General features: G+C 43.0%; 5 protein-coding genes across 7 annotated transcripts in view; 3 read left to right on the forward strand and 2 right to left on the reverse strand.

Moving 5' to 3' along the window:
* Positions 1 to 19,466: 19,466 nt before the first annotated feature.
* On the reverse strand, positions 19,467 to 25,861 carry LOC139408294 (histidine triad nucleotide binding protein 1). Of its 3 annotated transcripts, none has more exons than XR_011634272.1 (4): positions 25,213 to 25,372; positions 20,930 to 21,034; positions 19,707 to 20,004; positions 19,467 to 19,563 (listed from the first exon to the last, which is right to left on the reverse strand). XR_011634272.1 is itself a non-coding variant. In XM_071152005.1 (3 exons), the coding sequence occupies exons 1-3, from the start codon at positions 25,321 to 25,323 to the stop codon at positions 19,840 to 19,842; spliced, it is 381 nt and encodes a 126-aa protein (XP_071008106.1). In that variant the 5' UTR covers positions 25,324 to 25,861; the 3' UTR covers positions 19,467 to 19,839. The 3 variants fall into 3 exon arrangements, 1 of the variants encoding a protein (XP_071008106.1); XR_011634271.1 differs by having other exon boundaries at positions 19,467 to 19,635; XM_071152005.1 differs by having other exon boundaries at positions 19,467 to 20,004; positions 25,213 to 25,861.
* A 3,739-nt stretch (positions 25,862 to 29,600) lies between these two features.
* On the forward strand, positions 29,601 to 33,447 carry LOC139408293 (LYR motif containing 7). The gene is given in 6 exon segments (XM_071152004.1): positions 29,601 to 29,628; positions 29,631 to 29,674; positions 29,996 to 30,068; positions 30,720 to 30,790; positions 31,131 to 31,212; positions 31,428 to 33,447. Coding segments are annotated over 6 exon segments (426 nt in total). The 3' UTR covers positions 31,556 to 33,447.
* Positions 33,448 to 35,155: 1,708 nt separating this feature from the next.
* Positions 35,156 to 110,853, forward strand: LOC139408299 (CDC42 small effector 2). Its single transcript, XM_071152011.1, has 5 exons — positions 35,156 to 35,389; positions 82,197 to 82,426; positions 104,519 to 104,620; positions 107,454 to 107,575; positions 107,853 to 110,853. The coding sequence occupies exons 2-4, from the start codon at positions 82,373 to 82,375 to the stop codon at positions 107,553 to 107,555; spliced, it is 258 nt and encodes an 85-aa protein (XP_071008112.1). The 5' UTR covers positions 35,156 to 35,389; positions 82,197 to 82,372; the 3' UTR covers positions 107,556 to 107,575; positions 107,853 to 110,853.
* Positions 110,854 to 119,564: 8,711 nt separating this feature from the next.
* Positions 119,565 to 126,813, reverse strand: LOC139408295 (NLR family CARD domain-containing protein 3-like). Its single transcript, XM_071152006.1, has 7 exons — positions 126,522 to 126,813; positions 124,283 to 126,032; positions 122,002 to 122,175; positions 121,387 to 121,554; positions 120,587 to 120,760; positions 120,366 to 120,403; positions 119,565 to 120,121 (listed from the first exon to the last, which is right to left on the reverse strand). Exons 1-7 carry the CDS (start codon positions 126,811 to 126,813, stop codon positions 119,565 to 119,567), a joined length of 3,153 nt encoding a protein of 1,050 aa, XP_071008107.1.
* Positions 126,814 to 142,619: 15,806 nt separating this feature from the next.
* LOC139408297 (serine palmitoyltransferase, long chain base subunit 1) overlaps positions 142,620 to 144,179 on the forward strand; it is a 23,296-nt gene continuing 21,736 nt past the window's right edge. Inside the window, exon 1 of the mRNA XM_071152010.1 lies at positions 142,620 to 143,363. Within this exon, the coding sequence (XP_071008111.1) occupies positions 143,310 to 143,363 (54 nt within the window). The 5' untranslated portion in view covers positions 142,620 to 143,309. The remainder of the gene's footprint in view (positions 143,364 to 144,179) is intronic.

A 144,179-nucleotide genomic window follows, 5' to 3' on the forward strand; every position in this document is an offset into this window, starting at 1 on the left:
ACAGCAGCAAGATTTGTGACCTGTTGCCACAAGAAAAGGTCAACCAGTGAAAAGGGTAACCAACAACACTTTTGTAAATACAACCCATATTTATTTATTTGACATTTTGTAGTTGAACTATTTGCACATGGTTACAAAATTGTATATAGACATAATATGTTTCCCATGCTAATAAAGACCCTTGAATTTAATTTAATTAACTTGTCCCAAAGCCACTCCTGCATTGTTAGGGTCGTTGTCCTGTCGTTGTCCTTCGCCCCAGTCCTCGATCCTGACTAGTCTCCCAGTCCCTGCCACTGAAAAACATCCCCACAGCATGATGCTGTCACCACCATTCTTCACTGTAGGGATGGTGCCAGATTTCCTCCAGATGTGACGCTTGGCATTCAGGCCAAAGAGTTGGTTTCATCAGACCAGTGAATCGTGTTTCTCATGGTCTGAGTCTTTAGGTGCCTTTTGGAAAACTCTAAGTGGGCTGTCATGTGCCTTTTACTGAGGAGTGGCTTCCCTCTGGCCACTCAACATAAAGGCCTGATTGGTGGAGTGCTGAAGAGAGTGCTGCTCAATTGCGAGTCTCATAGCAAAGGGTCTGAATACTGAATAAATGAGATATTTCTGTTTTTATTTTTAATACATTTGCAAACAAATTCAAAAACCTGTTTTCACTTTGTAATTATGGGGTATTATGTGTATGTTGAGGAGGAAAACATGTAATTTAATCAATTTTAGATTAAGGCTGTAACGTAACAAATTGTGGAAAAAGTCAAGGGGTCTGAATACTTTCCGAATGCACTATATGTCTCAATTCTGTCTCAAGGCTTAAAAATCCTTCTTTAACCTGTCTTCTCCCGTTCATCTACACTGATTGAAGTGGATTTAACAAATTACATCAATAAGGGATCATCGCTTTCACCTGGATTCCCTTGGTCCATCTATGTACATTTCAGCAATACACTATTTAAAAAAAAATGTTTGAAAAAAACATTTGAAGGATACAGTGTCCGTAAATAGAGGCTTCTGGTTTAAATTACAGATCTTTGAATTGTTTATTTCTCTACTGGTTCTGGAAAAAACTAGATTGAATATTAAGTAGTAGGAAAGAGGAGAAGAAGAGAGAGAGAGAGGCCAAAGGAAGAGAGGGTACATCAACAGAATGAAGTGAAAGGAATAGGAAAGAGGGGGAAGAGGAGAACAACAGAGGGGAGGAAGAGGAGAGAGAGGAACCGGTGAATACAAAGAACAATAAAGATAAGGTGGTAAAGAAAGAGAGTAGAGGACAGAGAATGAGATAGAGAGATAAGAGAATGAGATAGAGAGACAAGGGAATGAGATTGAGAGATAAGAGAATGAGATAGAGAGTTAAGGGAATGAGATTGAGAGATAAGGGAATTAGATAGAGAGATAATGGAATGAGATAGAGAGATAAGGGAATGAGATTCAGAGATAAGGGAATGAGATAGAGAGATAAGGGAATGAGATAGAGAGACAAGGGAATGAGATTGAGAGATAAGAGAATGAGATAGAGAGATAAGGAAATGAGATTGAGAGATAAGGGAATGAGATAGAGAGATAAGGGAATGCATGAAGAGGGTGAGATTGAGAGATAAGGGAATGAGATAGAGAGATAAGGGTATGAGATAGAGAGATAAGGGAATGCTTCAAGAGGGTGAGATAGAGAGATAAGGGAATGCTTCAAGAGGGTGGGACGAGAGATAAGAGAATGCATGAAGAGGGTGAGAGGGGGATAAGGGAAGGCATGAAGAGGGTGAAATAGAGAGATAAGGGAAGGCATGAAGAGGGTGAGATAGAGAGATAAGGGAAGGCATCAAGAGAATGAGATAGAGAGATAAGGGAATGCTTCAAGAGGGTGAGACGAGAGATAAGAGAATGCATGAAGAGGGTGAGATAGAGAGATAAGGGAAGGCATCAAGAGAATGAGATAGAGAGATAATAATAATCATAGGTCCTATGACTGAGTGTAGTCTGGCCCAGGGGTGCGAAGGTGAACGGCAAGGCATTGGAGTGACAAACCACCCTTGCTGTCTCTGCCTGGCCGGCTCCCCTCTCTCCACTGGGATTCTTTGCCTCTAACCCTATTATGGGGGCTGAGTCACTGACTTACTACTGCTCTCCTGTCCCTAGGCACTTCTTGCCAGACTTTCTTTGCTATAATCGACTTGAGTGGGTTGAGTCACTGACGTGATCTTGCACCCCTTTGGGCTTGTGCAGTTGGGGAGATCTTTTTGGGGTAGTCTCAGGGTAGTAAGTTGGTGGTATGTTGATGTCCCTCTGGCGGTGTGAAGGCTGTGCTTTGGCAAAGTGGGTGGGGTTATAGCCTCCCTGGTTGGACCTGTCCGTGGGTATCGTCAGTCGGGGCCACAGTGTGTGTGTGTGTGTGTGTGTGTGTCCCGTCTCAGCCTCCAGTATCTATGCTGCAATTGTATACTGGTGTAATCCTCCTGTCTTATCTGATGTATTGTGTATGCTCCCTCTAATTCTGTCTTCTCTGTCTCTCCTTTCCAGGACGGCCTAGCCTCACGACTCCTGTCTGTCCCCGTTCCCAGTCCACGTGGTCATGCTGCTGCTGCTCAACTTTTTGCTGTTCTGCCTGTGGCTATGGAACCTTGACCAGTTCCCCAGACGTGCTACCTTGTCCCGGACCTGCTGTTTTGACCCCCTCTCTCTCTCTCTCTGCATGCTGGGAGTGTTTGGTGCATGCTGGGAATTGTATGAGTGAATGCGAGTGTTGTGGGGAAGATGCTGAGTTAGATATCCTGGTTTTTCTTTTACGTTTCCTTTTCTTGGTGGTATCTTTTTTTTCTTCCTCTGCATGATTAAGGTCATCATTATTTTGATTTAGTTGTTGTGGTAGAATTAAGTATATTGTTTTTCGTGTCGAAATTACCCTGGCTTTGGCGGGGACGCTGTCCCTGTCACTTCGGCACGGCTTTAGGTGGGTTACTGAAGCTACTGTCACTGTGGGTCGTATTGTTGAGCATGGCGTACTTCCTAAAGAAGAGTGTCTTGTTGATCGTATGGTTGAGCATGGCGTACTTCTTAAAGGTATGTTTATTCAAGTTACGCCGATTTTTCTCGGTCAACAAGGGTAACGATTTCAAATGTACCGCCGTTTATTCCCAATGAGCTATTGGAGCGCGAGTTGGGAAGTTTGCCAGTTCAATTAAGGTTGTTCCGTTGGGTTGCAAACACCCGGCATTGAAACAGGTTATGTCGTTTCGGCGACAGGTGTTTATGTTTTTGGACTCACCGGAGCAGACTTTGGAGTTATCGTTTAAAGTCAAGTATGACAATAGACTGTATATGGCTTATGCTAGTACGGGTAGTCAACAGAGTTTTGAGTGTGGGGATGTTGGTCATAAGCAACATGCTTGCCCGAAAAGGGACAAGGCAAAGGGAGGGGCGCAGGTAGTCCTTGTAACGCCTGGGCCCACTGATGTAGGGAGAGGTGGGCCGACAGCGGTAGAGCAGCCACAAGCACCTGTTGCTGAGGAACAAGTTATCCGTGTTGAGGGCACTGAGTTGCAACTTCTACCTGAGGGAAATGTTATGCAGCAGAAAAATATTGTTGTAGAAGGTAAGGATGGATCTGAAGAGCCAGTTCGTCAGACTGGTGAGGAGTTGCACAGTAAGAGTGCTGGGGTACAGGAGGGGGTTCCTGTGGAGCTAGGCTCTAAGGTAGTGGAGGAGATGCCTACTACGAGTAATGGGGTACAGGAGGGGGTTCATGTGGAGCTAGGCTCCCAGGTAGTGGAGGAGATGCCTGGTACGAGTGATGGGGTGCAAGTGGGCTGTTGAGAGGGATGTGGTAGAGGGGAGTCAGGGGTCTGTGGCCTCAGCTGAGGAGGATCAGGAGAAGGACATGGATGTTTAATTTTTATTTTTTATGTTTATGCTCCTAATGAGGGTACAGAGCGTATTGCTGTATTTGATCAAATAAAGGAAACCTTTAGACAGTGTGAAAAATAGGGGTGTATGGTTTTAGGGGGTGACTGGGACAGTGGATTTGACTGTTGACCGCACTGCTGAAGAACCTCACCTGCGTCTGGTTTATTAACTGAGCTTTCTGATGTGTGGAGAGTAAGGAATGAAAAAGTGAGGCAGTACACATGGCTAAAAGTTAATGAAGGTCGTGTCAGTGCAGCAAGGTTAGACAGGTTGTATGTATCTGATCACTACTGTAGTAGGGTTGGAAGGTTAGACAGGTTGTATGTATCTGATCACTACTGTAGTAGGGTTGGAAGGTTAGACAGGTTGTATGTATCTGATCACTACTGTAGTAGGGTTGGAAGGTTAGACAGGTTGTATGAATCTGATCACTACTGTAGTAGGGTTGGAAGGTTAGACAGGTTGTATGTATCTGATCATTACTGTAGTAGGGTTGGAAGGTTAGACAGATTGTATGTATCTGCTCACTACTGTAGTAGGGTTGGAAGGTTAGACAGGTTGTATGTATCTGATCACTACTGTAGTAGGGTTGGAAGGTTAGACAGGTTGTATGTATCTGATCACTACTGTAGTAGGGTTGGAAGGTTAGACAGGTTGTATGTATCTGATCACTACTGTAGTAGGGTTGGAAGGTTAGACAGGTTGTATGTATCTGATCACTACTGTAGTAGGGTTGGAAGGTGTGATATTACTCCTGTGGGTTTCTCTGCTCACCATATTGTTACTGTTGATTATCACTTGTCATCACCTTACTGGTATTTTAATGTTAAGTTGTTACATGATGTCATGTTTTGTGAAATGTTTTTGTTGTTTTGGGAGAAATGGAGGGTTACAAAAGGGAATTTTGAGTCCTTGAGACAATGGTGGGAGGTTGCGAAGGCCCAAATATGATTGTTTTGTCAACAGTATACTGCCCTGTCTCGTATTGAAGTTAAAGAGACTCTCAGGGCCCTTGAACAGGACTTCAAATTGATTGAATTGAAGTTGCTCACTCAGAATGATCTTGGACTAGTCATGAACTTACAGGACAAGAGACATGAACTGAGGTAGTTTTTACTTGAAAGAGTGAAGGGTGCCTTGATTAGGTCTCGTTTTGCTACCCTCAAGGATATGGATGCTCCTGTAGCTTTTTTTAAAACCTAGGACAGTCGACATTGCAACGTAAACAGATGGTCTGCCTTCCTCTCCCTGATGGGAAGGTGACCACGGATGACAGCGAAATGCGTCAACATGCCGTGGATTTTTACTCTGCCCTCGATAAGGATTGTGAGGATTGTGACTCTGTGTACTGAACAGTTGTTACACGGTCTTCCTCAATTGGGACCTGAGCAGAGAGTCGCATTGGACTCTGACATTACACTGCAAGAGCTGTCCACAGCAGTTATGCAGCTCTCAACAGGCCGAGCCCCTGGCATCGATGGTTTACCATCTGAGTTTTACAAGCACTTTTGGGGGTCTATTGGGGAGGATTTTTAAGAAGTGGTGTGTGAATCTTTTCATGAGGGTTCTCTTCCTGTATCCTGTCAACGTGCGGTGCTTTCATTGTTGCCAAAAAAGGGGGATTTGGCTCTCATAAAAAATTGGCGACCTGTTGCATTGCTGTGCACAAAATATAAAATTGAATCTAAATGTCTCTCAAACAGGTTGAAATAGTATCTGGGGCTGTTGGTCCACAAGGACCAGTCTGACTGTGGACCTGAGCGCTCTATTGTTGATGAGATGTTTTAGACATTTGTAAACTGTCTGATGTGAATGTGGGTTTACTTTCTTTGGATCAGGAGAAGCCTTTGATTTGATTGGACCATCAGTACTTGTTCAAGACAATAAAGCCTTTGGGTTTGTTTTTTTGTTTTTTGTCTTGGATGAGTTTACTGTATGCTGGGGCCTCGTGTATGGTGAAAGTGGGGGGTGGTTTGAGTTGCACCATCCCTGTACAAAGGGGCATCAGGCAGGGATGCCCAATTTCAGGACAGTTATATAGTCTGGCGATTGAACCAATGCTTTGTTTTTTAAGAGTGACGCTTACTGGTTTCTCTGCGCCAGGTGTAATGAAGGGTCCCACGATAGCACTGTCTGCGAATGCAGATGACGTGACAGTTTTTATTACAGGGGGTGAGGATGTTAAGGTTCTCTCAAACGCTTTAAAGGTGTATGAGGGGGCCTCCTCAGCTAGAGTCAATTGGGAAAAGAGTGAATCGCTGTGGGCAGGTCAGCTTCAGACTGGGTCCGCTCCACAGTTACCAGGGGGGCTTCAAACGGGGTCCGCTCCACGGTTACCAGGGGGGCTTCAGATGGGGTCCGCTCCACAGTTACCAGGGGGGCTTCAGTGGGGCAGAGATGGGATGAAGACTTTGCGGGTTATTCTAGGCTCTGATGTATTTCAGAAAAATTACTGGGACGGTGTAGTGGAGAAAGTGTGTGCCAGACTGTCAAGGTGGAAATGGGTGCTACCCCAGCTGTCTTATAGGGGAAGGGTACTGGTAGCTATTAATCTTGCTGCCTCTACCCTGTGGCACAGACTAAGGATTTTACAGTCACCGAGGGGTCTGATACAAGAGCTTCAGAGGACCCTTGTCAATTTCTTCTGGTTTGGACAACACTGGATTAAATCTGCAGCCCTGTACCTGCCACTGCACGAGGGTGGGCAAGGCCTGGTGGACATTTCCTCTAGGATCATGGCTTTCCGGCTTCAAGCAGCCCAGAGACTGTTGTACAATGATGGTTCTAGCAGCCCAGAGACTGTTGTACAGTGACGGTTCTAGCTGGGTCGACACAGCCTATACACTGATGAGGAGAGCGGGCTGTTTGGGCTTAGACAAGCACCTTTTCCTCTTAAAGCTGGTGATTTGTCTGGCCTGACTCCATTTTATGAGTCTGCTATGCAGGCTTGGAGAGTTTTTGTCATGTCCCGTAAGGCCGGCACGCCACCAGGGATGTGGCTTTTTGAAGAGACTATTTTTTACAACACTGTCATCCAGTCTCGTACTCTGGGTTCAGCCATCCTACGTTCATGCCTGTTAGGTGTGGGGTGTACCAAGCTGGGTCATCTGATGCGGAGCAGGAGCAGATCGTTGGAGGAGCTGGGAGAAAGAGCAGGGAGCCGATCATCTCGTCTACTGAGGAAGGTTGTCGCTGAGGTCTGTGATTCCTTGCCAGTACTTCACCTGCAGTATGTGACGGACACTTCCAAATCTGATCGGTGGAAGGAGGGTCTGGATTATATGTTCCCTGCACTGATTGTTAGTGCTGCGATGGGGGCATTCGAGGAGGACGTGGGGATGCTGCTTTCCTTCCATACCCCGGAGCTGGAGGAGTTCAAGGAGGTGGGAAAGAAGGCCATGTACAAAATCTGTGTAAAAGTGTCCCATGCCTCTTCCCTGGAAAGGGGTCAAATTGATGAGTTGGGCAGGTGTGTTTGGTCCAGGTGCCTACCCAAAAGTCTGTTGGTAGTCTTTATACAAAATGCCTGTTGAAAAGAGGACAGCTGTTCTCCAATGGAGGATCATACATGGAGCCATAGTCACCAACATGCATCTGGTACACCTGGATCCTCCTGTTGGGGAGGGATGTCCATTCTGTGCTGAGTCTGAAACTCTGGCACATCTGTTTTTACAGTGTCCCAGGTTGGTCGGGATGATTGACCTGATCACTTCTTGGTTCTCAGCTTTGGAAGAGGAATTCTCTTCCCAACTATTTATATTTGGTCTAAAGTACAGGTTTAGTCGAAGGGGTCTAGTTATTTTACTTAATTTTGTTAGAGGCAGCTAAATTAGCAATATGGAAGACCTGAAAGAACAGTATTTGGGGACCGGGGTCTGTGGATGTGGTGGGAATGCTGGAGGGAATGTTGGCAGCGAGACTGAGGGTTGAGTTTGCCTATTACAAACTGGTTAACAATATTGATCTGTTTATGAGTATATGGGGTATTCAGAGGCTGTTGTGTTTAGTTACTGTGGAGGATTTAGTGTTGTGTTTTTAATTGATGTGTAACTATGGGTTAGTATGCGTGTTTATTGTGTTGTGGGTTCCCAGACCCAATAAAGATTATTTAAAAGTCAATCTCTCTCTCTCTCTTTCTCTTTCTCTGGGTTTCTGTATATCTGCTGATATAACGGCTTCATAAAGACATTTGATTGATTGTTCTTGGTCAAGAAAGAAAGACAAGAAAGATAAGTCTCTGAGGATTTCAAGTGTAGAATCAGAAAACTCTTGTTAAGATGAAGAGAAAAGAATGAGGCTCCTGCCCCTGAAACAATTCTGCGCTATACCAGTAATTAGAATGTAATCAAATCACAATCGGAAAGTGAGAGGGAGAAAAAACTATTCTGTAGATCGGGGAAATAATTGGTAGTTTTAAAAGAGAGACAAGAGAATAATGAAAAAGAAACATAACTTCACAAACAGTAGGAGGTGAGCCAATCAGTTGCAAAGATTTAAATGTTTCCCTTTGAGATAGCAATCTAACAATCACCATCTTTTCTAACATGTAATGTTTTTTTGATTGACGTCAATGACCAAAAGTGGAATGTATATGACAACTGAAAACCATAAACATGATTGTGATTGCAGAAGATATCTTCTCAAGTAATGCAACCCCTATTCTGAAACGCTGTAGGCTACAGAACACATCAATCACACTTTTGGAGCCGTTTGTGAGAGGGAAAAAGAAAAGATCCAGGGTTGAGGTCAATTCCATTTCAGTTTATTTTCTAAATTGGACATTGGACCATTCTCTCTCCTCCAAAAACATTGGGTAATCTAAATCCTTTTTCCAGTTGAGCACTTTACATCGCCAGAATCCATTAACTCCCTCAAATCAACTCTGGACCTCGAAGCCAGCTCCACTGCGTTTTTTCACTGTTCCCCTCTAATCAGGGACTGATTTAGACCTGAGACTCCAAGTGGGTGCAATATATTATCAGGTAGAATGGAAGAGTATTTGATCTAACAAGGCTAATCCATTAGCATTGGAGATAAACTTGGAGAGAACCTCAGTAGTGTGAGGTAAATTGGGTCTATTGAGTCGGCTATGAGATGTGTGTGTGTTTTAAACATCAGAAAGAAGCCATTAATCACCTGAAAATGGAGCTGCGCACATTCATCTTCACTCACACTCCATAAGCCAATGAGTAAAAGAGTTGGTAACCTAGGTGCCCACAGACATTATCATACGAAGACCAAATAAGAGCAGAGAGTGATTGCCGCCAAAATCGACTTGATTTAATATATTAAAGCTGATCAAAAAATGTATAATAATATTATTATTATTTAAAAAATAAAAGATTGACTTGGTCAGCTATACCTTATGGCCCTGTTCATTCAGTGAAATGTGATCTCCACAAGGACAATCAATATGTCAACTGAAGGAAACTGTAATGCACTGTCGGCCTGTGCAATCAATATTTATTAATAATTCATATATGTTTTACATTCATAGATTATATTTGATCAAAACTAAAAAAGGTTATTAATCAGTACCTCAGAATTTCTTTCAGCTCTATACCGTTAAGTCTAATATCATTAAGTGATTCCTTTTTAGGCTTAAATAGACTGGAGTACTAATGTCTACTCACTGGGCACAGCACAATATTTGAATGTGGATAATTAGGTAATATTGTCGTAGTACCACCTGTCACCAGAGGGCGCCAGAGACCGTCCTAGAGACATTAATGACACTCAGGTGTGTCCTACTACTCATTATGATTTCCCTGTTAAAAGACGTGTGTTTCCTGGTGTCCTTGGCAGAAGCTTGAATTGTTTATCGTGTACGGTTGTTTCCAGAGTGAGTTTTACGAGACTTTGTGTTTGTTGTTTTTCAAGTGTACTGTTCCTGTGGCTACTGTTTCTCAGTAAAATATTATGTTTATCCTTAACCAATGATTCCTCGTCTGGTCTCTTCTCTGCACCTGGGTCCAACCTCAGCACGTCACAAATATTTGGTTGAGAACAATGTTCCCTCAAAAAAATGTAATCACTGAGCAAATTTGAGCTTTGTGAAAATTCAGTGCAACTTTCAGTGCGCTGTGAATTACTGTGAACACGGAGGCTGTACCTGCTTTAAGATAGTTTTAACAGTAGTCAAGTAGGCTACTGTGGTTATTTGATCATAATTTAGGCCTACCATCAAAAATAATGGAGAAAATGCATCCCATAACATTTTAACATGGCAGTAGCTTGACACTAACCTGTGTATCCACTTGAAAGTCAGACAAGGAGGTGATTAAATGTTGTTGTGGTGTTTGATGCAAGAAACCACTTTACAAAATAAAATGCATAATTATTCCCATACCATTATTACAGAGGAGCAGACAAATTATGCTACACTCTGCCTATTGGCTATTTATTTTATTCAAGCCTGTATCAAAATACAACACCGCCCATTTAAGACAGATAAAAAGCTCTTTACCTGACTCGCTTTTCAAAGATGTCTAGAAATGTACACATTTTGTGCTCTTGTAGGAAGCAAACACTCCCCCATTGCAGACCACAAATGATCTATAACTGGGCTGTTTACTCACTAACTAGCATAGGATATGAACAAATGTACAAATGAGAACACGTCATAGCTCTCGCTTTGATCTCAAAACAAGCGCATCAACTCACGACCACTCATACTGTAAACACAGTCCAGTTCAAAGTGAATAGCACAGATCCATACATGGCAATGGTCTATTTGCATATAGGCCTACTGCGGCTCTGATTGGTTATGGTGCACCGGTCTGTGTAGAGTACGGGCCTGAGTCGAGCCTGTCAACACAATAGAATCCTACTCCAATGCATTCTGCCTACAAAAAAGGTATTTGCATAGGTAGTTTTGCATACTAAGTTTTGCATGGTGCATTTTGGTTCAGTATGTCGCATTGAAAGTTGCTAATATTGCATTGATTCGATTACAGTTCCCACTTTAAAGGGAAACGTTGATAGTGTTAACTAATGGGGAAAACTCTATAAAGTTGAGTGAAGTTCAATCTCGTGCTTCTCTGTGTACTGATATTTCTTCTACACAGCAGTCCTGCGGGAGATACGAACCCGCACCCAGTTTAGAGGAAACATTAGTTGAGAAGTTGATCAGTGAGATTGTAACCTGTAGTTGAATTTCCAATGTGTTATCACTATGCTTTCAACCATCTAAAAGCAAAACCAAATTCCAATGGAAAAACAATATCTGTTTGAGTTAGTTATAAATATCTAGCACTTTACTTAAAAATCATGCAATGTTATTTTCTGGATTTTTGTTTTAGATTCTGTCTCTCACAGTTGAAGTGTACCTATGATAAAAATTACAGACCTCTACATGCTTTGTAAGTAGAAAAACCTGCAAAATCGGCAGTGTATCAAATACTTGTTCTCCCCACTGTATACAGTATGTGAATCCAATATATAATTTAACTTGTCAACAAGTTAATAGGCTATTTATTGTATTTCAAAAGTGATATTGAATTGTGTTTGGTTTTCAACAGAACAAAATATCAACATTTGAAGGAGATTTATCTTCTGTTTGGATAGTTCCATCTGTACCACTGACTTAGTCTGACTTACACAGAACCCAAACCGGCTGCGTGCGTGCGCCATCGTGCATAAATATATTTTGTCCCCCTACACCAAACGTGATCACGACACGCAGGTTAAAATATCAAAACAGACTCTGAACCAATTACATTCATTTGGGGACAGGTCGAAAAGCATTAAATACAGTGCCTTGCGAAAGTATTCGGCCCCCTTGAACTTTGCGACCTTTTGCAACATTTCAGGCTTCAAACATAAAGATATAAAACTGTATTTTTTTGTGAAGAATCAACAACAAGTGGGACACAATCATGAAGTGGAACGACATTTATTGGATATTTCAAACTTTTTTAACAAATCAAAAACTGAAAAATTGGGCGTGCAAAATTATTCAGCCCCTTTACTTTCAGTGCAGCAAACTCTCTCCAGAAGTTCAGTGAGGATCTCTGAATGATCCAATGTTGACCTAAATGACTAATGGTGATAAATACAATCCACCTGTGTGTAATCAAGTCTCCGTATAAATGCACCTGCACTGTGATAGTCTCAGAGGTCCATTAAAAGCGCAGAGAGCATCATGAAGAACAAGGAACACACCAGGCAGGTCCGAGATACTGTTGTGAAGAAGTTTAAAGCCGGATTTGGATACAAAAAGATTTCCCAAGCTTTAAACATCCCAAGGAGCACTGTGCAAGCGATAATATTGAAATGGAAGGAGTATCAGACCACTGCAAATCTACCAAGACCTGGCCGTCCCTCTATACTTTCAGCTCATACAAGGAGAAGACTGATCAGAGATGCAGCCAAGAGGCCCATGATCACTCTGGATGAACTGCAGAGATCTACAGCTGAGGTGGGAGACTCTGTCCATAGGACAACAATCAGTCGTATATTGCACAAATCTGGCCTTTATGGAAGAGTGGCAAGAAGAAAGACATTTCTTAAAGATATCCATAAAAAGTGTTGTTTAAAGTTTGCCACAAGCCACCTGGGAGACACACCAAACATGTGGAAGAAGGTGCTCTGGTCAGATGAAACCAAAATTGAACTTTTTGGCAACAATGCAAAACGTTATGTTTGGCGTAAAAGCAACACAGCTGAACACACCATCCCCACTGTCAAACATGGTGGTGGCAGCATCATGGTTTGGGCCTGCTTTTCTTCAGCAGGGACAGGGAAGATGGTTAAAATTGATGGGAAGATGGATGGAGCCAAATACAGGACCATTCTGGAAGAAAACCTGATGGAGTCTGCAAAAGACCTGAGACTGGGACGGAGATTTGTCTTCCAACAAGACAATGATCCAAAACATAAAGCAAAATCTACAATGGAATGGTTCAAAAATAAACATATCCAGGTGTTAGAATGGCCAAGTCAAAGTCCAGACCTGAATCCAATCGAGAATCTGTGGAAAGAACTGAAAACTGCTGTTCACAAATGCTCTCCATCCAACCTCACTGAGCTCGAGCTGTTTTGCAAGGAGGAATGGGAAAAAATGTCAGTCTCTCGATGTGCAAAACAGATAGAGACATACCCCAAGCGACTTACAGCTGTAATCGCAGCAAAAGGTGGCGCTACAAAGTATTAACTTAAGGGGGCTGAATAATTTTGCACGCCCAATTTTTCAGTTTTTGATTTGTTAAAAAAGTTTGAAATATCCAATAAATGTCGTTCCACTTCATGATTGTGTCCCACTTGTTGTTGATTCTTCACAAAAAAATACAGTTTTATATCTTTATGTTTGAAGCCTGAAATGTGGCAAAAGGTCGCAAAGTTCAAGGGGGCCGAATACTTTCGCAAGGCACTGTATTTATGGCAATTTAGCTAATTAGCTTGCACTTGGTAGCTAATTTGTCCTATTTAACATTGAGTTGTTATTTTACCTGAAATGCACAAGGTCCTCTACTCCGACAATTAATCCACACATAAAACAGTCAACCGAATCGTTTCTAGTCATCTCTCCTCCTTCCAGGCTTTTTCATCCTTTAATTTATATGGTGATTGGCATTTAAACTGTCATAGTATTACCACGACGACCGGCAAAACAGTTCAATCACCCACTTGGGTATAACCAATGAGGAGATGGCACTGGGTATCCGCTTCTATAAACCAATGAGGAGATGGGAGAGGCAGGACTTGCAGCTGATCTGCGTCAGAAATAGAACTGATTTCTATTTTAGCCCTTGGCAACGCAGACGCTCGTTGGCGCAATAATTGAATAACATGGATATCTAAATTTATTTTGCAACACTCGAGCACGAGACGCGGGCGGTGTGGTCAGCCTATTAGTCTGTTGGATTCACGTCTCCATCTCAACCAAAACGCCAAGTTAAAGAATAGAACTAAATGAAATCAAAATGTAACATTTTTTTGACTTTTTTCAAATCCAATGTATTTTCCACGTCAATAAATTAAGTTGGAACAACGTTGATTCAGCCAGTTTGTGTCCAGTGGGGTAGTCTAGTATAAATTCCATAATATATGTCCTCAATAATCAATAGGTCTGAGGTTAGCATGCTGGTATTTATTATAAACTTGCCCGCTGAATAAACATTTTAATGTGTGATGTCAGAGGGTTAAGGCAGGTTCCACAGTTATTATAACATGATCTTAGGGATTATGAAGCCTTTATGAAGCCTGTATGTGATTTATGTGCTTGTTTTGATTATATAAATGCTTCAAAATTCACTAAATTGTGACGTTAGCTGATGGAGATTATATCATAGAACAAAATATATAAAACCACCTAAGCCTGTGTTTACCACAGACCTTATTTTCAGAGTATATCCAAAACCCCTCCAAGAAACCCATTCATTTGCCCATAGGCTTTTGGCAACGAATCATGGTGGAGTTCGCCTCTGTTCGTTCCTAAAGAAAAAGACGCCATTACTATTTCTATCTATAGGCCAATAATATAACAATGCCCACATGTTTAGCTTGGTCCATAATCTAAGTAGTGAGCTGTCCCCAAAACAAATCATTCTGGAAGCCTCTGATGGGGCAAACAAAAATGTTGTCGAGGGCCAAGCTTGGCCCATGGGCCACAATTTGGGCAGCCCCATACCCACTTTAATCCATCAGTAGTGTGACTCAAATTACGTCTATGCAATACCAACAGCAAATGTGATTAGGGTATAGGGACAAGCAAGCTGCGGCAGGAAGTAAAAGAAGGCATGAGTTACGAGCATCGCATCCCAATCTGGAAACCGCTGCAAATTTATCAACCCATAAATGTCTGTGTCCTCCAGACCCAGAGAATGACAGTCGCTCTATCAGATCCTCCTGTTGGTTATTCACGTTCCAAGAGACATTATTAAATGCATTATTTTGACAGCCTATTCATACATAAAGACGTATGATCTTAATTTGAGCCAGTTTGCTACAGCAGGAAAATAATCCTGCAGCAACAGGAAATGTTAATTATTATGTGGATTATAATTAAAGCACATTTTTGTAGGGGTTGATACATTTTTCATTAGGGCAAATCAAGTCTGAAATATCAAAGTGGAAATTACAAACGTTAGTAGCTTTTTTAAACCTCAAATATACTACAAGTTTGCATTTCCTGTTGTGCAGGAAATTTCTCAGCAACAAACGAGTGATGAAGTTAAGATCCTACAACTGTACCGTACCATCTTAATTACACCTTTTCTAATGTACCTTTTAATTCGGAGCTGGTAAATATTATGGGTCTGAGATGTTAGTGCTTTTCCCCCCTCATATTTCCCCTGTAAAATGGCTATAGGTTTATGATGGATAATAAATAATCTGTTCATTGAAGTCAATCTGTTTAACGAACGTCAACTTTCTTTCTGAGATGGTGTTCTGAAAAGGCAATTCCACCAATTTTCAACCTCATATTCGTTATCATCAGCACCATACCAGTGTCTACATATCACGGCTGTGTCCCAAATCTGTCTTACCTACTACTTACTAAAACTACATACTACGTACTAATCGTACTACATAGGGAAGAGTGGGGTAACTTGAGCCAAAGGGTTTAGTTGAGCCACCAATTGTTTCTACATAGGAAACCATACATAACATTTATAATGTGACCAAATATTTAGGAAGAGATCATCATTTCAATGGAGTCTGTGAAGGAAGAAACCACATTGGAAAAAGTTTTAAGCAAGTTTGGTAAGAAAAACGGATATTCACAAAGTCAAATGATTTATTGTGTTTCATGATGCATGTATCTAGATGATTTTCTACATCAGTTGGGGTCTCTATAAGCTACAATATGAGGTCCTGAACCTAGCATGAAAGTGCATCCTTGTCCTGGTTCGGGTAATTTGAGCCAATGGCCATGGGATTAGTTGAGCCAATGGCTATGGGATTAGTTGAGCCAATGGCCATGGGATTAGTTGAGCCAATGGCCATGGGATTAGTTGAGCCAATGGCCATGGGATTAGTTGAGCCAATGGCCATGGGATTAGTTGAGCCAATGGCCATGGGATTAGTTGAGCCAATGGCTATGGGATTAGTTGAGCCAATGGCCATGGGATTAGTTGAGCCAATGGCCATGGGATTAGTTGAGCCAATGGCCATGGGATTAGTTGAGCCAATGGCCATGGGATTAGTTGAGCCAATGGCTATGGGATTAGTTGAGCCAATGGCCATGGGATTAGTTGAACCAATGGCCATGGGATTAGTTGAGCCAATGGCCATGGGATTAGTTGAGCCAATGGCCATGGGATTAGTTGAGCCAATGGCAATGGGATTAGTTGAGCCAATGGCCATGGGATTAGTTGAGCCAATGGCCACCTTTCCCCATAATATGTATAGCATTTTTGCAATGAGTCATGCATATGAACTCAAAATGTTTATTGTTACAGAGCAGACATCATCATGCCCGATGTATACAAATGCAAAACAAGCATGGGTCTACCCAGCTATCAACAAACGTTCACACAACTTTAGAGAACGTCATTAGGTCATTAAATAACGTCTTCATAGGATTGTTCCTGTGATGTGCAAGGAATGTTTCCAAGAGATCATCCCCTTAATGTCAAACATACAGTTGAAGTCGGAAGTTTACATACACCTTAGCCAAATATATTTAACCTCAGTTGTTCACAATTCCTGATATTTAATCCTAGTAAAAAATCCCTGTTTTAGGTCAGTTAGGATCATCACTTCATTTTAGGAATGTGAAATGTCAGAATAATAGAGAGAGAATTATTTATTTCTGCTTTTATTTCTTTCATCACATTCCCAGTGGGTCAGAAGTGTACATACTCAATTAGTATTTGGTAGCATTGCCTTTAAATTATTTAACTAGGGTCAAATGTTTTGGGTAGCCTTCCACAAGATTCCCACAATGAGTTGGGTGAATTTTGGCCCATTCCTCCTGACAGAGCTGGTGTAACCGAGTCAGGTTTGTAGACCAAAATTTCAGTTTCAGTTCTGCCCACAAATTTTCTATAGGACTGAGGTCAGGGCTTTGTGGTGGCCACTCCAATACTTTGTTGTCCTTAATCCATTTTGCCACAACTTTGGAAGTATGCTTGGGGTCATTGTCCATTTGGAAGACCCATTTGCGACCAAGCTTTAACTTCCTGACTGATGTCTTGAGATGTTGCTTCAATATATCCACATAACTTCCCTTCCTCATGATGCCATCTAGTTTGTGAAGTGCACCAGTCCCTCCTACAGCAAAGCACCCCCACAACATGATGCTGCCATCCCTGTGCTTCACGGTTGGGATGGTGTTCTTCGGCATGCAAGCCTCCCCCTTTATCCTCCAAATATAACAATGGTCATTATGGCCAAACAGTTCTATTTTTGTTTCATCAGACCAGAGGACATTTCTCCAAAAAGTACAATCTTTGTCCCCGTTTGGCTTTTTGTATGGCAGTTTTGGAGCAGTGGCATCTTCATTGCTGAGCGGACTTACATGGTAATGTCGATATAGGACTCGTTTTACTGTGGCATCGAGTTTTAATGACTCTAACCTAAGTGTATGTAAACTTCCGACTTCAACTGTAGACACTGGTTTGGCGCTGGAGATCATGAATATGATGGTGGTGAAAAGTGGTGTAATTCGCTTTTAAAGGTAACCCTGCATGGAACCTCTGCTTGATTGTAGGCCTATATACAGAATGCATTTAGGGTAGTAAACTCTGAAGGGTGTTAAGCTTAGAAAAAAAACCCTACTCTGCTTTATCAACAGCACAACTAAATTCTACTTTGTCTTTTCTGATTCATTATTTAAAAATCAGCCATGCCCTAAAATTTGTGCAAGACATGGTCCTTAGGATGGCTTGGCAGAAGACTGTTGCTTGGCATGTGTAGACAAAGGACAAGTGTTGCATGAATCTTTAATTGGGTGAGATTAATGTTTTATCACGACACAAGATGATATCCCATCTCGAGGCCAGAGGTAAGATGCAACCATCCATTGGAGTACCCCTTTGCAGATAAACACTTGAGTTTATGTCTCTTCAGAATAGGGGCTGATAATTTGTACTGCATGGAAGTGGCCTCGTGAAATGTTAATGCCATTCTCAGTCGGAGATTACGCTGCTTCAATTATTTACGCTGCATACCAATATTAATGCTCAGCCAGGGGCTATGGCCTTTTCTTTTCCTCCCTGGTCAGAGTTGGGGGGGCGGGGGGGGTTCATAGGTAGTTGAAATGTGATGGACAGATTAGAATCTAGATGGAAGTAAAGTTGGTACTGTAGGTAGGAGGTAACAAAGTTGCTATGAAGGAAGTTTGATAAGCTTTTAAAATGTGGGTATTTCCACCCCATTTTATCATCTTAACCAGGATTTCCCAACCCTGGTTCTCGAGCACCCCCCAACGGTACACATTTTTGTGGTTGTTGTAGCCTTGGACAAACACAGCTCATTGAGGCCTTGATGATTAGTTGACAAGTTGAATCAGGTGTGCTTGTTCAGGTTTACAGTACAAACGTGTACTGTTGGGGGTACTGGAGGACCAGGGTTGGGAAACACTGATCTCAACCACATTAGTATGAAATGACTGAATCAAACTGTCACACAAAGACCTGTTCATGTACAGTTCCCCAGATGAAGAGTACATAATACGCATTATCGGCAAAGCAAATCAGTTTTCAAAAATCAGAAAGGCAAACTTATTTTAAATTAGCATATTAATAGCCTGACAAGATGAGAGCCTTCTGAGGCACTTGATTTGAAACATCCACATCAGATTTCTGCTTCACACCATCCTTTGTTCTCCTGCCGTGCAACTGAGGTGCATGCCAATTCCTTCCACTCGCACCGCCCCCTTGTGGCCTTTACGCACACTACAATTGCCTATTTTTAGCTCCCAACAACAGCTCACTCTCACAGGATCTGTGGTCCATTTAGCAGAGTAGAATTCAAAATGTTTAATTCCAGAGAACTTTTAATTAGTTCTTACTCTCAAATTGTTTTTAGTGATTTGAAAGTCTAAAACCTGGCATACGTGAACAACCTTACAGAAAAGCTCTTCGACTGGCATCCTTTTTTAACTTGGGGCTTGTATTTGCATGTAAATTACATTGACATTTTTAGCAGCAGTGTGTTAAAACCGACAAGGTGCACGGTGAAGCCGACTAGTGATTCATACAATCGGGGCTAAGCAGCTCAAATTTGCACAAGAGAGGGATTACTCATGCATATTGTTCAATTTTTTTGTGTGCGCACGTGCTGATAAGAGTCCAAACTTTCACAAAGGGAACAATGGAAACAGAAAAAGCATACGATTAAAAAAAAGCTAAATAAACTCATCGATTGGTAACTTCAAGTGCAGCGATAATTATTCCCCTCACGGCAACTGTAGGCAGGAGCGCTCACACAGCACAAACACAAACGGCAAAGTAGGCCACGCCACACCAGTTAAATTCATGCAGGTTACAGTAGAGTGCATTTAAATTCCCATTCCATCATAAATAAATGGACATTCAGACAAGACCAGAATAAACCAAACATTTCCTGTCTCTGGGAGATTAAAGGAGAAGAAATGACAATCACACTGTGGGGCTTGTGAAGTGCATTTATTTACCATTGATATATCATCACATTAGGTCTACGTGACAGACTGAAAGTGAAATAAGTAGTTGGTCTACGTGACAGACTGAAAGTGAAATAAGTAGTAGGTCTACGTGACAGACTGAAAGTGAAATAAGTAGTTGGTCTACGTGACAGACTGACAGTGAAATAAGTAGTAAGTCTATGTGACAGACTGAAAGTGAAATAAGTAGTAGGTCTACGTGACAGACTGACAGTGAAATAAGTAGTAGGTCTACGTGACAGACTGACAGTGAAATAAGTTGCATCGGGACAGCATTGGACTATCTGGGGATAAAGAGATGACGGATGGTAGTCAGGCCGGTAGACGGTCTGCGTGGACAGTTAGCCGGGGGGCCAGCCCAACTGGCGTCCGCCCATCACGTGGATGTGGATGTGGTAGACGGACTGGCCACCGTCGGGCCCGTCGTTCAAGATCAGCCTGTAGCCCTTGGGCAGGCCGATCTGCTCGGCACACTTCTTGGCCACTATCATCATGTGGCCCAGGAGCTATGACATCACAAAGAAAGAACATTTTACTTAATGTATTTATTTATTTAACCTTTATTTAACTAGACAAGTCAGTTCAGAACAAATTCTTGTTTACAAGAAGGCATACCAAAAGGCCTCCTGCGGGGAAAGGTCTGGGATAAAAAATGTTAAAAAAAAAAATAATATATATATATATATATATATATATATATATATATATATATAGGACAAAACACACATCATGACAAGAGAGACAACATAGCATGGCAGCAACACATGATAGACAAACCTTAATGAAACAAAACAAGAATCATGACTATTTATTGCAAATCCTAAGCGCTGGAATCCCATTCGGGCCAAACGTTCTGAGAAATCACTGCTTAAACAACCTGCTTAAAGAGACTAAAACTATCCATTAGCAACTATGGATATAAAAAAAATATATTTTTTAAACATTTTATAAAAGTGCCAAAATCCTTAACTGATCATGACTCATAAAGCATTAAACATTGTAGAATTGATTAGGCTTTATGTTCTAACAGGTCTCCAATGTTCTTTACATCTGAAACACGAGCTGAATAATAACGTAGGCTACACCCATAACAGAACAAAATCCTTGAGTCATAGGGACATTTTCTGGCAGGTTTCCAATAGGTCATGAGTTCCATCTGCTGGCCATTGATTGTCTACTACATTTGTCAACCAATCCATCCCTACAGAGGAACACTGCAAAGGGTTTTTTATTTCCGACCCAACACGAACACAACAGACAACTAATCAAGGTTTCAATTTTTAGATTGACCAGTTAAACCAGCTGTGTTAGTGCTGGGATGGAACAGAAGCTTTACACACTGTAGCTCTCCCAGGATCAGGGGTCTGTCACTGGTCTAGGTTATAGAACCGATGCAACTGAATGAATGAGTTGAGGTGGTGTCACACTTACAGCCGCATCACTGTCCTCTGCTTTTGACAGTTGCACAATTGGTTTTCTTGGGACAACCAAAAAATGAGTAGGGGCCTGTGGGGTAACATCATGGAAGGCTATGCACTGAAAACACACACAGAATAAAAGTTAATCGAAAATACATATTAGTTAACAGCTCTACAGTCGTGGCCAAAAGTTGAGAATGACACAAATATTAATTTTCAAAGTCTGCTGCCTCTGTATGATGGCAATTTGCATATACTACAGAATGTTATGAAGAGTGATCAAATGAATTGCAGTTAATTGCAAAGTCCCTCTGACATGCAAATGAACTGAATCCCCCAAAAATGTTTCCACTGCATTTCAGCCCTGCCACAAAAAGACCAGCTGACATCATGTCAGTGATTCTCTCGTTAACACAGGTGTGAGTGTTGACGAGGACAAGGCTGGAGATCACTCTGTCATGCTGATTGAGTTCAAATAACAGACTGGAAGCTTCAAAAGGTGATTGGTGCTTGGAATCATTGTTCTTCCTCTGTCAATCATGGTTACCTGCAAGGAAACACGTGCCAGTCATCATTGCTTTGCACAAAAAGGGCTTCACAGGCAAGGATATTGCTGCCAGTAAGATTGCACCTAAATCAACTATTTATCGGATCAACAAGAACTTAAAGGAGAGCGGTTCAATTGTTGTGAAGAAGGCTTCAGGGCGCCCAAGAAAGTCCAGCAAGAGCCAGGACCGTCTCCTAAAGTTGATTCAGCTGTGGGATCGGGGTACCACCAGTACAGAGCTTGCTCAGGAATGGCAGCAGGCAAGTGTGAGTGCAACTGCACGCACAGTTAGGCAAAGACTTTTGGAGGATGGCCTGGTGTCAAGAAGGGCAGCAAAGAAGCCACGTCTCTCCAGGAAAAACATTAGGGACAGACTGATATTCTGCAAAAGGTACAGGGATTGGACTGCTGAGGACTGGGGTAAAGACATTTTCTCTGATGAATCCACTTTCCGATTGTTTGGGGCATCTGGAAAAAAGCTTGTCCGGAGAAGACAAGGTGAGCGCTACCATCAGACCTGTGTCATGCCAACAGTAAAGCATCCTGAGATCATGCATGTGTGGGGTTGCTTCTCAGCCAAGGGAGTGGGCTCACTCACAATTTTGCCTAAGAACACAGCCATGAATAAAGAATGGTACCAACACATCCTCCAAGAGCAACTTCTCCCAACCATCCAGGAACAGTCTGGTGACGAACAATGCCTTTTCCAGCATGATGGAGCATCTTGCCATAAGGAAAAAATAAGTGGCTCGGGGAACAAAACATCGATATTTTGGGTCCATGGCCAGGAAACTCCCCAGACCTTAATCCCATTGAGAACTTGTGGTCAATCCTCAAGGAGGTGGGTGGACAAACAAATATCCACAAATTCTGACAAAACTCCAAGCATTGATTATGCAAGAATGGGCGACAAAAATATCTAAAGACACTGAAGCAGCAAACTTTGTGGAAATTCATATTTGTGTCATTCTCAAAACTTTTGAGGCGTTACTACAGACCCGGGTTCGATCCCGGGCTGTCTCACAACCAGTTGTGGCCAGGAGTCCCATAGGACGGCGCACAATTGGCCCAGCGTCGTCAGAGTTAGGGGAGGGGTGGCTTATCTTGGCTTATTGCACTCTAGCGACTCCTTGTGGTGGGCCGGGTGCCTGCAGGCTGACCCCGGTTGCCAGTTGAACTGTGTTTCCACCGATACATTGGTGCGGCTGGCTTCCGGGTTAATCTGGCGGGTGTTAAGGAGCACGGTTAGGCGGGTTTAGTTTCTGAGCATAACGCGACCTTCACTTCCCAACCCCGTTGAAGAGTTGCAGCGATGAGAAAAGATTGAATTTGGGAAGAAAAACAGGGTAAAATAAATTGAAAAAAAGACACCCTGTTGTTCATGGTTTGGGGCGTCAGGTAGCCTAGTGGTTAGAGCGTTGGAATAGTAACTGAAAGGTTGCAAGATCAAATCCCCGAGCTGACATGGTCAAAATCTGTCGTTCTGCCCCTGAACAAGCCACAAGCCACACTGAGATGTGAGGTATGCAAGACTTCACTCTCTCACACACACAGTGCACAGGTTTGCATCACGCTGTTTAAAGCACGGTAACCAGGGCACCAAAATAGCAGAGAAGCTAAGCCTCGCGCCACAACAATCTTATGCACCATTTACACATCGGCAGACATTCACTTTCAATGGAAGGAAAGCGAGAGAAGCAGAGTGGGCAGGGGGACCGTTGAGAACATGGCGAGGGAGCTGAACAGGGCCGGACTAAAGTTGGGGAAAGCGGAACTTTATTGAAATCCTCTGCGATATCGTGACTAGAGGTCGACCGATTAATCAGCATGGCCACTTGTTACGTGAGTGCAGCATGGAGCCAAGCTAGCTAGCTAGCATTAAACGTATCTTATAAAAACAATCAATCTTAACATAATCACTAGTTAACTACACATGGTTGATGATATTACTAGGTTAACTAGCTTGTCCTGCGTTGCATATAATCAATGCTGTGCCTGTTAATTTATCATCGAATCACAGCCTACTTTGCCAAACGGGGGATGATTTAACAAAAGCGCAATCGCGAAAAAAAATCACAATTGTTGCACCAATGTACCTAACCATAAACATCAATGCCTTTCTTTAAATCAATACACAGAAGTATATATTTTTTAAACCTGCATATTTAGTTAAAATAAATTCATGTTAGCAGGCAATATTAACCAGGGAAATTGTGTCACTTCTCTTGCGTTCGTTGCGAACTAATTTGCCAGAATTTTACATAATTATGACATAACGTTGAAGTTTGTGCAATGTAACAGCAATATTTAGACTTAGGGTTGCTGCCCATTCAATAAAATACGGAGCGGTTCCGTATTTCACTGAAAGAATAAACGTTTTGTTTTCGAAATGATAGTTTCCGGATTTTACCATATTAACGTATTTCTGTGTTTATTATATTATAATTAAGTCTATGATTTGATAGAGCAGTCTGACTGAGCGGTGGTAGGCGGCAGCAGGCTCGTAAGCATTCATTCAAACTTTACTGCGTTTGCCAGCAGCTCTTAGCAACGCTTGATTCACGGCGCTGTTTGACTTTAAGCCTATCAACTCCTGAGATTAGGCTGGCAATAATAAAGTGCCTATTAGAACATCCAATAGTCACAGGTATATGAAATACAAATGGTACAGAGAGAATTAGTCCTATAATTCCTATAATAACTACAACCTAGAACTTCTTAACTGGGAATATTGAACCACCAGCTTTCCTATGTTCTCATGTTCTGAGCAAGGAACTTAAACGTTAGCTTTTTTTACATGGCACATATTGCACTTTTACTTTCTTCTCCAACACTGTGTTTTTGCATTATTTAAAACAAATTGAGCATGTTTCATTATTTATTTGAGACTTAATAAATTCTATTTATGTATTATATTAGGTTCAAATAAAAGTGTTCATTCAGTATTGTTGTAATTGTAATTATTACAAAATATATACAAATATGCAGGTCCTCCAATAATCGGTATCGGCGTTGAAAAATAATTATCGGTTGCGCCTCTAATCGTGACGCAAGTAACCAATCAAAGCGCACCATAGCTTCCAACCCCTACTGGATTGGTTGTTCATGCGTAACGCTACCTACCTTGCTTGCTTGCTAGCTAGCTAACTTGTTAGCACTCACATTAGGGAGAAGCTAGCGTGGCTAGGTGAGTGCTGCTTGTATAGTGTAAATGGCTGGTAAATTGTTGTGGAAATTGCCCCGTTATGCTTTTCAATTTCTGCATCTACGTCACATAGCTGAGTCTACCTTTAAGTCCTGCGACAGACAGACGGGCGTTTAAAAAAAAATCTATGGTACCAAAACCAAAAAGATTATACACTTTTTAGCATCTCCAATCTGAAGTAAAAGAATGAGTTGAAAATGCAAGCTTGTGTAATTTAGCAGTAACACGTTGTCCACAATAAGGAAATTTGCGATATTTAAAATTAAATATGTTAAAAGTAATTAAATATTTTAGTAAACGCAGCACACTCACATTTTTACAACAATGACATACATTTCTGAACGCTTGACGTCCCTGATTTGACAGTTTACTTACAGCCAGCTAACTACCCCACTTGCATGTGTGGGTAATAACGGATTCATTGACAACTGGTGTGTCAATATCTAGCTAGCTAGGTGGCTTAACCGTACCATACTGTGTGGTTAACTAGATTAATGGTGTTTGCATGAAAATAAGCATATCAATACAAATTATGAATTCATACCTGATCATCTTCAAATAATATTTTTGCAGGAATCTCCTTGCGAATGATTTTGCCGAAGATTGTATCACCGCCGGGCTGGGCAACCTGAGCTTTTGCTATCTCATCCGCCATGGCGCTAGACGTTGGTCTTTGTAGTACGCATGCGCTTGAACCTCTGCCTCAAAGGTTAAAGTTTATGGGCTCTGCAGAACGCCAAAACTTGCACACAACAATTGTTTAAAAATATTGAATGCCATTTTTGGATTGTCTGTATCACTGAGGTATAATAAGAACGTGCTGTATCATCGAAGACAGTACAGTATGGAGACAGGCTAAAACTGCTTATACTATAGATGTCATGGTCAAGTTGACAAGCAAAAATCATGCGTCTAAACACGTCATCGGGCTCTCGCGCCACACTGCGCACGTGCAGGCCGTCAAATCAAAGGTACACCTTCGATATAAAGTTGCTTTTGACAAAAATTAAAACGTGTCAGTTTGTCAGTCTCATGAAGTTGGAGTAATAACAAGTTCGGATAGTTAAGGCATTGGCTCAAATCTAGTTGAGCCTTTAGCTTTCGAGAAAATTAACAACTAAGGAAGAATGTTTTACTTCTCTCATTTACTTCTCCCCAAAACCCTCCGCTTGGTCCGCTTCGCAAGCGTTCCCGAAAGTCTCGCGATGTTGCGCCTCTGGGTTTAGAAACTCTGTGGTATCAGCACTTCATACAGGGCGCGGAAGCAGGGGTGTTATCAGAGATAGAACCATTTTGGCCGAAATTCTGCACATTTTCTCATAGATTAAACATTTGATCTCAATAGAGTTTTCTGTTCTTAAAACTATAATATGTTATGAACAGAGTGGACTAAGGTTTGTAGACTTTACCCTTTCCCAAAGTAAAACAGAACTCGCGTTGTTTAGGAGTGCAAAGGCGAATTTAGGTATTGCACACTGCACAGGCGTTCCCAAACCGAAACATGCAAATATTTGCTAGAACGCGCCAATAAGATCTCGCTAACTTGTGCTTAGATCTGCACACCTCCTTGCTTGTTCTGCCCACCAGGACTCATCTGTTCCTGTTGGAAACGACAGACAGTGGTCTATTTTGGGTTAGTTAAAACATGTTTGGTGTAACCATTAGTCCAGCAACTAAAACGAGAGTTTCTATTGGACAAATTCAGCTAGGTTCCTCCCCGTTTCGTTCTGTTGGCTTCCGTTTAAAAAACGTTTTGCAACAGAATGAATAGCCTCTGGCTAACCTCAAATTTGTACATAGAGATAGAGGACTTCTTCGATATCATGGCGTTCGCACATTTTGTTTATCTATGACGCCACCTACTGTGATGTAGTGTGTGGTCGATCACGTTACACTTTGTGATATAAAACTAAAAGGGAGGGTGAAAAATAACAAAATGTGCACCACCAACTCACCCTACACAAAACATGAAGAACCACCTTCCTAATATTGAGTTGACCCCCCCTTGTTCTCGACACAAACCGGTGCGCCTGGCACCTACTACCATACCCCGTTCAAAGGCACTTGAATCTTTTGTCTTGCCCATTTGCCCATTCACCCTCTGAATGGCACACATACACAAGCCATGTCTCAATTATCTAAAAGTTTAAAACTCCTTATTTAACCTGTCTCCTCCCCTTCATCTACACTGATTGAACTGGATTTAACAAGTGACATCAATAAGGAATCATAGCTTTTACCTCGATTCATCTGGTCAGTTTATGTCATGGACAGCGCAGCTGCTCATAATGTTTTGTACACTCAGTATATATACCACTATTTAAAAAAAAAACATTTAAATCACCATTACTTTGACCCTAACTGATCTAACATCAGGCCAACGGTCTAGAAGGACGGGACCTCAACCTGTCTCTTTCGCAAAAAAAACAACATCATATACACAGTGCGTTTGGAAAATATTCAGAACATTTGAATTATTCCACATTTTGTTACGTTACAACCTTATTGTAAAATGGATAAAACATTTGTAAAAATCTCATAAATCTACACATCCCATAATGACAAAGCAAAAACTGTTTATAAAAAAAAAAATCAAATGTATTAAAAATAAACAACGGAAATAGCACATTCATAAGTATTCAGACCCTTTACTCAGTACTTTGTTGAAGCACCTTTGGCAGCGATTACAGCCTCGAGTCTTCTTGGGTATGACGCTACAAGCTTGGCACACCTGTATTTGGGGAGTTTCTCCCATTCTTCTCTGTAGATCCTCTCAAGCTCTGTCGGGTTGGATGGGAAGTGTCGCTGCACAGCTATTTTCAGTTCTTTCCAGAGACGTTCGATCAGATTCAAGTACGGGCTCTGGCTGGGCCACTCAAGAACATTCAGGGACGTGTCCCGAAGCCACTCCTGCGCTGTCTTGGCTGTGTGCTTAGGGTCGTTGTCCTGTTGGAAGGTGAACCTTCGCCCCAGTCTGAGGTCCTGAGGGCTCTGGGGCAGCTTTTCATCAAGGATCTCTCTGTACTTCACTCCTTTCATCTTTGCCTCGATCCTGACTTGTCTCTCAGTCCCTGCCGCTTACAAACATCCCCACAGCATGATGCTGCCACCACCATGCTTCACTGTAGGGATGGTGCCAGGTTTCCTCCAGACGTGACGCTTAGCATTCCGGCCAAAGAGTCAATCTTGGTGTCATCAGACCAGAGAATCTAGTTTCTTTTGGTAAACTCCAAGCGGGCTGTCATGTGCCTTTTACTGAGGAGTGGCTTCCGTCTGGCCACTCTACCATAAAGGCCTGATTGGTGGAGTGCTGCAGAGATGGTTGTCCTTCTGGAAGGTTCTCCAGTCTCCACAGAGGAACTCTGGAGCTCTGTCAGAGTGACCATCGGGTTCTTGGTCACCTCCCCGATTGCTCAGTTTGGGCGGGCGGCCAGCTCTAGTAAGAGTCTTGGTGGTTCCAAACTTCTTCCATTTAAGAATGATGGAGGCCACTTTATCTTTGGGGACCTTCAAAGCTGCAGAATTTTTTGTACCTTTTCACAGATCTGTGTCTCGACACAACGAGGATTTAAAAAATAAAAATCCATTTTAGAATAAGGCTGTAACGTAACAAAATGTGGAAAAAGTCAAAGGGTTTGAATACTTTCCGAATGCGCTGTACAATACAAAATAAAATTAATCCAAAAACCCATCCCTCTCCTTCAGTCATAGTCTAAATCATCATCCCTACACAGGCTAAGGAGCCTGTGAGGACGGAAAATTTGTCGACAGGTTTCTTTGTAATGCCTATATTGTAAAATCCCTGAGTCACATTAAAACATTGCGCCGCATTCACAACGATGCCTGTTTTCTCAGATGTCCTCTTTGTTAGCGCTGTGCCGTTCATAACCAATGCCGACTGACCCAATAAACAACACCTTTTTAACATGTCACGATCCTGTTGTTACAGGGCATCTCACATAACCCAAATATACAAGCGACTCTTCTTCAAAGAACAAAAGAATGGTTGGAGTGGTTCGTCGGCGTGCGCCAACCACTACATTCACCATACGGGTCAGTCGGCGTGCACCAACCACTACAATCACCATACGGGTCAGTCGGCGTGCACCAACCACTACATTCACCATACGGGTCAGTCGGCGTGCACCAACCACTACATTCACCGTACGGGTAAGTCGGCGTGCACCAACCACTACATTCACCATACGGGTCAGTCGGCGTGCACCAACCACTACATTCACCGTACGGGTCAGTCGGCGTGCACCAACCACTACATTCACCGTACGGGTCATTCGGCGTGCACCAACCACTACATTCACCATACGGGTCAGTCGGCGTGCACCAACCACTACATTCACCATACGGGTCAGTCGGCGTGCACCAACCACTACATTCACCGTACGGGTAAGTCGGCGTGCACCAACCACTACATTCACCATACGGGTCAGTCGGCGTGCACCAACCACTACATTCACCATACGGGTCAGTCGGCGTGCACCAACCACTACATTCACCGTACGGGTCATTCGGCGTGCACCAACCACTACATTCACCGTACGGGTCAGTCGGCGTGCACCAACCACTACATTCACCCTACGGGTCAGGTGGCGTGCACCAACCACTACATTCACCGTACGGGTCAGTCGGCGTGCACCAACCACTACATTCACCGTACCCAAATATACAAGATACAATTATCACAACATAGGTTGTAATATGGCTTTATTGCTGGCTTGGCTTCCCCAGTGATTTTACCCACGCACTGCTGCTGCTCCAACAGGGTCAACGGGAAGGATCCGTCAATGAAGTTGGAACTCCCACCCAGTTGACCACATGAAAATGGATGGAAGCCCTCACTGGCGCTGCCCATACAAGTTCGGCCTTTTGGCCACTAGAGGCCTCTATCATTCTTCATGATTCTTACGCTCTCTAATGCTGCATCGTGCCTGTATTGCTTACTGTCGAGTCGGTTCAATTGTAAAGTCAAGATGGCTTCTCGTTTGAAGGTGATTGTTAAAACGTTAAGATTTTGGCATGTTTTTGTATTATATATTGCTTCCAGAGCATTTGATTTTTATACGACTGAAAACAATTTAAAAATAGTAATTTTTGTTCATCTGGATAACCGTATAAGATAAACCAGCTCACATGTTTTAGCATTTGAACTAGCTAGCAAGCTAGTAAACTAGCCTAGCTGGCTATATTAGCAAACTTACCTAGTCCTAGGCTTGGCCATCTTGAAGGTAATGAATAATTGTTTGTAGTGTTATCGTATTGCAATAGAGATTGTTGTATGATAAAGGTTATTTCATCGTTTCTTTACATAGGTCCTCAGAGTGTTCAAAGCACTGCACAGAACAAGAATGGAGTTGTTCAAAGAAGATACCAGAGCATTGACAGGTAGTTAGTTGGCTATTATCAAATGAGTTGCTAGATAGTAGACAGTTGATTATTTGTAATAAGTGGAATCAGTTGTGTAGTGCTAAATATATGGTAATGTTACGCATACAAAACATTAAGAACACCTGCTCTTTCCATGACAGACTGACCAGGTGAATCCAGGTGAAAGCTATGATCTCTTATTGATGTTACTTCAATCATTGTAGATGAAGGGGATGATACAGGTTAAATAAAATAAACATTTTAAAGCCTTTGAGAGACTGAGTGTGTATGTGTGCCATTCAGAGGGTGAATGGGCAAGACAAAATATTTAAGTGCCTTTGAACGGGGTATGGTAGTAGGTGCCAGGCGCACCGGATTGTGTTAAGAACTGCAACGCTGCTGCATAGTATGGCTCAATCAAACCACATGTCAACAAACTCTGTCGGTGCATTTGTGACAAATTGAACAAAATCGTTGCATTTTCATGCAAAATGTCAAAATAGCTGCAGCAAAATCTAGCATTTTACACTGCAAATATCACAAAAAAATCCATTTGAAATCCTGGAGGGATTGACTATATACGATATGTGTAGTAGCAGTGACTGTAACAGCTGTTTGACCTGACTAGCTTTTTTTTTTAAATTTTTTTTTAATGTTCAACCCCCTAAGCTGCAAGAGGAAAGATAAATGAGGAATTCAGGAAAAACAAAAATGAGACTTCGGAGGAAAACATCAGTCAGGTATAGTAGGCTTTGCATTCATTCATCAGGAAAGGGGATTCTTATCGATGATATGAGCTAGCACTCTTGGTTCAAAGCTTAGTCTACATATCCAGCATACATATTGATAACTGGTATGTGGTATTGTTAAACATACACTTGTTTAACAGTCTTTCCTAGCCACCGTGCTTCTACATCTGCATTGCTTGCTGTTTTGGGGGTTTTAGGCTGGGTTTCTGTACAGCACTTTGTGACATTGGCTGATGTAAAAATGGCTTTATAAATACATTTGATTTGATTGATGTGTCTAGAGACTGAGCACAATAGAGAGATTGTTCATATTTCTACTGTATTTTTCCAGATGATTAAAATGGCCGCTGGTGTGGAAGTGTTTCTTCGTCAAGATGTCGTACAAGCCGAGCATGTAGCTGAAGATAGGATTCGTAAGTTATTTTATTTTTAAACAATCAAGTCTAATACATCAAGAAAAGGAAAACATTTTTTGCTATATTTTTTTTGCCACGTTGGGTTATGAGAAACACAACAATTACAGCAGTCATATATAAGAACGATATGAATAGGGGTTTAGGCTATGCCCACAAGGGGTTTGTTATTCACATTTAGCCTCCAGTGTTTCCTGTGTCTTTTCATTTCACAGAACTCCGACCTAGAGAGAGCCTTCTTCTGGAAAACGTACCATACTGCGATACACCAAGGAAAAGGCCTTCTTCCAACAATGCACCAAAACAAAGTTGTAACGATGCACCGATTACACGATGTGAATGACCAACAATAACAGCTGAAGACTTTATTTCTCACTCCTCTGGAAGAATTTAAGTGTAATTCGAGACATCAATTATAGAACATACAGTATGTAATTGTATGATGTGTGTGTGTGTGTGTGTGTGTGTGTGGGGGGGGGGGGGGGGGTGTTTAAGAGTTTGTCATACAAATGTGGAAGCTGTAGATTTGGCTTTGAAAGGTCAAAGGTGAAATTCATTGTAAATTCAATGCATATTATTTTGTTTGCTGCTATATATGTTGATTTCTTGTTGAATGAATGACTGTTAATGCCATAACTGAGTTGTGTTATATGACTTTGAGAACAGTACCAGATTTCGTATCGTAATACTCGATACCAAAAAGATACCAAGGGAAAAACAGAAGGTGTATTAGCCATTAGTCACGGAATGGCACTTGATCCAGACAAATCTTTTGAGTTCAGTATCATTACATTTGAATTGTTATATATGTTTTTATGTATGCATTAATTAATCAACTACACTCATACAAACAATGTGATTTTTTTTTTTTAGCAATCTAACTACATAATTTATTTGAGTGGTCAATCTAGTCTTTTGATAATCTGGGTAAATCAAAATGTAGCCTAGGCCTATTTACAATACAGATTAATGCATATTCAATAGAAGTGTGTGCATGCATTGAGTTATTGAGCTTGTTTTGGCTGATTTCATGGAAAACAATCGGTTTCCCTTCAATTTGGGACTCGTTTTATTGTACTGATCAACATTGTATAGAAGAAGAAATATCTAATTTTATAAAAGTTCGCGCGCTAAAACCATTTTAGATAATTCCATTGGTCGTTAAGTGAATTGTCCACTCACCCGGGGCACCGTGCCATGAAAAAAGGAACTCCACCACTCAGGTTCGGGGATCGAGCAAAGATGATCTTAACTGGGAGAGACGTGACGAATAATGATTCGGATGACTATAGGCTTTGAAGTCAGCTATATTTTGTGTTATGGTTTGCAAGCAAGGTGCGAATTACACCTTGATATCTTGACGAACATTTTTTACGGGCCTGAAAATGAATTATCTTTTGATGTGGCATGAATAGTTCCAGTTCACGTACCAGTTATCAATATGTATGCTGGATATGCAGACTAAGCTTTGAACCAAGAGCGCTAGTTTACATCATCAAACTAATGGACATGGTTGCCGTGTTTGCATTATTCAAGCGTGTTAACGTCTGTACACGTCTGTGATCCTCTCAATCAGTAGACGACGCCAGTGACCACAGGTTATGCTGCTTGCATAATAAGTGGGAAACTCGGAAAATACATGTAAAATACTTGTCCACGTGTTTTGAACTCGTTGATAACGCAGATTAGTTCATGGCAAACAAGCTGCAACAACCATCAAAATAAAAGTACAGATATCATCCTCGTAAACAAATGAAAATATTGTATTTTATCGTGTTTTTTTGTGGCATTTTAACTGCGAAAATGCTGTTATCAAGGTAATTTCCTTTGTATGTGACGTCAAAGTTCAGAATGTGGGAGAAGTCGGAGCTCAGAGATGATGGACTAATGTCCCACAGGTGGGGGGAGCGTTCAAGTGGATTTTTCCCCCAGCTTTTTTTGGTCAATGTGTGTGCAAATACTGTACCTATATGGCTGTTTCCCAGACACAGAATAAGCCTAGATCTACAGTTCTACAAGGGCTATAAAATAACCCTAAAGTAGATGCTTTTTCATTATTACACTTAAAATAGAGAAGGACTACTAAAACACACAGAAGTGGGTGGAGGGGGGTAGGAAGACGTCAGAAACGGATGTTCTGTTTGAAGCAGATGATACTTGGAGTGGAGATGAGAGAGAGGAATTGGATTACAAAAATAAACAAGACAAATTAAGTGGTAGTGGAATCTAGTTAAATCCGATCCTTGTTCTGATTCTTTTGGGGGTCGGAGTGAGGGTTTTGGATCAATGGAGTTACCTGGGAGATCCATTTTGAAGTCTATGAAAATCGTGGATAAGATGAGGTGGCGTCGATGAGAGTAATGAGAAGTGGTATTATTTTGGTTTTCTGTGCATCTGTGGAACAGAAGGGAGCGTGCTCTGCGCCTCAGGAAGATGTCGGATTGGAATGTGTTGTGTGTGGATCTTCAAAGCAGTGTGCCTATCAAGGGTGTTATGTTATGCGCTACAAGCAAATGCAAGGGAAATACATTAAGAATTGGATCAAGTGGTTGGTGCACACCGACTGACCCGCATGGTGTATGGAGTGAGGAAACCCACTCTATCCATTCTGTTGGTTTTTGAAGAAGAGTTTCTCCCTTCTCACGTAGTATTTGGGTTTTGTGAAATACCCTGCAAGAGCCTACATGCCCAAACCCCATGCAGTGTGATAAATGTAAATTATTTGGTCATGTGTCAAGTGTATGTAGACGGGAGGAGTATCGTATGCCGGCTGAGCCTAAATGTTACAATTGTGGTGGCGAACATGCGCCTCAATTTACTGAAGTGTCCTGTTAGGGCGAAGGAGACAAGAATAAGGGCTGTCCAGAATGCCTGCTCTCCGGAGGCTGGGTGAGAAGAGTGGAAGAGAGGAATAATGGTAGTATAAGGAGACACCAGTGATTATTCTTTGTCGACAGAGGGATCCTGACATGTTTTCATGTTAAAGAAGGTGGACTCTGTAGCGTTTATTGCATTGATTATCAACTGTACAGCGCAAACAGAGAAATGGGAAAATAGGCATCGTTGTGAGTGTGTCTATGTTTTTGGGGTGATTTTACAGCAGAGGTATTACAAGAAATCCTGTCAATTAATACTCTGTCCTCACAGGTTCCTGAGCCTGTGTAGGGATGTGATTTGAACTGTGACCTAAGGAGTGTTTTTTTTAATTTTATTACCCGCAATGGAATATTTGTATTTCACTACCCAGTACAGTAGGTGGCAGCAACACACCAGTGAGTTGTAGTCTGCCATTAAACCTCGAAGAAGAAGAAAACACAGAGAACGTAATCAGAGTTTCTAAACCAAGAGGCACAACATCGCGTGACTTCTGGGAACGCTTGCAAAATAGACCAAACAGACCAGAACGGTGTTTGGGATTTGAGAAGTCAATGAGAGAAGTGCAAAAGTATTCCTTAGTTGTTTATTTTCTCGAAATCTAAAGGCACAACCTAGATTCAAGCCAATGTCGTAAGCAAATTAATATATTATTACTCCAACCTCGTAAGATTGACAAACTGAGACGTTTTCATTTTCGTCAAAAACAACTTTATATCCAAGGGGTGCCTTTTATTGGACGACATGCACATGCGCAGTTCGTCAAGAGAGACTTGTTAGACCCGGTGACGTGTTTCTACGCATGCGCTAAGCTAGCCAATTTCGCTATGGAAAACGCCTACTAGTGTGATCGGGGACTGGATAAGCAGTTTTCATACTGTACTGTCTTTGATGTAATGCATTTAGAACTACAGTGCCTGTGCATTTGTCAGGAGTGGAACTGCTATTGACTACTACAATGTAGCACTAGGGGGCGCTGTTTGGGCGTACAATATTTTTCCTAGAGATTTCCAGTGGGAGTGTTCTTATGTCAACCCCTCTCCCGCCTGATACCGACGGATTTCTCCCTATTCAATTCGGATAGTGTGTAGCTAGTAGTAGTAAGAAGGTTACGTTCATGGTTTTTAACTTAAAATCTTCAAAACATCGCCCGTGAAAACGGCAGGCATCGGTACCGGTTTTATTCTGCGAATAAATCACTGCACGCTCGCGGAGGTTCCTTTGCACAGGTGAAACAACCATTTTCCGCATTGGTGGAGGATTGCATTGGGATATCATCAGCTGAACGGGTCGATTGATATTGGTAAGATTGCGGTTCGTTCTACCTTGATGAAAGCTTATCCAACGTTAGTTCTAGGATATATGCCTGAAGAATATAGCATTGTTCGTGTTTTGGGAGTGGAAGGGAAAAGCATTGAATGACCCAGTGTTATTTGAAATCATTTATTCCTCATCTGAATTCGTGCTGTCAAGGAAATTACTCACTGAATGCTGAAAGCTGAAAGCGTACAAAAAGTAAACCAGTACTAGAGCAAGCTATTCAGTTGCGGGGAACACCTGCAATTTTGACGTCCCTACTAGTAAGCTACTTATTCCTGTGTATCTGTTGTAGACTAACTAGCTAGATCTCCAATGTGTACACCATGGTATCTAGCTAACATATTATAACAGGCTAATGTGATGCTCCATTAGCCGTTACAGGATAGGTACTGTTTGGTGTAGCACAGATCATTTAATTTGAGGATACAACTGTCTTCGTTCTCGATTCGGACAAACATGTATAATCTGACATGTATGTGTCCAGTTGCAGGTGGTTCATTTGAATTGATAAAATACTCATTTTGTTAAAAATAATTGTTTTGCGCCATAAAGTAATCCAACAATGTGTACACCACCATCTTGTCTATTTCAAATATTCTCTCAATGATCGAGACCGGTGTGCAGCACTTTGGGATGGACCCACCTGTCTCAATCAATGAGAGAAGATTTGAAATGGACAACATGGTGGCGAACACATTGTTGGATTACTTCATGGAGCAAAACATGTATTTATTTTAATAACGGTGCATTTTCTAAATTCAAACGAACCACCTTCAACAGGACACAGACATTTTAGAAGGTACATATTTGGCCGAATCGAGAACGAAGATAATTTTTAACCAGCCTTAACCTGGCGAGACTATCTGTTCTGCTCCAAAAAGTAGAGATGTCTTTCCTGTAATGGCTATTGGAGCGTCACATTAGCCCATTACATTCTACTAGCGGTTTTGACAGGTGGCTCTTTAATCTGAACACCAATTTACATACATGGTACATATGGCTAAATACATTTTACATGATGCTATAGCATAGGGACAGCAGTATGATCAAATATAGCTATTGTTTTATCTCAACAATAGTCGGTGTCAGGGAATTTTCTGCTTGCAACTAATGAATGATGCAATCCGTTTTCCGTTTACAAACTGTGAAAACTGCAAATATTTCACAAGCAAAACAATGCATTTTTATTTGACACAAAATGTTGTGGTTAGGTGACAGAAATACAATGAGTCATTGCACCTCTTATAGTCACCACAATGGAACCGTTCTGTAGAAACTGTAGCCTATAATCCCTCTCTACCTTCAATTATGCTGGTAGGGTAGGGCATAATTGGTTCCTACTTTAGCTACCCTCCCTACAACAGGCTAGTGTAGGCCTACACATGGGAGTCAAAGGGCAGGCAAACTGCCAAATTGTGCTTGACTCGTACTGTGAGAACTTGCCTACATGAAACACCACTGAGGTATTAGGTGGAAATTAGTGGTGGAAAGACATTTAAAACTGGCACACTCAGTTACGATCACCACTTTATTTTAAGAATGTGAAATGTCAGAATAATAGAGAGAGAAGGATTTCTTATAATATTTTATTTCTTTCATCACATTCCCAGTGGGTCAGAAGTTTACATACCCAATTAGTATTTGTTAGCATTGCCTTTAAATTGTTGAACTTTGGGTCAAACGTTTTGGGTAGCCTTCTACAAGCTTCCCACAATGAGTTGGGTGAATGTTGGCCCATTCCTCCTGACAGAGCTGGTGTAACTGAGTCAGGGTTGTAAGACCTCCTTGCTCGCATACACAATTTTTTTTTTACCTCTTCAGTGGCCACAATCTCAATAGTGAAATCACTGTATGTCCTCCGGTGTAGGGCAGGTTCTAGGTGAGACAGGGACTCGAACAGGCAGGGACTCGAACAGGCAGGGACTCGAACAGGCAGGGACTCGAACAGGCAGGGACTCGAACAGGCAGGGACTCGAACAGGCAGGGACTCGAACAGGCAGGGACTCAAACCTTGGACCCAGTGTAGTAAATATATGAAGGTAGTCCTGTACATTAGGGGGGTATCTGGGGTTCATGTCCTCTCTAATGGCAGCCTTGACATCTCTAGTGATGGTGCTGTCTTCCTCACTTGGGTCCATGGATTGTAGAATCCTTGTTTTCAGAGGTAGGATCATGGACACAGACAGTGCAGTTTCAGTGCTCAATAGGGTTGTAACCGTTTTGAGGGGTTTGAGCACCTGGAGGACCTCCTCTGCCACTTTCATGTCATCATCAGACAAGATGATGATGTCTTTGTTTTTTCAGAGTTCCATCTTGTTGTGACATCGTGTATGAGCTTGTGGGTCGGTAGCTGTTACACTTCCTGCTTGGTCTTACGCACATGAGCGGCTGTTGTGCTCCGGTGGAAAAAGGAAACCACCTCCCTGGTCCTCCCAAGGAGGACCACATGTGCAAAGCAAGCTATCTGTGGCCCCAGTCCAGCCTCTATCACTGCATCTACTTGGTTCTTGGCATTATCTGTGGTGGTTGGGATATTGCTATTGAGCCTCTCTAGCTTCCACTCTGCTACTGCTCATAGCAGTACCTGCGGCAGATTTGTGACTATGAAGAGGGCGTGTCTGTAGTAGAGGTCGACCGATTATGATTTTTCAACGCCGATACCGATTAATCGGCCGATATCTTTATTTTATTTGTAATAATGACAATTACAACAATACTGAATGAACACTTATTTTAACTTAATATAATACATAAATAAAATAAATTTAGCCTCAAATAAATAATAAAGTGTTCAATTTGGTTTAAATAATGCAAAAACAAAGTGTTGGAGAAGAAAATAATAGTGCAATATGTGCCATGTAAGAAAGCTAACGTTTCAGTTCCTTGCTCAGAGCATGAGAACATATGAAAGCTGGTGGTTCCTTTTAGTGAGCAGTCAGTCATGTAGCTTCCTGTTACCCTGGAGGTCCACTCCTCTGTGGTGTAGTGAGCAGTCACAGTCATGTAACTTTCCGTTACCCTGGAGGTCCTCTCCTCTGTGGTGTAGTGAGCAGTCACAGTCATGTAGCTTTCCGTTACCCTGGAGGTCCACTCCTCTGTGGTGTAGTGAGCAGTCACAGTCATGTAACTTTCCGTTTCCCTGGAGGTCCAGCCATCTGTGGTGTAGTGAGCAGTCACAGTCATGTAACTTTCCGTTTCCCTGGAGGTCCAGCCATCTGTGGTGTAGTGAGCAGTCACAGTCATGGAACTTTCCGTTTCCCTGGAGGTCCAGCCGTCTGTGGTGTAGTGAACAGTCACAGTCATGGAACTTTCCGTTACCCTGGAGGTCCAGCCGTCTGTGGTGTAGTGAGCAGTCACAGTCATGTAACTTTCCGTTACCCTGGAGGTCCAGCCGTCTGTGGTGTAGTGAACAGTCACAGTCATGTAACTTTCCGTTACCCTGGAGGTCCAGCCGTCTGTGGTGTAGTGAGCAGTCACAGTCATGTAACTTTCCGTTACCCTGGAGGTCCAGCCGTCTGTGGTGTAGTGAACAGTCACAGTCATGTAACTTTCCGTTTCCTTGGAGGTCCAGCCGTCTGTGGTGTAGTGAACAGTCACAGTCATGTAACTTTCCGTTACCCTGGAGGTCCAGCCATCTGTGGTGTAGTGAACAGTCACAGTCATGTAACTTTCCGTTTCCTTGGAGGTCCAGCCATCTGTGGTGTAGTGAACAGTCACAGTCATGTAACTTTCCGTTTCCTTGGAGGTCCAGCCGTCTGTGGTGTAGTGAACAGTCAGTCATGTAACTTTCCGTTTCCTTGGAGGTCCAGCCGTCTGTGGTGTAGTGAACAGTCACAGTCATGTAACTTTCCGTTACCCTGGAGGTCCAGCCGTCTGTGGTGTAGTGAGCAGTCACAGTCATGTAACTTTCCGTTTCCCTGGAGGTCCAGCCGTCTGTGGTGTAGTGAGCAGTCACAGTCATGTAACTTTCCGTTTCCTTGGAGGTCCAGCCGTCTGTGGTGTAGTGAACAGTCACAGTCATGTAACTTTCCTGTTACCCTGGAGGTCCAGCCGTCTGTGGTGAGGGTAACAGAGGATGCCTTGGATAATTCGTAGACAATTTTGATATTTTCCTGTTCATAAAGATCTGGATCGATCTTCACACTGAAGTGGAAGCCAGGGGACTTCGTAGCGTGGCTCATGCACTTTCACCATATTTTGAAACCTTTTGTTTTCCACTACAGAGTATGGCCTCGTGTCTGCAGTGATAAACATCCCAATAGATCTGGTGATGACTTCAGCCCGGTCTGATTCTGCAGCAAAGGGCTGCTTAAATGTTGTCTCTTGGCTGAGTTGGCTCCTGTCACTGACACACCAGGGTGATGATGCTTTAAAAATGTGTGGCCACGCTCAATGTATTTCCACGATTCTGTGGCTCAATGCCTACACACCGTAATGGTGCTCTCCCACCACCCTCCTTCTGTCATCATATTTGTCAGGGAAGCCAAAATGCTCCCCTACATGAGACTTAAATAAAGCGGGAGGCTTTTCCAGGTCGTAAGCTCCTCCGCTAGCCGTGGCTGTCACTGCTCTTTTCTTCTTCTCTGCTTTTTACAACGCGAGCATCCAGGATTTGATTCGTTGGAATTCAACATGCTCCGTTCACGTGAACAGTACACACAACTGCTTACATTTTTTTTTTTTAAATAATAATAATCAAATCAACCTTCAGAGTAAAACACAGCACGCATCGGTCTTAGATTTAGGGAATTATTACTTTAAAGTAACCGTGGCAGTAAAACTGCATTTCACACTGTGATGGTTCACATGCGTGTCGAACCGTGGTGGGTGATCCGTACGGATCAACTACATTCTGTTACACCACAACCCCATATCATATTTATCCTGCAATGCTGTGTTGTCGAATCTTGTTTCTCAGCTCTCTCTCAATCAGCTGTGGTCCACAACACACACACACACACAAACCCCTTGCCCGCCCCTCTTGTTTCAAGCATTGTGTTTATCGAAGACCCTCAGCTCTGTTTTTCTTTGGGGTTCTTTTGAGCCAGACACTGGCACTGCTAAAGAGAATCGGAGGAATCTGGCTAAAGTAATTTATTGGTTGGTTGTGTACGTGGCAGATGCCTCATGGTTCGCTGATCCCAATGAGTGAGGGTACAAGTAGGCCTACCCTCACTCCTGGTACAAGTAGGCCTACCCTCACTCCTGGTACACGTAGGCCTACCCTCACTCCTGGTACACGTAGGCCCACCCTCGCTCCTGGTACACGTAGGCCCACCCTCGCTCCTGGTACACGTAGGCCCACCCTCGCTCCTGGTACACGTAGGCCCACCCTCGCTCCTCGTAGGCCTACCCTCACTGGATGCCCCTATCATGACCAGTACACTAATCAGACCAGGGTTGGCCTGGCTGTCCTGCACTTTGCAGTGCTTACCCCCTGACCTGTTTGAATGTTTTACATACCCTATACCCATTTGATTCTTAAAGAATATAACTTATAAATACCTCCTGTTCTCAGTTCAGGTTCAGCCATGCGTCCTCCGAAAAACACGACCCAGCCAAGCCTGGAAGTCTGGCTTCTTAACCCAGAAGCCAGCTGCCATAATGTGTCGGAGGAAACAACATCGTCCAGCTGGCGACCAAAGTCAGCTTGCAGGCGCCCGGCCCGCCACAAGTTGCTAGAGGGACAAGGAAATCACGGCTGGCCAAACCCTCCCCTAAACCGGATGACGCTGGGCCAATTGTGCACCGCCTCATGGGTCTCCCGGTCACAGCCGGCTGCATGACAGCCTGGGATCGAACCTGGATCTGTAGTGACACTTAAAACACTGCGATGCAGTGCTTTAGACTTTTGTGCCACTCGGGAGGCCAAACAAAGTAAATGTAAACAAACACTGTATATAGCCTGAAAACATGGTTAAAACTATATTTTTGATGGTCATTCCTTGCATCCATAGCTGATTTTGAGTGGTTACATTTCTCTAGGCCCAGCCCTCAGCTTTAAAAACGGAAACAGAAGAGGTGAGGTGACCACTTTGTTTCAATTAAGGATTCTAGCTTTTAACGAGTAGGCTAATATATTAATAAATAAATGAAGGTAGCCTTGCAGTCAGAGGCGAGCCAGCAACTGGAGGGTTGCCAGTTCAAGTCCCGGGAAAAATCTATCAGTGAGCTGGCAACCGGAGGGCTACTACCAGTATCAAATTCTAGATGCCATTGCCTGCCATTGTGTCCTTGAGCAAGGAACTTAACTCCCCACAACAAGGGCTCCCCGGGCACCCAATGTGGCAGCCCTCTGCCCCTCCAAAACTTGTCTATGTATGTGTGTCTTTTGGAGGGATTGGGTTAAAAGCGGAAGTCACATTTCGGTTGGACCTTGACCAACAAAGTGATCATAATCTATTAAATGTTATTTTGGCTTTGTAAAAAAACATTTACCCCCAATGGACCATTTTATAATTTATTCTCATGACGACGCCTGCTCTTGCTGGAGTTTCATTACATTTTAAAAGTTGGAGAATAAAAGTTGGAGTGGTTAATGAATAACATTCTCTTGTAGTTTCTTTCCTCTCCGAGTACTTTGAGAAAAGCGGTGTAAAACCTACATTTGTCATGTCAATGGTGGGAACTCTTTACTAGACCACATCCACTGCATTGGCTGGAGACTTATTATGTTGTGCTTCTGAAAAAAACATACAACTTGGAAAATGTTTGACTACGCATAAAATGCAACCTAGTTTTACTAACACTGTTGCCTTTCCCCAGATGCTTTACTTGCTGAGTCTTGACATGTTAAGTGGTTTGAGACTGACTGAGGCTGTGACCTCAAATCTAGACAAAACACTCTTCTGGCATGCTCATGATCCATGCACTTAACCTAACAGAGAACCACAGGGGTTTGGAGAAACCCAGAAAGCCCGCTATAACGGAAAATGATGTCCTGCAAGGGGGTATGTCGTTGATCAACCCCCATTAAAAAAAAAAATTCAAGACATTTTATTTGTTTTATTTACGATGACGGCCTACTCCGGCCAAACCTGGACTATTCTGGGCCAATTGCGCGCCGCCCCATGGGACTCCCAATCACGGTCGGATGTGATACAGCCTGGATTCGAACCAGGGACTGCCTCTTGCACAAAGATGCAGTGCTTTCGACTGCTGCGCCACACGGGGACGCCCAATGGAAATGGAGGCATTACCTCTTAAGTAAAGGCATGCGAAATGATAGTCTCCTTTTTGTCATCCCTGAACCACTTTAGGGGCCCTATCTGACAATCCCCCTACATCGCTTACAGCTGGCGTCTGACTGAGGAATGATAAAACACCCTCCGTAGTCGTCCCTGCTTTGCACATTCAGACCTGTCCTATATTTGCTATCTGTAATATCAAGGAAACAAGCCGTACTTAACAAACTGAGAGCGGGTGATTTAACAGCCAAGAGAAGAAGTTGCAAACCTATAGCATGACGTAACCACATCAACGATGAACAAACTCTCTAATCGAGTGAAGACTCCATTCTTCCAGTAGTGCTGCAGGGCATATTCTACCAATGCAGCTGTATATAACCCGGCTGAAGTAGGTGTCCTTGTGCAGTTGCCACAAATTGAAACTTAGGCCTACTGCTCTACTGCCCTCCCAAACGAAATTCCCAAAGAAGTCCACATTTTTAAAGCATTATGATAGCTGGTTATGCCTATGAACAAGCTCGTCTGAACGTATTTTGTGACATCTGGATTCACTGGGGCTCATGCAGCCAAACAGTACAACGTCTGCATGCGAACGGGTGAGCTTCCTTGTGTAACACAGTTTTACATCATATCTGTGTAGAACCTGAAAGATTTAAAAGCTCATGAATGAATTGTTTCCTTAGCCAACTCCTGAGCGCTGCTGTCAGTTTACCTAATTGTGATTTCAATCCAGAAGATCATTTTGGGTTATGAATCAGTGTAACTCATGTGTGGGCCTGACTTGTAATTGCACCAGTGCAGTAATGATTGGGCACATTCAGAAAGAGAGTGAGCAAATTAATGAAGTTTTTTCTTTTCCCGCTTATAAATAAGTGCCTTGGCCCTCAGTTCAGTATCCATAGCAACTACTCTGCTTAGTGACAAGACATGTCGAGTCACATGGGCTCTCTGTATGGAGGGCTGTCTGTATTAGAGGTCGACCGCTTATGATTTTTCAACGCCGATATCGATTTATTGGAGGACCAAAAAAGCCGATACCGATTAATCGGCCAAATTTTTTAGATATTTTTAAATTTTTTATTATTATTTTTTTAATGCATTTTTATTTATTTATAATAATGACAATTACAACAATGCAGAATGAACACTTATTTTAACTTAATATAAAACATCAATAAAATCAATTTAGCCTCAAATAAATAATGAAACATGTTCAATTTGGTTGAAATAATGCAAAAACAAAGTGTTAGAGAAGAAAGTAAAAGTGTAATAAGTGCCATGTAAGAAAGCTAACGTTTCAGTTCCTTGCTCAGAACATGAGAACAAATGAAAGCTGGTGGTTCCTTTTAACATGAGTCTTCAATATTCCCAGGTAAGAAGTTTTAGGTTGTAGTTATTATAGGAATTATACGACTATTTCCCTCTATACCATTTGTATTTCATTAACCTTTAACTATTGGATGTTCTGTTAGTATTGCCAGTGTAACAGTATAGCTTCCATCCCTCTCCTCGCTCCTCCCTGGGCTCGAACCAGGAACACAACGACAACAGCCACCCTCGAAGCAGGGGGAACCCATGTAGAGCAAGGGGAACAACCACTCCAAGGCTCAGAGCGAGTGACGTTTGAAACGCTATTAGCGCGCGCTAACTAGCTAGCCATTTCACATCGGTTACAGCTTCATCTCGGGAGTTGATAGGCTTGAAGTCATAAACAGCACAATGCTTGACGCACAATGAAGAGCTGCTGGCAAAACGCCCGAAAGTGCTGTTTGAATGAATGTTTACGCGCCTGCTTCTGCCTACCACCGCTCAGTCAGATCGGCAAAATCAGTGTCCAAAAATACAGATTTCCGATTGTTATGAAAACTTGAAATCACCCCTAATTAATGGGCCATTCCGATGAATCGGTCGACCTCTGGTCTGTATGGAGGGCTGTCTAAACATGGTGGTGTCTGTCTGTCTGTAGGAAAACGTTTATACTCTGTGTGCTCCAGCTTTTCTACCTGTGAACATTTACCGTTGTGATAATTAGCCCCTGAAGTTTGGCTGAATTGGTGCCAGGCATTTCCATGTAAAAGGACCCATGAGCACCAACGTGTGAAGTTTTATAGGAGCATATCAAATTGGGTGTCAAATGAAAGGTAAGACTCTCCTTTTTTTTTTTTTTTTTAATTAAGGTTTTTCATCTTTATAAATTGGGCGTAAGTTAAAGGATTTGATTTCTGCGTAAATGGATGGAAAAGGGGGTCTGAGAAAACATCTACCAGAAGGTCTTAAAAGGCTTCATAAATACATCAACACAATAATGTTGACGTGATGAACCCTGCCAACTAATATCAACAAGTATATTTATACTGAACAACAAAAAAAAGTGTTGGTCCCATGTTTCATGAGCTCAAATAAAATATCCCATACATTTTCTATGTGCACAAATTTGTTTACATCCCTGTTTTAGTGAGCTTTTCTCCTTTTCAATATAATCCATCCAGGTGACAGTTGTGGCATATCAAGAATCTGATTAAACAGCATGATCATTACACAGGTGCACCTTGTGCTGGGGGACAATAAAAGACCACTCTAAATGTGCAGTTGTATCACACATGACAATGGCACAGATGTCTCATGTTTTGAGGTAGCATGCAATTGGCATGCTGACTGCAGGAATGTCCACCAGAGCTGGTGACACATAATTTAGTGATTATTTCTCTACCATAAGCCGCCTCCAACGTTGTTCTGGAGAATTTGGCAGTACGTCCAACTGGCCTCATAACCGCAGACCACGTGTAACCACGCCAGCCTAGGACATCCACATCCGGCTTCTTCACCTGCGGGATTGTCTGAGACCAGCCACCTGGACAGCTGATGAAACAACTGGGTTTGCACAACCAAAGAATTTCACGACAATGCATGGCACCATGTTGCAAGGATCTGTATACAATTCCTGGAAGCTGAAAATGTCCTGGTTCCCTGCATACTCATCAGACATGTCGATCCAGAGCATCCCAAACGTGCTAATGGATGACATGTACAACAGTGTGTTCCAGTTCCCACCAATATCCAGCAACTTCGCCATTGAAGAGGAATGGGACAACATGCCACAATCAATAGCATGATCAACTCTATGTGAAAGAGATGTCGTAGCTGACACACCAATCTTTCTGCAGACCTGTTTAAATCTTAATGTGGAGAAGATATTCAAGTTTTTGGAAAACGTGGTTGCATAAAAACCTGAGAAATTCTGTAACATGTTTGCATCTGCACAGTTCAACTAAATTCGTTTTTGTATTTTTTTGTTTGTTTGTGGAAATGGTTAAAAGTAGTCGTTGTCCTTTTATAGTTGTATGGTTTGTTAAACTTTTGTAATCGGTTCCTTTTTTTTTTTTTTTTTTTTTTTTTTTTTGCATACATTTTTAAAGTGAGTTGACACGTAATTCCGTTTACCGTGGACTTGCCCTGCCCTAAATTTGGGTGGCAGTTATCAGTGCTTTTGCTCACACGTGGCATCCAAAACCAAAGCACATCCCTTCACAGGCTCTGTTATCTGCTCAGTGGTCAAGCCCAGTCTCCTTCCACACACCAGCATGGCTGTAAACTGTAATCAGCAGAGGCACTGGTGTGTTACAGCATCACAAGGGTTATCTGTTGCTTATACTACTTATCACCACCCTGTCAGTTGGTGGTTGGATCTGGGCTGCATGGACATTTTTTTAAAAATATTATACTGGACATGCACACTGGACACAGGAAGTACTCTACTACATTTCTATAGAATCTATGCCTGGCTGGGATCTGGCAGTGACCAATGGAAATGCCTATAGCCCTGAATGCAACCTTGAGCAAAACCGTGCTGACGCCAATTCTGAGTTAACGCAGTAGACATCAGAAAGCTAGCACTGGGGAATCTAGCTCTTTCACCCTGGAGAGAGAGACGGCTGATATTTAAGTCTTCCTCTTTATTGCTGCCTACTTGCCCTTTCGCTGAAGGTCACGATGCAATTAGCAGACGTTTGTCTCGACCTTAGATTTACACTACAGCAGTTGAAGCAAAAGCTTTGAAGCTTGTCTGAATTCAGTTCAACTGCATAGGGAGTAGTCATCGGCATTGTTACGCTATTGTTGGATTGGTATTGATCATAAGGATCCGAGACTAATCTGTAATGCGAGATCTGTGTAAATTAGCTTCTGTAGAGCAGTCTGAGCCTCTGTTTTTTGAAGCTGATTCTTTAAGATATGTTATGCAGTATGCACTCAACTTTAAAAATGCATTTAAAAAAAAAAAAAAAAAATCAAACTTCGGTCAATTGCAAAAATCACTGCGGTACGACTTTTGTAATTGATGTGTACTATGTCATAAATGAGATGTGCTCAAATATTTTCTAATGTATGTTTTTTGGACTTGCAGAACCCATTCATTGAAAGACGGCTAGTGACTGGATCACTAGCCACTTTAAACAATGCCACTTTTATGTTTACATACCCTACATTACTCATCTCATATGTGTATATACTGTACTCAATACCATCTACTGCATCTTGCCTATGCCGTTCTGTACCATCACTCATTCATATATCTTTATGTACATATTCTTTATACTTTACACGTGTGTGTGTATAAGGTAGTTGTTGTGGAATTGTTAGGTTAGATTACTTGTTGGTTATTACTGCATTGTCGGAACTAGAAGCACAAGCATTTCGCTACACTCGCATTAACATCTGCTAACCATTTGGCAAATAAAATTTGATTTGTAAGCCCTTTCTCATGTCAATGTCTGAATTGTCTTTGCTTCCATTGCTTAGGCTGGTAGAAGCAGTAAACCACAAACCAACCTTTCCGGCCAGTACCAAGTCCAAAGACAAATCCACACAGAACTGGTCTTAACCCCTCAAACAGGTCAGAAAGGGGACTAATTGGGGGTTTGGGGGTCTGAGTCTGTTAGTAATGCAGCCTAGAGGAGAATTATGGGTATTTTAAAAGATGCTTTCACATGTACAGGTGGAACTGCAACTCCAAAAATGTTGAATAGTAGTTATTTGTTTGTATATTTTGAAATAAGTTCAATCATTTTCGAGCACATATTATTATTTTTGTTCAGATGTGAATGGGTGTGTGAAATGAATAATATGAAATGTCTTGCCAAGAGCTTCAGGCCCAGGGACACGCCTCGAAGCTAATGCTTTACACAAGTCATCCCCTCCCATATCGTTTGTCTTCCTTATTATTATAATTCAACAATAAGGCCAGAGGGGGTGTGGTAAATGGCCAATATACACTACATGGCCAAAAGTATCTGGACATCCCTTTAAATTAGTAGATTCTGCTATTTCAGCCACACCCAATGCTGACAGGTGTATACAATCGAGCACACAGTCTTACAGTAGAGTGGCCTTACTGAAGAGCTCAGTAACTTTCAACGTGGCAGAAGAGCTCAGTAACTTTCAACGTGGCATTGTCCCAGGATGCCACCTTTCTAACATGTCAAATTGCAGCCCTGCTACACCTGCTCCGGTCAACAGTAAGTACTGTTATTGTGAAGTGGAAACATCTAGGAGCAACAACGGCTCAGCCTCAAAGTGGTAGTCCACACAAGCTCACAGAACGGGACTGGAGAGTGCTGAAGCATGTATAAATCATCTGTCTTCGGTTGCAACAGTCACTACAGAGTTCCGATCTTCCTCTGAAAGCAACGTCAGCACAATAACTGTTCGTCTGGAGCTTCATGAAATGGATTTCCATGGACGCACACAAGCCTAACATGCTGACCAGACCGCACGTTGATATTGTCCACCCACACCAGACGTGATCAGGACACGCAGGTTGAAATATCATCGCAAACTCTGAACCAACTATATAAATTTGGTCACAGGTCAAAAAGCATTCAACATTTATGGCAATTTAGCTAGCTAGCTTGCTGTTGCTAGCTAATTTGTCCTGGGATATAAACATTGTTGGACTTCATATGGCGGTTGGCAACCAACTTTAAGATGCACTACCACTACCGACTGGAGTGTGAACCTCACGTCATCTTTCAATCACCTATGTGGGTATATGCTCCTAAAAACCAATGAGGAGATGGTACGTGGGTATATGCTCCTAAAAACCAATGAGGAGATGGTACGTGGGTAGCGTTACACATAGAACCAAGTTCTATTTTAGCGCCTGGCTACCCATCTCATTGGTTTTTAGGAGCATATACACACGTGGCTGTTTTTCATGGTTCGGGCTTGGCCCTTAGTTCCAGTGAAGGAAAATCTTTACGCTACAGCATACAATGACATTCTAGACAATTCTGTGCTTCTGACTTTGTGGCAACAGTCTGGGGAGTGCCATTTCCTGTTTCAGCATGACCGTGCCCCCGTGCACAAAGCGCGGTCCATACAGAAATGGTTTGTCGATTGGTGTGGAAGAACTTGACTGGCCTGACCTCAACCCCATTGAACACATTTGGGATGAATTGGAACACCGACTGCGAGCCAGGCCCAACATCAGTGCCCGACCTCACTAATGCTCTTGTGGCTGAATGGAAGCAAGTCCCCTCAGCAATGTTCCAACTTCTAGTAGAAAGCCTTCCCAGAAGAGTGGAGGCTGTTATCGCAGCGAAGGGGAGACCAAGTCCATATTAACGCCTATGATTTTGGAATGAGATGTTTGACGAGCAGATCTCCACATATTTTGTCCATGTAGTGTACCACGGCTAAGGGCTGTTCTTAACGCAACGCTGAGTGCCTGGATATAGCCCTTAGCTGTGGTATGTTGACCATATACCACAACCCCCCCCACCCCAAGGTGCCTTTACAGCTATTATAAACTGGTTACCATTGTAATTAGAGCACTAAAAATACATGTTTTGTCATACCCGTAGTATACAGTCTTACATACCACTAATGCCAATCAACATACGTTGCTCGAACGACCCAGTTTCTAATTAAAATCAATCCATTAATCATGAAGACCCTTTTTAAGTCATCCAGGCCCTACCTCTAGTTTTACCTTGTTCAACTTGAGGTTTTTGTTATTCCAACACGCGCACACAGTGTAGGCTTACATTTTCCCCTGAGAGCATTGTACTGCTAAGCAGTGTGTTTGTAGTCAACACTGCAGGATGCTCAGTAACCCTCTAATCTAATCTAGTACCCATATGTTTCTTTTTAGGAGATCCTCCAATGTTTTAAGACCCTTCCCTCCCCTCTGTAAAAGGCTATCAGTCATAGATTCCAAGTATAATTGTCCCTTGGGGCTCATGTGTTGAATTGTAACCTTTTTTTTATGTAATTTACAATGCATGTGTACTGGAAGCATGTAGATAGACAGTGGCAAGAAAAAGTATGTGAACCCTTTGGAATTACCTGGATTTCTGCATAAATTGGTCATAAAATTTGATCTGATCTTCATCTAGGTCACAACAATAGACAAACACAGTCTGCTTAAACTAATAACACACCAACAATTATACATGTTCATGTCTTTATTGAACACACCATGTAAACATTCACAGTGCAGGGTGGAAAAAGGTATATGAACCCTTGGATTTAATAACTGGTTGACCCTCCTTTGGCAGCAATAACCTCAACCAAATGTTTTATGTAGTTGCGGATCAGACCTGCACAACAGTCAGGAGGAATTTTTTTGGACTATTCCTCTTTACGAAGCTGTTTCAGCTCAGCAATTTTCTTGATGTCTGGTGTGAACTTCTCTCTTGAGGTCATTCCACAGCATCTCAATCGGGTTGAGGTCATGACTCTGACTTGGCCACTCCAGAAGGTGTATTTTCTTCTGTTGAAGCCATTCTGTTTATTTACTTCTGTTTTGGGTCGTTGTCCTGTTGCATCACCCAACTTCTGTTGAACTTCAATTGGCGGACAGATAGCCTAACATTCTCCCGCAAAATGTATTGATAAACTTGGGAGTTTATTTTTCCGTCGATGGCAAGCTGTCCAGGCCCTGAGGCAGCCCCAAACCATGATGCTCCCTCCATCATACTTTACAGTGTGGGATGAGGTTTTGATGTTGGTGTGCTGTGCCTTTTTCCTCCACACATATCGGTAGTGCTGTGTGTTCTTTCCAAACAACTCAACTGTAGTTTCATCTGTCCGGCTTCTTCCATGGTGTCCTCCCATGTACACCATTCTTGTTTAGTGTTTTACGTATCGTAGACTCATCAACAAAGATGTTAGCATGTTCCAGAGATTTCTGTAAGTCTTTAGCTGACACTCTAGGATTCCTCTTAACCTCATTGAGCAAACTGCAAGAGCACAGCGCAGAAAACGGCCACTCGGGAGAGTAGCAACAGTGTCAGCACTTTCTCCATTTATAGACAATTTGTCTTACTGTGGACTGATGAACATCAAGGCGTTTAGAAATAGTTTTGTAACCTTTTCCAGCTTTATGCAAGTCAACAATTCTTAATCTTAGGTCTTCTGAGATCTCTTTGTTTGAGGCATGGTTCACGTCAGGCAATGCTTCTTGTGAATAGCAAACTCAAATTTTGTGAGTTTTTTTTTTTTTATAGGGCAAGACGGCTCTAACCAACATCTCCATTCTCGTCCCGTTGATTGGACTCCAGGTTAGCTGACTCCTGATTTCAATTAGCTTTTGGAAAAGTCATTAGCCTAGGGGTTCACCTACTTTTTCCAACCTACACTGTGAATTTGTAAATGAAGTATTCAATATAGACCTGAAACTCAATAAATTGTGTTATTTGTTGAAGCACACTGTTTGTCTGTTGTGACTTGGATGAAGATCCAATTTGATTCTTGCCACTGTATGTACCCTTTTTATATGGTTCCAGGCCAACCAACACTCGTTCGAAGCTCTGCTACTCCCATGTTTGAGTGGTTTAACAGCGAGGATTTTAATGGGGGTTTTTAGGCTGTCACATTCTTTGCCAACACATCTTGTTTCATCACAGTCGTGTTGAACTGAATAAGATGTAATGGAAATGTGCAATCGGACATTAACAACATATGTCTACACTCGCTGTGTGCTCGACCTGTGAGTTTTCCCCACGACTATTCATTAGTCTGACCGGGTTGGGTGTGCGATATCACTGTCCTGAGACTGAAGCCAAGGGGTTAACACACATCTGGAGCGCACGCTTGTCACTGGGCCTTTTAAAAAAAAAAACACCCAGAGCATTACGTACTCTGTGCGATGCCAATCAACCGAGTTACAACTCCATCTGCCAATAAAAAGAAGACCTGGACAGTGGATACTGTAGGAACTAAATATGGCGCCATTAGAATTAGATATGTCTAGGAGTTTCTGGCTTCGGCTACACCACATTTTTATCCTTTCAGTCGCACTACTCGGATCACCATGTGATTTTAATTGGAATTCAACAATCGGTATTACGGACATGATTTAACTTGTGATTGAAGTAGCTACTCTAATCTTGCACTGACAACTGTGACCAAATTTGACAGGAGAAATTTGCTCGGTCGCACTGCATCACAGTTCCATGAAGGACTTCCACAAACATTATCAAGTAGCCTGCATGTTAGAGAAACCCTCCCTCAAGACCACAGTACTGTAAAACTGTTATTTTTAAAGCCCACCGACTCCTTTGTTTGTACTTCCTGTCATTGTGAAGAACAATGGGCAGGATACTCTTAGTCTAACTAATGTGATGTACACTTATCAGACCATACAAAATGTTAGTTTGTTGTGACTAGGGAACTTATTTGACCCTAAGATGACCCCATTGAATGGTCTTAAACAGTGTTAAGAATCCATGTTATTGACTCTTCACTCCAACCTTTGCACCAATTTTGAAGGATTGTAGTGGACATGTTTAGACTAAACTATTTTGCTAGCTGAGGCCCTCGTCCACAACAGTGAGAAATACACAACGTACTTGTGTATGTAGACACCTGCTTGTCAAACATCTCATTCCAAAATCGCAGGTGTTTTTAATATGGAGCTGGTCCCTCCTTTACTGCTATAACAGCCTCCACTCTTCTGGGAAGACTTTCCACTAGATGTTGCGACATTACTGCGGGACTTGCTTCCATTTAGCCACAAGCATTAGTGAGGTCGGGCACTGATGTTGGGCGGTTAGGCCTGGCTCGCAATCAGCGTTTCTCTCTCCAGAGAAAGCGTTTCAAGTGTGCCAGAGTCTAATGGTGGCGGCTTTTACAACTCCAGCCGACACTTGGCATTGCGCATGGTGATATTAGGCTTGTGTGAAGCTGCTCGGCCATGGAAACCGATTTCATTTTTTCTATTTTATTTCACCATTATTTAACCAGGTAGGCTAGTTGAGAACAAGTTGCGACCTGGCCAAGATAAAGCAAAGCAGTGCGACACAAACAACAGAGTTACAAAGTAGAATAAACAGAGTCAATAATACAATAGAAAAAGTCTATATACAGTGTGTGCAAATGAGGGAGGATAAGGGAGGTAAGGCAAAACATAGGCCATAGTGGCAAAATAATTACAACATAGCAATTAAACACTGGAGTGATTAGATGTACAGAAGATGAATGTGCAAGTAGACATACTGGGGTACAAAGGAGCAAAATAAATAACAGTATGGGGATGAGGTAGTTGGATGGACTATCTACAGATGGGATATGTGCAGTGATCTGTGGGCTGCTCTGACAGCTGGTGCTTAAAGTTAGTGAGGGAGATATGAGTCTCCAGCTTCAGTGATTTCTGCAGTTTGTTCCAGTTATTGGCAGCAGAGAACTGGAAGGAAAGGCTCCCAAAGAGGAATTGGCTTTGGGGATGACCAGTGAGATATACCTGCTGGAGTGTGTGCTACGGGTGGGTGCTGCTATGGAGACCATTGAGCTGAGATGAGGCGGGGCTTTACCTAGCAAAGACTTATAAATGACCTGGAGCCAGTGGGTTTGGCGACGAATATGAAGCGAGGGCCAGCCAACGAGAGCATACAGGTCGCAGTGGTGGGTGGTATATGGGGCTTTGGTGACAAAACGGATGGCACTGTGATAGACTGCATCTAATTTGCTGAGTAGAGTGTTGGAAGCTATTTTGTAAATGACATCGCCGAAGTCAAGGATCGGTAGCATAGACAGTTTTACGAGGGAATGTTTGGCAGCATGAATAAAGGATGCTTTGTTGCAAAATAGGAAGCCGATTCTACATTTAATTTTGGATTGGAGATGCTTAATGTGAGTCTGGAAGGAGAGTTTACAGTCTAACCAGACACCTAGGTATTTGTAGTTGTCCACATATTCTAAGTCAGAATCTTCCAGAGTAGTGATGCTGGGCGGACGGGCAGGTGCAGGCAGCGATCGGTTGAACAGCATGCATTTAGTTTTACTTGCATTTAAGAGCAGTTGGAGGTCACGGAATGAGAGTTGTATGGCATTGAAGCTCGTCTGGAGGTTAGTTAACAGTGTCCAAAGAAGGGCCAGAAGTATACAGAATGGTGTCGTCTGCGTAGAGGTGGATCAGAGAATCACCAGCAGCAAGAGTCGGCCCGAGAATTGAACCCTGTGGCACCCCCATAGAGACTGCCAGTCAACGGACAACAGGCCCTCCAACAGGCCCTCCGATTTGATACACTGAACTCTGTCTGAGAAGTAGTTGGTGAACCAGGCGAGCCAGTCATTTGAGAAACCAAGGCTGTTGAGTCTGCCGATAAGAATGTGGTGATTGACCGAGTCGAAAGGCTTGGACAGGTCGATGAATACAGCTGCACAGTATTGTCTCTTATCGATGGCGGTTATGATATCAGTATCGATAGCGGTTATGATAGACCTAGACTTCATGAAGCTCCCGACAAACAGTTATTGTGCTGACGTTGCTTCCAGAGGTACTTTGGTGTGGCAACCGAGGACAGACTATTACAGGCTGATCCGTTGTTAGGTATTTCCACTTCACAATTACAGCACTTACAGTTGACCAGGGTCAGCTCTAGCAAGGCAGACATTTTATGAACTGACTTGTTGGAAAAGTGGCATGACAGCTCTACGTTGAAAGTCACTGAGCTCTTCTGTAAGGCCATTCTACTGCCAATGTTTGTCTATGGAGATTGCATGGCGGTGTGCTCGATTTTTATACCTGTCAGGAGCGCGTGTGGCTGAAATAGCCAAATCCTCTTATTTAAAGGGGTGGCCACATACTTTTGTGTGTGTAGTGTGTGTAGTGTGTGTGTAGTATGTCAACCAATATTCATCTTCCAAGTTTCCATGTCAGAGTCATCCAGCATTGCACATATAGGTTTGGATTAAAAGCCAGAAAATCTGGAACAGAGATGGCCTCCCCGGTCACTCCCTTCACTAGAACAAACAGCTAAAGACACAGCAATTATCTCCTGCCTCTCGTTGCCATGGTGGTGGTGCATTCTTCACTTAATGAAGGTCTGCCTTTGAGGACAGGCGAGCTGAATCTGCAGATAGCTGAAACAGCTTTTTTTAAATGAAAGTACCCGGAGGGATATCGGTGTGATCCGTTCGAGACTAATCGCAAAATCCTGCCTCTTGATCCATTTACTGTCTGGCAAGAAGGAACCCAATCATCCCGCTAGCTCGAATTTCATACTTTGCTGTGAACATTTTAACTGTACGTAAAGGGTTTAATGCTGTGGGTCTAGTTATAATTTTGGAACCCAGCCCAGACCCAAAATGAGGGCTCGATTAATCTCCTTGCTCAGACCTTTTTTTTAGGTTTTCTGATTATGAGATTCAACATTTCTGTGGTCAAAGTGGAATCTCAATTTCTCAAGCTGAATCCCCCAGAGACCTAGACTTAGTGCTACTTGTTACCTCATACTGGTTCCGTAGGTCACCTCTAGTTCCACAATTGAGTTGAGCTGTCGTCTATTGAGAGAACTTTTGAATTTCCTTGTGACCGCCTCAGAAATAAAACCACTAATAAATATGTTATGGGTGTTGTCTGATAGCAGTTGGATCCGTCTTGAACGGGTTGAAAAACAACTGAAAGACTCTTGTTGAACCTGAACGCAGGTTTTTTTTTCTTCAGAAAAGGACACGAGAAAACGAAGGAAAAAATAATAATAAAGGGTCAATTGGGGACACCAGGTGGATGTGCCACAACAAAGAAACTCTACCCCCTTATACTGTATGCGGGCTAGTTGTCTGGAAAATGATTTGCAGGAGATAAAATACTTTTCTGAATGATGTAAAAGAACATGCACCACTAGGAAAATAGGCTAGCCTACTGTTAATCACAGAAACCAGGCTTTTTAACTGCTAACCACCAGTCAAATGCAAAGGGGAAGGCCAGCTACGTTATGAGACTTGGCAACAGAAGCAGATATTATTAAATAGGGTCAAGGATCTGTTTTATCTAACTGATCGTTCATTTACCAAACAATTTATTTTCTAAAGCCTTTTTTTTTGTATCAGCAGTTGTCACAAAGTGCTATACAGATACCCAACCTAAAACCCTAAAGAACAAGCAATGTGGAGTCCAGAAGCACAGTGGCTAGGGTAAACTCCCTAGAAGGCAGGAACCTGAGAAAGAAACCTAGAGAGGAACCAGGCTCCAAGGGGTGGCCAGTCCTCTTCTGGCTGTAATACTTACTGACTGTCAGTTCTGTGTGAAACTGAGAACCTTGCAGGGCTCTCTGTTACATAATGCATTGTCTGCGTGCTGCTATGCTGTAGAGCACCCGATCAATAACTAAGGAAAGCTGACTCGTAAGCTGCAGCAGAGATAACGGAGTTAAACGGGTTGATGATGCACCCATTACGCTGAAATACAGTGGGGCAAAAATGTATTTAGTCAGCCACCAATTGTGCAAGTTCTCCCACTTAAAAAGATGAGAGAGGCTTGTCATTTCCATCATAGCTACACTTCAACTATGACAGACAAAATGAGAGAAACAAATCCAGAAAATCACATTGTTGGATTTTTTTAAATGAATTTATTTGCAAATTATGGTAGAAAATAAGTATTTGGTCAATAACAAAAGTTTATCTCAATACTTTGTTATATACCCTTTGTTGGCAATGACAGAGGTCAAACGTTTTCTGTAAGTCTTCACAAGGTTTTCACACACTGTTGCTGATATTTTGGCCCATTCCTCCATGCAGATCTCCTCTAGAGCAGTGATGTTTTGGGTCTGTTGCTGGGCAACACAGACTTTCAACTCCCTCCTAAGATTTTCTATGGGGTTGAGATCTGGAGACTGGCTAGGCCACTCCAGGAACTTGAAATGCTTCTTACGAAGCCACTCCTTCGTTGCACGGGCGGTGTGTTTGGGATCATTGTCATGCTGAAAGACCCAGCCACGTTTCATCTTCAATGCCCTTGCTGATGGAAGGAGGTTTTCACTCAAAATCTCACAATACTTGGCCCCATTCATTCTTTCCTTTACACGGATCAGTCGGCCTGGTCCCTTTGCAAAAAACAGCCCCAAAGCATGATGTTTCCACCCCCATGCTTCACAGTAGGTATGGTGTTCTTTGGATGCAACTCTGCATTCTTTGTCCTCCAAACACGACGAGTTGAGTTTTTACCAAAAAGTTATATTTTGGGAGAATGTTATATGGTCAGATGAAACCAATCTTCTTCTGGATCATCCAAATGCTCTCTCACAAACTTCAGACGGGCCTGGACATGTACTGGCTTAAGCAGGGGGACATGTCTGGTACTGCAGGATTTGAGTCCCTGGCGGCGTAGTGTGTTACTGATGGTAGGCTTTGTTACTTTGGTCCCAGCTCTCTGCAGGTCATTCTAGGTCCCCCTGTATGGTTCTGGGATTTTTGCTCACCGTTCTTGTGATCATTTTGACCCCACGGGGTGAGATCTTGTGTGGAGCCCCAGATCGAGGGAGATTATCAGTGGTCTTGTATGTCTGCCATTTCCTAAGAATTGCTCCCACAGTTAATTTCTTCAAACCAAGCTGCTTACCTATTGCAGATTCAGTCTTCCCAGCCTGGTGCAGGTCTACAATTTTGTTTCCTGTGTCCTTTGACAGCTCTTTGGTCTTGGCCATAGTGGAGTTTGGAGTGTGACTGTTTTGAGGTTGTGGACAGGTGTCTTTTATACTGATAACAAGTTAAAACGGGTGCCATTAATACAGGTAACGAGTGGAGGACAGAGGAGCCTGTTAAAGAAGAAGTTACAGGTCTGTGAGAGCCAGAAATCTTGCTGGTTTGTAGGTGACCAAATACTTATTTTCCACCATAATTTGCAAATAAATTCATTAAAAATCCTACAATGTGATTTTGTCTGTCATAGTTGAAGTGTACCTATGATGAAAATTACAGGCCTCATCTTTTTAAGTGAGAGAACTTGCACAAATGGTGGCTGACTAAATACTTTTTTGCCCCACTGTATATCATGAAATGTTTTTGGAAAAGATACCACAGCATTATCACTTTTGCATTCAAACATGTTTTGAAATATTTTCTGTTTCATTGCAGGCCTGATTAGAAGAATGGTGAGGCTATAGTCTACTTTGAGGATCCTGGTTTCTACACACAAAGCCCCTGTTTATTAGTAGTAGCAGCATGAACCTTGGGATTCTGAAGTCATTATGGTCAAATTTGTTATTATGGAAATGGTTATGATAGACTTGTTATTAAAGCATTAAGCTTTTCCGAGTACTCCTTTTCTTGCAGCATCACGTGATCGTGGAAAATACAGTTGGGCCCCTTATCTGTTAATTGTAACGTAGACATATAATGGTGCTATGTATTTGCGTATGTCTCGAATGTTGTTTTCATTGACAGATAATGTAAGCAACTCTTGTTAAACAGGACAGTAACCCAACAACCATGAGGCTTAGGAGACTTGAGATCACGTCTTGCTCTTGCCTTTCCTCAAATCATCTGACCCAACTGCCTTAGGAGTTGTCAGTCAGTTGACACAAACTATAAGGGGAAAAAAGTAAACTTTGGTTGTCATGGTTTTTTACAAACAATGGAGCATTGTGTGCATGTGCTTCTCCATTAGCTTTGAATCCAGTTGAAGAAGCCCTCCCTTCACACTTCCCACGTCAAAGGCACTTTTCCCCCCAACCCACATCATCTCCACCCCGCCTAGCAACACAGGTTGGTTGTCAGCCGAGGATGATTTTACATCTGCCCCTCCAGGTGACCAGAGAGAACCTTCCCCATACCTATTCCTCCCTGTGATTTTCCTTGAAAACAAGGAAAGCAAATATGTATGTGTGTAATACAGTGCATTCTGAAAGTGTTCAGACCCGTTGACTTTTTACACGTTCTGTTACATTACAGCCTTATTATAAAATGGATTTAAAAAAAGTTTTACCCATCAATCTACACACAACTCATGACAAAGCGAGAACATATATATATATTTTTTTAATTTTAAGTATTCAGACCCTTTGCTATGAGACACGAAATTGAGCTCAGGTGCATCCTGTTTCCATTGATCATCCTTGATGTTTCTACAACTTGATTGGAGTCCACCTGTGGTAAATTCAATTGATTGGACATGATTTGGAAATCTTTCTATATAAGGTCCCACAGTTGTGACCGTGCATGTCAGAGCAAAAACAAAGCCAAGCGGTCGAAGCAATTGTCTGTAGAGCTCCGAGACAGGATTGTGTCGAGGCACAGATCTGGGGAAGAGTACCAAAATAAATGTCTGCAGCATTGAAGGTCGCCTATAGTGGCCTCATGTTTGGAACCACCAAGACTCAACCTAGAGCTGGCCGCCGGCCTAACTGAGCAATCGGGGGAGAAGGGCCTTGGTCAGTGAGGGGACAAATAACCCAATGGTCACTCTGACAGAGCTCCATAGTTCCTCTGTTGAGATGAGAGAACCTTCCAGAAGGACAACCCATCTCTGCAGCACTCCACCAATCAGGCCTTTATGGGAGCTTGTCCAGACTGAAGCCACTCCTCAGTGAAAAGCACTTGACAGCCCGCTTGGAGTTTGCCAAAAGGCACCTAAAGGATTCTCAGACCATGAGAAACAATATTCTCTGGTCAGATGAAACCAAGATTGAACCATTTGGCCTGAATGCCAAGCGTCACGTCTGGAGGAAATCTGGCACCATCCCTACGGTGAAGCATGGTGGTGGCAGCTTCCTGCTGTGGGGATGTTTTTCAGCGGCATGGACTGGGAGACTGGTCAGGAACGAGGCAAAGATGAACATAGCAAAGTGCAGAGATCCTTGATGGAAAGCCTGCTCCAGACTGCTCAGGACCTCCGACTGGGGCAAAAGTTCACCTTTCAACAGGAAATGACTCTAAGCACATAACCAAGAGAACACAGGAGTGGCTTCGGGACAAGTCTCCTTGAGTGGGTCTGAATACTTATGTAAATGTGATATTTGAGTTTTTTATTTATACATTTGTAAACTTATCTAAAAAGCTGTTTTTGCTTTGTCATTATGGGGTGTTGTGTGTAGGATGATTAACATAAAAAAAAAATGTTTTTATTTATTTTTTATAAATTTGACCTCTTTTTCTCCCCAATTTCGTGGTATCCAATTGTTTTTAGTAACTACTATCTTGTCTCATCGCTACAACTCCCATACGGGCTCGGGAGAGACGAAGGTTGAAAGTCATGCGTCCTCCAATACACAACCCAACCAAGCCGCACTGCTTCTTAACACAGCGCCATCCAACCCGGAAGCCAGCCGCACTAATGTGTCAGAGGAAACACCGTGCACCTGGCAACCTTGGTTAGCGCGCACTGCGCCCGGCCCGCCACAGGAGTCGCTGGTGCGCGATGAGACAAGGATTTCCCTATCGGCCAAACCCTCCCTAACCCGGACAACGCTAGGCCAATTGTGCCAATTGTGCATCGCCCCACGGACCTCCCTTATGACAGAGCCTGGGCGCGAACCCAGAGTCTCTGGTGGCACAGCTGGCGCTGCAGTACAGCGCCCTTAACCAGGCCTAACATTACATTTTTTAATGCATTTTAGAATAAGGCTGTAACCTAACAAAATGTGAAAAAAGTCAAGTGGTCTGAATACTTTCCGAATGCACTGTTGATGGTGCCGTGGTGTAGCTGGAGGACAGCTAGTTTCCGTCCTCCTCTGGGTATATTGACTTCAATACAAAACCTAGGAGTCTCATGGTTCTCACCCCGTTCCATAGACTTGCACAGTAATGATGACGATTTCCGGAGGGTGTTTTCCAACCGATCAGCTCTTGCATCATGAACTGGCATGTTGTCCACCCAATAAAAGGAACAGAGAATGAATCTAGTACTGAATGCATCAGCAACAGTGCATAAAATGTGGTGAGTAGTTGAACAGTTTTGAACAAATTAATTTCTTCAAAAATGAAGAAGCGAGAGGGAGAGTTGTTTATTTTCTTAACTTTTGCTTACTTAGCTAGTGAATGTAGCTAGCTAGTCTAGCCTACTCAAACACCCGGCTCAAACAGAGAGGGTTGCTATATTAGTGAGTTGGCTATGGCTATCAAACAGAGAGGGATGCTATGTTAGCTAGCTGTCTATGGCTATCCAACAGAGAGGGATGCTATGTTAGCTAGCTGTCTATAGCTATCAAACAGAGATGGTTGCTATATTAGCGAGTTGGCTAAAGCTATCCAACATGGGAGCTCTTCCAAGTCAAGGTAAGCTTTTGGTTTGATTAATTTATTGCCACTGGGGCCCGCCGGTGTAACCGCTAAACTGCTTGCTTTACACTACTGCGTGATTGTAGTGGATTTACTAACGCGTTAGTTCTAGTTGCTATGTTGAATATGATGTAAGCTGATATGGTGACAACGATGTAGTCTGTGTATCGGTTAGCGTTTTATGGTATAAAGTTTTTGCAATGTTTATTTTTCACCTGGTCACAGACAGCTGTTTGGCATTGAGGTCCTCAAGTGAAGGGAAAAGGTGAGAGAAGGAATTATACAACGAGAAAAGTGATTGTGCTGTTTATGTGCCTGCTATGAAAGTGAACTGTGTGCGAGTGATCAGGAGTGTATTCATTCCGTTGATTCAGTTAGTGTTTTACCTTGATTACTCAAATTTCTCTTGACCTGTGCACCTACGTTGTAAACTTTCATTCATTGGCTAGGTTGTAGCAACCTCATGATGGATATAGGGAACAGTTTAGTATCATGTAGTAGTCTAAACCTATTGAAGTTACATTGAGCTAGGTTAATGGAATATGAACGACAGTCATCCAATATGCTGCAATAGAAATAAGGCCGTGCTCATAAGAATCTAAAGTCGCCCTCTCTAATCTGAAACGCCACCGACTTCCACTGTGTATACAAAACATTAAGGACACTTGCTCTTTCCATGACATGGACTGACCAGGTGAATCAAGATGAAAGCTTTGATCCCTTTATGATGTTACTTGTTAAATCCTCTTCAATCAGTGTAGATGAAGGGGGGGAGGACATCCAGCCAACTTGACGCAACTGTAGGAAGCATTGGAGTCAACATGGGCCAGCATCCCTGTGGAACGCTTTCAACACATTGTAGAGTCCATGCACCGGTGAATTGAGGCTGTTCTGAGGGCAAAATAGCTCAATATTAGGATAGTGTTCTTAATGTTTTATACACTAAGTGTATATATACAGTACATACTTTGTATGTATATGTTGGGCTATATAGATTGTTTATTTGTATGTGTTGGTCTTTTAGCTGAGATTATTCTTTAGAGTCGAGATTATTTGTCTAGGCATCCATTGTTCCATGAGTAGCAGTTGGAGTTGAGACAATTTGCGAGACCAGCGAGTAGCGGCGGCAGCCTGGACCAGCTGGACCAGGACTCGGGATGGTAAATGACAAATGAGTAAGTTATTTTGCTGTCGGTAGCTAGCCAGCAATATAAACTCTCTTTTTACACGAGGCAGTGTTGTACAGTACAATTTGGTGATAGATTAGGCCATAACAGGGCTTGCTAGCACCACATCAAGTTTAGCTAGCTAGCTGTGTTTGCTATAATGTACTGTAGTCTAACATTTATACTTAGCTAATTAGCCCAGTTTAACCTTGTTGCCTCTCATTAGGAGCAAAACTGGGGACATGTTTTTGATGGAGGAGAATAAAAAAAGGAATGACTTTGGCTTGATGACCTCATATTAGTCTTGGCGTTTGTATACCCATGTGTTGTAGCTAGCTAGCTAGCTAGCTAGCTAGCGTCTGTGAGATGTCTCATTCTACAGCCTGCTGCTACAGTAGGAATACAGACACAACCATTGCCCATTTCTTTCACAGACAATACTGTTTAGATACTGCTTCACAGACAATACTGCTTCAGACAATACTGTCCCATAACACTTTCCCATTGTGTTAAAGTGACTCAGAATACTGCACCACCCAAACACACCATATGCAATTATTCCGTTTGCAGGACTGTACTATTTATTATAGTCGTTAGTAGTATATTTTTCTTCTGCTGTATATATGTCATGCATTGCCATAACTGTTCCTGCATACTGCTGTGTAAACTCACTTCAGTCTCCAGAGCAAATAAACTTTGTCTAGAATACAAGCCTTGTCTACGTGTATGTTATATTGACAGACTCATGTTTTTATTAAAACCTGCATATTTTGATTTAGCAATAAGACTGAAGCTAATTTATCCAAATAACATTTTATGAATATCGCAATGAGTTGATCAAGAATTTGAAGTCAACACTATTGGTTTCTGATGCAGAGGGAATCCTTTAGTCACCTGTCATTACACTTGTGATTTTTTTATATATTTTTTTTATAAAAAAAATAATATATATATATATATATAAAAAAAACAATTATATACATATGTACTTCAGCTAGTAATATCTAGACCACAATGCAGTTGTGAGCATACTAGGTGTTCTATAGTATACTACTACAGTCTAACTTAATAAGGATGTTGTTTGTTAAATGTTCCAGGCATGTTCCAGAATGTTCTTCAGCTGGTGAACCTCTCTTCTTTTGTTGGGTAATGGCATATGGTTTAGCAGGATGTGGCGGTGTTGGCAGGGATGTTTTGTTTGAGGGGGCTGAGACTCTGGCTCCTTGTAGACAACCGTCTGGTCCTTTCTGCACTACACAGCCAGGTGGACATGCCTCTCATACACTTTCTGCACTACACAGCCAGGTGGACATGCCTCTCATACACTTCCTGCACCACCCACTGATTTGACCTCTTGCAGAAGATTGGTTTGTTCTGCATGTCTCCTGGAAAGAAATGAAGACTGATCGGATGTTGTGCGGATGTTGCCTGTAATCCATGGCTTCTGGTTGGGGGAAGGGAAAGGGGGATACCTAGTCAGTTGAACAACTGAATGCATTCGGCTGACATGTCTTTTGCATTTAACCCAACCCCTCTGAATCAGAGAGGAGGGGGGGGGGGGCTGCTGCCATAACCAAGGAACAGGGGGTTAACTGCCTTGCTCAGGGGCAGAATTACAGATTTTTACCTTGTCAGCTCGGGGATTCGATCCAGCAACCTTTCGGTTACTGGCCCAAATCTCATAACACTAGGGTCCCTGCTGGTTGGGGTATGTATGTACAGTCACTGTGGGGACGACGTCATCGATGAACTTATTGATGAATCCAGTGACTGATATAGTGTACTCCTCAATGCCATCGGAAGAATCCCGGAACATATTCCAGTCTGTGCTAGCAAAACAGTCCGGTAATTTAGCATCTTCATCTGACCACTTTTTTTAAAGACCTAGTCACTGGTGCTTCCTGCTTTCTGTTTTACTTGTAAGCAGGAATCAGGAGGATAGAATTATGGTCAGATTTGCCAAATGGAGGGCGAGGGAGAGCGGTGTGTGGAGTCAGGGTGTTCCCCTCTGGTTGCACATTTAACATGCTGGTAGAAATGAGGTTAATAAATGGAGTTTCCCTGCATTAAAATCCCCGGCCACTAGGAGCGCCGCCTCTGGATGAGCGTTTCCCTGTTTGCTTATGGCCGTATACCGCTCATTGAGTCTTAGTGCCAGCAACCGTTTGTGGTGGTAAATAGACCGCTACGATGAATATCGATAAAGTCTCTTGGTAAATTAGTCGACAGCTTATCATTTGCTCCGGCGAGCAAAACTTTCAGACTTTCTTACTATTTTTATTTTACCTTTTATTTAACTAGGCAAGTCAGTTAAGAACAAATTCTTATTTTCAATGACGAACAGCGGGTTAACTGCCTTGTTCAGGGGCAGAACGACAGATTTGTACCTTGTCAGCTCGGGGGTTTGAACTTGCAACCTTTCGGTTACTAGTCCAACGCTCTAACCACTAGGCAGCTATTTACAAAATATACACCGAGAGCCTTTGTCTTGCCGGAGGCGGCTATTTAATGTTGCCGATGCAGCATAAAACCCGCCAGCTGTATGTTATTCATGTTGTTCAGCCACGACTTGGTGAAATATAACATAAGATATTACAGTTTTTAATGTCCCGTTGGTAGGATATACGTGATCGTAGCTCGTCTAGTTTCTTATCCAATGATTGCACGTTGGCTATTAGGACTGATTGTAAAGGCAGATTACAAACTCGCTGTCGGATCCTTACATGGCACCGCGACCTACGTTCCCTATATCTCCGGCAGCCAGTGTATTCAACATGAGGAACCTTTTGGCTTCAAGGGAAGCAAGCTGTGTATTTGCACACCGACGTCTAGCAAATACAATTAATGGTAATGCAAAATTAGCTTGCCTCAATGTTTAGGCTAACACACTCTCCACTCATAAGAGGAAGAGCTTTACTCAGGACATGTTAGGTTCTCTTTTAACTAACAAACATTGAATTAAAATTGAAACCCAAGTTTCGTATTACTGACAGCACCATAGTGACTGAAGATGACACCACATAGCCAGGGCGTGGTCTGTGTTCCGTGTGTGTGTGTGTGTGTGTCAGGACGAGGTTATCTACTGGATCAAGTGACCTGCTCTACCACTGATGACACACACCGGGACAGTGTTTACCTCGGCCCAACGTAAGAGGCGCTTAGCCATTCTATCTGGGACAGAAAGCGCTCTCGTGTGTGTGTGTGTGTGACGGATGCAGTGACAGTGCTGCTGTCTTGTGATTTGGTTCTCCTGAAAGACTTGCTTGTTCCTCGACGTGATGCCTGCAGAACTAGGCTTTGCGGGACAACTCCCATAACCCCTGGAAAAAAGGTTTCTGCATCACTTAAATGTCTCTCCTGTTTGATCAGCTCCATTGCCTATGGATGGTCCATATTCAATACACCATGTGTAACATGAGGCTTGTGTTAGAGTCAGGGACTAGGCTTATTTATCCATCACCTACAGTACTATAGGTGGTCCAGGGAAGTTATTTCACAATTATTTAGGTAAGTTAGCTGGCTAACTCATTAGGGTTATTAATGGGTTCGATCCTCACGCAATGTTTACCCTGTATACCATGACGAGCAGAGAAGGCTGGTATGGCGAGGCTTTCAGAAAACGTAGGAGAAGGAAAACGGTGAGGAATGATATCAGGACCGGCATCCTTTTTTTGGCTTTTTCACCTCCTATCAATTAAAAAATGCATTGATATAGTAAGGGAAAGGGGATACCTCTGAATCAGGGAGGAGAATCCACGTCATCAGTGCCCAGGGAACAGTTGTTCTTGGTGAACTGCCTTGCTCAAGGGAAGAACGGCAGTTGGGGATTCAAACCAGAGACCTTTCGATTGCTGGCCCAATGTTCTTAACCGCCAGGCTACCTGCCGCCCCACTGGTATATTGCCTTAATTGATCAATTGATTCATTTCCCCTCATTACCAATGAGAGGAGTCCACGACTGGACTGTGGACTGATATCGGGTTTGTTGTCCCTTTTTCCGTCAATTCACCAATTAATATGCAGCTGTTAATTAATTGAATATCTGCCCTTCATTGTAAATGTGAGATGCTCACAAATTCACACAGTTGAAGTGGAATTGATCCCAAGTACCCATGGGATAAAGAGGAGATAAAAGGGGTAGCGTCACCAATAAGGAGGGAGATCAGTCTAACCAGGAAGAAGGTAGAGAAATGAACCAGAGAGAATACACAAGAGAGAATACAATCTAGCAAGAGAAGAGTAGAGGAATGTCACATGCTGCTTTTGGGTGGAATGGGGCAGGGGGAAGCGTTTTGGTGGGAGACTAAAAAGGCATGCCATTGAGGGCAGTGCAGATGGCCAGGAACCCTTTTGTTTGGGGCTGTATAATCGTACTGTACTGCTAGGCTAGCATTGCTTGTGCCCATTCAGCATAGGGAGGTCTATGTGCTTTATCCTAGCAGATGCAGCACAGTGCACCCATAGAGAGAAATTAGTGGATTTGTACAGTCAAAGTTCTAGCTCCGGGTTTTGTCTAGATCCTATGTCTGCTCTGTCGTATTGTCTAGGCCCTATGTCTGCTCTGTCGCATTGTCTAGGCCCTATGTCTGCTCTGTCGCATTGTCTAGGCCCTATGTCTGCTCTGTCGTGTTGTCTAGGCCCTATGTCTGCTCTGTAGTATTGTCTAGGCCTTATGTCTGCTCTATCGTATTTTGAATTCTGGGCAGTTAGAAATAAGAAAAGTCCCCTTTTAGAATAAGAATTGTTCTGTTCAAATTGAGAGGATAGTTTTGTATCGGGATTAGACTACGTTTACAAACTTCCCCCGCGCTTAGCAGACTTCTTTGAAGCACAGGTATTCTTCCAAAGGCACGATTTCCACAGACAATTCCAACTGTTACGTAAAAGTGACTTATCACAACTTTTTTGTTTTGTTGTCTTTGTGAAAGATTATTGTGGATTAGTGGCACCATATGGTCAATTTAAGCCCTCCACTGTCTGTATTCAGCTGACTTGTGGGAAATGCTGTATTGGCAAAACTGAATTTGCACTAAAAACAATAGAGGAGAGGATATTTTGTTGTTGGTGCAATAAAAGGGATGCTGTTGTCAAAATATGCATGCAATCACAATCTGAAGAGTGCATTGTTTAGGCTATCTGCACTGTTAGGCTTAGAATTCATCCGAAACCAGCACACATTTAGGCTATTGCTGCAGAATTAGAGGTGTAGCCGAGTACATCATAAATCAATAGAATTCCCTGTAAATACATCACTCAAAGTAAATGCCATGTCACATCTGCAGTTCTGTGTTAGTCAGACTGCTGCTGATTTACTGCTGAGTATATGATTTGCTGGTTATTCCATTATCTACAGGAATGTTGGGCTAGGCCACCTCTCATTACGAACACAATGTGGATAATTGTTAGGCCTAATTTAATGTGATTTAGAACTCTTCTGAGATACAGGGCGCAACTCCAATAATAACAACCTGCAACTGCAATAATAACAACCTGCAACTGCAATAATAACAACCTGCAGCTGCAATAATAACAACCTGCAACTCCAATAATAACAACCTGCAACTCCAATAATAACAACCTGCAACGCCAATAATAACAACCTGCAACTCCAATAATAACAACCTGCAACGCCAATAATAACAACCTGCAACGCCAATAATAACAACCTGCAACGCCAATAATAACAACCTGCAACGCCAATAATAACAACCTGCAACTCCAATAATAACAACCTGCAACTCCAATAATAACAACCTGCCAAGCCACCAGTAACAATACTGCCCCTTGACTAACAGAACAGTTCTCAGTCACTTGGAACTGCCCTGTTTCATGGTCCCCCAACGACAAAGCAACTGCACCGTCAGGGTGTGTACCATGGTATAGTTTTACGGTGTTGTTGGTTTTTTTTTACGGCGTAGTTCTCTTCATGTCGATTTTGCTTTGTTCTCGTCAACGTTTGGGATCGCTAGTGTTTTTAATTTGAGGATGACATAAGAGGATTCTCTAAGTCCGGTGGGCATGGGGAACCCTGCCCTGCTTTCGACTGGAGCTGATGCTTCTAAACGACTCGCTCTTTGGCCACTTCAGTTGACCTTAACGTATGTCCCTTGTCCTGTGACATGTCAAAAGAAATACCATGTCCTTGAAAGACCTTGTGTCCCACCTTACTTTAAACACACCATTGTTTGAACATGTGTAGCTGTATTGTAGGACTGCACCTTGCTCCCACTACTCGGCTGTGTGTGCACGTGTTTATGATGCGTGTGTGTTTGCGTGTGTGCGTGGATGCGTACGCATGGTTAGGTAATGTGTGTAATGTGCAATCATTTGTGCTAGGAACTGTTTGAGGATTTCGCTGTTTGTTTGTAAGACAGAAGTGGGGAGCGCTCCCGATTTTTGTTGGGCCTTACTCACCCCTTCCTCTCTGTTGGGCCTTGTGCCCCACTCACCCCTTCCTCTCTGTTGGGCCTTGTCTCACTCACCCCTTCCTCTCTGTTGGGCCTTGTCTCACTCACCCCTTCCTCTCTGTTGGGCCTTGTGTCCCACTCACCCCTTCCTCTCTGTTGGGCCTTGTGTCCCACTCACCCCTTCCTCTCTGTTGGGCCTTGTGTCCCACTCACCCCTTCCTCTCTGTTGGGCCTTGTGTCCCACTAACCCCGTCCCAGTGAAGATGCAGTCTGGCAGCTGCTGCCGTGGCAACAAAGCCAGGGACACAAGAATTGAGGGCCAGCCTCAAAACAAGGCCAACTATTGTTCCCTTTAGTAGTTTGGTGAAGAGATGCAATGAATGAACGGGGTCTTTTCCTAAAATAAGGACTATGTTTATGTTTGCAATTCTGAAGTAAGACACTTCATTGCTGTATCCGTCGTGTGAAATTTCTCCCCTTTTATGATTTAAACACACAACTTTTTACCGGTGTTCATCCATGTTGGTTCCTGATCAACCCTGTTGCTGTGAGCTGGCAAACAAAGGGTCAATCCCGACACTGGCTTGGACTCATGTAATGCAAAATGGAGTTTTAATGCTCTTACGTGGCGCTTTGAAAAGGATTAGCCCTCGCTTCTTTTATTTATTTCAACTGAAAGACAGTCGCCCCAAATTGAGTCTGACCACATGGTATTTCAAGTGTTCTTTCTCCTCCCTGAAATAGTTACATGAGACACATGTGATCGGGAAATGGTTCTGTTCAGTTCTGTCACTGGGCTTATGTAAAAGATCCCATGTGATCCAAACCTTTTTTATTTTCGTGTCGTCAGGACGAGGATAGGTTTTCGTGACGAGGACGGGTAGTGGTTGTGCCCAGTGGGTATTTTACCCATCAGCAACCAGCTGTATGGCTTTGGTGAGAGATCCAACAAGCTTGAATAACTCCCACTCCTTGACTTCCGTTGACCTCTAAGGATTCCATAGGTGTCCACCATATCACTTTTCACCCATCCTGTCCTGTCAACAATCATTGGTCTTTTTATTTTTTTATTAACTAGGCAAGTCGGTTAAGAACATTCTTATTTACAAACGTCCTAAGTACAGTGGGTTAACTGCCTTGTTCATGGGCAGAACGACAGATTATTATTTTATTTTTTACCTTGTCAGCTCGGGGATTCGATCCAGCAACCTTTCGGTTATTGACCCAACGCTCTAACCACTAGTCTAGCTGCCGCCCCGATAATAAACACCTTTTCTCTTTGGACACAGCCTAGGTCTACCTATCAAGTGTGCCTGAGTGTGAAGGGAGGCAGTTGCTAGCGATGGAAGCAGGGAGGTGTTGGTGAATAATACCACAGACCCACTGATCCGTGACTGAGTGTGGGACAAAGGCCAATGGTGAGGAGTCCACCGAGGGGGAGAGAGAGAGAGAGGACCCCTCCTCCTCAGGCCCTGTGTCGCTGTCCCCATACTGTCGCTTTGTGATGGTGCACCTCCCTGCCACACTTGATGAGAAGGGGAGAAACTAGGTCTCTGACTGCCCACTCAGACACCCTTTACCCGGACATGCTTTCTGTGTTTGTCCCTAGGACTAGATGGTCGAGGTGGGTGAGTGATTATTTTTTTATGGTCGCGTTTAAGTTCGGGTTAGGCTGATTTTGAGTAGAGAAAATAACTCCATGACCAGTCTGTGTGTCTGTGGGTCTCTTTGCACAGACTTTAGTTAGCCAGCTCAACACTTCAGATCAGTGCAAGTCTAGACTGAAGTCTTGTCTTCAATACACTTTATGAGTACCGGTACTTTCAGAAAGATTCTGCAATGCCACTGTAAGATCCAGGCCTTGGGCCATACCCATCAAGCACTATTTGTTGTTCTACCTCCTGTAGAGTTTTGTGTGTGTGTACCTGCCTGTGGGGTTCCCTATGGAGCGCCAATCTTCCTTTCACTGGCCCTGGTTCCATTTCTGGCTCACCACTAAGGGAGGGGTGTGTGACTGTATTAGTGTGTGTGACTGTTTAATTTATTTATTTATTCACCTTTATTTAACCAGATATGCCAGTTGAGAACAAGTTTTCATTTACAACTGCGACTTGGCCAAGATTAAAGCAAGGCAGTGCGACACAAACAACACAGTGTTACACATGGGATGAACAAACGTACAGTCAATAACACAATAGAAAAATCTATATACAGTGTGTGCAAATGATTAGTGTGTCTGTGACTGTGTGTTTGGACCTGGCTCATTCATCATCCCATCCAGTCAAGGGAAAATGCAACTTCTTCTCTTGGGAGCAATTTGAATGCCTTCCCTCTCTAGCCCTGCAAATAATGTGAGAGAAAGTGAGGTTTGCCATTTTTAAAGACCAAGTAATGAACTAACCAACTCCTCAGTTACTGCCCCAGGGAAAAGCAGGGCATTCTCATGCATTTCATGAGGTGGAGTGGAATGATGATTTTGACTGAGGGCTGAAAGTTGTAGGCCTACCTTCCCTCAACCCCTTCCAACACCTTCTAAGACTTGACATCAAGTGCGTTACTTAATTACAAGTAGACCTTTAGGGTTTGGAATCATCCTAGTGGATGGAATGCGATTCCGTTCTGACTTTTTGATTAGGTTAGTTGGAGCAAACCAAAAGTTGGTCAAATCTAGTCTATTCATGATTCAAACACTGATTTGTATAGTCTCTCATCGGAAACGGACTGAAACTCCAAAGGACCCAGAATAGATGAAGGCAGGGGAGCACAGAGAGACCAACCAGAAGAGGGACAAGCACAGCATCAGCTGGAGGAATCAAAGGAGACGGAAATACAGTGTTTTTAATTTTAGCACTTGAAGATGGGGCTCTGGCAGCACTTCTGTTCTGGTGCTTTCAACTCTGGCCCGTACATATTTGGCCCATGAGGAGGATGTGTGAAGGAGTTTTTTTTTTTTTTTTTCTTCATTCATCTTCATCCTCTGGTTCTATAGCTCCATGAATTAACCCCTCTGTGAGCGGAGGATGTTTATGTTGGCTTTGGACATCTTTTATTTTTTTCACATTCACTGTTAAAGTGAACACTTTTTTTCAGTTACACATATTTGGACACAGTGGTGAAAAGTGTGTGCCTTTTTTTGAAATTCTGATTTGCTTTATAATTTGGTAATTTCCTGTGACTTAGTATTGAGTACTGGCTTTAACAAGAAACACACAGGGAAAAGGTTCTGCGTGTGTGTGTGTGTGTGTTAACTTCCCTTTCAAGTCAAAATGATTTTCCTTCCGGTGGCTCTGTCTCCTTCACTAAACTGTGATGAAAGACTTCTGAGGTGGTGTTTTGAAACCCTCTTGCTGCAGTGTCTTACTTGGAGTTGAAATAAAATCAGGCATTTGCAGGTTAACAATATCATACAATTCCTAATGTGATGAGTAGCCAAGATTCAGTAGCAGTTGTCACTGTAGCCTTAATTTAACGTGTGACTGTTTGCAACGCAAAATAGACCGTTATCAACAGAGCTCAAGTTTCGAGAGAGAGAGAGACACAAGATTTTGCCTAATTTAAAACTGGGCACAAATGGATATCGCAGAGAAAAGCGCTCAACTCGATCCAACACTGTGTTGCTTGCTAGACTAGTGAGGCAAGTACGCCAACTTGTTTGTGTTTGACATGGGCAGGAGCAGACCTGCAAGCCGAGGGTGAGAGAATGCCATGTTCCCTGTTTGTGTTTGACATGGGCAGGAGCAGGCCTGGAAGCTGAGAGTGAGAGAATGCCATGTTCCCTGTTTGTGTTTGTTCCCTTTTCACCAAGGTTAGAATGATAAACTAATAGAAAATAGAAGCTCTAGATCACTTCATATTCACCATGAGGGCACAGAAATAAATAAAAATCATTCAATATAGACAAGCATGATTTGGCCCCAGATCTTTCGCTTAAAAAAATAAATAAAATAATAACAGCTGTGGATTGTTTTAAATCACAAGCGCATAGCTTACAGTTCGGAGGCCCGCGGCAAGAACCAAATGGATCAGGAATGGGCAACTGGCGGCCTGCAGAAATTACCTGTAAAACTGCACATTTATCTCTACGCCCCATGGCAAAATGTGTAGAATTGCAGCAAACTTGATTTAAAATTGCAAAATGTTCTCTCCACCCCATGGCAAAATGTGTAGAATTGCAGCAAACTTGATTTTAAATTGCAAAATGTTCTCTCCACCCCATGGCAAAATGTGTAGAATTGCAGCAAACTTGATTTTAAATTGCAAAATGTTCTCTCCACCCCATGGCAAAATGTGTAGAATTGCAGCAAACTTGATTTTAAATTGCAAAATGTTCTCTCCACCCCATGGCAAAATGTGTAGAATTGCAGCAAACTTGATTTTAAATTGCAAAATGTTCTCTCCACCCCATGGCAAAATTGCAGGAAATTCCCTTTTTAAAACGTAATGTTTTCTCTTCACTGTCACAAGGGGGGCTGCTAAAATGTTTTGCTCGTGAAGAGGGGAGGGGGGGTTATTATGTTATCATGTGTACGCAGACTCACGAGCCACTGTTAGTCCCTTATGAGTCCTGTTTTTCACCCCCATCAGTTGCCCATCCCTGAAATAGATGATTGTTGAGTTGCGAATGTCAAATCAAGCTTTAATTTGTCACATGCTTCGAATACAACAAGTGTAGATCTTACCGTGAAATGATTACTTACAAGCCCTTAACCAACAGTGCAGTTCAAGAAGAGTTAAAATATTTACCAAATAAACAAAAGTTTAAAAATAAGTAATAAACTAACTAACAATAACGAGGCTATATACATACGTGTTGAGTCGGTGTGCGGGGGTACAGGTTAGTTTAGGTAATTTGTACATGTAGGTAGGGGTGAAGTGACAATGCATAGATGATAAACAGCGAGTAGCAGCAGTGTACAAAACAAATGGAGGGGGGTCAATGTAAATAGTCCGGTGGCCATTTGATTAGTTGTTCAGCAGTCTTATGGCTTGGGGGTAGAAGCTGTTAAGGAGCCTTTTGGACCTAGACTTGGCGCTCCGGTATCGCTTGCCGTGCGGTAGCAGAGAGAACAGTCTAGGACTTGGGTGACTGGAGTTTTATGGGCTTTCCTCTGACATCGCCTATTATATAGGTCCTGAATTGCAGGAAGCTTGGCCCCAGTGATGACCTTACGGTCAGATGCCGAGTAGTTGCCATACCAGGCGGTGGATGCAACCGGTCAGGATGCTCTCAATGGTGCAGCTGTAGAACTTTTTGAGAATCTGGGGACTCATGCCCTCCTAAGGGAGGAAAAGGTTTTGTCGTGCCCTCTTCACGGTTGTCTTGGTGTGTTTGGACCATGATAGTTTGTTGGTGATGTGGACACCAAGGAACTTGAAACTCTCGACCCGCTCAACTACAGCCCCACTGATGTTAATGAGGGCCTGTTCAGCCCGCCTTTTCCTGTAGTCCACGATCAGCTCCTTTGTCTTGCTCACATTGAGGGAGAGGTTGTTGTCCTGGCACCACACTGACAGGTCTCTGACCTTCTCCCTATATGCTGTCTCGTCGTTGATCAGGCCTACCACTGTTGTCTTCAGCAAACTTAATGATGATGTTGGAGTCGTGTTTGGCCACACAATCGTGGGTGAACAGCGAGTACAGGACTAAGTAGACACCCCTGAGGGGCCCCAGTGTTGAGGCTCAGCGTGGCAGAGGTGTTGTTGCCTGCCCTTACCACCTGGTGTCGGCCTGTCAGGAAGTCCAGGATCCAGTTGCAGAGGGAGGTGTTTAGTCCCCCCAGGGTCCTTAGCTTAGTGATGAGCTTTGTGGGCACTATGGTATTGAACGCTGTGCTGTAGTCAATGAACAGCATTCTCACATAGGTGTTCCATTTTGTCCAGGTGGGAAAGGGCAGTGTGGAGCTCGATTTTTAAAGATTTGTGTAAACACAATGGCAGGTATGTGAAGCTGCTTGCACTAAGGAATGTAATCGGGATTGGGGCTCACGCTCGCTCCCTCAGGGCATTTGAGCCTCTGTCTCTGCGCAAGTGCTGTTCACAACAAGCTTTTCCGCAGGCTTTTTCCAAACAGCCATTAATTAACTTAGTGCTGTGACTGCTGTTACCCAATCTTGTCCTATGCTTAGGTTAAGAATAGGAGTGGTGCAGTGGTCTAAGGCACTGCATCTCATTGCTACAGAAACCCTGGTTTGATTCCAGGCTGTATCACAACCGGCAATGGTTGGTAGTCCCATAGGGCGGTGCACAATTGGCCCAGCATCGTTAGGGTTTGGCTGGTGTAGGCCGTCATTGTAAATAACAATTTGTTATTATTGACTTGCCTAATTTAAAAAAATTTTTTTTAAATGGATGCATGCAATGCTTTATCATAAAGGTGATCGTCAGCACCCCCTAATCTAAACAACTTCCCGCAGCCATGTCTTGTATGCAACCGCCTAAGCTAGGCTTACGAAAAGGGGAAACACATTGTACAATATGACATCTAACATGGAGGAGGAAATGATTGTCCGAAGAAAGTTTCAACTGCCACTGACTGACCCCAATGATAAAGAGTGAATATTTCAAAACGCCAGAGGGAATGTATCCAAACTATGTTTTCCTGCGATTGTATTGTGAAATATTACGATATTGCCCCAAATCCTGATTACATTCCTTAGTGCATGCAGCTTCACATACCTGCCATTAACGGGGCGGCTCTGTATACTCCATCTGCAAAAACATGCTACTGAGTGGAAAAGCACAAGGGTCAGATTTGTATTGTCATCTGTAGACCTTACTACAGGTGTATTGTGGTTGTACTTCTGGAGGTAACATAGGAAAGACGGTTTGTTGACATGCTTTACTTTCGGAACATGAAGTAATGAATGCACTGAGGTTTTCCTTGGAGGGTATTTCCATGTAAATGGACCCATGAGCACCAACATGTGAAATTCATAGGAGCATGTCGAATTGGGTGACAAATTAAAGTGGAGTCTATTTTTAGGGTATTTAAAAATATATATATATTTATTTAACCAGGTAGGCTAGTTGAGAACACCTTTATTTAACCAGGTAGGCCAGTTGAGAACACCTTTATTTAACCAGGTAGGCTAGTTGAGAACACCTTTATTTCACCAGGTAGGCTAGTTGAGAACACCTTTATTTAACCAGGTAGGCAAGTTGAGAACAAGTTCTCATTTTCATCTGCGACCTGGCCAAGATAAAACAAAGCAGTTCGACACATACAACGACACAGAATTACACATGGAATGAAGGAATTTATACATTTCTCGACCATTTCCATCTAAAACATTTGGCCTAAGTAAAGGCTTTAACTTAAATCAAATCAAATTGTATTAGTCACATGCGCCTAGTACAACAGGTGTACCTACGAGCCCCTAATACAACAGGTGTACCTACGAGCCCCTAGTACAACAGGTGTACCTACGAGCCCCTAGTACAACAGGTGTACCTACGAGCCCCTAGTACAACAGGTGTACCTACGAGCCCCTAATACAACAGGTGTACCTACGAGCCCCTAGTACAACAGGTGTACCTACGAGCCCCTAGTACAACAGGTGTACCTACGAGCCCCTAGTACAACAGGTGTACCTACGAGCCCCTAGTACAACAGGTGTACTTACGAGCCCCTAGTACAACAGGTGTACCTACGAGCCCCTAGTACAACAGGTGTACTTACGAGCCCCTAATACAACAGGTGTACCTACGAGCCCCTAGTACAACAGGTGTACCTACGAGCCCCTAGTACAACAGGTGTACTTACGAGCCCCTAGTACAACAGGTGTACTTACGAGCCCCTAGTACAACAGGTGTACCTACGAGCCCCTAGTACAACAGGTGTACCTACGAGCCCCTAGTACAACAGGTGTACTTACGAGCCCCTAACCAACAATGCAGTTTAAACAAAAAAAATACTGATAAGAATAAAAAATGAAAGTAACAAGTAATTAAAGAGCAGTTGATTTCTGGATAAACAGATGGAAAAGGGGTCTTGTACTTTCACTTGGTACTTTCACTTCATGGAAGCGACTTCACTTACTAATTTCTCTGAACAAGGGGGGGGGGGGTAAACAGGCTACCTACCTTGCGTTCAGCGCGGTCGAAAGCGGTGCACGCCGGGGCGAAGGCCCGGGCATAGCGTGCGGATTCATTAGGCTACTGATATTCCATAGGGTTTGTTTTTGCTTGTAGATCAATGACCGTCAACATGGTTACATGCTCAGTTCAACATTGAATAAAAAATGAGGTATTTTCAGAAAGTAGTAAGTAATATGAGCAAAAAATAATAATTGGAATCGTGGATTCATAACATTTTAATCTATTTTCTGACCCCTGGCCTGTAGCTCTCACAGAAACCCACTTCATAACATTTGAATCTATTGTCTGACCTATGGCCTGTAGCTCTCACAGAAACCCACTTCATGTCACCATTTTGTCCCCCAACACTTTCCCTGGTTGCCACAACTCTTGTTCAACAACAAAAATGCCATCTGTCTAAATCACAATTTAAGTCACTCCCCAAAAATTATGGAGGGTTGCGTTTTACCCCAAAGTTATCCTACATTTGACCTGTTACATTTAGCCCCACTCTCCCCTATGCACTCACTGGGTGAGTGGTAACGTGCCTAACCATGCTGCTAAAAACGCTGGGTTTAAAATGGTGCAGATTTAGGAATTGAGAAATAAAGTAGGAATGGAACGTTTGGATCGCTATCTTTTTAACAGAGACTGTTTTAAAGCTGCTGTGTTGTGCATTGGCTGCCTGTCAGAATGCAGGTTTCCCTCCCTGTGGCACTGGTAACTTGGATGTGCCTCTGGAGGAATATTTCTCTAGCCTAGAACACAACAACAACAACAACAACAACAAGCCGACTAGGTAAATAGATCAACTATTCTACACTGGGGTTGTCAGACTCATTACTCCTTTTGTTTGCGGAGGAAAAGTAAATGTGGATTGGTTCTAGAATCTTCAGTGTGCCTCGATTATAAATATTTTTTTCATGTTTCATATTTTTGGGGAGCAATCACGTCTCACCATACCAATGGACACCTTCACGTCTCACCATACCAATGGACACCTTCACGTCTCACCATACCAATGGACACCTTCACGTCTCACCATACCAATGGACACCTTCACGTCTCACCATACCAATGGACACCTTCACGTCTCACCATACCAATGGACACCTTCACGTCTCACCATACCAATGGACACCTTCACGTCTCACCATACCAATGGACACCTTCACGTCTCACCATACCAATGGACACCTTCACGTCTCACCATACCAATGGACACCTTCACGTCTCACCATACCAATGGACACCTTCACGTCTCACCATACCAATGGACACCTTCACGTCTCACCATACCAATGGACACCTTCACGTCTCACCATACCAATGGACACCTTCACGTCTCACCATACCAATGGACACCTTCACGTCTCACCATACCAATGGACACCTTCACGTCTCACCATACCAATGGACACCTTCACGTCTCACCATACCAATGGACACCTTCACGTCTCACCATGCCAATGGACACCTTCACGTCTCACCATACCAATGGACACCTTCACGTCTCACCATGCCAATGGACACCTTCACGTCTCACCATACCAATGGACACCTTCACGTCTCACCATACCAATGGACACCTTCACGTCTCACCATACCAATGGACACCTTCACGTCTCACCATACCAATGGACACCTTCACGTCTCACCATACCAATGGACACCTTCACGTCTCACCATACCAATGGACACCTTCACGTCTCACCATACCAATGGACACCTTCACGTCTCACCATACCAATGGACACCTTCACGTCTCACCATACCAATGGACACCTTCACGTCTCACCATACCAATGGACACCTTCACGTCTCACCATACCAATGGACACCTTCACGTCTCACCATACCAATGGACACCTTCACGTCTCACCATACCAATGGACACCTTCACGTCTCACCATACCAATGGACACCTTCACGTCTCACCATACCAATGGACACCTTCACGTCTCACCATACCAATGGACACCTTCACGTCTCACCATACCAATGGACACCTTCACGTCTCACCATACCAATGGACACCTTCACGTCTCACCATACCAATGGACACCTTCACGTCTCACCATACCAATGGACACCTTCACGTCTCACCATACCAATGGACACCTTCACGTCTCACCATACCAATGGACACCTTCACGTCTCACCATACCAATGGACACCTTCACGTCTCACCATACCAATGGACACCTTCACGTCTCACCATACCAATGGACACCTTCACGTCTCACCATACCAATGGACACCTTCACGTCTCACCATACCAATGGACACCTTCACGTCTCACCATGCCAATGGACACCTTCACGTCTCACCATGCCAATGGACACCTTCACGTCTCACCATACCAATGGACACCTTCACGTCTCACCATGCCAATGGACACCTTCACGTCTCACCATACCAATGGACACCTTCACGTCTCACCATACCAATGGACACCTTCACGTCTCACCATACCAATGGACACCTTCACGTCTCACCATACCAATGGACACCTTCACGTCTCACCATACCAATGGACACCTTCACGTCTCACCATACCAATGGACACCTTCACGTCTCACCATACCAATGGACACCTTCACGTCTCACCATACCAATGGACACCTTCACGTCTCACCATACCAATGGACACCTTCACGTCTCACCATACCAATGGACACCTTCACGTCTCACCATACCAATGGACACCTTCACGTCTCACCATACCAATGGACACCTTCACGTCTCACCATACCAATGGACACCTTCACGTCTCACCATACCAATGGACACCTTCACGTCTCACCATACCAATGGACACCTTCACGTCTCACCATACCAATGGACACCTTCACGTCTCACCATACCAATGGACACCTTCACGTCTCACCATACCAATGGACACCTTCACGTCTCACCATACCAATGGACACCTTCACGTCTCACCATACCAATGGACACCTTCACGTCTCACCATACCAATGGACACCTTCACGTCTCACCATACCAATGGACACCTTCACGTCTCACCATACCAATGGACACCTTCACGTCTCACCATACCAATGGACACCTTCACGTCTCACCATACCAATGGACACCTTCACGTCTCACCATACCAATGGACACCTTCACGTCTCACCATACCAATGGACACCTTCACGTCTCACCATACCAATGGACACCTTCACGTCTCACCATACCAATGGACACCTTCACGTCTCACCATACCAATGGACACCTTCACGTCTCACCATGCCAATGGACACCTTCACGTCTCACCATGCCAATGGACACCTTCACGTCTCACCATGCCAATGGACACCTTCACGTCTCACCATGCCAATGGACACCTTCACGTCTCACCATGCCAATGGACACCTTCACGTCTCACCATGCCAATGGACACCTTCACGTCTCACCATGCCAATGGACACCTTCACGTCTCACCATGCCAATGGACACCTTCACGTCTCACCATGCCAATGGACACCTTCACGTCTCACCATGCCAATGGACACCTTCACGTCTCACCATGCCAATGGACACCTTCACGTCTCACCATGCCAATGGACACCTTCACGTCTCACCATGCCAATGGACACCTTCACGTCTCACCATGCCAATGGACACCTTCACGTCTCACCATGCCAATGGACACCTTCACGTCTCACCATGCCAATGGACACCTTCACGTCTCACCATGCCAATGGACACCTTCACGTCTCACCATGCCAATGGACACCTTCACGTCTCACCATGCCAATGGACACCTTCACGTCTCACCATGCCAATGGACACTTTCACGTCTCACCATGCCAATGGACACCTTCACGTCTCACCATGCCAATGGACACCTTCACGTCTCACCATGCCAATGGACACCTTCACGTCTCACCATGCCAATGGACACCTTCACGTCTCACCATGCCAATGGACACCTTCACGTCTCACCATGCCAATGGACACCTTCACGTCTCACCATGCCAATGGACACCTTCACGTCTCACCATGCCAATGGACACCTTCACGTCTCACCATGCCAATGGACACCTTCACGTCTCACCATGCCAATGGACACCTTCACGTCTCACCATGCCAATGGACACCTTCACGTCTCACCATGCCAATGGACACCTTCACGTCTCACCATGCCAATGGACACCTTCACGTCTCACCATGCCAATGGACACCTTCACGTCTCACCATGCCAATGGACACCTTCACGTCTCACCATGCCAATGGACACCTTCACGTCTCACCATGCCAATGGACACCTTCACGTCTCACCATGCCAATGGACACCTTCACGTCTCACCATGCCAATGGACACCTTCACGTCTCACCATGCCAATGGACACCTTCACGTCTCACCATGCCAATGGACACCTTCACGTCTCACCATGCCAATGGACACCTTCACGTCTCACCATGCCAATGGACACCTTCACGTCTCACCATGCCAATGGACACCTTCACGTCTCACCATGCCAATGGACACCTTCACGTCTCACCATGCCAATGGACACCTTCACGTCTCACCATGCCAATGGACACCTTCACGTCTCACCATGCCAATGGACACCTTCACGTCTCACCATGCCAATGGACACCTTCACGTCTCACCATGCCAATGGACACCTTCACGTCTCACCATGCCAATGGACACCTTCACGTCTCACCATGCCAATGGACACCTTCACGTCTCACCATGCCAATGGACACCTTCACGTCTCACCATGCCAATGGACACCTTCACGTCTCACCATGCCAATGGACACCTTTACGTCTCACCATACCAATGGACTCATCTTTACGTCTCACCATACCAATGGACTCCTCTTCACATCTCTGAATACCAATGAACTCACACTTCAGCTCAACATATGTCTGCTGAAAAAGTCCCAGACAGTCTACTATTGCACATTTTTTCCCCTTAAGAAAACAAGTATGAGAACACCAACATATTTGCTATTATGTGTGGTTTCACAAGGCCAGGTGTTTAATGTGAAATGTCTTGGCCTTGGGTAGTGTTGGGACACTAGCCGAAGGGAGCCAAGCAATACACATCTATTGTGTCTGTGTCGGTCACCAGACACAATGGCATATGTCTGTACTCCGGGCTCATTGTGAGTAAAGTAGCACCACAGCTAGGTAGAGAATAGTGTCAGAAACACAAACGCACACACACACACAGGAGCCTGCGGCCAGTCTCTCCTGTCTTATTAAGACGAGGAATATCTCTAACCCACAAACCCAGATAGGTTCTCCAAGTCGTCACTTACGCATACTCTGCCCTTCGAGCATTTGTTTGTGTGCACGACTGTGTGTGTGTGTGTGTGTGTGTGTGTGTGTGTGACTGTACACTTGAACACATTTCACATGTGTATGGGTAGTGCTAATGTGACGACTGTACAAACGGTCAGCTCACCTCTTGCCTCTCCTCACTATCCCAGGTGTGACTGACCCGGTCAGGAGCCTACTGCCCTGAGAGGCTCTCTGGATCTCTACCTCTCAGGCTGCATCCCCCATCCCCACCTACCCAGGCCTGCGCTACAGTACCCCCTCCGCCACCCCACCGTGGGACTTTGGAGCATCATCCTAGCCTGGAACACGTTAAGACTGCTAAGTGATGAGCGAGTTCTGGTTGTGTTTCAACTGCTGTATTGCAGAGCAGCCCCAGCCGGTAAGTGACCCCACAAACAATTGAGTCATTTTATGTCAGACTTTTTAATAGTGTTGTAGTATAGAACACACACATTTAACTACGTGATTAGTGTTTTGTTTGTATGCGACACTCAGGATCTGGGTTAAGTGTGTGTGTGTGTGTGTGTGTGTGTGTGTGAACTGCCTGTAGTGTCCTGTATCCTCCAACTCAGAGACCGCTACGCCTCAGACCCCTAGCTTCAGACCCCATGCCTCAGACCCCATGCCCCTAGCCTCCACCAGTGTACCATAGGGCTCGGTGGAGAAATTATCCTAACATCCATCAGACTTTCAGATCTAGGCGCCGGGGTCCGTCTTGGGTAGGCGCCGGGGTCCGTCTTGGGTAGGCGCCGGGGTCCGTCTTGGGTAGGCGCCGGGGTCCGTCTTGGGTAGGCGCCGGGGTCCGTCTTGGGTAGGCGCCAAGGTCCGTCTTGGGTAGGCGCCGGGGGTCCGTTTTGAGTAGGCGCCGGGGTCCGTTTTGAGTAGGCGCCGGGGTCCGTCTTGGGTAGGCGCCGGGGCTCCGTCTTGGGTAGGCGCCGGGGCTCCGTTTTGAGTAGGCGCCGGGGCTCCGTTTTGAGTAGGCGCCGGGGCTCCGTCTTGGGTAGGCGCCGGGGGTCCGTCTTGGGTAGGCGCCGGGGGTCCGTCTTGGGTAGGCGCCGGGGGTCCGTCTTGGGTAGGCGCCGGGGGTCCGTCTTGGGTAGGCGCCGGGGGTCCGTCTTGGGTAGGCGCCGGGGGTCCGTCTTGGGTAGGCGCCGGGGGTCCGTCTTGGGTAGGCGCCGGGGGTGGGTCTGTGTTATGTGGGTGGATTAGGTCTGTTTTAAACACCCAAGCAAGGCTGGGAGATGTTACATTTTTGTTGTTGAAAATGTTCTAATTTTGAAATCAGTCCCATCCATCAACTACAGTACAGGTTGATTTATTTGAATGTAGAGAAACATGCTCCCTCTTCCAACAAGTAGGATACTGTGATCCCCAGTGTGTGTGTGTGTGTGCACTGTGTTTTTGTACCGTCTCTGTGCAATGTGAATGCCCTCCCTCTAGGCCTAAACTTTAAAATCATTACACATCCCAGGAGATAGCTGCTGTCACAACACATTAATCCTCACCCCCCCCCCCCCAATTCCCAGGCTGATCACACACACCCTGGAAACGTGGTCTAAAAATAGATGGAAATGTGTCTCTGATTAGATTCCTCCACAGCAGAAAATCCTTTGTTCTTGTTCTTTCTCTACTATTTGAGTGGTGTGTGTGTGTGTGTGTGTGTGTGTGAGTGGTGTCCAGCTGGTCCCCTCCCCCCCAGTGTGTCTGTGACTCCAACTGGTGCCCCCCCTCCCCCCCAGTGTGTGTCTCCAACTGGTCCCCCCCCCCCCCCCCTCAGTGTGTGTGCACGTGCATCTAGCTTTCTCCACAATAAGAGGTGAGGTTTCCCTCCCTCTGCCTTTTATGGCCAAAGCATGTGAAGAATCCTGAGCGTTTTGTCAGCTCTGTCCAAGCCGAGAGTTGATGATTCTGCTAAGTTTGGCCGACCAGAGGGCTGAGACCTTTTTATATAGATTTTTTACCTTTATTTAACTAGGCAAGTTAGTTAAGAACAAATTCTTATTTTCAATGACTGCCTACCGAAAGGCCTCCTGCAGGCACAGGGGCTGGGATAAATATATATATATATATACACACACAGACACACACACACACACACACGTACGTGTGTGTAGGACAAAACACACATCATGACGAGTGACAACACTTCATAAAGAGACCTAAGGTAGCAACACATGATAACGACATGGCAGCAACACATGACAACGACATGGTAGCAACACAACATGGTAGCAGTACAAAACATGGTACAAACCTAACCCTAAGCTTGGCTGACCACAGGGCTGAAACGCTTGTCGCTCTGTCATACATGTAGCAGAGCAAACAATTCGCTCTCTCTTCCCATCTGACAAGACACACTGCTTCACACTCAAATAATTTGTTTATTGACTGTTCTATTGAATAACTATGTTAAGACTCACCAAAGGCTTCATGAGGATCACGAATCCTGTCATGTCTATAGGTCTTGGGGTAGGCTAGAAAAAACTCTGGTGTTCTAAACAATACTGACCCACCCACCCACCCCTGCTCAACTCAGGAAACTATTTATCGCAAGTGGAAGCTGCTTCGCTGTCCTTTCTACTATAAAACCCACAGGCTAACAACTTCCCATAAACTTCCCATAAACTTCCCATGAGCATAGAGTGATAAAGAACGAATATCTGAAAATAGTTGGATTAGAATATTAAACTTTTTTATTTTGCCTTTGTTTTTGGACTGTTTCCTCTTGAATTTACACTGAACAAAAATATAGACGCAACGTACAATAATTTTTACTGAGTTACTGTTCCCTCTTGAATTTACACTGAACAAAAATATAGACGCAACGTACAATAATTTTTTACTGAGTTACTGTTTCCTCTTGAATTTACACTGAACAAAAATATAGACGCAACGTACAATAATTTTTACTGAGTTACTGTTTCCTCTTGAATTTACACTGAACAAAAATATAGACGCAACGTGCAATAATTTTTACTGAGTTACTGTTCATATAAGTCGGTCGATTTGAAATAAATTAATTTGGCCCGAATCGAATTTGATTGGTCACATACACATGGTTAGCAGATGTTAACGCGAGTGTAGCGAGATGCTTGTGCTTCAAGTTCCGACAATGCAGTAATATCTAACAAGTAATCTAATAAATTCACAACAACTACCTAATACACACCAAATGTAAAGGGATGAATAAGAATATATACATATAAATATATGGATGAGCGATGGCCGAACGTCTTAGGCAAGATGCAGTAGATGGTATAGAGCAGTATATACATATGAGATGAGTAATGTAGGATATGTTATGGCGTTATATAAAGTGACTAGTGATACATTTTTATTAAATCCATTTATTAAATGTATTAAAGTGGCCAGAGATTTGAGTCTGTATGTTGGCAGCAGCCTCTCTGTATAGGTGGTGGCTGTTTAACAGTCTGATGGCCTTGAGATAGAAGCTGTTTTTCAGTCTCTCTGTCCCAGCAATGATGCACCTGAACTGACCTCGCCTTCTGGATGATAGTGGTGTGAACAGGCAGTGGCTCGGGTGGTTGTTGTCCTTGATGATCTTTTTGGCCTTCCTGTGACATCGGGTACTCTAGGTGTCCTGAAAGGCAGGTAGTTTTCCCCCAGTGATGTGTTGTGCAGACTGCAATACCCTCTGGAGAGCCTTGCGGTTGATGGCGGTGCAGTTGCCGTACCAGGCAGTGATACAGCCCGACAGGAAGCTCTCGATTGTGCATCTGTAAAAGTTTGTGTTTTAGGTGACAAGCCAAATTTCTTCAGCCTCATGAGGTTCAGGAGGCGCTGTTGCGCCATTTCAGTTTGTCCGTGATGTGTACGCCAAGGAACTTAACTTTCCACCTTCTCCACTACATCCCCGTCGATGTGGAAGGGGGGGGGGGGGGGCGGGAGCGGGTGCTCCCTGAAGTCCATGATCATCTCCTTTGTTTTGTTGACATTGAGTGAGAGGTTATTTTCCTGACACCACATTCCGAGGGCCCTCACCTCCTCCCTGTATGCCGTCTCATCGTTGTTGGTAATCAAGCCTACCACTGTAGTGTCGCCTGCTGATTTGAGTTGGAGGCGTGCATGGCCACGTAGTCATGCGTGAACAGGGAGTACAGGAGAGGGCTGAAAATGTACCCTTGTGGAACCCCAGTGTTGACGATCATGGGCGTGGAGAAGTTGTTTCCTACCTTCACTACCTGGGGGTGGTCCGTCAAAGTCCAGGACCCAGTTGCACAGGGCGGGGTCGAGACCCAGGGTCTCGAGATTAATGACAAGTTTGGAGGGTACTATGGTGTTAACTTCTCAAGGATAGGTGGCAGCATTTGGAATTTTGGATGAAAAGCATGCCCAATTTCAACTGCCTGCTACTCATCCACAGAAGATAAGATATGCATATTATTAGTAGATTTGGATAGAAAACACTCTGAAGTTTCTGAAACTGTTTGAATCATGTCTGTGAGTATAACATAACTTATGTAGCAGGCAAAACCCAGAGGACAAACCATTCAGATTTTTTTTTTTTTAGGTCACCACATTTCAATGAGAATCCAGATTTCTAAGGGACTTGCTTGCAGTTCCTACCGCTTCCCCTGGATGTCACCAGTCTTTAGAAATTGGTTGAGGTTTTTCCTTTGTGTAAAGAAGTACTGCCATCTTGAACGAGTGTCACTTCATGTGTACTGTTTGATAGAGGCGCAAGACCAGAAAGCATGCTTGAAAACAAACTTTCTTCCCGTCTTCAATTTTGTCTATTTATTTTAAAAAATACCTAAAGTTGTATTACAAAAGTAGTTTGGAATGTTTTGGCAAAGTTTACAGGTAACTTTTGAGATTTTGTCGTTGCGGAAGTTGGAACCTGTTTTTCTGGATCAAATGCGCCAAATAAATGGACATTTTGGATATATATCGACGGAATTAATCAAACAAAAGGACCATTTGTGATGTTTATGGGACATATTGGAGTGCCAACAGAAGCAGTTCTTCAAAGGTAAGGCATTAATTATATTTTTTATTTACGCATTTTGTGTCGCGCCTGCAGGGTTGAAATGTTTTCTCTCTTTTGTTTACTATGGTGCTATGCTCAGATAGCATTGTTTGCTTTCGCCGAAAAGCCTTTTTGAAATCTGACATGTTGGCTGAATTCACAACACGTGTAGCCTTAATTTGGTATCTTACAGATTTCATGAAAGTTTGATATAGGAATTTATTTGAATTTGGCGCTCTGCATTTTCTCTGGCTTTTGACCGAGTGGGATGCTACCGTCCCACATATCCCAGAGAGGTTAAATGCTGAGCTCTAGTCAATGAACAGCATTCTTACATACGTATTCCTCTTGTCCAGGTGGGATAGGCCAGTGTGATGGGGATTGCATCTTGGACCTATTGGGGCGGTAAGCAAACTGAAGTGGGTTGACGGTATCAGGTAGGGTGGTGGTGAAATGAGGGTTTTCTTTTTGTAATCCGTGATTGACTGTAGACCCTGCCACATACGTCTCATGTTTGAGCTGTTGAATTGCGACGCTACTTTGTCTCTATACAGACGCTTTGCTTGTTTGATTGCCTTGCGAAAAACTACACTGTTTGTATTCAATCAGTGGGTACAACATCTCTGATGCACGTGCTAATAAAGTCACTCACCGAGTTAGCATATACATCAATGTTATTGTCTGAGGCTACCCGGAACATATCTCAGTCCACGTGATCGAAGCAACCTTGAAACGTGGAATCCGATTGGTCAGACCAGCGTTGGTTGACCTGAGCACGGGCATTTCCTGTTTTAGTTTCTGCCTATAGGATGGGAGCAACAAAATGGAGTCATGGTCAGATTTGCCGAAGGGAGGGCAGGGGAGGGCTTTGTATGCATTGCGGAAGTTAGAGTAGCAATGGTCCAGAATGCTACCAGCTTGTGTTCAATATGCTGATAGAATTTAGGAAGCCTTGTTCTCAGATTAATTTAGATAAAATCCTCAGCTACAATAAATGAAGCCTCATTTCTTATTCACAATCTATGGATTTCACATGACTGGGAATACAGATATGCATCTGTTGGTCAAAGATTCCCTTTGGGGGAAAAAAGTAGGTGTGGTTCAGAAAACCATTCAGCATCTGGTGTGGCCACCATTTGCCTTGTGCAGCGTGTCATCTCCTTCCCATAGAGTTGATCAGGCTGTCAATTGTGGCCTGTAGAATTATTGTCCCACTCTTCAATGGTTGTGCAAAGTTGTTGGATATTGGCGGGAACTGGAACACGCTGTCGTACATGTTGATGCAGAGCAAACATGCTCAGTGGGTGACATGTCTGGTGAGTATGCAGGCCATGGAAGAACTGGTACATTTTCAGCTTCAGGGATTGTGTACAGATTCTTGTGACATGGGGCCGTGAATAATCATGCTGAAACATGAGGTGATGGCGGCGGATGAATGGCACGACAGTGGGCATCAGGATCTCATCACGGTATCTCTGTGCATTCAAATTGCCATTGATAAAACGCACTTGGGTTCATTGTCCGTAGCTTATGCCTGCCCATACCATAACCCCACCGCCACCATTGGGCACTCTGTTCACAATGTTGGCATCAGCAGACTGCTTGTCCACATGACACCATACATGCTGTCTGCCATCTGCCCGGATTCATCTGTGAAGAGCACACTTCTCCAGTGTGCCAGTGGCCATCGAAGGTGAGCATTTGCCCACTGCAGCCGGTTACGACGCCAAACTGCAGTCAGGTCAAGACCCTTGTGAGGACGATGAGCACGCAGATGAGCTTCCCTGAGATGGTTTGTGCAGAGATACTTTGCTTGTGCAAAAACCCACCGTTTCATCAGCTGTACAGGTGGCTGGTCTCAGCTGGTTACACGTGGTCTGCGGTTGTGAGGCCGGTTGGACGTACTGTCAAATTCTCTGAAATTATATTGGAGGCGGCTTATGGTATTGAACATTCAATGAACATTCAATTCTCTAGCAACAGCTCTGGTGGACATTCCTGCAGTCAGCATACCAATTGCATGCTCGCTCAACTTGAGACATCTGACATCTGTATTTTAGAGAGGCCTTTTATTGTCCTCTGAACAAGGTGCACCTGTGTAATTTTTATTGTAATTTTATTTCACCTTTATTTAACCAGGTAGGCTAGTTGAGAACAAGTTCTCATTTGCAACAGCATCCTGGCCAAGATAAAGCAAAGCAGTTCGATACATACAACAACACAGAGTTACACATGGAATAAACAAACATACAATCAATAATACAGTAGAAGAATCTATATACTGCATGTGCAAATGAGGTAGGATAAGAGAGGTAAGGCAATAAATAGGACATGGTGGTGAAGAAGTTACAATATAGCATTTCAACACTGGAATGGTAGGATGTGCAGAAGATGAATGTGCAAGTAGAGATACTGGGGTGCAAAGGAGCAAGATAAATAAATGCAGTATGGTGATGAGGTAGATTGGATGGGCTATTTACAGATGAGCTATGTACAGGTGCAGTGATCTGTGAGGTAAGAGTCTCCAGCTTCAGAGAGTTTCGCAGTTCGTTCCAGTCATTGGCGGCAGAAACTGGAAGGAGAGGCGGCTTTGGGGGTGACTAGTGAGATATACCTGCTGGAGCGCATGCTGCGGGTGGGTACTGCTTTGGTGACCAGTGAGCTGAGATAAGGCAGGGCTTTACCTAGCAGAGACTTGTCGATGACCTGAAGCCAGTGGGTTTGGCGACGAGTATGAAGTGAGTGCCAGCCAACGAGAGCATACAGGTCACAGTGGTGGGTAGTATATGGGGCTTTGGTGACAAAACGGATGGCACTGTGATAGACTGCATCTAATTTGTTGAGTAGAGTGTTGGAGGCTATTTTGTAAATGTAAATGCTTTGTTGTGAAATAGGAAGTCAATTCTAGATTTAATTTTGGATCGGAAATGTTTAATGTGAGTTTGGACGGAGAGTTTACAGTCTAACCAGACACCTAGGTATTTGTAGTTGTCCACATATTCTAAGTCAGAATCTTCCAGAGTAGTGATGCTGGGCGGGCGGGCAGGTGCGGGCAGCGATTGGTTGAAGAGCATGCATTTAGTTTTACTTGCATTTAATGATCATGCTGTTTAATCAGCTTCTTGATATGCCACACCTGTCAAGTGGATGGATTATCTTGGCAAAGGAGAAATGCTCATTAACAGGGATGTAAACAAATTTGTGCACAAAATTGTAGAGAAATACATTTTTTTGTGCATATGGAAAATTTCTGGGCTCTTTTATTTCAGCTCATGAAACATGGGACCAACACTTTACATGTTGCGTTTATATTTTTGTTCAGTTTAGGAAGATGTGTTTAAGATAAATTAGTTGTACGTTCCTCTAAGCATTGCGTGTGTGGTTCTCTGTGGTGTTCAAGCATGTGTGTCTGTGTGGCATGCGCGTGATTCTGTGTGGCGTGTGTGTGATTCTGTGTGTGGTATACGCTTGTATGATTGTGTGTATGTCTGTGAGAATGAAACTTTGTGTATGAATGAGCTTGTGTGTGAGCATCTCTTTGTCCCAGATTTAACTAACCCTAACCCATATTAGACTAAATTGCTAAAACAGGCATTGCACTTCTGATGAGCGGTGATGGGGAGGCCTATATAAATTAGACCATCCAGTACGGAGAAGAGCGCCTGAGGACTTCCTCACGTGAACACTTTTCCCATCTACACCCAGAGCACTAGTGTGTCCTCATTCCGGATGCATAGCAATAGGCCACATCTAGCTTAATCATTCCAGGATGCATAGCAATAGGCCACATCTAGCTTAATCATCCCGGGATGCATAGCAATAGGCCACATCTAGCTTAATCATTTCGGGATGCATAGCATTAGGCCACATCTAGCTTAATCATCCCGGGATGCATAGCAATAGGCCACATCTAGCTTAATCATTTCGGGATGCATAGCATTAGGCCACATCTAGCTTAATCATTCCCGGGATGCATAGCAATAGGCCACATCTAGCTTAATCATTCCCGGGATGCATAGCAATAGGCCACATCTAGCTTAATCATTCCCGGGATGCATAGCAATAGGCCACATCTAGCTTAATCATTCCCGGGATGCATAGCAATAGGCCACATCTAGCATTCTCTCCACATTTTATAACTGTTGTATTGTTTTATGATAGTCATATGGTCATTTTAACAGGCTCTTTTATCCAAAGCCATTTCCAGTAAACTATGTGGTGCTTGTGGGATTCGAACTCACAACCCTGGTGTTGCCACTTGCCAGGCTCTGTGGGAACTGAATGATCAGTAGTGTGTTAATGGAAATATAAAGGCCTACATCATGCTGTTCATCCCAATAGCTTAGTGCTCTACACTGCCTTAAAGTATTCACACCTCTTGACTTTTTCCCCCAAAAAAATATATTTTGTGTCACTGGCCTACACACAATACCCCATAATGTCAAAAGTGGAATTATGTTTTTAAAATGAAAAGCTGAAATGTCTTTAGTCATTAAGTATACAACAGAATGTTGCCGGAGGAGATGGCTGCCGTTTTTCGGGCTCTTCACCAATGGTGCTATTGTGTGTGTTTTTCGCATTATTTGTAACTTATTTTGTACATTTATATTTCTGCCACCGTCTCTAATGACCGAAAATAGCTTCTGGATATCAGGGCAGCGTTTACTTGCCCTGTTCTGGACAAAGATTATTTTCTTTAACGAGTCGGATGCAAAGGATTTACTTCAGACACCCGACAAGGCCAACATCCCCGTCATTCACAGGAGAAAGAGAGGGAGATATCGGGGACGTGGGTCGCGGTGCCTTGTAAGGATCTGACGCACAGTCATTGGATAACAAAATAGATGAACTACAATCACGAATATCCTACCATCGGGACATTAAAAACTAATATCTTATGTTTCTCCGAGTCTTGGCTGAACGACAACATGGATAACATACAGCTGGCGGGGTTTACGCTGCATCAGCAAGAACAGCTGGCTCCGGTAAGACGAGGGGTGGCGGTCTGTGTATATTTGTAAACCGCTGGTGCACAAAATCTAATATTAAGGAAGTCTCGATGTATTGCTCACCTGAGGTAGAGTATCTCATAAGTTGTAGACCACACTATTTACCAAGAGTTGTCATCTATATTCTTCGTAATTGTCGATCTACCATCGATGCTGGCACTAAGTCCGCACTCAATGAGCTGATTTTAAATGCTTATAAGAACTCCCGCTATGCCCTCCGACGAACCATCAAACAGGCAAAGCGTCAATACAGGACTAAGATTGAATCGTACTACACCGGTTCCGACGCTTGTCACATGTGACGGGGCTTGCAAGCTATTACAAACTACAAAGGTAAGCACAGCCGCGAGCTGCCCAGTGACGCAAGCATACCAGACGAGCATGCATGAGAGCATCAGCTGTTCTGGACGACTGTGTGATCACGCTCTCCGTAGCCGACGTGAGTAAGACCTTTTAAACAGGTCAACATTCACAAGGCTGCGGGGCCAGACGGATTACCAGGACGTGTACTCCGAGCATGCGCTGACCAACTGGCAAGTGTCTTCACTGACATTTTCAAACTCTCCCTGACCTGAGTCTGTAATACCAACATGTTTCAAGCAGACCACCATAGTCCCTGTTCCCAAGAACACTAAGGTTACATGTCTAAATGACTTTCGACCCATAGCACTCACGTCTGTAGCCATGAAGTGCTTTGAAAGGCAGGTCATGGGTCAAATCAACACCATTATCCCAGAAACCTTAGACCCACTCCAATTTGCCGTACCGCTCCAACAGATCCACGGATGATGCCATCTCTATTGCACTCCACACTGCCCTTTCCCACCTGTACAAAAAGAACACCTATTTGAGAATGCTATTCATTCACTACAGCTCAGCGTTCAAAACCATAGTGCCCTCAAAGCTCATCACTAAGCTAAGGACCCTGGGACTGAATGCCTTGATGTGCAACTGGATTCTGGACTTCCTGACGGGTCGCCCCCAGGTGGTAAGGGTAGGTAACAGCACATCTGCCACATTGATCCTCAACACTGGAGCCCCTGAGAGGTGTATACTTAGACCCCTCCTGTACTCCCTGTTCACCCATGACTGCATGGCCAGGCACGACTCCAACACCAAGTTTGCTGTCGACACAACAGCCTGATCACCGACAACTATGAGAGAGCCTATAGGGAGGAAGTCAGAGACCTGGCCAATTGGTGCCATGACAACAACCTCTCCCTCAACGTGATCAAGACAAAGGAGATGATTGTGGACTACAGGAAAAGGAGGACCGAGCACGCCTCCATTCTCTTAGACGGGAGCGGAGTGGAGCAAATTGAGAGCTTCAAGTTCCTCGGTGTCCACATCTCCAACGAATTATCATGGTCCAAACATACCAAGACAGTCATGAATAGGGCACGACAAAGCCTATTCCCCCTCAGGAGACTGAAAAGATTTGTCATGGGTCCTCAGATCCTCAAAAGGTTCTGCAGCTGCACCATCGAGAGCATCTGGTTGCATCACAGCCTGTAATGGCAACTTCTCAGCCTCCGACCACAAGGCACTACAGAGGGTAGTGTGTACGGCCCAGTCATCACAGGGACCAAGCTTCCTGCCATCCAGGACCTCTATACCAGGCGATGTCAGAGGAAGGCCCTAAAAATTGTCAGACTCCAGCCACCCTAGTCATAGACTGTTCTCTCTGCTACCGCACGGCAAGCGGTACCGGAGCACCAAGTTTACGTCCAAAAGGCTTCTTAACAGCTTCTACCCCCAAGCCATAATACCCCTGAACAGCTAATCAAATGACTACCCAGACTATTTGCATTGTCCCACCCTCTCTTTTATGCTGCTGCTTCTCTCTGGTTATTATCTATGCATAGTCACTTTAATAACTCTACCTACATGTACATATTACCTCAATTACCTCGACTAATCTGTGCCCCCACACATTGACTCTGTACCGGCACCCCCTGTATATAGCATCGCTACTATTATTTTACTGCTGCTCTTTAATTATTTATTTTTCTTTTTTTACATATCTATTTTTTTTAATTACCACTTATTTTTCTTAACTGCGTTGTTGGTTAAGGGCTTGTAAGCATTTCACTGTAAGGTTGTATTCTGTTGTATTCGGCGCATGTGACAAATAATTTGATTCCATTTTTTTTTAAACCCCTTTATTATGGCAAGCCTAAATAAGTTAATAAGTAAAAGTGCGCTTAACAAGTCACATAATTAGTTGCATGGACTCACTCTTCGTGCAATAATAGTTTTTAACATGATAACATTTTGAATGACTACACATCTCTGTACCTCACACATAATTATCTGTAAGGTCCCTCAGTCAAGAAGTTCATTTCAAACACAGTTTAAACCACAAAGACCAGGGAGGTTTTCCAATGCCTCACAAAGAAGGGCACCTATTGGTAGATAGGTTTTTAAAAAATGAAGCAGATATTGAATATCCCTTTGAGCATGGTGCAGTTATTAATTAATTTGGATGGCGTATCCATACACCCAGTCATTACAAAGATACGTGCATCCTTCCTAACTCAGTTGCCGGTGAGGAAGGAAGCCGCACAGGGATTTCACTATTTGGCCAATGGGGACTTTATTACTGTTAGAGTTGAATGGCTGTGATGGGAGAAAACCGAGGATGGATCAACAACATTGTAGTTACTCCACAATACTAACCTAAATGAGAGTGAAATGGAAACCTGTACATTAAAAACCCTATTTCAAAACATGCCTCTGTTTTGCAATAAGACACTAAAGTAAAACTGCAGAAAATGTGGCAAAGAAATTAATTTCATGTCCTGAATACAAAGCGGTATGTTTGTGGCAAATCCAACGCAACACATCAGAGAACCACTCTTCATATGTTCAAGCTTCATGTTATGGGTGTGCTTGTCCTAGTCAAGGACTAGGGAGTCTTTTTATGATAAAAATAAACAGAATAGAGCTAAGCACAGGCAAAATCCTAGAGGATAACCTGGCTTAGTCTGCTTTCCAACAGACACTGGGAGACAAATTCACCTTTCAGCAGTACAACAACATTAAACATACACTGGAGTTGCTTACGAAGACCACATTGAATGTTCCTGAGTAGGGCTGTGGCGGTCACGAAATGTTGTCAGTCGGTGATTGTCAAGAAAATAACTGTCGGTCTCACGGTAATTTACCGTTAATTAACATAAACACATTTAGCATCTCCTGGCTTCCACTCATAGCCTACAAGCCATTTTAATAAAGTAATAAATCCATGTAATATAGCCTACACCTTCACAGTAAATCCATGTAACAGCCTACACCTTCACAGTAGATCCATGTAACACAGCCTACACCTTCACAGTAGATCCATGTAAAATAGCCTACACCTTCACAGTAAATACATGTAACATAGCCTACACCTTCACAGTAGATCCATGTAACACAGCCTACACCTTCACAGTAGATCCATGTAACACAGCCTACACCTTCACAGTAAATCCATGTAACACAGCCTACACCTTCACAGTAAATCCATGTAACACAGCCTACACCTTCACAGTAAATCCATGTAACACAGCCTACACCTTCACAGTAAATCCATGTAACACAGCCTACACCTTCACAGTAAATCCATGTAACACAGCCTACACCTTCACAGTAAATCCATTATTTATTTTAGACGGGTCTAAAGAAGCATCATATGAAGAAAATGTCGTCTATTTCAGAAGAAAATAATAGCATTTGAGGGAGTGCGCACATGCTGCTATTCTGTGTTGAGCGGTTAACAAAGAAATAGGTCCTCTAAACTATGAAATAACACATATGGAATAATGTAGTAACCAAAAAGTGTTAAACAAATCAAAATATATTTTGAGATTCTTCAAAGTACCCACCCTTTGCCTTGATGACAGCTTTGTACACTCTTGGCATTCTCTAGCTTCATGAGGAATGCTTTTCCAACAGTCTTGAAGGAGTTCCCACATATGCTGAGCACTTTTGGGCTGATTTTCCTTCACTCTGCGGTCCAGCTCATCCCAAACCATCTCAATTGGGTTGAGGTTGGGTGGTTGTGGAGGCCAGGTAATCTGATGCAGCCCTCCATTACTCTCCTTGGTCAAATAGCCCTTTACACAGCCCGATGGTGTGTTTTGGGTCATTATCCTGTTGAAAAAATAAACGATAGTCCCACTAAGGGCAAACCAGATAGGATGGCGTATCCCTGCAGAATTCTGTGGTAGCCATGCTGGTTAAGTGTGCCTTGAATTCTAAATAAATCAGACAGTTCCGCCAGCAGAGCATCATCACACCTCCTCCATGCTTCACGGTGAGAACCACACATGCGGAGATCATCCGTTCACCTACAGTGCGTCTCACAAAGACACAACGGTTGGAACCAAACATCTCAAATTTGGACTCATCAGACCAAAGGACAGATTTTCACCGGTCTAATGTCCATTGCTCGTGTTTCTTGGCCCAAGCAACTCTATTCTTCTTATTGTTGTCCTTTAGTAGTGGTTTCTTTGCAGCAATTTGACCATGAAGGCCTGATTTCACGCAGTCTCCTATGAACAGTTGATGTTGAGATGTGTCTGTTACTTGAACTCTGTGAAGCATTTATTTGTGCTGCAATCTGAGGTGCAGTTAACTCTGCTGCAGAGGATAAGTTCATTAGAGGTAACTCTGGGTCTTCCTTTCCTGTGGTGGTCCCCATGAGAGACAGTTTCATCATAGAGCTTGATGTTTTTGGCGACTCCACTTGAAGAAACTTTAAAAGTTTTTGACATTTTCCGCATTGAATGACCTTCATGTCTCAAAGTAATGATGGACTGTTTCTCTTTGCTTATTTGAACTGTTCTTGCCATATATGGACTTGGTCTTTTACCAAATAGGGCTATCTTCTGTATACCACCCCTTCGTTGATACCACACAACTGATTGGCTCAAATGCATTAAGAAGGAAAGATATTCGACAAATTAACTTTTAACAAGGCACACCTGTTAATTGAAATGTATTTCAGGTGACTACCTCATGAAGCTGGTTGAGAGAATGCCAAGAGTGTGAAAAGCTGTCATCAAGGCAAAGGGTGGCTACTTTGAAGAATCTCAAATATTAAATATTTTGCTTTGTTTTACACTGTTTTTGTTACTACATGATTCCATATATGTTATTTCATAGTTTTGATGTCTTCACTATTATTCTACAATGTAGAAAATGGTCAAATTAAGAAAACCCCTTGAATGAGTAGGTGTCAAACTTTTGACTTGTACTGTTTGTGACATTTGTTACCATGCAACGAGGCAGCGGGAAACGAGGCAGCGGGAAACGAGGCAGCGGGAAAAAATACATATCTATGCACTTAAATAGCGAATGGTTTATTTTCATGCGAGCCAGGTAGGCTCTACTCCTGTTGTAAAGAGACGCAATGTGCATAATATTACGAAAGTTGAGAAACAAATATAGTAGCTGTTATAGAGTGGAAAATGATGCTGGCTCATCTAATCAATAGGCAGCGCTATCACCGGTCCTAGATTGGTGACCGTTCTGTGAGCAATAAAGATAGTTGAGTATTGGTCTCCATGATAGATAGTGGTGTAAATCAGTTCCTAATAAATGACAAGTAAAGATTACATCCTGTGTCCTCCAATTATATGTTGATCTATTCAAGATACTACAGTAGGCCTAGCCTATAGAAAGCTGATGGATCCTCCTCTTTTTATTAGCAGCCATCACTCTGTTTTCTCCTGCATTTACAAAACCTATAGAAATGTTGCACAAAATGAGCTCATGGGCTCTCATGATGTGTTTTTATTAGATTTTCATTACATTTGCATTGATGTCAGAGTGATTAGAGGGACAATAGAGCGCTGAGTACCAGGCAGTTAGCAAGTTTGGTAGGCTACTAATGATCAGCATCAGAGCTTGGAGAAGCCTAATTACCGTGGTCATGTGGAATTTGACCGCCGGTGTGGCAGTAATACGGTCCCCGCAACAGCCCTATTCCTGAGTGGCCGGGGGGGGGGGGGGGGGGGGGGTGTGTGTTGTGTGTGTGTGTGTGTGTGTGTGTATAGCCTAGTTTTAAATTAAATCGGCTTGATAATCTATGGCTGTCTAGCAATGATCAACAACCAACTTGACAGAGCTTGAAGAATTTTGTACAATACAGGTGTGCAAAGCTCTTAGACTTACCCAGAAAGACTCACAGCTGTAATCGCTGCCAAAGGTGATGCTTACATGTATTGACTCAAGGGGTGTGAATACTTGTAGATATTTCTGTTTTTCTTTTTTAATACAGTTTATGGGGTATTGTGTGTAGAGAAGTTATTTTTAAAAAAAATATATTTAATAAATTGAATTCAGGCTGTAACACAACAAATTGTGGAATAAGTCAAGGGGTAGGAGTACTTTCTGAAGGCACTAACTATTTCCTGGGTATTATAGGCAAGGCTATTAGCATTCTGTGCTGCAAAGTATTTGTTTTGTATTTGGTGAGCGGGTAGAGCTCGCCATAGGATCTAAGTTGCGTTAGTTATCATGGGTTCTGTTAAATAGCCTTTCCAAGGGAACGTTTCCCAGGGTAATTTAGCCACTCCAACAAGGAGTGGAGGACTAGTGAAGTTGACCAGTCTAGGACAAGGTACTCTAAAAATCCTACAAAACTCTAGGTCTACCTGGCCCATCTCCAATTAGGAATATTTTTGTTGTCTGGCCAACCCTCCTAGAGAACTACTGGGTCTGCAAGCTTTGCTCTAACTGATTCAGGTCCTGATGGACCACTGCTTATTAGTCAGATGGGTTAGAGCAGGGCTGGAACAAAAGCCAGTAGCTCCCCTAGTGGAGGGATGGCCGCCCCTGCCTCGAACCTTTGGCTAAAATGAAAGCTATGTAGAACTAAATCGGGATACAAACCAGCTAGAAGTAAAGATATATGTGTTACTAAATCAGGACACAAACCAGTAGTCGGAGCCTCATAACGTTGTGGTTTAATTAGAACTATGTTGGACTTCAAGATAATCAAATGGTGAGAATTGCGGTTAGTACCCTGGATTTGACATAATTGCTATCTAGATCACAGTTTACTATGGCTAATTCTGACCTGAGGCCACCCACCATATGCTGCTGCCCGGTTCCATCATGCTCAATATTGTGTTCAATGAGCACAGAGGTCATGCTGAACGGAAGTCCTGAACATGCAAGCCACACCAGACAGTCTGGATCATAGTGTTGGATGAACTGGGCAAAATAAACCTGGAAGGTTGAATTACTGTTTTGTCAACTGAAATACTAATTGAGATAAATAGACAAAGCTCATTTGGTTATGTCATAGCCTATATTACGGGAAAACTAACCTATTTGAAGCTTATTATTCTCAAAGGTTTCTTGAGATTAGGTTTAGATCCTGAGGAACACTGTAACTTGTAGCTTTCATCTTTTTCAGGACCGTCTTAAGCCCTTCTGTGAGTGAAAACACTGGAGCGGAAATTAAGCACCTCATTGTTTCGCCAGATATAATTACATTAACATGTCATTCAATAACCCACTTAATACCATGGAAACGTACTCAAGAGGTCCATGGTGTCATGATCACAATGAGAACGTTATGACTCCTCCCTAGCAACAGATAGTGTTCCGTCGCTAGGCTAACAGATTGCCATTTGACACAGGAGCTTCCAACTTTTATTTCCTGTGCTCGCAAACTGGAAAACTATGAAACCATATTTATCAAATGAGTCATAATGTACACTGGGTCTATAGGTTTGTTTATACTCAACTGCTCAGCCTTTATGGTCTTGAACCGTAAAACTCTTGTGAACTCTCAAATGAGATAAATTATATTCCTGGTAGTGCTGCTGACATGTAGGGGCTAGTCTTTGTTATTACTGTTGATCTATAGATGATCTCACTAGCACTCTGAGTCAGTCTCTCTGGCTGTCTCGCTGGCTGGCTGTCTGTGTGTGTCTTTCTCTCTCTCTTTCTCTGTCTGACTCTCACGCTCTCTCTTTCCCATACATACACACTTCTAGAGCTTTTTTTTTTCATAAAAATGCTCCTTCAGACTACATTAGATTGTTTTTTTTAATGTATGAATAAGTATGAAAGTGTTGCCTGTGAAAGTAGAGGAGAAGGGGAGCCGCCCTGGCTTGTCCCGACACCAGGCCTCAATTATATATTTAGTACTCCGTTTTGACCCTCTCCTCAACCGGCTCGGCAGTACTGTTAAACTGACAGGCTCTCAAACTGCTAACGGAGGCTGATTCCCGACGCTTGGAAGCCCATGGAAATCTCACTAATGAGCCATTGGAATCTCGTTATGGTGAGTTTCACTGACAAGGCAGGAAAGCCACACAGCACTGCTCCAGCCATGCCCTGCAGACTCTTTCCACCATGCTTGGGGCCAACATGACCAACGGCACAGTCAGTCCCAGTAACAGTGTATTACACTATAACACAAACATATCAGTATGTGGACACCCCTTCAAATTTGTGGATTTGTCTATTTCAGCCACACTTGTTGCTGACAGGTGTATAAAATCGAGCACACAGCCATACAATCTCCATAGACAAAAATTGGCAGTAGAATGGCCTTACTGAAGACCTCAGTGACTTTCAACGTGGCACTGTCATAGGATGCCACCTTACCAAAAAAAGTCTGTTCGTGAAATTCCTGCCCTGCTAGAGCTTCCCCGGTACACTGTAAGTGCTGATGTTGTGAAGTGGAAACGTCTAGGAGAAACAACAGCTCAGCCGTGATGTGGTAGGCCACACAAGTTCACAGAACGGCACCGCCGAGTGCTGAAGCACGCAGCGCATAAAAATCAAAATCATCTGTCCTCGGTTGCAACAGTCACTACCGAGTTCCAAACTGCCTCTGAAAGCAACGTCAGCACAGTAACTGTTTTGTCTGGAGCTTCATGTAATGGCTGAGCATGTGCACACAAGCCTAAGATCACCATGCGCAATGCCAAACGTCAGTTGGAGTGGTGTAAAGCTCGCCACCATTGGAGTCTGGAGCAGTGAAAACTCGTTCTCTGGCGTGATGAATCACGCTTCACCGTCTGGCGGCCGAATCTGGGTTTGGTGGAAACCAGGAGAACACTACCGGTCTGAATGCATAGTGCAAACTGTCAAGCTTGGTGGAGGAGGAATAATGTTCTGGGGCTGTTTTTCATGCTTCAAGGCTAGGCCCCTTAGTTCCAGTGAAGAGAAATCTTAACGCTACATCATACAATGACATTCTGGACGATTCTGTGCTTCCCACTTTGTGGCAACAGTTTGGGGAAAGCCCTTTCCTGTTTCAGCATGACAATGCTCCCTGTGCACAAAGCAAAGTCCCATACAGAACTTGTTGGTTGAGATCGGTGTGGAAGAACTTGACTGGCCTGAGTCGTGCGTCCTCCGAAACCGCACTGCTTCTTGACACAACTGTGAGCCAGGCCTAATCGCCCAACATCAGTGCCCAACCTCACTAATGCTCTTGTGGCTGAATGGAAGCAAGTCCCCACAGCAATGTTCCAACATCTAGTGGAAAGCCTTCCCAGGAGAGTGGGGGCTGTTATAGTAGCAAAGGGGGAACCAACTCCATATTAATGCCCATGATTTTGGAATGAGATGTTTGACGAGCAGGTGTCCACATACATTTGGTCATGTGGTGTACTTCCACTATGACAGAAAGTGTTTCCTGGGTTGTAAACATTAGCCTGAGAAACGGTTAGCCTGAGGTAGAAGTATGTTATGGACTCTATGTTGGGTCGGGAACCATTAGTGGATCGTGTTAGTTTCCTGAGTTGTGACCAGAAACATTGGTTTGTTTATCTGGGGGTCAGCAAAACATTTGAAAGGCTTTTGCTGGCGTCAATGATGGAGCAACTGGTCTAGCTCTTAGGGGATTAGAACTCGCTAATAGGAAGATATTCGTTTTTTGGACTTCACCGTTGTATGCTATTAAGCTAAAAATCATTTGTGGTTGAAAGCACATCAAAGCACTTGGTGGGGAACCGTCAGTACATTTTCATAGGCTGTGTCCCAAAATGGCACCCCATTCCCTATATAGTGCACTACTTTTTGACCAGAGCCTATGGGCCCAAAAGTAGTACATTTTAAATAGGTTGTCCTTAAGGGACACAGCCAGTAAACAGACGATACCTTAAATGTCAGTGCATTTTTATTTATCCTTCGTTTCAAAGCCATGCGCTGCAGAAAGGTTAATAGGCCAACCCCAGGAAATATGTTGAGGCTAATTGTTTTGGGGGATAGTGGATGCAGCATGCTATTTTGCTGTAAACCTCTGATGTTCTTTGAAAATACATATTAAATGAAGGTGGGGGGGATTGATACCCGTGAAGCATGGTTGTCCCATATGTTTGGGTTCAAATGTAGGCTACAGTTTGTCTCCTAGTAGTGTATAGTCTAGAGATGTTGGCCAATCGAGCAATTTTTGTCATAGTATGAGGTATAGCCTACCTTTTCCCTGAGAACCAACTTGGCTTCCCTCTCCAGTTAAACCCAAGATCAAGGGCATTTTGCATGGCAACAACAATGCACAAGTATGTTTTTTTGTGTCAGCTTTGAGCTCATTTCTCCATTTTTGGAATGTCAGTGTAATCTCAGTGAGCCGCTTTGAAGTACCCAAGGATGCTAATATTTTGCAACGCAAATTTGGGGAATGTCTGAGAGGGAAACGGAAGGATTTCCTGTCATTGTGCTCAGTCTGGAATTCCAGCTCTTCCCTGTAGTAAAACACTGGAGCGCAGTGTAACGAGGCTTCCCTGTAGTAAAACACTGGAGCGCAGTGTAACGAGGCTTCCCTGTAGTAAAACACTGGAGCGCAGTGTAACGAGGCTTCCCTGTAGTAAAACACTGGAGCGCAATGTAACGAGGCTTCCCTGTAGTAAAACACTGGAGCGCAGTGTAACGAGGCTTCCCTGTAGTAAAACACTGGAGCGCAGTGTAACGAGGCTTCCCTGTAGTAAAACACTGGAGCGCAGTGTAACGAGGCTTCCCTGTAGTAAAACACTGGAGCGCAGTGTAACGAGGCTTCCCTGTAGTAAAACACTGGAGCGCAGTGTAACGAGACTTCCCTGTAGTAAAACACTGGAGCGCAGTGTAACGAGGCTTCCCTGTAGTAAAACACTGGAGCGCAATGTAACGAGGCTTCCCTGTAGTAAAACACTGGAGCGCAGTGTAACGAGGCTTCCCTGTAGTAAAACACTGGAGCGCAGTGTAACGAGGCTTCCCTGTAGTAAAACACTGGAGCGCAGTGTAACGAGGCTTCCCTGTAGTAAAACACTGGAGCGCAGTGTAACGAGGCTTCCCTGTAGTAAAACACTGGAGCGCAGTGTAACGAGGCTTCCCTGTAGTAAAACACTGGAGCGCAGTGTAAACAGACCTGCCAGTGACCCCTCACCCCTAGACCAGTGCTCCAGCTCGCTGAGTGAGATTTGCAAGTGAAGGAGCAATCACAGCTGCAGACCTAGGACTCACGCAGCACTGCTGTATCCCACGAAAGGGATTTGGCCGTTTATCATAAATCCTTTATTGACGATGGGGCTAAGGGCGAGACCCGGTGTTTTTCGTGGCTTACCGCACTCTGAGGAAAAGGTGTGATTGAAGCGTTGGTTTACATGGGCATTCACAAGCATGTTTGTCTGAATTTTATTCACCACTATAGTGGAATCAGTCTTTGACGATGGCTTTGAAGATGGTCCTGTGGTGTGTGTATGTGTGATGCTACCATGACATGGTATTTGTCTCTGTGACCAGTGACGTGTGTAGACTGAGGAAAATGGCAGACCTCACAGCACCTCGGTTATCAGAAAGCAGTTGTCATAGCAACTGGATGTGTGGCGTTCAAGTAGTTACCGATTTTAGTTACTGATTCTTTACAGCAGTATGACGTGAAGGGAAGGACAATAGCTTTTCAGGAACTATTGATATTTTTACAATAGTGTTACAATGTGTACTAAGGGGCCTCACGGCATAGGTTACAACCTTCATCAACTATGTAACAAGTCAGAACACCACGAGCAATGCCATCTAATCACACACTGCTAATGTTGCCAGAATAGGCCTATATTGTGCATGCTGTGATGCCTGCTAGCTGACTCGCTCTGACAATTCATTACAAGCACAGTTCATTATCCTTCGCTAAAGAGTCAAGTTTATTTTGGTTGTCAGAGTGGGAAAAATGTATGTTTACATTAAATACATCAGAGGCACCAGCACTGAGAGAGGGCAAATTCCTTTTTACTGGGAGAGAAAGGATTCACCCACTGGCTTGTATTCCATACAGCTCAGGCATGTGTACATAGCGATAGATTCTGTTGCTTGCTTCACTGATGCACAAACCCCTTGGAAGCTGAACATAGGAAATTGATTTAACATTAAACGTAATGGTAAACTGAAACTCTTATCCTTGTCATAGAATTAAAAACAATTCCCAGATGGACCTTGGGTAGAAAAAGACGATGGTGAATGTATCCTTTTCCTCCCCCTCTTGCAGAAGCGGCGGAGGCGCATCGACAGGAGTATGATCGGGGAGCCCACTAATTTTGTCCACACATCCCACGTGGGATCGGGAGACATCTTCAGTGGCATGAACTCGGTAAGAGGAAGCAATGGAAGCCGTGCAGAGGAAGCAATGCATAATGGGAATGTGATGGGATGTCAATCATTAGCCACCAAGATGGGATAAGTATAGACCTATACATTATTATTTAAAGACTATTCATTAGGATTTAAAGACACTACGATGATTTAAAAACTATTAATTTATATACTATTCATTATGATTGACTACAGTATGATTTAAAGACTATTCATTATGATTTAAAGATTAAACTATTATGACCCATCTATGGAAAGATGAGACTCACGAATGGTGTTCTCCATTGTGCTGTACACAAGTGTCTTGGGACTCGTCTGAAGTCGGTACAGCCGATGTGCCAACTTCAGTCTGTAGCGTCCGAGAAGTTTGGGCTACACACTCATATGACCCCTCTGGAAAGGTGGAATTGTTGAACACATGTCGGTTGTTTTGCTCTAGGACACCTACAGGCCTAACAACTCATCTGCAGGTCCCCCGGTACCAGATGAAAAAATGTATGGAAGTACAGTGCATTTTGGAACTTTTCCACATTGTTTCTCCCCCCTTATCAATCTACACACAATACCCAATAATGACAAAGCAAAAACAAGTTTTTAGAAATGTTTGCAAATGTTTGTTTTTTTTAAATAAAAAAACATCACATTTACTTAGGTATCCAGACACTTTTTGAAGCACCGTTGGCAGCGATTACAGCCTTGAGTCTTCTTGGGTATGGTGCTGCAACCTTGGCCCACCTGTATTTGGGGAGTTTCTCCCATTCCTCTCTGCAAATCCTCTCAAGCTCTTGTCAGGTTGGATGGGGAGTGTCGCTGCACAGCTATTTTCAAATATGATGTGTTCGATCAGGTTCAAGTCCGGGCTCTGGCTGGGCCACTCAAGGACATTCAGAGACTTGTCCCGAAGCCACTCCTACGTTGTCTTGGCTGTGTGCTTAGGGTTGTTGTTGTCCTGTTGGAAGGTAACCCTTTGCCACAGTCTGAGGTCCTGAGCGCTCTTGAGCAGGTTTTCATCAAGGATCTCTCTGTACTTTGCTTCGTTCATATTTCAAACAATCCTGACGATTCAGTCCCTGCCACTGAAAACCATCCCCACAGCATGAAGCTGCCACCACCATGCTTCACTGTAGGGATGGTGGCAGGTTTCCTCCAGATGTGACATTTGGCATTCAGGCCAGAGAGTTCAATCTTGGTTTCATCAGACCAGAGGATCTTGTTTCTCATGATCTGAGGATCCTTTAGGTGCCTTTTGACAAACTCCAAGCAGGCTGTCATGTGCCTTTTATTGAGGAGTGGCTTCCGTCTGGCCAGTCTACGATAAAGGCCTGATTGGTAGAGTGCTGCAGAGATGGTTGTCCTTCTGGAAGATTCTCCCATCTCCACAGAGGAACTCTGGAGGTCCGTCAGAGTGACCAGTTCTTGGTCACCTCCCTGACCCAAGGTCCTTCTCCCCTGATTGCTCAGTTTGGCTGGGCGGGCAGCTCTAGGATGGATATTGGTGGTTCCAAACTTCTTCCATTTAAGAATGATAGAGACCATTGTGTTCTTGGACCTTCAATGCTGCAGACATTTTTTGGTACCCTTCCCCAGATCTGTTCCTCGACACAATCCTGTCTCAGAGCTCTACGGACAGTTCCCTCGACCTCATGGCTTGGTTTTTGCTCTGACATGCACTGTCAACTGTGTGGTGTGCCTTTCCAAATCATGTCCAATCAATTGAATTTACCACAGGTGGACACCAATCAAGTTGTAGAAACATCTCAATGATGATCAATGGAAACAGGATTCACCGGAGATCAATTTCAAGTCTCAGGAAAGGGTCTGAATACTTGGTGTGTTGAGGGAAACTGAGGGTCGGGATGTGGGAGTGAAGTTGCTGGGAATGATGTTCAAAGATTAAAAACCAAAAAATTAAGTCTAAATGAACAAAACAAAAAAATAGTTTATACTGATGCTAAAAAGGAACGTTGTTACATCCAATGCCTTTTTGCCTGATGCCAAGCAAGCGCTTGTATGCACACGGACATACACATGTAAATAGTGCCACACATGCACACAAACTAGAGGTTTGGGAGCTTGGGCCAGTGGCTGAGAGGTCGCTGGTTCGGGTCCCCGATTCGACTGGGTGGGGGAACTGTCCTTGTGCCCTTTGGCAGTGTGCTTGACCCTGGTTGCTCCTGTGGGTCGCCCTGAATGGGAGTGTCTGCTAGATGACAATGTAATTTAAATGTTCGGGTTAGCAGATGAATAGATAAATGTGGGTATTGCTTCAACAGGGTTAGCAGGTTAATAGATAAATGTGGGTATTGCTTCAACAAGGTTAGCAGGTTAATAGATACATGTGGGTATTGCTTCAACAAGGTTAGCAGGTTAATAGATAAATGTGGGTATTGCTTCAACAGGGTTAGCAGGTTAATAGATACATGTGGGTATTGCTTCAACAAGGTTAGCAGGTTAATAGATAAATGTGGGTATTGCTTCAACAAGGTTAGCAGGTTAATAGATAAATGTGGGTATTGCTTCAACAGGGTTAGCAGGTTAATAGATAAATGTGGGTATTGCTTCAACAAGGTTAGCAGGTTAATAGATACATGTGGGTATTGCTTCAACAAGGTTAGCAGGTTAATAGATAAATGTGGGTATTGCTTCAACAAGGTTAGCAGGTTAATAGATACATGTGGGTATTGCTTCAACAAGGTTAGCAGGTTAATAGATAAATGTGGGTATTGCTTCAACAGGGTTAGCAGGTTAGTAGATACATGTGGGTATTGCTTCAACAAGGTTAGCAGTTGTCCATCATCTTGTCTTTAACATACTGTTTACTTCCTCCACAGGTGAACTCCATTCAAAACCAAATGCAGTCAAAAGGTGGATACGGCGGAGAGGCCATGCCTGTGAATGTGCAGCTGCAACTGGTGGACACAAAAGCAGGATAACATGGAGGGGCAGCTTCACGGTAAGAGCTCAGAGACTGTAACATTGACTCTGCTTTGAATAGCTGAAGGAGTGAAAAACATTAAAACAATATTTTTTTGTTGTCTTATTTAAAATAAAATGGTCATATTTGGCCTAAATGAATGTAGATGTTTGTCATGTACTCTGGTAATGTGCCATGTATGGGAGATGTGGCCTGTATTTTAGGAATATGTCTTGAAAGACGGTCATTTAACTTATCTGAAGACTGTTTGGTTTCAGACAGTTGTTTAAACCTTGCCTGTTTGTCTTCCCTCTAGGTTCCTTCATGTTGATGTTTTTCATCCTGGTCTCCATGTCTGCCTTCAGTGACTGCTTCCCTCATCCTCCCTCCCCAATATTGGACTAGGGGATGATGTTCGCCTCCTGTCCTTCCGCTCCGTCTGTCCTCCTTTGCTCCTCCCAATGAGCCCACTATCGACCCCCCCCCCCTCCTTCTCTCCGCCTCAGCCCTCTCAACTCTCCTCGTGCCACAAATACATGGACAGTTTTTGTCACGCCATTGGAATAAGGCTGCTCCCCCCCCTCTGCCTGTCTGTCCATCCGCCCATCTCCCACGGAGGACGACAGTCAAAAGGACAGCAGCGCTTCAGTTTTAGTGTACCTCACCCTTCCAACTTAAGCCAGACGCAAAAAGCATGATCCTCATCTCTGCTAGTTCAAAGTGTAAAACGCTTCTTCTCTTCAAATTATTATTTTTTGATGTGAGTTTTTTTGGGGATGGAGGTCTGTGGGGTTTTGTCAATTCAGTGTTTAAAGGTCTGGAACCTACAAGTACAAAATGTAGATTTTTGTTTTATTTTTATTATTAACATATTTCTTTTTATATATATTTTTGTCTGGTTTGGCGGTCAGAATGGTGGGTGACCACGTTTGTGAAAAGTGGCTTGCTATGGCCCTTGGGTGCCAAAATGTCTGTAGAGCATATAGAATGATATTTTTTCTGCTGACAAGAAGTTAATTTTTTTTTTTTTTTTGACTGCCTCAAGTGAATTCCACTCCAATAGGAAATGTGATTGTTACTTCGCTGTTGTTTACATCGTTCCAGTTCCGATTCCTTGTCTTTATTTTCATGATAATTGTTCAATAGAACAATAACTGATGTTGAAATGGCATGAACTGGCATTTCACTCGACATTCTACTGTAAATGTTTTGGTAAACTTGATTTCAATAAGCCTGGGCTATATGAGTATATGCTGTGCAGTAAAATGTAAAGACCTTTAGCTATGTGGTACAGTGCTGGCTACTGGTGGTACAGTGCTGGCTACTGGTGGTACAGTGCTGGCTACTGGTGGTACAGTGCTGGCTACTGGTGGTACAGTGCTGGCTACTGGTGGTTAAGGACTAGCTACTGGTGGTTAAGGACTAGGTACTGGTGTGGGTAACAGAATCTATAAAGCATTCAATGTTGCAATCTGGCATCGAGGCGAACCCAAACTCGAAGTTGTCTGTAAAAACTTGACCATGTGGCCGAGTTCATGAACTCATGCACATTCTAAGAGTAAAGAATAACTTATCAAAGCAAATGTTATCTTTTGTCTATGAAATTACTTGGGGTCATTGAAGATGCCTAGACAACTCCAATGTTTGTGCAAAACAAAGGACAGTATGATTACCATTGACACACAGGTTGACATCCTACTGTTTAGCTCCAAGACATTTTGTTCAGGTTCAGAGGCATATTTTCCATTATTTTAAACATGACGCGTGTATGATATTGCACTGGTGTTGTAAATGGTTTGGGGTAGGATATGGTGTGGTCTAATATAGGGTGTAGTCTATGGTTTGGGGTAGGATATATGGTGTAGTCTATGGGTTGGGGTAGGATATATGGTGTAGTCTATGGGTTGGGGTAGAATATATGGTGTAGTCTATGGGTTGGGGTAGGATATATGGTGTAGTCTATGGTTTGGGGTAGGATATATAGTGTAGTCTATGGGTTAGGGTAGGATAGGGTGTAGTCTCTATGGGTTAGGGTAGGCTAGAGTGTAGTTTGTATGGGTTAGGGTAGAATAGGATGTAGTCTCTGTGGTTTAGCATAGAATAGGGTGTAGTCTCTATGGGTTAGGGTAGGCTAGGGTGTAATCTCTATGGGTTAGGGTAGGCTAGGGTGTAGTCTATATGGGTTAGGGTAGGCTAGGGTGTAGTCTCTGTGGGTTAGGTGTAGGATATGGTGTTGTATGTATGGGTAGGATAGGGTGTAGTCTGTATGGGTTAGGGCAGGCTAGGGTGTAGTTTGTATGGGTTAGGGTAGAATAGGATGTGGTTTGGCATAGGATAGGGTGAGGTCTCTATGGGTTAGGGTAGGATATTTTAAGAGTGTAGTTTATGTATTTAGGTAGAATAGGGGGTAGTCTATGGGTAGGATAGGGTGTAGTTTATGGATTAGGGTAGGATATTTTAAGAATTTTAACAAGCTGTAGAAAATATTCAAAATCAAAAATGAAGTCTTCAAAAAGTCCTTTAATTTATCAAATTAATAATTTGTTTTCAATTGATGCCTCTGTCATGGTTGAACATGTAAATAATGAAATGGGGGTTTGGTTCACTTATTTGGATTAAAACTAATACCAGTATTGATGAGGAAAGAAGAGTCACTGGGCCTCGAACTCATCTGATAAAAGTATCACACTGATTGTTGTCGGTCCTTCCCTCAAGTGCTTTGTTTGTATATACCATATTCCTTGTGTGCCACAACCTGAGGTATTCTAATTTATTGTTTGTCTTTTGTAACTTTTTTGTACTCTTAGTTTATTTCAGATTGATTGGAATGTTCAACCCCTCCCCAAAATAATTCACCATATGATAAATAATTGTGGTAATATTTATTCACCATTATTAGAAATGTACTGGGGGGGGGGGGGGGGGGGGGAGAGAGAGAAGTTTTCCCAAATACTAAGTCTAAATGAGAGTGTCATACAATGTTTTGTGACAACTGAAAAGCACAAGAGTGTGTGTTTGTGTGTGTGTGTGTGTGAACAATATGAAGTTTGCAATACAATGCGAGTGTCGGCCAAAGTGGTATTGACCAGGGTACGTCAGCATGAATCTACTCTCAGCCAATGCTCACCACAAATGAATTTCAACATCAGGGAATTCACTCTGCTCAGTAATGTTAATTTTTTTGTTGTTTTACATATCTGATAGGTTTTTTTGTGCTTTTTTTTTGTACACTTCCATCCCTCATGAATTGACATCCAGTGTTGGCTTGTAGATTACCAAATGTCTTCGGTTGAAATAAATATTTTTTTTCCATGTTATGTGACCCTGTCTTTGTGGAATCATTTGAATAGAACCAGAGCCCTATTGGCGGTGGTCAAAAGTAGTGCACTATATAGTGATTAGGGTGCCAATTGGAATGTATCCATTCCCACCAGAAACTGTTATACATAGTTAACACTTTTTAGGAAAATGCCATAGACAACATACAGTTGATTTGAACTATAATCTATTAACCATGATGGTTACCAGTATTCATTTTAATACATATGACTAGTGGGTACAGTACATTGTAAGTAAATGCCATCACAGCTTTAAAGAGGAATTAGACTGTCCCAAATGGCATTCTATTCCCTATATATAGTGTACTTCCTTTTACCAGGAGCCATAGTGCTCTGCTCAAAAGTAGTGCACTGTAAAAGGATAGGGTGCCATTTGGGATGAAATCTTAATATACAATGTAGATGTCCGTATTCAGTGTGGTGTGGTGTTGTGGTAATGTGTACTGACTTGAATGTGAAAAAGGACATTGTGTACTCCATAATCCATCCATGGAGCCTACCATGTGGTGACTGTGAGTGGGCATAATCCCTGTGAATTCCCCCTCTGTTGAGAAGATTATGAGCTCCAAGCCTAAGGTTAGTTAGATAATAGAAATGTTTCAGGAAACTCACTTGAAGCAAGTGACATTGCTCAGAATTGCAGAAACAAGATGGGCGATTGTTTGGAATTTGAAAAGATGGTTAAGTTAATGTGAAAAAGCAACAAAAATATAAACACAACATGCAACAATTTCTAAGATTTTTACGAGTTACAGTTCCTATAAGGAAATCAGTCAATTGAAATGAATTCATTAGGCCCTAATCTATGGATTTCACATGACTGGGAATACAGATATGCACCTGTTGGTCACATATACCTTTAAAAATATATTTTAAAAAATTGGGGTGTGGGTCAGAAAACCAGTCAGTATCTGGTGTGACTACCATTTAACGTTGTGGTCCACCAGCCACTGTGGCAGGTAGATTCAAAATATATATCAACACTCAGATTTTTTTCACAGCCAAAATATTTTTGGGGACATAATTACATTTAAAAAAACTAATGGATGACCATGCTTTGTAATGTTTCTAAAATAAATGTATTTGTAAGAAGTAATGTGGTATATTCAATTGTATTTCATTTTTTGTGACCTGAGTCTTTTAATCAAAATATCAGACAACATTTTCTCCTGCCCCTTTAAGGGCGGGACGTTACCGTGGTAACGGGCCACTCTAGTTCTGTCACGTGTCGGTGTGTGTGTAAGAGAAGGGACCTTTACTTCACAATCAGTTGAAGTAGCAGACTCAAACTAATGTTGAAAAACAAACAAGTTTGTGAACAAAAAAATGTAAATAGCCAAGATACACGAGGACAAAGTCGCACTTTGTAGATTTTTGAGTAAATTATACCAACGTTTATGCCTGTGCACAGAGCCTCCAAAAATGAATACAGTATATCAGCACTTTCACTCCTTGCGACACCTCCACTGCCAAGCAGTGTTTCTGCGAGAGGTGGGATATAAGATGCCTATTAGCAGCTATGAAACAAATCAGGAGAATGACTTTGAAACAGCTTCTGCAACATGATTCTAACCCTAACTCGAACATGTGCTTATACTTGACTTTTTGACTTTTTATTCGCTAATGTAATGCTCTTACCGTAGAGCCCTGGAAATTCACCACACGCTAACGTTACTTAAAATTTTAAAAAATGTAAGTCTTGATGAACACTCCAAACAGCCTACTCTTAGGCGTCCGCATGGTTCGAAAGCACACCGTTGTTGCCACATTTCAATGATAAAATTTCAAAATGTGTTCGGGACGCCCCGGCTGCAAATACTGCATCCAAAATAACACTTGTTTTTTTTACTGCAGTAATTTTGCAGTGTAACTGCAGTTGTTATTTTTATTTTTTTATTTAACTTTTATTTAACTAGGCAAGTCAGTTAAGAACAAATTCTTATTTACAATGACGGTCTACCCCGGCCAAACCCGGGCGACGCTGGGCCAATTGGCCCTATGGGACTCACAGTCACGGCCGGATTTGATACAGCCTGGATTCGAACCGAACCAGGGACTGTAGTGTCGCTTCTTGCACTGAGATGCAGTGCTTTAGACCAGTTGTTCTGCAATTACTGTGTCCAAAATACTACAGTCGACTGCAGTTCAAAACTGCAATCTTTTTTTGTAAGGGTGGCCTGTGGAATGTTGTCCCACTTCTCTTCAATGGCTGTGCAAAGGAGAGCAATTGCCCACAGAAGTCAGTTACGACGAGGGCGAATTGCAGTCATGTCTAGACCCTGGTGTGGACGGCGAGCATGCAGATGAGCTTCCCTGAGACAGTTTCTGACAGTTTGTGCAGAAATTATTTGGTTGTGCAAACCCACAGTTTCATCAGCTGTCCAGGTGGCTAGTCTTAGACAATCCCACAGGTGAAGAAGCCGGATGTGGAGGCTGGCGTGGCTACACATGGGTCTGTGGTTGTGAAGCCAGTTGGACTTACTGACATATTCTCTAAAATTACATTGGAGGTGGCTTATGGTAGAGAAATAAACATTAAATTCTCTGGCAACAGCTCTGGTGGACATTCCTGCAGTCAGCATGCGAATTGCAGGCTCCCTCAAAACTTGAGACATCTGTGGCATTGTGTTGTGAGACTAAACTGCTCATTTTAAAGTGGCCTTTTATTGTCCCCAGAACAAGGTGCACCTGTGTAATTATCAGGCTGTTTATCAGCTTCTTGATATGCCACACCTGTCAGGTGGAAGGATTATTTTGGCAAATTAGAAATACTTACTAACAGGGATGTAAACAAATGTGTGCACGGAAGTTTGAGAAAGAAGCTTTTTGTGTGTATGGAATGGAACATGTCTGGGATCTTTTATTTCAGCTCATGAAACATGGGACCAACACATTACATGTTGTGTATTTATTTTTGTTCATTGTATTTATTGCCAGCAGCATACTACCCTGCATTCCACTGCTGGCTTGCCTCTGAAGCTAAGTAGGGTTGGTCCTGTTCAGTCCCTGGATGGAAGACCAGATGCTGCTGGAAGTGGTGTTGGAGGGCCACTCTTTCCTCTGGTCTAAAAAACATGGCACTGATTGGGGACATTGTCCTGTGTATGGTGTTGTCTTTTGTCTGGGACGTTAAAACGGGTGTCCTGACTCTCTGTGGTCACTAAAGATCCCATGGCACTAATTGTAGGGGTGTTAACCCCGGTGTCCAAGCTAAATTCCCAATCTGGCCCTCATACCGTCATGGCCACCTAATCAGCTTTCAATTAGCTCATTCATCCCCCTCCTCTCCCCTGTAACGATTCCACAGGTTGTTGCTGTAAATTAGAATGTGTTCTCAGTCAACTTACTGGCTAAAATAAAAATCTATGATTAGAGACCCTATCTGTGGTTAAATCACTCAGGAGAAGAAAAAAAAAACGTTAGGTTGTATTTTGTGTGGAGCATCTCTTTAAATTGCATATCCAAAGGGAAATCCAATGGTGTATCAGTATCTTCTGGTAGGCTTGTGGGAGCATTGGTGGCTCCGGTGAGAAGGAAGTGTCAAACTATCACAGGCGGCTGGCTGCCTGCTGTTGCTAGGCAACGTGGTGGCCAATGATGCAGATTTTTCACCATTGACGCTTTCCTAAATGACTGAGACTTGCCTTCCCCACGCTGTCATTCCACTTGAATGAATGGAATTGGAAAACCACAGTATGGTCATTGATAAGCATTAGGGGAATTTGCAGTATTCACCTTCAAGCCTTGTTGGGATCGTAATGAATTCAAGGTACCATGAAATAGGAAATCTGACTGGTGTACCCTTCACTTGTGTATTTGTTTTTCGACACCCTTGCCATGTGGCTTTCGTCATTGATCACTACTGCCAGGAGCCAGTTCTACTGTGGTCAGAACCGTAGACGAAGCTTCCTGAACGGGTTGCCTCGCATGCAGAGAGGGAAGTTGTCGAGCTCACGCCAATCAAAAGAAGTTGGACAAAGTTCTATTGTTTCAGTCAGAGTTAATGGTTCAAACCCCATAAAAGATGGCACTGGGGCAAAGAAACGGTATTTTACTGAAACCAATATTTCCTCTATTCTCCTTTAATGAGATTTCACTGAGCTGGTTACTGCCCTGTGCCTCATATGTCACATTCAGACGATTACGCTAGCTACCACTGGTGTTCAACTGCCAAGCAGAACCCTTATTTTATTTTCTTCACTTCTGCAGCAATGAATCTGCCATCTGCTAGGTTAGCCATCACTTAGACTCATTTTTCAAAGAGCCTTCAAGTTTTTAAGTGAAGTGTACGTAGCGAGCTTTGTTCAATTAATGTGGCCCATCTGGAGCCCCTGAAACACTTCTGGATTTCAGTTCCACAACATCAGCCTATAAAGCAATATCACTTATTTTACACAACAGAAGCACAGTATGGTACAGTACAGAGTCTAATGCAGCTTTGGATTATTACATTAGATCATATTATACCACAACATCATGCCCAGATAAGGTGTAAGCACAGAAAGGTTTTAGTTGCTTGATATGTAGGGAATATGTCCTACCCTAGGCTGGAAGTTAACTACGGCGGATATTTCGCTATGACATAAATTCTTTGAAACCTTGGCAAATATTGATTCTAACAGAGGTCGGCCTAAGACAGCCGTGTATATAACAAACCTACTGCAATGGCAAAACTAGGAACAGCTCTTAACTTTCAGCTTCCCAGTAAACACACAGAGCTAGGTATTAACCTTGTTCTCGTAACCATGTGCTACAAGGTAAGCACCTTGTAGGGGCACTTGCAGACTTCACATGTAAAACTTCCTGAGGCTATGCATGAAAGAGATACAGCCTTCATGCAATGTTTTGAACGATGTATCTTTTCGAATTCCTATCGAAAGGTCCTCTCCCCTGTAACTATTCCCCAGGTCATTGCTGTAAATGAGAATGTGCTCTCAGTCAACATACCTGGTAAAAAAAAACTAATCCTCTTCTAAGAAGTTCTCTACCAGCTTATGGTGACTAATCATTTACATTTTTCTCCAGATTTGTTATTGTTTTTCAGGACTTAGTTCTATTCTAAGAATGTCTTTGTTAAACAACCAATGCCATTCCATGGAGTTGCTATTGAACCCTTCTGAAGCACTTCTCATCCCAAGTTGTCTTGTCAATGTGAGTTAGGCTACCTCATAGAAACACATTGGAACAGATGAATAAAGCTACGCTCAATTCAATCAAAGCCGCATTGCAGTACTCACAGTTTGGGGTACTGTAAAAAAAAAGTAAATAAAAAAGATACAGTTGAAGTTGGAAGTTTACATACACCTTAGCCAAATACATTTAAACTCAGTTTTTCACAATTCCTGACATTTAATCCTAGTAAAAATTCCCTGTCTCAGGTTAGTTAGGATCACCACTTTATTTTAAGAATGTGAAATGTCAGAATAATAGTAGAGAGAATGATTTCTTTCAGCTTTTGTTTCATTCATCACATTCCCAGTGGGTCAGAAGTTTACATACTCAATTAGTATTTGATAGCATTGCCTATACATTGTTTAGCCTTTCACAAGCTTCCCACAATAAGTTGGGTGAATTTTGGCCCATTCCTCCTGACAGAGCTGGTGTAACTGAGTCAGGCTTGTAGGCCTCCTTGCTCGCACACACGCTTTTTCAGTTCTGCCCATGCATTTTCTATAGGATTGAGGTCAGGGTTTTGTGATGGCTACTCCAATACCTTGACTTTGTTGTCTTTCAGCTATTTTGCCACAACGTTGGAAGTATGCTTGGGGTCATTGTCCATTTGGAAGACCCATTTGCAACCAAGCTTTAACTTCTTGACTGATGTCTTGAGATGTTGCTTCAATATATCCACATAATTTTCCAACCTCATGATGCCATCTATTTTGTGAAGTGCATCAGTCCCTCCTGCAGCAAAGCACCCCCACAACATGATGCTGCCACCCCTGTGCTTCACGGTTGGGATAGTATTCTTTGGCTTGCAAGCCTCCCCCTTTTCCCTCCAAAAATAACGATGGTCATTATGGCCAAACAGTTATATTTTTGTTTCATCAGACCAGAGGACATTTTTCCAAAAAGTATGATCTTTGTCCGCATGTGCAGTTGCAAACCATAGTCTGGCTTACTTATGGCGGTTTTAGAGCAGTTGCTTCTTCCTTGCTGAGCAGCCTTTTGGGTTGTCGATATAGGACTCGTTTTACTGTGGATATAGATCCTTTTGTAGCTGTTTCTTCCAGCATCTTCACAAGGTCCTTTGCTGTTGTTCTGGAATTGATTTGCACTTTTCGCACCAAAGTACGTTCATCTCTAGGAGACAGAACGCGTCTCCTTCCTGAGCGGTATGACGGCTGCGTGGTCCCTTGGTGTTTATACTTGCGTACTATTGTTTATACAGTTGAACGTGGTACCTTATTTGTTTACCTTTTGTTTACCTTCTTTGGCTAACCTAGACGTTTGGAAATTGCTCCCAAGGATGAACCAGACTTGTGGAGGTCTACAATATTTTTTCTGAGGTTTTGGCTGATTTCTTTTGATTTTGCCATGATGTCAAGCGAAGAGGCACTGAGTTTGAAGGTAAGCCTTGAAATACATCCACAGGTACACCTCCAATTGACTCAAATGATGTCAATTAGCCTATCAGAAGCTTCTATAGGCATGTCATAATTTTCTTGATTTTTCCAAGCTGTTTAAAGGCACAGTCAACTTAGTGTATGTAAACTTCTGACCCACTGGAATTGTGATACAGTGAATTATAAGTGAAATAATCTGTCTGTAAACAATTGTTGGAAACATTACTTGTGTCATGCACAAAATAGATGTAACCGACTTCCCAAAACTATAGTTTGTTAACAAGAAATTTGAGGAGTGGCTGAAAAACGATTTTTACTGACTCCAACCTAAGTGTATGTAAACTTCCGACTTCAACTGTATAGGCCTACCCCAGCTCACAGGAAGAGGAAGCCCACAATTTTCAGACATAGGCATGCAATTTCTCTGTAAATTGAACGAAAACTAGAAGAACATTGCTATGACAGGGTGGATAAAAAATACAAATATTTAACCTTTATTTAACTGGGCAAGTCAGATAAGAACAAATTCTTATTTACAATGACGGCCTACCCCGGCCAAACCCTAACCCTGGACGACGCTGGGCCAATTGTGTGCCGCCCTATAGGACTCCCAATCACGGCCGGTTGTGATACAGCCTGGACTCAAACAAGGGTCTGTAGTGACTCCTCTAGCCTCTAGCCTTAGACTTCTGCTCGGGAGCAAAATTATAGGATTTAATGATAAGTTACTAAATCATCATACCTATGGTCGACAACTCCAGTAGAACAGCCCACCTGGTGTTCAACCTTCCCAAGGGAAGTGATGGGGAAGGAACCAAAGGGAGGGACATTTATAGGGAAGGTAATCAGGGAAGTGATGGTGTCCAGGTGAGTCTGATGACCCACATTGTTTTTAAATTGAAGCTCATTTACTGCATATGTATACAATTTAAAAACAAAGAAAAATGCTATTTGGAGAACAGCAAAAACTAGCAAATATGACCCCAGCCATTATCTCATTGGTTGCTGTAGCTTCACTCACAGTCGATCAACAAACGCAGCCTATTAGCTATACGATTACACGTTAACGCAGCACCTGGATTAAAAAGGTATTTTATGAACAAAAGGTAAACAAATCATTTGCTTCACAGAAAATGTCCTGCAATTATACACATTTTGCCATTACTTATGCCAGTGAGAGTGAGAGGAACTAACTAAATCAATGGAGGCACCCTGGAGGTCAGGGCCTCTGGGCACATGCCCTCTGTGCCCAGTCGGAAATTCAGCCATGATTACTACAAGTTTAGATAGCTGGCTATACTAACTAGACTACTTTACCAATCTAAAATGTTTAGGCATGGCATGGGCTAAGTGAATGTCTGTGAGTGACATACAACAAGAGGAAAACTGCGGCAACCAATTTACCAAATTGCACCTTTTGTATTCTACTATTCAAATACTCAACAGTAAGTTGAGGCCCAGACTGAATCCCCCCCACCCCCATTTTAAAAAATGATATACAGTACCAGTCCAACATTTGGACACACCTCATTCAAGGGTTTTTCTTTATTTGTAATATTTTCTACATTGTAGAATAATAGTGAAGACATCAAAACGATGAAATAACACATATGGAATCATGTAGTAAGCAAAAAAATATTTTATATTCTTCAAAGTAGCCACCCTTTGCCTTGATTGACAGCTTTGCAGACGCTTGGCATTCTCTCAACCAGCTTCATGAGGTAGTCACCTGGAATGCGTTTCAATTAACAGGTGTGCCTTGTTAAAAGTACATTTTGGGAATTTATTTCCTTCTTAATGCGTTTGAGCCAATCAGTTGTGTTGTGACAAGGTAGGGTTTGGTATAGCTCTAGATAGCTCTATTTGGTAAAAGACCAAGTTCATATTATGGCAAGAACAGCTCAAATAGGCAAAGAGAAACAACAGTCCATCATTACTTTAAGACATGAAGGTCAGTCAATCCGGAACATTTCAAGAACTTTGAAAGTTTCTTCAAGTGCAGTCGCAAAAACCTTGAATAGGATGTATTTTATACTGCAGGCGCAACAGCACAAATTAATTCAAACACAACACTACTCATCCAATTGCCTGTAGGATTGGTTACAGTAGGAAAACATGACATTGTTATGGTTGAGTTGCTTTGAAGTCTTTGGTATCTACATCACACAGGGTCACTGAAGAGTCAAACTTAACCCCAACCCCTGGGTAGAGGGGCTCAGTGAATGTGGTATTGAATGAGTGCAGGTGGGTCAGTGTGTCAGAGGAGACATTGTAGAAGGACAGAATGCCAGCCTGCCAGTCCAGATAGACTCCTACTCTGTTGGAGTGGGAGGAGGAAACAGATATGTCGGTGTTTTCATTATTGTGCCAGGCAGTGTAACTGTTTCCGCAGCAGTCCAGACTCCAGGACGTGTCATTGGCTCCTAGCCGTCTCCTTCCCGTCTTGTATAATCTTCTATATGTCACCGCTATGAGAGCCCAATCCCCACTCCACTCTACCTCCCAGTAACAGCGTCCAGTCAGACCCTCTCTACACAGCACCTGGGGCCATTTGTCATATCTCCCTGGTTGGTCAGGATACGGCTGCTTCTCTTTCACCTGTGTCACCTTCCTGTTCTCCTCAGACAGACAGAGGTATCTGTGTGCTGTGTTCGGATTCAGTGTGAGATCACAGCCGTACACTGAGGGAGATAAGGACAAGAACATCATGATGCAGTTATGTATTGGCGATGTAATTGGTGTATTGCATTAAATGTTATTTTTTCCCCCATTATCTTACGTCAGGGCAACACTTGCCTACTACACTTACAGTCTCGTATCTTGGTTGAGGTATTTTTTTTTTTTACCGTAGGAGTGACACCATCTGACGTAAGACAATGGTGTTTTTGATAATATGTGCAGAACAAAAACAGAATAATAACCCACGTCTTCTAAACAACCAGCCCTCTCCCCCAGGGTGAACACTGTAAGCAAAAACAACAAGTAAGCAACAAAAAAACAAAAATATTGCTGTAAACAATTTTCGAAAATTATACCTACTATTCTATCTCTCAACAGTAAGTTGAGACCCCATGACTAAGTTCCTCTATCACAAGTCATATTTGTATTTATCCTTTATTTGACAGATTTACAGATTCAGTTCTCACATGACAGTTTGTAGTTTGTACATGGTATCCTCCAGTCCAGAGGAGAACAGGCTCACTCCTGAGTCTCCTGGGTGATTGTAGCTCAGGTCCAGCCCTCTCAGATGAAAAGGGTTTGACCTCAGAGCTGAAGCCAGAGATGCACAGCCTTCCTTCGTGACTCCACAGAATGACAACCTGTGGATATAGTTTAATTCTATCTGATATCAAGTGTTTGGTAACAGTTGTCAGCTCAGGGATTCGATATCTGTAGTAACACTTTGTATTACTATGTAACGTATTATTACATTGTTACATAACATATTGTTACATTGTTGTTACATTATAAAAATTAAGATTTTTGTATTCACATAACGATGAATTGACTGTTCTTAATCCACGTTAAAAACACTCAACTCCATTGCCAAACAATTCCTAATTGCTGTGCTTCCTTTTCTTACAGGTCACATCAGTAGTTACGGTGTTACTACACATGTTGGGTGTTTTTTAAATTTATTTTTATTTCACCTTTATTTAACTAGGCAAGTCAGTTAAGAACAAATTCTTATTTACAATGACAACCTTGTTCAGGGACAGAACGGCAGCTTGGGGATTCGATCTAGCAACCTTTCGGTTACTAGCCCAACGCTCTAACCACTAGGCCACTGCTTACTGTTACTAAAGTTTCTAGTGAGTGGAAGGCAACAGCCCATTATGATGGCTTCCTAAAACGAGATGATGCTCAGTTATCAAGCCCAAACGTTTAAGCACATTCCTTAAACATTGATCAACATGCTTAAATATCTCCATTAGCCCAAACTGACCTCAGTGTCTCCAGTTTACAGTGTGGACTCGCAAGTCCAGCAGAGAGCAGCTTCATTCCTGAATCCTGCAGCTTGTTGTCGCTCAGGTCCAGCACTCTCAGGTGTGAAGACGTGAGGGCTGAAGACAAGATTTTACAGCTTGTCTCTGTGAGTTGACATCCATTCAGACTAGATACGAAACAAGAGTAAATACAAATAAATACTCAGAAAACGGTGATGCTAATGAAGAACAGCAGACATGTAGAAAGACTGGAGATGACCTGTGGAACAAGTCTTGAATGGAAGTACAATTATTTAGAATGATTGTGATCATATTAGTCTGTTTTCTGATATACAATCTCCCAGATTCAATGCAGTCAGTGGTATAAAAAAACAAAATGGTGGGTAAATGCTGATCTCTGTTCTAGGGGAATAAAGCAATGCTCCCTACATTTTTCTGGGATAGGTGGGTAAATGCTTATAGAAAAAAAAGTGTGTAAACAGCCTTTATGTACTTTTACTTCCATCACACCACTGATTCTAACGTCTGGTCTCAATATCTAGTAGGCTACAATGTGAAGCACATTCCTCACACAAGATCATCATGCTTAAATATCTCCTTTAGCCCAAACTGACCTCAGGGTCTCAAGTTTACAATGTGAACTCTCCAGTGCAGCGGAGAGTAGCATCACTCCTGAATCCTGCAGCTTGTTTTTACTCAGGTCCAGCTCTCTCATGTGACAAGTGTTTGAGCTGAGAACTGAGGCCAATGCTTCACAGCATTTCTCTGTGAGGTTACATCCATTCAGCCTAATGAAGAAAACAATCCAACATACAAACAAATGAAAGTTTAGACAGGGATTTTTCTTTATTTGTACTATTTTCTACATTGTAGAATAATAGTGAAGACATGAAAACTATGAAATAACACATGGAATCATGTAGTAACCGAAAAAGTGTTAAACAAATCAAAATATATTTTATATTTGAGATTCTTCATAGTAGCACCCTTTGCCTTGATAACAGCTTTGCACACTCTTGGCATTCTCTCAACCAGCTTCATGAGGTAGTCACTTGGAATGCATTTCAAGATAATTTGTGGAATTTCTTCTTCTTCTTAATGTGTTTGAACCAATCAGTTGTGTTGTGACAAGGTAGGGGTGATATACAGAAGATAACCATATTTGGTAAAAGACCAAGTCCATATTATGCAAGAACGGCTCAAATAAGCAAATAGAAACGACATTCCATCATTACTTTAAGATATGAAGGTCAGTCAATCTGGAAAATTTCAAGAACTTTAAAAGTTTATTCAAGTGCAGTCGCAAAAAAACATTGAGAGCTATGATGAATATGGCTCTCATGAGGACCGCCACAGGAGAGGACCCAGTTACCTCTGCTGCAGAGGATAAGTTCATTAGAGTTTCCAGCCTCAGAAATTGCAGCTTAAATAAATGCTTCACAGAGTTCAAGTAACAGACACATCTCAACATTAACTGTTCAGAAGAGACTGCATGAATCAGGCCTTCGAGGTCAAATTGCTGCAAAGAAACCATTACTAATGGACACCAATAAGAAGAAGACACTTGCTCGGGCCAAGAAACACGGGCAATGGACATTAGACCAGTGGAAATCTGTCCAAATTTGAGATTTTTGGTTCCAACCACCGTGTCTTTGTGAGATGCAGAGTAGGTGAATGGATGATCTCCGCATGTGTAGTTCACACTGTGAAGCATGGATGAGGAGGTGTGATGGTGTGGGGTTGCCTTGATGGTGACACTGTCTGTAATTTATTTACAGAATTCAAGGCACACTTGAACAAAATGACAATGACCCAACAAATCTCCAGGCTGTGTAAGGGCTGTTTGACCAAGAACGAGAGTGATGGAGTGCTGCAACAGATGACCTGACCTCCACAATCACCTGACCTCAACCCAATTGAGATGGTTTCGGATGAGTTAGACTACAGAGTGAAGGAAAAGCAGCCAACAAGTGCTCAGCATATGTGAGAACTCCTTCAAGACAGTTGGAAAAGCATTCCAGGTGAAGCTGGTTAAGAGAATGCCAAGAGAGTGCAAAGAAGAAAACAACACATTGTAAACTTGAGACCCTGAGGTCAGTTTGGGCTAAAGGAGATATTTAAGCATGATGATCTTGTGTGAGGAATGTGCTTCACATTGTAGTCTACTAGATATTGAGACCAGACGTTAGAATCAGTGGTGTGATGGAAGCTGTCATCAAGGCAAAGGGTGGCTACTTTGAAGAATCTTAAATATAAAATATATTTACATTTTTTTAACACTTTTTTGGTTACTACATGATTCCATATGTGTTATTTCATAGTTTTGATGTCTTCACTATTATTCTACAATGTAGAAAATAGTAAAAAAAAAAAAAAAAATGGAATGAGTATGTGTCCAAAATTTTGACTGGTACTGTATATACATGCACATTGAACTGAAATTCACTTAATTGTAACAGAAATCTAGTTATGGATGGGGCTGGAAAATGTTTACCACTCTCAAATTCATGAGACGGGGCTCATAGATCCATGAGATCAAAATCATAATTTTAACCATGTTTTTTAAGTGATACAGTTTACAATTACATTGTTTTCAAACAATGGAGTAAAACAAGTTTATATGTTGGGTTCTGATGGGATAAGAACTAAGCTCATGAGCCATTTATAAGTTATATTCTTCAAGAATCAATGCCTATACGGTATATGATTAATACAAAATTCCAAAAATAGATGTACCAATCCTGGATTGCCCCTTTAAAGGATCTCCTTTAGGGTTCTTAAATTATTCATCCATTATCATTAAAAGGCTTTATTAATTACAATGACTTAATAGTTGTTGAATTTTTGAATATATTCACATTTAATATTGAGCATGACGTTAATACGGGAACTCACAGAGCTATTCTGGACGCTTTGACCACTGGCAACAACCTCAGAAGACCCTCCTCTGATCTGGAGTATTTCTTCAGGTCAAACACATCCAGGTCCTCTTCTGAAGTCAGCAACACGAACACCAGAGCTGACCACTGTGCAGGTGAAAGTTCGGCCTCTGAAAGACTTCCTGAGCTCAGGTAGGTTTGGATCTCCTCCACCAGAGAATGGTCATTCAACTCATTCAGACAGTGAAACAGATTGATGCATCTCTCTGGAGAGGGATTCTTCCTGATCTTCTTCTTGATGTATTCAATTATGTTCTCATTGGTCTGTGAGCTTCTTCCTGTCTGTTTCAGTAGGCCTTGTAGGAGAGTCTGATTGGACTCCAGTGAGAGGCCGAGAAGGAAGCGGAGGAAAAGGTCCAGGTGTCCATTCTCACTCTGTAAGGCCTGATCTACTGCACACTTGTATAAGTCAATCATAGGTTGTTGGTGTTTCCGCCATTTCAAAAGTTTGACGAGGGTGTTCTGTTTGACCAGTGGGTTCTCATTGCAGTTTATGAATGTGAAAAACACGTATACAGCAGCAAGAAACTCCTGGATGCTCAGATGCACAAAGCTGAACATAGTTTTTTGACACGTCCTTCCCTCCATCTTAAAGATCTCTGTGCATAAACCTGAGTACACTGATGCTTCTGTGACATCAATGCCACACTCTCTCAGGTCTTCCTTGTAGAAGATCAGATGTCCCTTCTCCAGCTGACGGAATGCCAGCTCTCCAAGTTTAAGGACTATGCTGTCACTTCCTGTGGAATTTTCTGCTTCTCTCATTCTGTCTATCTGAAAGATCAGGAAATGTATGTTCATCTCAGTCAGAGTCTTAGGTATCTTTCTTCTCTCTGCTTCACCCAACAGTTTCTCTAGAACAGTGGCTGATATCCAACAGAACACTGGTATGTGGCAAATGATGTGTAGGCTCCTCGATGACTTCATGTGTGTGATAATTCTGCTGGCCATGTTGTCATCCCTGATTTTTTTCCTGAAGTACTCGTCCTTCTGTGGGTCATTGAACCCTCGTACCTCTGTCCACTGCTGGATGTATTTTCGAGGGATCTTATAGGCTGCTGCAGGCCGGGAGGTTATCCAGATGAGAGCAGAAGGCAGAAGCTCACCTGTGATCAGATTTGTGATCAATTTGTCCAGAGAGGCTTGCTTTGTTTCATCTGTCAGGACCTTATTGTTGAAGTCTAGACGGAGTCGACACTCGTCCAGACCGTCAAATATGAACAGAACTTTAGACTTGTTTCTTAGATTCTTGATTGGTTCCATGTCAGGGAAGAATTGATGAAGCAGTTCAATCAGACTGCAGTCGTCGTCCCCTATATTAGAGTTGATTTGGCGAAAAGAAAGTGGAAAGATGAAACCAATGTCCTGGTTCTCCTTTTCTTCTGCCCAGTCTAGAATAAACTTCTGAATGGAGACAGTCTTTCCTACACCGGCAATGCCCTGAGTTAGAACTGTTCTGATTGGCTTCTTTTGATCGGACTGTTGTTTGAAAATGTTTCTGACTTCAACAGTGGTCTCTCCTGTGACTGGTGTTCTGATGTTCGGATGTATGACCTCATGCTCATCTCTGACCCCTCCCCAGGCCCCCTCAAACACATGGAGCTCAGTGAAGATCTGATTTAGATAGATAAAATCCCCTTCCTTTGACGTCCCCTCATATATACAGCCGTACTTCTTCTTGAGATAGCATTTCAGTTTGTCTTCGACTGCAAGGAAAAAACAAAGCTTACTTTTATTACGGTCATGATAACTTTATGTGTTTGTGTCTGGATTGGATCAGTCAGAGTGCAATAACTAGAGCCTGTCCAGCGGATACAACTGGCTGCAATATGACGTCATCATGATGTCTTTTGGTTAAGGTTGTAAAAAGTTTAGCTAAATGCTTTCTAGAAACCAGACAATGATCAGTTTTTCTGAACAGATAACCAAAATATGACGTCTTTCTCATGACGTTTTCATAAATGTTTTACCTGCACTTCTCAGCCCCCCAAAAAACTGTTTACAACATCACTTTGGTCCAACGGGTGTTTTCTTGATTCATTAAGCTTACCTCTAGAACCAAAGGAGCACTCTGGGAAACAAAGAAAAATTATGTTTTGTTCTATCGTCCTCCTACTAGTTCCTCCTTTATGTTACCTGCTATGCAAAAATCAGTAATCTCTTATCTGCTTTGTGTTGTTTTACAGTCCACTAACCTGCTGGTTCTGTTGTCTCAACCTCATCGTACTCATTCTTTAGTGTTTTAGCCAGTTGGTTCTGGCTCATTTTCCTCAGGATCTCCAGTGAGATCTTCACAGTTCCCTCAGGACCGTAGGTCTCCACCATCTTCTTCATAGTGTCCAGTCTGTCAGTGTTCTCCAGCTGGCTCACTGGGATGTGAGGAAAGCCTTTCACCAGGTCCTGGGTCAGGTGCCATTTAAATGTCTTAAATTCTGCTTCAACCAACTCCTCCAGAGTGGCCAGCAGCAGCCCAGGAACAGGAGCCATTGCAGATCACTGAGAAAAGGAAGTTAGTTGTGATCGTAACTATTTTGTCGCAACAAAGGAATCAGAAGGAAGCTCTAAGTTCCCATCAGCACAAAGTCTGATGACATTTTGTCTGAATATACGACAGGGTCTGGCTGGAAATGGTGGAAGGCTAGAACACTGTGTTGCTGTGACTGGGAAGAGACTGTTAATGGAGGGCTAGAACACTGTGTTGCTGTGACTGGGAAGAGACTGTTAATGGAGGGCTAGAACACTGTGTTGCTGTGACTGGGAAGAGACTGTTAATCTCACTTCTGGGTTGTAAACAGAAGATAACCCAATCATAAACAATAGTCATGATAATAATTTAAAAAAAACACCCGATCAACAGACCCAATCAACAGAATCAAACACACTATGGGACAGGTTCCCTGGCCCAGGTTGACTCCAATGCTTCCCACAGTTGTGTCAAGTTGGCTGGATGTCCTTTGGGTGGTGGACCATTCTTGATACACACGGGAAATGGTTCAGTGTGAAAAACCCAGCAGCGTTGCAGTTCTTGACAGTTCTTAAATATTTTGTCTTACCCATTCACCCTCTAAATGGCACATACACACAATCCATGTTTCAATTGTCTCAAGGCTTAAAAATCCTTCTTTAATCTGTCTCCTCCCCTTCATCTACACTGATTGAAGTGGATTTAACAGGTTACATCAATAAGGGATCAAAGCTTTCACAAGGATTCACCTGGTCAGTCTATGTTTATTTTATTTATTTTTTATTTCACCTTTATTTAACCAGGTAGGCTTGTTGAAAACAAGTTCTCATTTGCATCTGCGACCTGGCCAAGATAAAGCAAAGCAGTTTGACACAAACAACAACAACAGAGTTACACATGAAATAAACAAACATACAATCAATAATACAGTAGAAAAATATAGATACAGCATGTGTAAATGAGGTAGGATAAGAGAGGTAAGGCAATAAATAGGCCATGGTGGTGAAGTAATTACAATATAGCAATTAAACACTGGAATGGTAGGATGTGCAGAAGATGAATGTGCAAGTAGAGATACTGGGGTGCAAAGGAGCAAGATAAATAAATACAGTATGGGGATGAGGAAGATTGGATGGGCTATTTACAGATGAGCTATGTACAGGTGCAGTGATATGTGAGCTGCTCTGACAGCTGGTGCTTAAAGCTAGTGAGGGAGGTAAGAGTCTCCAGCTTCAGAGATTTTTGCAGTTCGTTCCAGTCATTGGCAGCAGAGAACTGGAAGGGGAGGCGGCCAAAGGAAGAATTGGCTTTGGGGGTGACCAGTGAGGAATACCTGCTGAGCTGAGATAAGGCGGGGCTTTACCTGGCAGAGACTTATAGATGACCTGAAGCCAGTGGGTTTGGTGACAAGTATGAAGCGAGGGCCAGCCAACGAGATCATACAGGTCACAGTGGTGGGTAGTATATGGGGCTTTGGTGACAAAACGAATGGCACTGTGATAGACTGCATCCAATTTGTTGAGTAGATTGTTGGAGGCTATTTTGTAAATGACATCGCCGAAGTTGAGGATCGGTAGGATGGTCAGTTTTATGAGGGTATGTTTGGCAGCATGAGTGAAGAATGCTTTGTTGCGAAATAGGAAGCCAATTCTGGATTTAATTTTGGATTGGAGATGTTTAATGTGAGTGTGGAGTTTACAGTCTAACCAGACACCTAGGTATTTGTAGTTGTCCACATATTCTAAGTCAGAACTGTCCAGAGTAGTGATGCTGGGCAGGCGGGCAGGTGCGGGCAGCGATCGGTTGAAGAGCATGCATTTAGTTTTACTTGCATTTAAGAGCAGTTGGAGGCCACGGAAGGAGAGTTGTATGGCATTGAAGCTCATCTGGAGGTTAGTTAACACAGTGTCCAATGAAGGGCCAGAGGTATACAGAATGGTGTCGTCTGCGTAGAGGTGGATCAAAGAATCACCAGCAGTGAGAGAAGAGAGTCGGCCCGAGAATTGAACACTGTGGCACCCCCATAGAGACTGCCAGAGGTCTGGACAACAGGCCCTCCGATTTGACATACTGAACTTTATCGGTGAAGTAGTTGGTGAACCAAGCGAGGCAATCATTTGAGAAACCAAGGCTGTTGAGTCTGCCAATAAGAATTTTATGATTGACAGAGTCGAAAGCCTTAGCCAGGTCGATGAATACGGCTGCACAGTACTGTCTCTTATCGATGGCGGTTATGATATCGTTTAGGACCTTGAGCGTGGCTGAGGTGCACCCATGACCAGCTCTGAAACCAGATTGCACAGCAGAGAAGGTACGGTGAGATTCGAAATGGTCAGTGATCTGTTTGTTAACTTTGCTTTCAAAGACTTTAGAAAGGCAGGGCAGGATGGATATAGGTCTGTAGCAGTTTGGGTCTAGAGTGTCTCCCCCTTTGAAGATGGGGATGACCGCGGCAGCTTTCCAATCTATGGGAATCTCAGAAGATATGAAAGAGAGGTTGAACAGGCTAGTAATAGGGGTTGCAATAATTTCGGCATAATTTCATTTTAGAAAGAGAGGGTCCAGATTGTCTAGCCCGGCTGATTTGTAGGGGTCCAGATTTTGCAGCTCTTTAAAAACATCAGCTATCTGGATTTGGGTGAAGGAGAAGTGGGGGAGGTTTGGGCGAGTTGCTGTGGGGAACGCAGTGCTGTTGACCGGGGTAGGGGTAGCCAGGTGGAAAGCATGGCCAGCCGTAGAAAAATGCTTATTTAAATTCTCAATTATTGTGGATTTATCGGTAGTGACAGTGTTTCCTAGCCTCAGTGCAGTGGGTATGGGGACACGGCAATTCAGACAATTAGCAGGCCGGGGCTAGCAAGCTAGCAGTTAGCAGGCCGGGGCTAGCAAGCTAGCATAAGGACCTTAGAGGGACGTCGCGATGGGGGAAAAGTCTGTTTTTGCCTCCTCGTGCGGTGACGACGATAGACCAGTCGTGTAATTAGTAGGCTTCCAAGCTGCAGAGGGGTCCAAGTCCAATTGGCAAAATGGGTATAGTGGTCCAAGAAACTAGCCGGTGGATCAGCTAACAGTCCAATTTGCTATAGATAGCTAGCAGGCCGCGGTTAGCAGAATGGGCCTTCGGGGGACGTCGATTCTGAGGGGCCTGTTGGAATCTTCGGGCAGATTATGTCGGTATTCCAGTCGTGAAGGATCGGCGGGGTTCATTGCCCCGTACCGGCAGTAGAAGGGGTCCGGATATTGTAGCCGAGGAGTGGGCTTCAGGAGTAGCCCAGGAGCCCTAGCTGGGAGATTGGTCTATCATGGGCTAGCCCCAGGCTAGTTGGTGCATTCTCCGTGATGGAAACGTTAGCCAGGAGTAGTCAACCCGGGTTGCGGTTAGCTAGCTGCCATGATCCAGATGAAAGGGTTCAGAGTTTGCGGTAGGAATCCGGGGATATGGAGAGAAAAATAGGTCTAGTATGCCCTGGTTTGAAACGCGTTGTACGAACTGGCGAGAGCTTTCCGAGCTTAAGGTTAGCTGACTGATAGCTGATAGCTGGTAGCTAGTTAGCTATCTAGCTTCAGTTGAGGTATTCCAGTTCGGAGGTAAATTGAAATACTTTAGAAAAAAAACTGATCCACACCACATTGGGTGAGGCGGGTTGCAGGAGAGTATTTTGAAGTTGAGGTTTAGGAAAAATATTAAAAAGAATGCAAATAAAAATATATAAAAAGATATATACGAGACAAGACAAAGGACAAAGACGTCTGACTGCTACACCATCTTGGATTTTATGCCATGGAAAGAGCAGGTGTCCTTAATGTGTTGTACAGTCAGTGTATAATGAACATTTAAAAAACATAGAGACTTACAGTTTCTCTTCCATCCTACCTTAGTTATTGAGGCAATTGACTGGTCTCTTCTGTCACACAGAAGCGCAGATCAGCTAGATCATCCTGAACGGATACACAATGAGGAAACACTGAAACAGGAAGTTATGTAGAAATCAAGTTTCAAGTGACTCAGATAAACAGCGATTACATATCTCAAATCTATGTTGTATAGTTCTCAGAGTTGGGGTCAATTCCACAAATTCAATTCACTTTCCTTGTAAATTCCATCAATTAAATTTAAATTCCAGGTCAATCTTCAGAGCCAGCAGGAGGCTCCAACCCTCCAAGAGCATTTGAAAAGACCATACACTCACTCAACTTAATTGACTCCAGCAGCTATGACGTTCAAGGTATCAACTTACAATGATCTTGGTCAATAGATGCTGCACACCAAGTTTAGGGAAAGGTTTCATTCTCAGAGGATAAAAAAAAAAGTTTAGCTAAATACTTTCTCTGACCAGAAAACCAAAATATGACGTCTTTCTCATAACGTATTATCTGGACTTCTCAATAGTTGCACAACATTTTCAAAATGGCGGATTATCCATCATGGCGAGGTCAGAGGCAAATGTGGACCAGTTTGAGGAGTTCACCCTGGAGTTTAGGACCCTGGCTGCCGGCGCGGGATGGAACAACAGGGCCCTGATCGACCATTACCGCTGCAGTCTGCTCATTTGACCAGCTGGTGGACCTGTCCATCCGGGTGGACAACCTGCTGGCTACTCGTGGACGATCAGATCGGGGTCTGGTGGTTCCATCCTCCCGCACCCCCTCTCCGATACCCATGGAGCTGGGAGGGGCAGAGCGCAGGGAGACTGGAGGGGGTTCCCGCTCGTGCACCATCTGTGGCCGCAGAGGTCACACTGCCAGTCGGTGCTGGGTTGGTTCCTTTTGGGAATCGAGGCAGCAGGTAGGGCACTCTGGCGTCACCCTCTGTTGCACAAATGTTTGTGTCTGTCACGTTCCCTGAGCATAAGACGCTCGTCAATTCAGGCGCGGCTGGGAATTTTATTGATATAGCTTTAGCCTATAGTTTAGGGATCCCCATAGTTTCCGTGGATGTGCCCTTCCCATTCATGCCTTAGATAGTCAACCATTAGGGTCAGAGTTGATTAGGGAGGTCACGCAGGGGGGTAGCAGGGGGGTCATACGGAGAGAATTAGTCTCTTCCTTATTGACTCTCCTGCGTTTCCCGTGGTGCTGGGCCTACCCTGGTTAGCTTGTCATAACCCAACTGTTTCTTGGCTACAGAGGGCTCTCACAGGGTGGTCTTGAGAATGCTCAGGTAGGTGTTTAGGGGTTTCCGTTGGTGCTACTACGGTGGAGAGTCCAGACCAGGTCTCCACCGTGCATTTGGCTCTGGCCTTCTCCAAAAAGATGGTGACTCAATTACCACCTCATCGACGGGGAGATTGTGCGATAGTTCTCCTGGTAGACGCTGCACTTCCCAGGAGTCACGTGTATCCCCTCTCACAGGCAGAGATGGAGGCTATGGAAACATGTCTCCGAATCCCTGCGTCAGGGGTACATTCGGTCCTCCACTTCACCCGTCTCCTCAAGTTAATTTTTTGTGAAGAAGAAGGAGGGAGGTCTGCGCCCGTTTATTGACTACCAGGGTCTGAATCAGATCACTGTGAGGTATAGTTACCCGCTACCACTCATAGCCACAGCTATAGAGTCAATGCACGCTTCTTCACCAAATTAGATCTCAGGAGCGCTTACAACCTGGTGCGTATCAGAGAGGGAGACGAGTGGAAGATGGCTTTCAGTACCACCTATGAGTACCTCGTCATGCCGTACAGGATGATGAATGCGCCATCAGTCTTCCAAGACTTTGTAGACGAGATTTTCAGGGACCTGCACTGGCAGGGTGTAGTGGTGTATATTGATGACATTTTTATATACTCCGCTACACCAGCTGTGCATGTGTCCCTGGTGCGCAGAGTGCTTGGTCGCCTGTTGGCCAGAAAGTTGGCGCAGACCGTCACCGCCTGTGAGGCCCCGGTGTGGACAGAGTCTGGCTCCTGACCCAAAACCTGCCCCTTCGCCTGCCCTGTCGGAAGCTGGGTCCGCGGTTTGTGGGGCCATTTAAAGTTCTGAGGAGAGTGAACAAGGTTTGTTAAAGGTTATAGCTTCCCCTCTATTACCGCATTAACCCCTCGTTCCATGTGTCTTTCCTCAGGCCGGTGGTGGCTGGCCCGCTCCAGGAGTCTGAGGTGCGGGAGGTTCCTCCGCCCCCTCTGGACATCGAGGGGGCCCTGGCTTACTCCGTTCGTTCCATACAGGATTCGAGACGTCGGGCGAGGGGCCTTCAGTACCTCGTGGACTGGGAGGGGTATGGTCCGGCAGAGAGATGCTGGGTTCCGGTGGAGGACGTGATGGATCCTTCAATGGTGCGAGAGTTCCACCGTCTCCATCCGGGTCGCAATGCGCCTCGCCCTCCAGGTCGTCCCCGAGGTCGGTGTCGATGCGCTGCTGGAGCCGCGCGTTGGCGGGGGGTACTATTTTAGAATAAGACCGTAATATAACAAAATGTGGAAAAAGTCTCAGGATTTTGGAAATTCTCCCGCGATCCCATTTTCATATCAGGCGACCGCAAATGGGCTCGTGACCCCTAGTTTGGGCACCACTGCTTTAACCCTTTTTCCATAAAATAAAAAAAACATGCTAGAACTGATGCCCATCAAGAACTAATCTGACAAAAATGCTCTGAAAAAGTTTAAACCTACTTTGGACGCACAAGAGCGCATTAGATAAATTAGATGGAAGAGGTGCTTTTAACTCCACTCTAATCTCGATTTTGCTTATGTAAAACCGTATCAAACCAGTTAAAATTTGAAATGGAGTTTATGGAACTCACACAATGAAACTGACATGAAATGTGTAGAATGATACATTTGCATGGAGCTGGCAAATGGATTTAATAAATAGCCTACAACTTCAGTTTATTGCTGTTGTAGCCTTGTGTTATTATGCAATTATTAATAGCCATGTTTAGTTAATTAAATTGAACGCTATCAATTGTGATCATGGTCACAGCTCTATCGCAATTGCCAACCAGCTATTGCTAGAATGCATTAGATTGACCGTAACTGTAAATCAGATTAGGCTACAGGTTTAAAAAAAATTAAAAACAGTTTAAAAACTGTCTGTTCATTTCCATATTATTCATTTTTTATTTAAATTATGACCCCATCCTCAGTAGCCTATTCCAGTAGGATATTGGACAACACAAGCCCTTCTTACCTCGATAACGCCTCGCTATTTAGATTGAATAAATGAGTCTGTCAATATGAACTATGCAAACTGCTAAATCGTTCATGTTAATTACATCTTGCCTAGGCTACTGGAGGCTATCTGGGGCTATAGGCTATAGGCTCCCTGCATCTAGCTCAATAAACCATGGCAAAGTTTAATTAGAATCATAAACTGAGGTTTTATTCAGTAGTTTAGGCCTATTGAAATGACAAGTCAATCACGCAAATAGGCCTAACTATTTGCCTTATACCTTTGTAACAGTTTGTATAACATCTGGCACAGAATGAGACACAATTGCCAAAAATAACATTCGTTCTTTTAAATTCGTAACAGTGTTTCTTGCGCTGAGATTTCGTAAATCCTCTGTCCCAACTTTCATCACTCAAACTCAATTGATGGATTTATCTATTGTTTTGCACATGCGCAAAGCGGATTTATTTTAAATCCTAGCAGTCAAACGAGTCAAATCGACAGCCATTGATGCAATATTATCTGTCGAGTTTAATAAAGGCGAATTAGATTTTCTCTTGCGACATATGCAAATGTATTTAATACGTCATGTTAGCTCGCAAAAATAATTATTTTGATGAAAAACCGAATATTGCTGTCACATTATTTGATGCGTTTAATTTGAAAAAGGAAATCCTGCAGCAATTTGAATTGTCTCTCCCAAAATATATCATTCTAACAAATCATTTAGAATCCTTTGCCTCTCAGTAGCAACTGTTGGGGTGGAAGGGAAGTTGTATTTTTACCATAGCACACTGTCTAAACATGACAATATGACATTCAATTGCAGCATTGCAGTTTCCGAACAGAGTACATGATGTACTTTGGGCCCAGGCAAAGGTACAACACTGTTCTCTGGTGGTTGGTGTATGTTATTGAACTAGACCGGCTGACAGTCAGCCTGAGACCTATGAAGCTAATCCAGTTTCCAGGCTGCTGAACCATATTTATTACATTATTTGTCATAATTTTAAGTTATCGTTACTCATTGTGTATTTACTCCTTGTGTTATTATTTTTCTATATTTTTCTCTCTGCAATGTTGGGAAGGGCCAGTAATTAGGCATTTCACTGTTAGTCTCCACCTGTTGTTTACGAAGCATGTGACAAATGACATTTTATTAGATTTTAGATGGTAATTTATTGGAATTACCTCATAAAAATAAAAAAAATCTCATAATGAAAACACGTAGAGGTGCAGTGCAATTCGTACCTTACCTTTCCAATCAAAAGTGCTGACCCTGGACTTGATTGTAAACTTAAAAGTGGGACCAATGAGATTGCTTTCAAGCTTTTGATAATGTGCATGTTTTTAACAATAATAGTAACTTAACAACGAAACTTAAACCAGTAGCACAACCAGTGTATTTTTGAGGCAATCATTAGTATTGCTCACAGGGTAAGAAACCTACTGGGATACAGTTTACAACTCTTGGTGCCAAACTACAAAACCCACCGCTATGACCATTTCATTATGATTTAAGGCAAACTGGGGAAACTCGTAAATACATCCTGCCTCGAGTGTTTTGATCACATGGTGGAAATCTGTTTTGAATCGAAATTCTAATGTTTTTGATACCTGGTCTCAATCAAGCGCACTCACTTGGTAATTTAATCAAAATAAAGAGCAAGCTAAAAAGTAATAAGTCATCACTGTTTTCTTAAACAAAGGCTTTGCTATCATTTCATAACCGTCATTTAGAGACTTCGGTAAACTTGGCTTTAATCAACAACATCCCATACAATTAAGATCAATCTGCTTCTGCTTCTACTCATGTTCACTTTAGAGATGTCATTCAAGGACTTTCTACCCAGAATTCTCATTGAATAGAAATCCAGTCCCACAAATGTTATTTACTATAATACACTTTCTAAATGAAGTGCTTGGCTGTGTGTTGCTGTCACGACTTCCGCGGAGGTTGGTCCCTCGCCTTGTTCGGGTGGCTCCTTGTTCGGGTGGCGCCTTGTTCGGGTGGCGTTCGGGTGGCGCCTTGTTCGGGTGGCATTCGAGTGGCGCCTTGTTCGGGTAGCGCCTTGTTCGGGTGGCGTTCGGGTGGCGCCTTGTTCGGGTGGCGTTCGGGTGGTGCGTTGTTCAGGTGGCGTTCGGGTGGCGTTCGGGTGGCGCCTTGTTCGGGTGGCGTATCTATGTTTTTTTAATAGTCCATTATTTAGTATTCTGATCCTTCATGGGATGTGAACTGACTAAATTGCATTCTATGATACTGTGTTTTGGATACAGGGAAACGTTCAAAACGTTCTGGAACGTTAAATTGCATTCTATGATACTGTGTTTTGGATACAGGGAAACGTTCAATACGTTCTGGAACGTTAAATTGCATTCTATGATACTGTGTTTTGGATACAGGGAAACGTTCAATACGTTCTGGAACGTTAAATTGCATTCTATGATACTGTGTTTTGGATACAGGGAAACGTTCAAAACGTTCTGGAACGTTAAATTGCATTCTATGATACTGTGTTTTGGATACAGGGAAACGTTCAAAACGTTCTGGAACGTTAAATTGCATTCTATGATACTGTGTTTTGGATACAGAGAAACGTTCAATACGTTCTGGAACGTTAAATTGCATTCTATGATACTGTGTTTTGGATACAGGGAAACGTTCAAAACGTTCTGGAACGTTAAATTGCATTCTATGATACTGTGTTTTGGATACAGGGAAACGTTCAAAACGTTCTGGAACGTTAAATTGCATTCTATGATACTGTGTTTTGGATACAGGGAAACGTTCAAAACGTTCTGGAACGTTAAATTGAATGGAAGCGGTGCTGTACCACAGAGTTTTGGGCTTGGTCGACATTGCAGCTGACAGTGCAGGCGACTGCTGACTGACTCTTCTACAGATCACCTTGCATCATGAATAACTACTCATTGGAACAGGACTAATGAAGATAATTTAATGTAGTTAGGCCGTGACTGGCCTCACACTGCAGTACAGTAGGTATGTGTATGTACGTTAGAAGTTGGATGCGATCCGCCAACACAATCCCAGAAAAGAAGATTACTCATTATTATTTGTAGATCAGTCAGTCAACATTTACCCATAATGCATCATGGATTTGATGCTCTCGAACACAGCCTTTGCCTTTATCTACTGGTGGATTTGGTTCCTGAGTGGCGCAGCAGTCTAAGGCACTGCATGTCAGTGCTAGAGGCGTCACTACAGATCCTGGTTCGATTCCAGGCTGTATCACAACCGGCCATGATTGGGAGTCCCTGAGGGCGGCGCACAATTGGCACAATTGACTGGTTTTGAGGGTGACTAGAGAGATATACCTGCTGGAGCGCGTGCTACAGGTGAGTGCTGCTATGGTGACCAGCGAGCTGAGATAAGGGAGGACTTTACCTAGCAGGGTCTTGTAGATGACCTGGGGCCAGTGGGTTTGGCAACGAGTATGAAGCAAGGGCCAGCCAACGAGAGCGTACAGGTCGCAGTGGTGGGTAGTATATGGGGCTTTGGTGACAAAACAGATGGCACTGTGATAGACTGCATCCAATTTATTGAGTAGGGTATTGGAGGCTATTTTGTAAATGACATCGCCGCATTTCAGGCTTCAAACATAAAGATATAAAACTGTATTTTTTTGTGAAGAATCAACAACAAGTGGGACACAATCATGAAGTGGAACGACATTTATTGGATATTTCAAACTTTTTTAACAAATCAAAAACTGAAAAATTAGGCGTGCAAAATTATTCAGCCCCCTTAAGTTAATACTTTGTAGCGCCACCTTTTGCTGCGATTACAGCTGTAAGTCGCTTGGGGTATGTCTCTATCGGTTTTGCACATCGAGAGACTGACATTTTTTCCCATTCCTCCTTGCAAAACAGCTCGAGCTCAGTGAGGTTGGATGGAGAGCATTTGTGAACAGCAGTTTTCAGTTCTTTCCACAGATTCTCGATTGGATTCAGGTCTGGACTTTGACTTGGCCATTCTAACACCTGGATATGTTTATTTTTGAACCATTCCATTGTAGATTTTGCTTTATGTTTTGGATCATTGTCTTGTTGGAAGACAAATCTCCGTCCCAGTCTCAGGTCTTTTGCAGACTCCATCAGGTTTTCTTCCAGAATGGTCCTGTATTTGTCTCCATCCATCTTCCCATCAATTTTAACCATCTTCCCTGTCCCTGCTGAAGAAAAGCAGGCCCAAACCATGATGCTGCCACCACCATGTTTGACAGTGGGGATGATGTGTTCAGGGTGATGAGCTGTGTTGCTTTTACGCCAAACATAACGTTTTGCATTGTTGCCAAAAAGTTCAATTTTGGTTTCATCTGACCAGAGCACCTTCTTCCACATGTTTGGTGTGTCTCCCAGGTGGCTTGTGGCAAACTTTAAACGACACTTTTTATGGATATCTTTAAGAAATGGCTTTCTTCTTGCCACTCTTCCATAAAGGCCAGATTTGTGCAATATACGACTGATTGTTGTCCTATGGACAGAGTCTCCCACCTCAGCTGTAGATCTCTGCAGTTCATCCAGAGTGATCATGGGCCTCTTGGCTGCATCTCTGATCAGTCTTCTCCTTGTATGAGCTGAAAGTTTAGAGGGACGGCCAGGTCTTGGTAGATTTGCAGTGGTCTGATACTCCTTCCATTTCAATATTATCGCTTGCACAGTGCTCCTTGGGATGTTTAAAGCTTGGGAAATCTTTTTGTATCCAAATCCGGCTTTAAACTTCTTCACAACAGTATCTCGGACCTGCCTGGTGTGTTCCTTGTTCTTCATGATGCTCTCTGCGCTTTTAACGGACCTCTGAGACTATCACAGTGCAGGTGCATTTATACGGAGACTTGATTACACACAGGTGGATTGCATTTATCATCATTAGTCATTTAGGTCAACATTGGATCATTCAGAGATCCTCACTGAACTTCTGGAGAGAGTTTGCTGCACTGAAAGTAAAGGGGCTGAATAATTTTGCACGCCCAATTTTTCAGTTTTTGATTTGTTAAAAAAGTTTGAAATATCCAATAAATGTCGTTCCACTTCATGATTGTGTCCCACTTGTTGTTGATTCTTCACAAAAAAATACAGTTTTATATCTTTATGTTTGAAGCCTGAAATGTGGCAAAAGGTCGCAAAGTTCAAGGGGGCCGAATAATTTCGCAAGGCACTGTATCTTTTCAATAACCAAAAAAATAGTGTCTTTTCAGCTTTTCTTAAGGAGGTGTACAAAACAGAAATTAAAAGTATATTGGGTTGCCCAAAAAGTTACATATTGCAGCTTCAATTAATCTGTAGCCTAATAAACTGCATCCTGAGTCGTAGATATCATTGTGTGACTCCTAATGTTGTTACGCTTGATACCGGCGCTCCGAGGCAATGCGTCAAAATCCCTAAGCAATGACTGCTCAGCTGTAGCGTGTCCAGAAGAGAGGCTGCAGAATAATTCTGGGAAGGTCATACACCAGCTATCGAGAACATGTTTACATATGTTATACCCACTTCATATGTATATACTGTATTCTAGTCAATGCTCATCCTATATAACTACTGCTGTAAACACCTTTTCTATTCATATACTGTCCATACTGTCTCTATACACCATCATATACAGTGCCTTCAGAAAGTATTCACACCCCTTGACTTTTTCCACATTTTGCTGTGTAACAGCCTGCATTTATTTTTTTTTATTTAACCTTTATTATACTAGGCAAGCCAGTTAAGAACAAATTCTTATTTACAATGACGGCCTACCCCGGCCAAACCCTAACCCGGATGACGCTGGGCCAATTGTGAGCCGCCTTACTGGACTCCCAATCACGGGTAGTTGTGATACAGCCTGGTATCGAACCAGGGTCTGTAGTGACGCCTCTAACACTGAGATGCAGTGCCTTAGACCACTGCGCAACTCAGGAGCCCCATTTTATGGAGATTTTAGATTTTGTGTCACTGGCCTACACACGATACCCCATAATGTCAAAGTGGAATTATGTTCTTAGAGATGTTTACAAATTAATACAAAATGAAAAGCTGAAATGTCTTGAGTCAATAAGTATTCAACCACTTTGTTATGGCAAACCTAAATAAGTTCTGGAGTAAAAATGTGCTTACAAGTCACTCTGTGTGCAATAATAGTGTTTACCATGATTTTTTTAATGACTACCTCCAGGGGCTCCACTTTGGTTTTAGAACTGGGGGGAACATAACCTGGTGTGGGTCTTGGGGTCCCCCCCCAGAATTTTTGTGGGCATCTAAAGGTTATTTCCTGCATTTTTGCACAATTCAATAAACCATCTCTTTTTTGAACAAAAATTAAGAAAAATGCCCACAGTAATCCAGCTAGGTAATATATCATTATTAAATATGTTTAAGTGATCAATAAGACTGAACTAGATCAAAGTTAATTCAATAATACATATTATGTTGCACCTTTAATCAATTGCATAACAAATAAACAACTGATTGTCTTTATTAAGACATCTTCTATATCAAATTTCAGCCAAACCGACCAGCCAGCCTGAGCCGCCTGCACGCCCAACCCCCAACTCTCTCAACTCTCAACTCTCAACTCTCTCCCAACTCTCAACTCACTCCCAACACAATTTCCTTCCCAGTTCACACCTTTAATTTTTTTAATTCCTACGGGAAAGGTTTGGGGGAAAAAACTACCAAAAAAACAAAAGAAACCCCACAAACACTTCAAATATTCATTAAAAAACAGAAACAGCAAATCCTCCATATAATTAATCTCATAGGACTAATAGTACTGTAGAGCTTTAAAAAAAAATTGCAAACAATATAGCTGGGTCGCCCCGTCCTGTCTCTAGGGGTCCACCACTCTGCAGCCCCCCAAACCCAACACACCCCACTCAGCTTTAGGACCTTAGTGGTTTCGGGTGTTAGGCCAATGCCAGAGCGACAACCCACAGGACGGCAGACCCCCAGGGCCAGGACTGATTAGCCCAGCAGCTAGCAATTGCCTAAATAGGGATCTCTCCAGAAGTTGGCATGTTTTCAATACAGACTCCTTTAGTCGTACTGTATTCCATCCATCCTTCCAGGTAATAGCAGTGCATTTCTTAGACACTAGAAATGCTTGGTTATACAGTTTCTTCAGATAAGTGTCCAGTATCAACCTTTCTAAGCAAACATAACAGGGAGAAGGGAGAATCTGTAGACGTGCTGAGATAAAAGAACATACTCTTTGCCAGAATTGAGCCAGCCTTCACAAGACCATAACATATGCAAATATGTTCCCCTTTTGTGTTTTACACCTCCAGCAGAGGAAGTACTTTTCTGAGTCTGTGTAATTCAGTTTTACTGGAATTTAGTGTGTTCTATGGATGGCCTTAAACTGCAGTAATCTATGTCTGTGATGATATGAACATGACTGGGCATTCAAACACATCTGTATCCATTCATCATCATCAATAGCTTCTACCAGATCTTCCTCACACTTTTGTTTGACATGTTTTGTGTCATCGGGAAAAGCCTCTAAAGCCTCTTGGAAATCAACTTTGGAGGTTTGTCAGACTGTCTTTAAAATAGCATCTGGTTTGTCCAGTGTTTGCTGCACAAAGGGAACAAAGTGTTGTATCTGCAAAAATTCACATCACCTCTGTCACAGACTGGTCTTCCCTGGCTGCCTGACCCTGCTGAGACCCCTGTCACCATCTGATCCTTCCCAAAATTAGGCATGAAAAGGATTACCTTGGTGTGCATTAATACATTATATTATCCAAGAATAGAATCAATTGTTCAATAATTGAAATGACCATTATTACCAGATCCCAGACTGTAGTTTTAAGCTTTAAACTGCTGTCCTGTAGCTACTGTAGGACTACCCATCAACTCAAGATGGAACTTTGTATTGTTCACTGATATTGTTAATATACTACAAAATTCTACAAAGTTACGCCCGTGCCTACTTCACCCCAATAAAAGGGTTGGATGGAAACCTGTTCATTCAGTTCGATTGAACGTTTGCTATGTCACAGAACGGTTTGTACTGAACGACATGTTTCCCCAATACGTTCTTGAACAGACTTTGAGGTAGATTTTTGAACAGACTTCTAATGTATTTTAGTCAACGCCACTCTGACATTTCTCGTCCTAATATTTATAGATTTCATAATTCCATTATTCTACATTTAGATTTGTGTATATTGTTGTGAATTGTTAGATATTACTGCACTGTTGGAGCTAGGAACACAAGCATTTTGATACACCGGTAATAACATCTTCTAAATATGTGTATGTGACTAATACAATTTGATTTGATGTGTGTCACCGTTTGATGGGTGTATCTTTAAGCAATGAGTGGCGTTGTTAAAAGGCAGTGGCCATGCTGACAGCGTTCCCCAACCCCTCCCCATTTTTCAACTGGTCGTTCAGTACAGCGTCGTTTCCGTTCAATTGAACGTTCCAGAAAGTAAAAACGTAGCGAAGCAGGCCACGTTTGTGTTGAGAAGTCGTGTTTTTAGTGTCAGATTCTGTTTCAAATAGCACCAAAAACCTACACTAACCATGAGCCTCGCTGTCTGTATCGTCCAATCACAGATAAGATACAACTCATGTGATCTGTTTTAAAAATATATTTTTTATTTTTTTAAGTAATCAAGGTATTTATTGAAACACGGGGGCTGTTTGCAAACATGCCTTTACCTGTCGCTAACAGGTCACGTCACTTGTAATCTGCTCTCTGATTGGGCGATACAGGCCGCGCCATTGTATGGGATGAGCAGTTTGTTTTGCCCCCTAATTCTGGTATGTACAGTCTATAAATAAGCGTTTTTTTTAAAGCGATTTCTAATCTTTTGAATTATTATAGTTCACCCCGGAGATTTAAACTTTTGACGATCATTTGAGAAAAGCGCAAACCCTTCAAGCCATGGCCCGGAAAGGGGCGCAGCCCTATATGCGCATTCGCTAGAGGCCTTGCCCATCTTCGGGTGTGTTCGTAAATTCACTCTGGAGTGCTAGAGGATGGTCTGGTCGTTCTTAAATTCAGAGCGTTGTCAGATTGTCCGTTCGCAAATTCAGAGGACCGTCCAAAGCGCACACTGGATGCTATGGCCAAGGATTAGGGTTGATGCGAGCGTTCTGACCTTACAACGGAAGTCAAGCACCCAAATTTACTGTCTAAAGTTGGCTAACTACTTCCAGCCCCAAATGAGAGAACACCATCATTTGATTTGTATTAGCAGAGCTGGTTAGGCTGTTTTCATGTGTTCTATTGGGTTGGGGACTAACTGTGCTGCTGGCAACAATTTTGCGACGTTTACTGATATCCGTTATATTCAACCGGTGTTGCGTTTTCGTTAATTAATTGGAGTAGATAACCAGAGTGAACTTACGAACGCACCCTTCATTTTACGGACGATGACCATGTGATCAGGTAACCAAGATGGCGTCGGGGCAGCAGTGGGTGTTAGTGGAGATGGTACAAGCACTCTACGAGGTAATTTATCTTTATTTAAATACTTTTTTAAATTTGAAGTTGTAGATGTATTCTGTTCAGTTACAAAAAACTGTCTCATATGTTGTTTGTGTATTAAACTATGTAAAAAGAGAGAAACGACAGACAACTCCGGTTTTTCAGGAAGTGTACTTCATATTGTTACCAAGTATGATTGACAGAATATTGTAGCCAATAGTCTTTCGTGTCAGAGGTGCGTCGTTCGATTTTGTAGTATGATCCAATCGTAGTGAGATAAATGAAGGGGGCTGTGATGATTTTATAACAGAACTTTACACTACATACATTTTCCATTATCTTAATTTCGAAACACACACGTATTTCTTTTTATTTCACCTGTTCCACGTCGAGGGCATATTTTGATAGTTTTTGGGTTGAGTTTGTTCCAACTTCATTGATCACCAGATATCTTATGATTTGAGAGCTATTATCTTGACAGTTAACTTTAGCATTGCTGATCAATACCCCGTGAAATGGAGCCACATTTTGTTAAATATATTGTTTGTTGAGTAAGTGATGTTATTTCCTTAACAGAAGCCCAATTATGGACGAAAGGAGCCAAAAATTACTATTTTATAGTCCATATAGTCCAGAACATGTACATGTTCTGTTTAAAGGTGAATTGGTTCGAAGTCAAAACAGACAAATATTTAACGTAAACGTGAATCGATTCTCAGCTGCGGTACGGTTTTAGAAACATAAATCCTTCTACTTTCATGTCACATCAAAAATAATTTCACAAATGCAAAATACACTCTTACTGTGTACTGGTTTAACAGTTGCAGCGGACAGTATTTT

Source organism: Oncorhynchus clarkii, chromosome 5 (assembly GCF_045791955.1).
Source record: "Oncorhynchus clarkii lewisi isolate Uvic-CL-2024 chromosome 5, UVic_Ocla_1.0, whole genome shotgun sequence".
In the NCBI taxonomy this organism is placed as follows: domain Eukaryota; kingdom Metazoa; phylum Chordata; class Actinopteri; order Salmoniformes; family Salmonidae; genus Oncorhynchus; species Oncorhynchus clarkii.

Coding starts and splice junctions, on each gene's coding strand:
- LOC139408294 (XM_071152005.1), bottom strand. CDS start 25,323: ATGGCGGATGAGATAGCAAAAGCTCAGGTTGCCCAGCCCGGCGGTGAT. Junction 21,035..25,212: donor TATTATTTGAAGATGATCAG/GTATGAATTCAT, acceptor GTGTGTTTTCAG/TGCATAGCCTTCCATGATGT. Junction 20,005..20,929: donor CAGAGGACAGTGATGCGGCT/GTAAGTGTGACA, acceptor GTGATGTCATAG/CTCCTGGGCCACATGATGAT.
- LOC139408299 (XM_071152011.1), top strand. CDS start 82,373: ATGAGCGAGTTCTGGTTGTGTTTCAACTGCTGTATTGCAGAGCAGCCC. Junction 82,427..104,518: donor TTGCAGAGCAGCCCCAGCCG/GTAAGTGACCCC, acceptor CCCCTCTTGCAG/AAGCGGCGGAGGCGCATCGA. Junction 104,621..107,453: donor TCTTCAGTGGCATGAACTCG/GTAAGAGGAAGC, acceptor CTTCCTCCACAG/GTGAACTCCATTCAAAACCA.
- LOC139408295 (XM_071152006.1), bottom strand. CDS start 126,813: ATGGCTCCTGTTCCTGGGCTGCTGCTGGCCACTCTGGAGGAGTTGGTT. Junction 122,176..124,282: donor AAAGCGTCCAGAATAGCTCT/GTGAGTTCCCGT, acceptor TTTCTTCATTAG/GCTGAATGGATGTAACCTCA. Junction 120,761..121,386: donor TGTAAACTGGAGACACTGAG/GTCAGTTTGGGC, acceptor CTATATCCACAG/GTTGTCATTCTGTGGAGTCA.